This window comes from Panthera uncia, assembly GCF_023721935.1.
Source record: "Panthera uncia isolate 11264 chromosome D3 unlocalized genomic scaffold, Puncia_PCG_1.0 HiC_scaffold_8, whole genome shotgun sequence".
Taxonomy (NCBI): Eukaryota; Metazoa; Chordata; class Mammalia; order Carnivora; family Felidae; genus Panthera; species Panthera uncia.
Window position 1 is genome coordinate 34,849,294 of NW_026057586.1, and position 144,179 is coordinate 34,993,472.

The window sequence follows — 144,179 nt, forward strand, 5'->3', positions numbered from 1 at the left end:
GGGGGACACAACACTGGAAAGTTTATTCCCTTCCCTCTCTCTCACTCCACCTCATCAACCATAATCTTATTCCAATAGCCTTGACCCCCTACCCCTTGTTTCTAGAATATTCTCACTCTCAGGAGTCTGACTGAAAAGTTTCCTGAATGCATTGTGTATCAAAAGACTGAATTCATCCATAAAGCCTGCAATAAAAATAACCCAAACAAATGACTATCACGTCACATGTCCTATTAGCGAAGTACTTGTGTGGGAACAAAATGTTGTTGTTGGTTTTGTTTTCATTTTTTTTAATACAGTCAGGGCCCCAGTGGGGCATGAATGTGGAATATCATCCCACTTTATAATATATGCACCATAATCTTCTTAAAATGAGTTTTCACTTCAAGAAACATAAGGACTTAAATATGAGCAGCCTGTTTTGTGCGTTTGTGTGTTTGGCATCTCATTACACTTCAGACCATTTTGTCTTCTTAGAACAATTGAATATCATTAGTGGAGGCATATTTTGTTGCCAGAACTTGCTTGGTTGCGATTGTGCTTGTTAAAATGTGTCCATTTGCCAGCTGATGGATGGGAATTCTGAAGGGTGCCTGGTGAGTGAGCATTTGAATATCAGAACTTTCATCTCTTTCTTCCAGAGAGAAAAATAGCTTTGTTACCAACCAACACAAAGCATGAATTGTCCTTGACTTCCCCTCCCTCTTTTGTCTTTTTTTGTGTAACACTCTGTTTAGCTCACTGAGTTTCTATCAAGGACCCAGAACTGTGCAAGGCATAAAAGCTTCCGAGCCAGGCAAATCTTGGAATACATCCAGACTCCTCGGCTTTATTTGCATCGTGACTTTGGGCAAATCTCACAACCTCTCAGGCCTCAGAGTTTTAATTTGCAAAGTGGGCCTCCTAATGCTTACTTCTCAGGGCCATTACAACGAAAATCCCACACCCATTTTGGACCCATAGTAGATGCTCATTGATCGGGAGCTAGCCAAAGTGATAGATCAGAAAAAATGCATAAAACAATTGGAGAAGACCTTAAAAGCAAACATAGTGCAGCATTAATCAGAATATAAGCAGGCCCTAAAATACAAGCTACCCCAAAATAAATAGTTTCAGAGGCAAGATCTAGAAGTTATAGTTCATTCTTAATATTTGTGGCAGTTAATGTTCTGTAAAGTCACCAGGAACACTGAATTTGCAAATACTGACCCATTGCTCCTAGGGTAAAAACAGGGTTAGGTTCCTATGAGCCTCTGATAACATTGTCACCAACTAATCAGTGAATAACTTTGTGTCTTATATGTTTCTATTTGAAAACATCTTATTTAATATATATTATCAATTCATTAACATCGTCATGTCTAACAGCACTATAACGCATGCCAGAATAAAGCTTACCTAGCATATGTATTTTCTCCATGAGGCATACCCAAGCTTTTTTGCTTTGGGAACAGTAAACAGTAACTCAGCACTCTGCTTGGGGGCCATTGTAAATAGATAAATCAACAACAAAAACAGAAAATATTAAAACTGTCATACTAAATAGAACATGACAAGGACACTTGTTTACAGAATGTGAGCTAAAACAAGAAAGCAGAGCATCTCCTTGTTCAACCTCAGCTGGGAATGTGTACACAGGGTGACTAAAATTTTTTGCCACTCTGTGCATGCACATGTCCACAAATGAGCATGAAAATGCCATGGGTATTGATTTGGGGATTATAAATAATGTTAGCAAGTAGGTGAACAGGCAAATAACAAAATCTACAAATAATGAGGATCAACTATAAATACGAGGAGGAAACCTTGGACAGAGGAGGGGATGGCTGAAAATGAGTGATGAGAGGAAACAGTCCAGGCAGGAAGAGCCAAATCAGCACAGGAAAGATCATGAGAAAACAGGAACTGTGTATGAGAACAGATCATATCTGCCAGGATCTTCTAGATCCCATGGGATGCCCCTGTCATTTCCTTCAAATCTGATCAAATGCCCCCTGCTCAGAGGGGCTTTTCCTGGCCTCCTATTAGAACAGTATCTAATTACATTTTCTCTAGTCCTTTCTTCTGCATTATTCTTCTCTGGAACATACTTCCACGAGTGACATATGTAAGTTTTTATTTGTAAACTGTCCTCCTGTCCCAGTCAGAAAGCAGACACCATAAGGTCGAGACTTTTTGTACTTTGTTCACTGGCCCAGGTACCTAGAGAGCACCTGCAACAATGTGGTCATCCATAACTGTGGGATCAATATGTTAACCTTAAAAATAAAACTGTCAGTTAGTTTGCCAACAAAATGGGTTTACTTGGGGGAATAACAGAGAATTTCAATGCAGGATGTGCAAGCTACAGTAAAGCCATAGGCAAGTCAGCAGAACAAAGGAGAGGAATGATCTTTTATACAGGTAAGGGGAAAGTTGGGAGAGGCCGACAGAAACAAAAAGTCCCTTGGTATAAACCAGAAGTTCAAAGTATAGTAGCTTTCCATTGGCTGAGTTGTGATGGTCTCTTGTTGGCTGGACTATTGCCGGGCAAGGAGAAAAATCTTTCTTCCTCCTGCTAGAGCAGTAAAGTAGACTTCTTCCTACGGGGAGTGCAAAGTACCTCTCTTCCTGTTGGTTCTACAGTTGACAGTGGTAGAACTCGAGAGCTCCCCCTGCTGTCCTCCTGACTCCATTTTAAATGAGATTTCCTTTTATTAATTTTCACAAGAACAAGAATTACAATGAATCTGAATCACACATTAAGAATTATACTTTTCATTAGAGAGGAAATAAACAACCATTTAAGTGAATAGTCCCATTAAATATGGAAGATTTACAGTGCTTCTGATACTAGAGGTAAAATTTAAAAAGACACATGCTTGATTATTCTATGTTGGTTCAAGATCCTTTTCTACTCCAAATCTTCACAGAAATCATAGCAAGCATCTATCCTTAACAAAAAACAACTTTCTGGCCATTTTTCTGCCTGTTGCAATTGCAACTGTAGCCTACTGGTATGATTTGAAGGAAACTGGAAAACTCTCTACAGTGTTAACAGTGTCCAAAATGAGAATACTGCAGACACTTTGGAGTCAAAAAGCCTTCAAAATTTCTGCTGTACCTGGATAACTAACTAATTAAACTACTGTCAGTCATTAATACTTTAGTGTAAATTAGCTTATCCTGGTGTTTTAAGCAGTAATCATGTAATTCCAAACTATAATTTTAGAGAATGAGAAAACTGAGATGCATAATGGGAACATAGTTTTCTAACTAATCTAGTAATTTGAGACATAACAAAAATGCTGGTCTCCTGGTATTCAATTAACTATAGCATTCTGATTCAAAACCTTTCCAGCAGAGGTGTTTGAGACCATCCCCTAATGAAATTTCCAATTAGTAAATCCTTATGAGGAAAGGGTATAAACCCCCAATAAAATGCAAATATCTTAACTGAAAAAATGCAAATAACTTGAAAAGTTATTATCTTCAATTGGGTTATCAAATTAGCTGTTCCCAGAAGTCAAGTACCATCTTAGGACACAATATCCTATGACAGACAAACTGAGTTTAAGTTTTGGTGAAAAATAAGGGACTCAAGAAAAGGCTGGGAATTCTGGGAAGTCCTACGGCTATTGTGCAGACGACACAAAATGAAGAAAGCTCAAGAGAGGCATAGAGGGAAAGTCACAGGAAAGAGTTCTCCAAAGCAAGTATCAGCTTTGTCACTTTTCTACGTTTGACTGTGGCACATTCACAGGAGTCCAGGGTCCACATGGCAAGTGGCTGTGGGGTGCTAGTTCTTTCTGAACGGATCTTGGTGAGTCCCTGAGAGTCATGTAGAAGCAACTTGCAATCCTTATGACTGCAAATGCTAATCAAGAAACTGATTATACCCACTGGGAGGTGAAAAATGAGCTGATTCCTTAATGGAGGAGCTGGGTTTTGACTAAGATGTCTTTGGAAATGTCTCATTCCAGTGCTGCCCATTTCTTTAATACATCCCACCACTGCCTTCTCAACTACATCTTATAATACACACACACACACACACACACACACACACACACACACACAGAGAGAAAGAATTTTATAAACATTTACACTTAGCTGTTAATACTTGATGCTAGCTCAAAATAATCTCCATAGTTCTGGCTTCAAACCACTTTTCCTGTAGGTAAGTACTGCTTACCTTCTCAGGAGTATTTATGTTGTCAAAAGGAAATTTGCTTTTTTTGCCCCTTGAGGGTAGGAACAATTATTCTCTTCTTTCATTTGCATACAGCATCAGGAAATATCAATGCTGTGAATTGAATTGATCTACTAAAGGTGGAATTTCTCACATGAGAGCAGGAAAGTGAGTAAATTACTTGGTGAAATGAGATCCCTTTCTTGTAGCTTCCAAAAGAAGCCATATTTGTTGCCAGTGTTTTCTACATCCATATCTCAGCAACCTTGATACACAGAGATGTTGAACACCAGCAATAACATCTGCAAAACTGTAGGTGATTAAAAGAAACATCTGGCTTTCTATTTTGGAGGCCTATGTTTTGCTAATTTTCTTTTCAAGATGCATTAGGCCACTACGTTGGGGGAAGGAATAACATTGCTCTAAACCAGGGGTCAGGAAAATCACAGTCCACAAGCCAAATCTGTCATGCCACCTGTTTTGTAAAAAAAAGAAAGAAAAAGAAAAGATATTGGGACACAGCCACATTCATTTATTTACATATTGTGTATGGCTGTTCTCAAGCTAGAACAGCAGAGATGAGTAATTATGACAAAGACCATATGGCCCACAGAGCCTAAAATATTTACTATTGGCCCTTTAAACAAAAAGGCTCTACACCAGTAGATTTTTCTCCCCTAACCACTAGATCAGGTTTCAGACAAAGCCATTTATGTGTTTAACAAGGCTTCCAGGAAAGCCTGCTATCTACCGATGTTTGAAAAATTCCATGTGGAACTCTATTTGAACCAGGCTCAAGGAGGCCTATGGCATGAATGGACAAGGGACAAGTAAGACCGTTGCCCACTACTCAGGCTCCAAGGAAATCGTACGTGATAGCTTCCTCTTAACTTCTTGAGTCTCATATTCCCTCTAGCTTTCTGATTTAGCCTCCTATTTCCTAATGCTGATTTTGGTACATTTCCACTTAGTTCTTGGCATCCCCTTTCTAGACAGCCAGTATTTATCCTTGGCATCACTCTGGTTCTACTCTTGCCACTGCTATTGTGTATGATGTTTATCTGCTCCTGCTCCACTGCTGACTTCAGACATCTTTCTGGTGTTGGTCTTCTAATTTGCATCTCAGTTTCAGTACAAACAAAACAACAACACCAAACATTCTTCTTAGTTGTGTGATTTATCTCTCAGGAGGTCTCTAATTCTTAATTTTTGATCCCAAGACAAACATAAGATTGAGACACCCAGACATCTGTTTTTATCCAATACCCCAGTGTCAACCAGTGCTCAAGGAGTTGTTAAGTGGGATGGCCCAAGGGCACATGATTCAATAGTCTCAGGAAAAGAACTGTCACCAAGCCATAGTATGGGATTACCTGGCATGCTGTTCAATTCATAATCAGCATCATTTTCAGATTCAGGAAAGTGGACTTCTTCCCTAGCTATACCTATTTTCAAGTCTAGGAGGAGACTCTGCATTTGGACTTGACATTGACAGTGAAATTGTGGGTGATAGCAGCTTCTCTGTGAACACCCAACCCTCCCTCTAGGTAATTGAATGGCCTGAACTTCTAATATCTTATTTTCACTATGTAAACTTATGAAAATTATAAAACTAAAATCATCGACCTTTGAAGATTTAAAGACTCTCAAATCGGGGACATATCTATTTTTTCAAACTGAAAAAAAGTACTTAAAGTGTGTATATGTCACTATATATTATATATACTCATACACACATAAAGATCTATGTGACATTATTATGATATATGTATATATATATGACAGTAAAACAATAAAAAATAGTTTGTAACAAGGCAAGAATCACTATAATTTGGAGTCATTTATAGTAGATTTGGATAGTCCTACTTACATTAAAAATTCCCAATAATACCATGGTTAAAAATGTAACATTACATTAAGTACATTGTTATAATGACCAACAAATCAATAAAAATTTGAATTATTTTCAGTAACCCTTCTTAAAAAGGTAAAACATACATTTAAAAAATTGCAAATTTATTATCTAAAATATTTAAATCAGACCTTTCTTGGCAATAGAACACAACTGTACTTTTGTGCATTCTTTTCCAAAAGGTTTAAAAAAAACCAGGATTCTTGCAGATAGCTATTTATGTAAAGACTGATCATAACCCTCTGAGAACCCCATGAGACTTGATCTGTGTCATATTCATCATTGTACCATCAATATCTTGTGTAAGAACTGAAACCCAACTCCTTCCAGGAAATTTCTATAGCTTTGTCCTCTTGGATAGAGTACCCCTCGACTCAAACTTCATATTTGGTCAGGTAGAATTACTCACTTTTGAGCAATGGCCTTCAAGATGCCATTCTGTTCCCACTTGGGACCCTAGAGTAGACTTAACTTCTCCCAGCCGCGGTCCATCCCAGCACTGGCTTCCTTCTCAACAGGAGTATCAAGAGTGCCTCACAGCTGTGTTCCTTCAAGATCTAGCCATTCTCTCTTCTGTAAAATTTGCATCACCCAATTGCTACCACCTCTGGGAAACTGTATGAGGCACTTTCAGCAGTTCATCTAGGCCCCTGGAGTTCCTCTCAGGGAGATAATGAAGATATGTGTCAAAGTTAAATGAGAGTAAAACTCCAAGGGGTGAGAGTACATGCAGCCATTCAGAGTGATAGAAATGACAAAGACTGTAATATAGGGACACATTGCCGAGGGCACTGGATGATGTAGATGTAAAGAGGATCTGGGAGGGAAAAAAAACTGGGACAGGACAAGACTTTGGTCAAAAGAAAAATAACAGAAAATGGAACACAACAACAGATGGTTACTGCCAAAAGTGGTAAAGGTGCCCTCCCATCTTTGGGATGGGAATACTCAGAACCTTTTATTCATCTGAAGGAATGCCTTGAGTAAGGAGTGACAAATCAGAACTTTCTTGTTATTGCTAGTAACCTTCAACAAAATTATGTGGAAGGGAGTACAGACAGCAGTTGGCTAAACCAGAAGCAAAGAGGAAAAGACTGAGGTTGGAATGAGATGGAACATGTGTGAGGATCTATTTAGAAGACTAAATTTTAATTGTTTCCATTGAGTAAATCTCATTTGCTCATCTAGACTGCTAGATCCTACAGGGAAGGAACAACATTTTCTAAGTGTTTGAAAATACAGCACATACAAAATCTTGTCCAGATTGTCTAAACAAGAAGAAACAAACACGTCTAAAGTCACAGAGGGAGTAAATGTCAGAACACCTTGACACTAGAGTTCTGTTGACCTACCTAGATTAAATGTAGGCTATTTTGTATGATATGCATTTTATACATACTTCATTCTCAGCTTCATTTTAAATTTCTTCTGTTGTTTATTCTTCTTTCTTATCCATTTCTAATGTCTTATGTTGTTATAGTCTATGAATCTCTATAAGCCATCCTATGTCCTTCCGAGTACAAAGCAGTTAAATGAATCAAGAAAGAATGTTATTCATGTGAAACACCCAATCTCTCCCCACACACACACACACACACACACACACACACACATTTCCCCTCAGGTGGAATGATTTGCACTTGGTTTACCTGCTCTTTAATCTCTGGGAATTCTGAAAGACAACATTCTATCTTTATACATCGCTTAATAAATAAATTACTTAGGAACCCAAGTAAATGCAGACCCCTATTAAAGTCAGGAGTCTCTCTAATATCCTTCCTTTTCATATCATACTTTCTTGATTGACCAATTTCTGTGGGTCTGTCCTTTTCCCACCAAGTCTCCACTCCCTCACACCAAGTTCAAGGACTCAGAATGAATACAGAGGCACCCCCTTGGGTTTTAAGTCAAGCAGTTCTGTTATTTACTGCACTTTCATTACTTTTGATCATTGGGAGGCATGTTGGCATAAGGGAATGGAAATTTAGATTGAGTAACTTTCAGCAATGTCAAATGAGCTATTAACAGAACCAAATTCTATGGTGTCCTAGTTGCTTTTGGAATATGGCTTTCAGTGTCTCAGCACAAGATGACCTCTGAGTTTGATGGAAGTCTACCAATAAAAAAATAGATAGGAAATAATAAAAATGACATATTGAAGAATTTTAAATCATAAATGCATGCAAATTCATCTCAAAGAGGATTACTCAATCATTAAATAATTAATGAAGACTTAATGTTTTGTCAGAACTGTCCTATGCACAGATGTGAATGAAGGAACAGGGAAACTTGAAGTCTTAATTGTCAAAAACATGGAAGACATATGAAATATTGCATAAAAAAGGGGTGAAGTTGGGAGGAAAGTAAAAGTGCTAATGTATGAGGTAAAATTTACATATATACATAAATACGTATAAACATGTACATTTATATCTATGGGTCTCATTACTCATTAGTTTGGAATGGAACACTGGGACAATCACGATACGGGGATACAGGAGTCCAGGGTCCTCCTCTGGCTTGGCCACAGATGAGCTTTGTGATTGGGAAGTTTGTGTCTAGGTCTAGCTCTTCAGCTGTGAAATAGGGGAAACTGGATTATTTTTAGGCTGAAATAAATGTGTTATGTTATGGAATATATAATTTTTTTGATGTTAAACACTGACTTATTTATCAAAAGAAATTAGAAATATTTGAGTTGCTCCTACGTTACGAGGGTGGTATTAACAGAGGCAAAGGTGGTCTCCCTAAAGTGTCCTATGATAAACTGAGAGAAAGCCCAGGGCAGCAGGGCAATGGAACCAAGTTCAAGAGGGATATTTTAAAGTGCTTATTATTTTTTTAAGCTTATTATTTATTTTGAGAGAGAGAGTGTGTGTGTATACCCCCAAGAGCGGGGGAGGGGCAGAGAGAAAGGGAGAGAGAAAATCCCAAGCAGGCTCCGCACTGTCAGTGTAGAGCTTGATGCAAGACTGTCTCATGAACCTTGAGATCATGACCTGAGCCCATATCAAGAGTTGGCCACTTAACCGACTGAGCCACCCAGGCTCCCCAAAAGGGCTTATATCTTGAAAAAATATATTAACAATAGTAAAAGTGAAAAACCACACTAGTAGATTACATTTTTATAACATTTCTCCGCTGCCTTTTACAGGGACAATGCATAATAGATCGACTAAGTCTCCAGGATTTGATGTTGGACCAAAACTCAGCTATAGCATTTATTAGCTACTTCACTTTGAACAAGCCAACCTCTCTAGGAATCAATGATCTTAACAGAGAAGCAAAGGTAAGATTATCATCTAAATCATTCTTGTGAGGGGCAAGTTAGATAAAATAAGCATTCAATACACTGTAAACATTCTGATATTCATACTTACTCATATCTGGCAGAATAAATAGAATCCTTATTACTGAATTGGAAAAGCCATCACCACAACTGGGAAAACTTCGTTGTTATAACTATCTTTAAAATGCTAGCATACTCATACCAGCTGATCACCATTTAAATGCAATCTAAACTTTCTTCCTAAAATTAACATTACCCAAAACCTGGTCATTAAGAAGGACAGTGAGTTTAGCCTTTGCTTTAATCCATCTTTCTAGGAGGAGAAATCTCCATGGTTGGTCCTATCCACATTCATTGTATGGTCTATGGAATGTGCCTTACTGTCTTCCTTAATGCACAACTACAGGTGATTTCTTCATCTAAGAGTCTGCAAGTTGTTTTTTTTTTTCTTTTCCTGTCAAATTCTTTGAGGGCATTGGGCTGACAGTTCTGGGTCGGACTGAGTTTAATCTTTTCCTTTCAAATCAAATTATGGGGAAAATGCCAGGCAAATGGCTCCCTAACAGCTGGCATTGTTCAGAAATCACGGAGCTTGGTGAATTTGTAAGATAAGTGTCTAAATTGTGGAGAAAGGCAGACAGCTTCCCCTCTTGGGCTGATATCTGAGCAACTAATGACTTAAATGACTCCATTTTGCTCTCCACACAATGGCCTATCCTGGAAGACTTGAGAGGCTCTTGAGGTTCAGTGGCCTCTCCAAAAATCAGCCTGCCTAAAAGCTGGTCTTTGGGGTCTTCCCCACTGCCTTTGCTCCCTATTTAGTAATTTTATAACTTTCTAAACTTGTGAAGAGAGGACAGGGTAGATTCCTTCCTTGAGTAGTGTCAAATCCACTGGAACCTCCCTACCAAGACACAAAGAAAAATGGCTAAGAAAATAGAAAGTATTAGTAGAACAAAAGCCAAAAAGGGAGAAACAACTTTTAAAATATTATTGGAGAGGCACCACATTCACATTAAATACTAAAATATTAAAATTGATTGAGGTTGTGAAATAAGTGAATTACTTAGTCTCCCATGCATTAAAATTAATTTTTCATCTCCTTCTCCAGGCCACTTCCCACTGGCTTTCGTTGAGCCCTCTTAATATTTTATTTGCTGAAGGGAAAAGGTTTCCTTTTGACATATTGGCGTTCCTGGGGTTGGTTGACTATCTCACTGCCAACTGCATGAGATTTCTCAGTCCTAGTGAAGCAATAATAAAGAATAAAGGAGGGGTTCCTGGGTGGCTCTGTCAGTTAAGCGTCTGACTTCAGCTTCGGTCATGATCTCACGGTTCATGGGTTCAAGCCCTGAGGCAGGCTTTGAGCTGACAGTGCAGAGCCTGCTTGAGATATGATCTCTCCCTCTCTCTCTGCCCTTCCCCCACTTTCTCTCTCTCAAAATAAATAAATAACCTTTAAAAAAAGAATAAAGGATTTGCTATACCTCCTAACTTGGCACATATTTTAAAGCAGACTCTCCTCTAAAGACTGTTATTCATGAAGCTATTCTCTTTGCATGTTACATTCCTACCTTCCTGTCTTCCCACCTCCCCAACCATTAGCCAGTTGGTAATTCATCTAGACAAAAACTGAAAGATAAGTTGAAGTCACTACATCTGAGCTGCCAAAACCAGCTTTTATGTTTATTTGGAACTCTGGAAGGGAGTTGCCTCTTTGGGGATTTAGAGCAGGCAAGGCATGGTATTCCCTGATTTCTGGAGCTCAGGAATTAACATGGCAGATCCTCTTTAGTTAGGAGGTGAATTCAAAGGTGGCACACAGGTACCAAAAGCAGAGTGGATAAATGGCCCAGAGAAGGCATACAGGTGCTCAAATCACTGGAGATGGGCTTTGGAGACTTACCAGGATATTAATCATAAAAGCCTCTAAGTTTCTGGTCTTATACTCACAGCTAAATGTGGACCCTTTCCTGTAATGAAAGTTTACACATGTGAGGAAGGAGGTAAGATCAGAAATACTCAAAGTCTCTTCAGAATGAAGTGGGATTCCAAACTCTCCATCACTCCCTAAAGTTCCCTCCTTCAAGGCCATGAGAGTAAAGCAATGCTTTTGTGTACTGTAGTCATACAGTGTTAGATCCAGAGACAACTTTGGCCCTGGTATAGTCTAAAATCTGCTTTCCAAATGTCATGTAGCTGCAGCAAACAGAACAGGCCTGACTTGCCCCAGTCAATACAGAGTTAATCCCTGAGGCCTCACTGTTTCCCAGGTGTTCAATTCAGGACCTTTGCACAAACCATTTTTGGGGCAACTGGTGATAGGAATATGTCTTCTTATTGTTAAGGTTCATTCTTCTTTTCTTAGATCACTCAAGATTAGGGGCTAAGGCAGAACCCAAGCTATTTCAGGTTACTTGAGTACAAAGAAAATGGTACTGATATATTATCTGTTCATAACCGTAACACACTCTTGACTTGTTTCAGGATTCAGATTGAATGTTTAGTTATGAAACCCATACCTATTCTTGTACATATAAAACTATCAGTATGTTAGTTAAATCCTGTGGTGCTCATAGAAGATCAGAAGTCATAAGCCCCACCCAGCCTTTAAGGAAATGTTGATCTAACTCCATTATTCATACAAAGTCACATTACAGGTCAGTCACAGTATTGGGTAACAGAGCTCAGCTTCCTCATTGCTAGTTGTGTGCTCTGTTTACTATCCTAGAAGAGATAATTTATATTATAGCATTTATTTAATGAAGGACACCAATTAAATGGAAGATTCCCAAAGCTTCAACAGAAGGGTACACTAACATATGTGATAATAATAGTGGTTACAAGAATCAAGAGAAATTCCATAACAATAACCTTGGAAAACTATACTAAATAGAGCTAAACATGTTTTTATGCAGCAGAAATTTTCAAAGCCTTTAATATCTTGTTGAGCTTTACAAACATTTAAAAGGGATATATGCTAGACCTGTCACAAACAAAGGTGACCCTGGGAATCATCAACTGAGGAGCATTTCAAGTCAATGTTAAGACCCAGAATGTACCTTAGAAAACCAAGTTAGTTAGTGCCCATAGCATCTCACTATTCTCCCTCAGTGTTGCCAGGTTATCAGGTAGGAACAGGGAGCTGAAGAACAGTCCTCTTACCCACCAATCCCTTTGTGAAGTCTATAATGAGGATCCCTCCAATTCTCAAGGCTTCAACCATCAACTCACTGTGAATGTACTAAAATCACAATATATAATTTCTCAGATCAGACCTTCACCTCATGTCTAAATCTCTTAACCTGTCCACAACCCAGCTGTGATCTATTTTTTTTTACATTAATTGCAATCATAGTTCTTGCTCTTATCACACTTGTGCATTTTTGTTCCCATAATGACCATGGCTCTTTTAAGATCTTGTCTTTGCTTATACTGTTCTTCTTATCTGTAATGAATTGTTTTCTTCTTCCTCTGAGTTGAGCACAGTCCTTATTGAGGTGACCTTATACCCCGACTCTTCTCTAAGTCAACAGTGTTCCCAAGTTCAGAAGTAAGTTTCTTTTGCTATAAATGTTCACAGTATCACTTACTTTCTGCCTTGTTTTGTTAGTTATATTTTCACAGGTTTGTGTTCCATCTGCCTATTTAGGTTATAAATTCTTTTCTTCATCTTTTTTTTTTCTCTATCAGCATGGAGCTTGATGTTTGGCATACAAGTCACTTCAAATAATTGTTAAAGTTAAATGAGACATAGGAGTTAATGTTCTATCAATAGGTCTAGATCATATTAAAGAGTGCCTTTAAAACCATATAGAGGGCTTTCGACTTAATCTCATGGATGGAGACATTCTGGATTTCTTCTTAAAGAGAAGGGGTATGAAAAAAAGATAACATCATCTCTAGTTGGATAAGCAATGTAGCTTGGTGGTCATGGGTAAGCATTCTAAATCATACTTCCTAGGTCTGAATCTCAGCTCTATTATTACTACCAATATGAAAGTTACTAAACTCTCTGGCTTTCAGTTTCCACATCTGTAAAATTACAATATATTACCCCTGCAGTCATTTTGAAGTTTGGATGAAGTAATCCATGAAAAGTCCTAAGAGCAATGCCTAGAACCTAGTAAGCCCTCAAGAAACAGTAGTTAGTGTTATAATTAACCACATGGGGAAGGAAAAAGAGCATTGGTCTGGGCATCAGGAGATCTGGGCTCTGCTGCAGTTTGAAGAAAAGGTGCAAATGAGGTCAAGTATTGCTGGTAGAGGAACTTGATTGGAACTCAAGAAAAAAGAGCATGTGTTTGATGAATTTACCATTCTCTGCACCCTAGGCTTACAGACTTGAAATCAGACTCATAGCACAACAAATGCATTAATCAAGCTTACAGAGACAATCTATAAACACAGAAGCCCAATTCATTAATTTACAATGAGAAATATAACTATTAAGTAGATGGGATGTCAGTGTTTACGGATAAGCATGTTCTCTCCTGTGGACTAGTATATACCAGAAGCCAAATCATAATCCAAGAATTGTCTGATGAAAGGGAAAACAGAAAGGAGAGAAAGGGGGTGACCTCGGCACATAACCAAGTTCATAGCCAGATGTATCCCGTCTGCTACAGACACATACCTATCACTCCAGAGATGCCGAAACACATTCCCCATCTCATCCTTCCAGGGATGGAGAACACTACATTTCCTTAGCTTCTAATGGGTACCTTTATAGATGCCATACATACCATTATTTCCCTGGTACAATGCAATCATTTGGATGGATGTTTTCTAAGTGCAATCAACATTTATCTGAAGTTCTGCCTGAATGCTATGATTGAATTCCTGATGTTCATAGATCATTTCTTAGGACAGTTTTCAGATAGTTATCATTTCCTTAAACTTTTTTGGTGAGCCTCTCACAGCCCTAAGAGACTCAGCAGAAGGGATTTCTGTGTATCCCTTCCACTTCAGGTCTTCCTAAATTTATCCTTTGGTGCAAATCAGTTAGCTGGTGTTGCATAATACACTATCTCAAAAAGTATTCATTTAAATGTTTATTTTGAGCCCATTTTTTTTTTTGCAAAAGACCCTCTGGGTTAGCACTTGTGCCTGGGCTCAGCTGAGTCCATTTCTCTCCATGTGGTGTCAGCTGCATTTGCACACACGCCTGGGCTCAGATAAGGTAGAGACGACTGGGATAGTTAGGGTCTCTCTCCACATGTCTCTCACCCTCCTTGTTCTGTCAGGGGAAAGAGACTTCACCACTCGGTGGAAGAAACTGCAAAGGATCTGTAGCCAGATTTCCTGAAACCTACCAGTGATAGGAATAAATTTGGACTGACTGAATGAATGAATGAAAGAATGAATGACTGTGTCTTCAGGGAGAGAGGTCATACCTGTCAAGTACTCAAGGCAGCTGAGTCAGCAGCTCTCTAACCCATGAGTCCAGCAAACCTACTTGTATTGGCCATAGTGAATGAAAGATGTTCCAGTCCCAGAAAGAAGTTTGGAGCGGGCAGCATGCACTATTCCCTCCCGACACTCAAACTTTATGATCCTAAGAAAGTAATCAGCAGGGAAGGCGAAAGCCCCTGAAAGGAGGCTGACATCGAGTGACCCTTGCCGAGGAAGCTGATGTTGACCGCTCCTGCCCAGTGATCGAATTTGATGGGTTTCATCATCTTCCTCCTGTGCCCGCTCCGGCTCCATCGATTGCATCGCCTTCAATATCTCTTTTGTGGTTAAAGGCTGCTCCCGAGACTGCCCTCTCTGAGTTGCCTAGTTTTGTCAATTCCAATTCAGCCAGACATCCTTTTACCCTTTCCTAGACAACAAAGCTTTCTGGTCGATGTTTTTAAAGAAAAAAAAGGAAAGAAAACTCATAGAAGCCTCAGAAGCCTCAGAAAGTCTTACTAAACCCTTCTTTCCTTAGGACGCATTCTCCCCTGCCTGGGTTAAGGAGAGCAATTCTCCTCCAATGCCGATAGCTCATATTTATCTTCTCTCCCAGCCTTTTACTTCTGCCTTGGGATCTCAGACAGAAGCCTCCTTGTTATTTTCCCCCTTTCTTCTCCCTGAAAATTAAAAATGCTTTATTGAACATAAAGATAGCCTGTACATTTTAACCCTGTACATCACTTTGACCTTATTTTCTAGATCAGAAAAAAATACATCTTTTGAGAATTCTCATTAGGCCTAAATTATGGAACAAGGACTTTCCATTTTATGCTTCAAATATTGCATGTTTCTTTAAGATGCTACAGAAAGACCTACTCAAAACAGGGGACAGATATTAATGCCATGAGAAGAATGCTATGGTTACCAAGTGTCTCTTCATTGCATCATGTCTGTAACTCCATGATAGACATGAATCAGAGTTTCCAAAATCAATGCCAGACAGAAGTCCCCAAACTATAAGGTAAAACACAATCTCCTTATCATAAGAATAAAAATTATAAAATAAGATACTGTTCCTGCCAACTTGTCCAGCTTCAGCCTGTCCAGCTTCAGTCTCGCCCCCCTCCCCAAGTACTCTGCTCAGAAACCACATCAAACTACTAGTCAAAACTCTGCATTTTCCACCTTCATTAAGTTGAACCTGTTATTTCTCTGCCCAGAATTTCCTTCCCATTAGTTTGTCTAGAAATCCCTTTTCATATTTTAGTCCACATTCCAATACTTTCCCTAACTAGTAAGCCTTTCTTGATCCACCTAAATAGTTGTTATTCCTTCCTTTTTATCATCACTGTATGTATATTACAACCACTAACCTTACTGCATTAGAAATGTTCCTATCTGTCTATCGACCTATCTATCCATATATCCATCCACCGCCTGTCTATCTACATTTCTCTTCTTAGAAAGGCTTAGAAAGAATCTTGTCTTGGTGTTTTTATACATCCCTGCTTTTGTCTTAGGGCTTCTCCTGCTTTTCTAACATGCTGATATCTGAATTATCTGCCTTTGTTTTATAGCACATTTTCTCTATTCCACTCTATTCTATTTCTTCTTCATCTTACAATATCCCTCTCCATCGCCATGCTACTTTCAGCTATAAACATGATCTTAACTTCTTTATGTCAGAAAAATCAGTCTTGATCTCTCCTTGTTCCTCCACTGAACTCCCTATCATTCTTTACCTGGGTGTCTAATTCCTTAGAAGCATGATTTGCACCTGCTAGCTCTACTGCCGTGCCATTTAGATACTCCTTAATTCTTCATAATCCTGTCTCTAACTTCACCACTTTGCTTGCAGTTGATTTAACAAAGATTAGAAATCATTTTCTTTTCCTTAATGTTTTATTTATTTTTGTGAGAGAGAGAGTGCACGAGCAAGCAGGGGAGGGGCAGAGAGCAAGACAGAATATCCAAAGAGGACTCTGCACTGACAGCAGAGAGCCCGATGAGATGCGGGGCTCCAGCTCATGGAACTGTGAGATTAGAACCCGAGCCAAAGTGTGATGCTCAACAGATTGAGCCACGCTGGCACTCCCAGAAGTTATTTTCTTAGCAATACACACACACACACACACATGCACACACACACACACACATGCACACACACACACATTCATATGCACACCTGTAGGCATATATAATTATATGTTTATAAGCAATTCTTACCATCTTTAATCTTTCAGCCACTTTCCCTCCTTGAGCTCTCAATCCCTCACCCTTCAAGACTTCATACTCCTTATTTTGGCTGAGAGTCAGCAGAGGGAGGGACAGTAGGTGACATTTACCTCACACTTAGGATTCGTTGGTGTTCGCTCTTCCACCCAGAGCCTACTAAAAACATGTGAGTGGGAGGCGAGGCTCTGGTTTGCCTGCACACTTCTCTTCCCACCTGTGAATTCCATAATTACCAAGAGTCAAGTTGTGTTTATAACCAACATACCTTTGGCACTGCGGGCTTCTTATCGTAATGTCACATTTTAATGAAATAATATGTAAACCAATAAAATATGAATGCAAAACAAATATAATTCTTTCTTTCTTGAATGGAAACTAAAGTAAAAAGGTTTAATGAAAGCAATTTGCAAGAAAAAAAGTACACAACAAACCCTGTTGAATTAGACTGCGACTTTAGTAGTGGGGGAAAAACAATGCAACTCCTCAGTACTCTAGACTTGGTTGTGCTCTCTGAACACCCTCACACTCCCTGCCCGCCTCCCTATAAGCCCCCACTCTGCTTGCTCAGTCTCAATGACTGTACCTGGGCTCAGGTTTCCAGTATTTCATTGTCCTGGGCCCTGACCTTAAAGCTCACCTGCCTGTCCAGAATATTCACACACTGTATGGTGTCATGCTCCTGCTCTGACTGACCTTTGGATGCCTCATCCCACCATCTATTCCTCTGCTGGTAGATGGGTCCCATGTGAAATGTCTCTAAGAGCCACTACTATTTTGATTTTCTTAAAATGTCACCACTGCATGAAATTCCCTACTAATCATTTTTTTTTACCATACTGGACCTTTTACATGTGAGTTCTGGCCCAAATGTGGAATGGAGTCACTACAGCCCTCTGGATAACAGGTGGAGGACTGTCCTTCCTTCCATCATCTAGCTTGTTTGCTACCCTCCCCTACCATCACCCTTGCTTCTTCTCATTCCCCATCTCTCTGGCTGTGGAGGACTCTGCATGACTTGCCTTTGTTAACCCATGTGGTGGTAGTTAGTAGCTGTTAAATTATTTATGATTAATTGGTTGATCCCATTTAAGAAGCCCCACAGGCAGGTAATACCCAGGACAGCCACTGAATGTCGGGAGGACAGTGAAAGCAGGGGTGAGCTGCAGCTTGAGAATGAGTCAGAGAGAAAGCCTGAGACAGGTCATATCCTGGGGAAGCTCATGGTGATCTTGAGGGACGAGAGATGGAGAAGTATGGGGTCTATAGTTGTTGGTGGCTATGAAAGAGAAAACCGGAACCATTAAAATCAACCATTCCTACAACTCTAGTGTACGTGAGTGTTAACACTCCCTGCTAATAAGGAGACAAAGAAAAAGAAGAAAGGAGGAACATATGGAAAAAACAGCAGGGAAAACACAGTGATTCTTTCCTCACAAGGAGCTGAAAAATTAATGGTAGGAGGTGGGTGTATTGTTAATGAAGAAAATAGCAAAAGAACTTTATGGAAAGTGTCAGTGAGGTCAGTGATAGGAGATGAAGGGACTTTATAATCACCCTAGATCCTCATGGACATTGAAGTCAGGAATAAGAGTTTAGGAACCATACAGAGTGCAATTATGTGTGATACTAATGGAAAAGGAAAAAGCAATCTTTTGGGGGTGATTCACACAGTGAGTAATTGACTCTGGGTTTGGATTGTAATTGCAGCAATGGCACCTCTGGACAAAATGATGAGGCTTTAGGGGCTGCAATCAGGCAGGTCCCGGATCCAGCAGCTTCCTGGGGGATCCAGTGGAGTTTTAAAGGGTGGAGCCTCTCCCTGTCCTTATGTGTCCCCCTGAACCAGGAGCCTGAAAGCTGAACTCCCTGACACATAGCCCCACAAGAATGAGCAGAGGCAAATTCCCCTAAATAGTCTCTCTGTGTATGATGGGGATGGGGCATTATTCACAGCAGTTCAAGAACTCGTGCATCCTATGCATAACCATAATCTCTGCTTTAAAATGGCTGCATTCCTTGCTACCCTCTGAAAGCCCAATTTCCCTACTTAGGACCCTGGTTTACACTCCCTAGCCTAAAATTCACTATCTTCCTTCAACATCCTGCTTCCAAGGTTAAGTGCAACTACTTCTCCTTCAGTAGGCCTCTCCCAGCTACTCCAAACTACAGAGTCCCTCTCTTCCCTGGTTGTCCACAGTCCTTGGGGTCTAGTAAACAGCAGCATTGTCATTGATTACAGTTTGAGTCTTATCACCCTAAAAGATCATATAAGCTTCTTAAAAGCCAGAGCCATATCCCCAACAATATCCAGCACAGACTAGAGGCATTAATTGCCTAGTGAATGCATATTGATCAATTGATTATTTAACTCACTTAACATTTTCACATTACTTGGCTTAGGCATTTGATGGTTAGGAAAAATTCGGTGGAAGTCAAACCAATTTAACTCTAATTAATGAGGAATAGAAATGAAACAAATGGCTTCTTTGGAGCAATAAAAATAGACCTGAAAAAGTAGAAAGACAAATCACATAAAAAAGATATTAAACCTCACTAGTTACTGGGACAATGTATTTTCAAACAATAACGAAATGCCATTTTTCACACATCAATTTTACAAGCAGGAAAAAAAATAACACTAATGTGAGGGAAATGGGCATTAACACATATTATATACTTTGGTCGAAATGTAAACAGAACATTTTGAAACTCAATCCAATGGCTTTTTACCAAAATTAGCAATCCTACTTTTATGTACCCATCCTACAGAGAAACACGTACTTGTTCCAAAATTATAGGTATCGAGATGCTTTTTGCCACAAGGAAAAATTGAAAATGACCTAAGTGTCCATCAGTAACATATTGCTTAAATAAACACTGAGTTGTCCATATTTTAGAACACTATGCAACTGAAAGGAACAAAGGCAACTGACAAGGAAGGATCATCAAGGTACATGTGTAAGTAATAAGTTAAACAACTCATTAGAAGAGTATATATATATATATATATATATATATATATGTATATGTATGTGTGTGTGTGTATATATATATATACACATATATATATGATCCCATTTAGGTTGAGAATTTCTATGGATGTGTGTATATACATGAATATGTATCTGTATCTACATATGTAAATATGTAAAAAGAGAGCTAGAAAAATACATGACAATGCGTTGATAGCAGTGAGCACCCTCCAGAGGAATGGAATTAGATAGAAGGGAAACGAAGAAGTTCTCTATATACTTCCATACAACACAAAGATTTGAATACACAATAGAGGACTAGACCCAGAGGACTTCAGCACAACCCTCAAGAAAGGTTTTCTCCACATGCACTGTGTCAAGGACAGCTTGCCTAAATGTGGTTTATCTTCTGCTTCAGCCAGGCATCTGTGCAGCATCAGGGAAGTGTGAGTTCAGGCCACCCAGGGGACACCATTGCCTTCCCTCTGTCAAGACACTGTTCCTCCAGCTCCATACTTCAATCCTATTCTTCTTTCAGGGTCCTTCATACTGTAGCCTCAGTCCACACTGATCTCACCACCTCAGAAGCTCTATGGCATACATCAGCATCAATCAGCTGACAATTAATTATGAATGATTTTGTGACTTTGGAGGAGTAACTTTCAAATGAGCTACTGAGCCACTCCATTTTGTAATGTTTACAGATTTTTGTCTGAGTCTGCAGCAGTAGCAAGTAGGTAAGTACAGACATTCATTCTATTTCCCCCACCACCACCACCCTTGTTCCCTTTTTTCTGAATTCCCTTTCCTCCATATTCTGGAAATGCTTCCCTCAAAATAAGAATGCAAAGTACTCATTAGGTGGGAAGCATGGATCTTTCTCTCTCTAGGCTTGCGGGGCACAGTTCCCCCCAAGGCACAAAGCAATGTGGCACTTTAATTAACAGGAAAGCCTTCTTCTCTGATGGATCTCATGGCAAAAGAAGAGGAACTAAATACCATACTGTGACAAACTGAACTTGGCAAATTAGTCTAGCAGCTCAGCTAGAAGTTATGGAACCATGTGAAAAAGAAACACCGTAATAACAGGAGTCCCATTTCAAGTGTTAATTTTGGGTATTGTGCCTCTGAGTTTAAAAAAACTGGGAAAATAGTTCCTGTGCACCAATCACTTTGAATCCATTATTCAGTCTCCACCTAGGGAAAGGTGAGACCATCCAGATTGAAGCTGGTTACAGGGAGGAGTGGCCCCTGCTCAACAGGTCAGTTCCCTGGGGCTTCTGATTGCTAGGCTCTTGGGAAGCAAGAAGGGCTGATAAAGATTCCCCAAGTGTACTGGGTCTTCTCTGTTTTCCTGTTCTCTCTGTTTTTACTCAACTGTCTTCATTCCCAACCTCCCCCAACTCCTAGAATTTCATAATAGATGCACAATACATTTTTAATGAATTAAATTAACATTTTGGCAACATTACAGAAATAAAAGCTCTGCCTCTGGCTAAATGTGAAATAAAAAGAGTTAATGTCTAAAATTTAGGTGTTATAGGAGATAGAGGAGACAGAGACAGGAGAAGAGAGAAGTGTTTGATTTGAATTGGAGAAGTCTACAGTCGAAAAGTAGAAGTAATAGAAAGGTGGGCTTGAGGAAGATCATAAGGTGTTATGTATCCACACTGAGATATCTGAATTTATCATTTGAAGAGCCAGTGAAGAATTTAAAATAAGGAAATGAAATGATCAAAGATTTCTTTTAGAATACCACTCTATAGCAGTGTGGATACTAGATCAGAGGTTAATAACCTCAACAAAAGAACCAGCCAGTAGACAATTATAGTGCCTTCCCCCAGATGAGAGCCCATGCTAAGGTAACACCCAAGGGTTGCATGGGGGGGCAATTTTGAAGATGTTAGCTAGACTTGCAAGGGTTGGAGACTGGAGGCTGCAGGGGAGGTAGGAAGACTCTTAATATGGCGGCTTGGGGACCGGATGGATGGCGGTCATGTACGGGGACAGAATGTCCAAAGGGTTGTTTGAATGGGGGAAAAGGGGGAAAGGGGGATTCCATTTTGAACATAGTAATTGTGAGGTGCTATGTGGAAACTGCAAGGAGACATAAAGAAGGACACTGGAAGAATAAGCCTGGAGATCCACTGAGTAGGCTGTGCTGACACTCAGGGATGTGGGGTCATGGATTAACACCTAGAGCTGAACCCCAAAGAGTAATGAGGTCGTCCAACAGGTGAGACAAGTAAGAGAAGACTGACTATATAACCCCTAAGAACATTCAATTTTAAAAATCAGGCAGAAAAAAAAACGTAGTCCCTTTTGATTTCATTCTAATTCCCTTATTTAATTTAATTAACATCCTGGATTTCTTTACATCTAAGATGAGTCACCTCCCCTTTCAAGTGCCCCACCCCACCCCAACTTCATGCCTGAGTGTGTTTCCCAGTCTAATTCTTTTCATTTCCACCAATACCACACATTCTTCTTCTTTGTGGCTTCTCTGGTTTTGCAATAAGCCCCCGTGAATATTTCCTGTTCCTCTGGAGTATTTTCATTTTGAGGGGAGGGGGTTGAGAACCTCTGAGTCTGGAGTGGACAAGACAAGAAGTCAGTCCCATTGCTTAGAAATTGGTATCAAATAAGAAAGGAAAGGCAATGGTGTTCCCTGGGTAACCTGAACTCACACTTCTCTGATGTTGCACAGATACCTGGCTGAAGCAGAAGATAAACCACACTTAGGCAAGCTGTCCTTGAGACAGTGCATGTTGAGAAAACCTTTCTTGAGGGTTGTGCCGAAGTGTCTACTTGGATCCCTCCTGGTGATATTTCAGAACATAGGCAATGCTTTCTGGATTGTAGAGGCACTACTATGTCTATAACACAAATTCCTCATCCCAAGGAGCCACAGCTCCCAGTGTTTCCAGTGTGATTAAGACTTTTGACATAATTTGAACACATTCTGCAGATAAATGGATGCCAATTCATCAGAATCTATAATACTAAGATTAAAAACACTAATGAAATAGAGCAATATAACATTTCAATATAAGATTTCCAGATGTTTCCCACACATTCAGAAGGCACCCAGGCATGTACATATCTCAGAGATCATTCTTCCTCCCAAATTGTACCTGAGGCAGAGCCAGGGCTGAAACACAGAAGATCCAACCTGCCCATGCTGACTTCAAGCAGAATAACCCATAAACATCCTGTCCATCTCTCTGTTTCTCCAGCTGGGAGTGTTACATGTGCATCAGAAGGCAGCAGGTATCTCAACCTATAGGCTTGAAAGACTTTACCCTCAGGTGGGCCAAGGAGGTAGGAAGCCTTAACTGTAGGGACGGGGTCTGTGTTTCTTTGCTCAGTGAAGGAGAAGGAGCATTTCTAAAGAAGAGCAGAAATGCTGAGACCCAGAAGTGAAGAGCAAGGAGAGGACCTGGCTGGAAATCTAAACACACAGTGAAATGGGGGAAGGACAACAAGGGAAAATGAGAATGGCAACTGTTTGAGAAAGCATATGGAAATTGAGTTTGCTTAATACTGGAAAAAAAACACAGTTTTTAGTAAAGAGATGGGACGAATTTTTGTAAAGGAGAATGGGAGGTGAAAAGACATCCAATATTGGCCAGGGTTAGAAAGTACCCAGCACTGTGGGAGGAAGAAGGAGAGAGGAGTCTGGTTCAGGGTGGAGCCCCACCGCGGCCTCCAGGCTCCAACCTTCCAGGTTTGCCCTTCACCAGTCACTAAATCCCCCTTTGGAGCTGCCTGTCAATCACTCCCCGGCGGAAGCCCCTCTGTGGGAGAACCGTCCTTCCCAAGGCGCTCCTTCCATTATCCCCGCTAAACCTGCCTCCGCTGTAGGGATGCACGCAGATTGCTCACATTAAGAAGCAAATTGATTATGAACTGAGTTTTGTCTACCAACAATTTTTAATATGTAATCTTGTCATGAGTGAACGAAAGTCATTAATAATACAGTAAGCAAAATGTGCTACAGTTAACCTTAAATTATAACTTACAAAGAGCATTCTTGCAGTTTCTTCTTTGATTTATGAGCTCAGTTTATTCTATGCAAATTCATGCACAGTTTCTAATAAGAGGGAGGAGGAAAGATAAAGGAGCTTTGAATATTTTATAAGCTTTTTCCACTTACCTTAATTTAGAATTATGAGGCTGAATATGTAAGTAGAGAATAATTACCTATTACTAGTCTCCCACATAGTTTATCTATTTCAGCTCTGAACATCCTGAGCAATGCAAAACATAACTGTTTTACTACCTGTACCACTGTGAATATGTTAATTAGGCCTCCTTCAGCGTTACTTGTTGCTGACACATGAGAAGATAGACATTGTAATATAACCAGACAGTCCTGCACTGTTGTTTAATATCCTTTTTTAAAATAATATCCCAGGTGTTCAATATTTCATTCATTGCTCCTAGTTAAAGTGAACTTTTTAGGAAGGTTTGTGCCCTGGAAAATTCCCTTGTCTTTCTTCTCCCATAGTTGCATTCTTTGAGCTCCTGGACTAAGGAATTAAGTGAAGGGAGTAGTATTGAAAGAGGGGAGATTGATGGCCTGGCAGGCAGAGAGCTCCCCAAAGGAGAAGCCTGCAGCCCTACCCCCACCCTCCTTAGCCCATCAGGTGACACCCTCTCTACACCAGCTCCATGCCTCGGACTCCCCACTCACCACCCACAGGTTCAGAGGTTTAGGTCACATTGATGTCGCGGTGAAGTGACGAAAGAAAGAGAAAGAAAATTCAGGGTTTAGTTGGCCTGGCAAATGAATGGATGAGGTTGATGATGCCTCTGGGTACAAAATTGGCTGCTCAATTGTTAACTGACTACGAGGAAAAGAAAATTGCCTTCCAGGGCAATTCAGCAGTCCTTGGCTAGGTCAATAGGAAGACTTGGTAACTAGTGGAACTCTAGGCATGAGGTGACTTCCAGGGAGAGGCAGTAGATTCTCTCAAGCCCTCCCCAGGTGTGGGCTTAGGAACAGCAGCCTGGACCAAGTAGCAATTGGCAGTTCCCAGACTTCAGGATCCATACACACTCTCCTAAGGAAGTCTGGCAATGGTGGCTTTATTTTTAAGAAATCTGGACCTGAAAGGAATATTGAAACTGACCAGCCCATTTAATTTAGGAAATAGGATGAAATGGATGGCCAGCTCTTCAGTGCCTGTACTCCCAAATGGATTCAGAGCCTAGGAAGGAAGGAGGTACTGGCCTCCGCTGCTCATCATCTGAGTCAGCCGCAGTACCTGTGTGAGGGGATACGGGATCTCAGATTTGTTTTGTCTTCTTAGATTATCAACAGAAACTCTTAAGCACCCAGTGATGTGCTGAATTATCTGAAAAATAACATAGATTGAGAGTGAATTGTCCTTTGCATTAGTTAGGGCTCAAGGCAAATGTGGTGCTGTGGTTTCCTCTTCTATCACAGTAAATGCTGATCAAATTTAAGAGAAGGAGCAGGCAGCTTCCAATAAAGAAAAAAGGGTTTTTCTCTCCTGGTAAATTGTATCATTGGATTTTGTGATAATTAGTACTTCATATTGTATTACAGTGATGGTGTCAGACCAACAGCCAAACAGAATTAATGAGTTAAATATCTGTCAGCAGGAGGCTTCAGGTCTGATTAAGGGCACTGCAGGTGTGTGTGTGTGTGTGTGTGTGTGTGTGTGTCTATTTCTTTTTTTTTTTCATGGTGGTCAGTGTATTGAATTGTCAGAGACCATCACACTACTAGCATCAATTATCAAAGAGTCAAGACAATTATAATCCTTTCTCTTGATCATAGGAGGAAAACTTCAGGGAATAATGATGGATAGAATAAGAAGAGAAGGCACACTGAAATAAAAATTTCAAACCTCCTCTTTAGAGCCTGATATGTGCATAAATGAATGAAGTAGGCCTCAAATCATTCATTCCTGTCCAACTGCTACTTCAAAAGAATAGCCAAGTGGTTTTGTGACATAAAAGTTTTCATTAATGAGTTAATTCTGGGGAATACAAAATGTACCAATATTTTCTAAGCATTAGGCCCTCTGCCTTGCACTTAATATACATCGTTCATTTAAACCTATTATCAGTATATTTTGTTATTCTCATATCAGGTGAAGAAATGCAACATCAAATAGAACTTCCCATCCTTTATTCTAACAACTAATATTTATTAAACATCTTCACTGAGCACAGATTAAGAAAGACTATAACAGAAAGGGGAAATACCACCCCTACCAAAAAGGAGGTTTGAGTGAAGTTACAGTTATAAAGAAAAATGTGAGGGGAAATGGATTAAAAAAAAAGAAGAGGGAAATAATGATATGGCACAATGTAATATCAGAGCTGTCACAATGCATTATATAGTTGATTGTCAAATGAGTGGCAGAGATAGAAACTGCTATTAGTTTAGAAAAGAAAGAGAAAATTGTGGGCTAAAGTGGTCTGAGAAGATTGTAGGAGAGAAGAGAGCTGACCTTGGTCAGGTGGGATGAGCAAGATTCAGATACAACCAGAAGGTCAGTAGGACACGACAGGGCATTTCAGACAGGGACCAGGAAAGAAACGTCTGTGGGGGGAGCAAGGACCAGTTCTGTTTGGGAAGCAAAGAGCCATCCAGTCAGGTTGAAGAGGAGGACTGATACAAATAGACACCGAATTATAAGGCGGCAGAAGCTAGTTGGGTTGTGCAGTAGGATCCTGTAAGGAAAGAGAAGAATCTGGAGTATATTCTTTTAGGAAAATTGAACCATCCCCATTTTATTTTATTTTATTTTATTTTTTTTTTAAATTTTTTTTCCAACATTTTTTATTTATTTTTGGGACAGAGAGAGACAGAGCATGAACGGGGGAGGGGCAGAGAGAGAGGGAGACACAGAATCAGAAACAGGCTCCAGGCTCCGAGCCATCAGCCCAGAGCCTGACGCGGGGCTCGAACTCACGGACCGCGAGATCGTGACCTGGCTGAAGTCGGACGCCTAACCGACTGCGCCACCCAGGCGCCCCAAACCATCCCCATTTTAATCAAATCTATTGTTGGCACCTGCTTGCAGGTAATTGCCCTAACTGATCGTCCATCTTGTGGACCAATAGCCTTGTACTTTGCTTCTCAAATAGCTTTCTCTATCACTAATATTATGGGCATATAGAATACTTTCAAAAGCATTTTATGTACCTCGAACCTAGTGGTATCAAACAGTTAATGGCCATATACACCTAGCAGGAAAAAATGGGGGCTTGCTGTCCCCATATACATAAATAGACATACATACATATATACATACATATACTATAAATTAATATGTTGCATTCATTATAAAACTTACATTAAAATATAAATTAAAAATGAGAAATGAATGAAATGAACATTTGCATTTTTATTTTATCTAATCACAGTTTAATGTTAACCTTTTGCTGAAATTGAAAACATTATTCATAGTAATATTTCAGAGAAAGCCTTGAGCCTGAATATGCTTCGCCTTTCAGAAAGTCTTGGTTTAATACATTTTGATAGAACAATTGTAAGGTCCAGCACTGATTTCAGTTTACTTTGATCCTTGGTTTTCATGGCTGGTCTAACTGTTAAAGGTACCCCATGAAGACACACAAAGCCCATGGATGAAGGTGCAATTTGTTCTGCTGACTAGTCATGAATTCACTTTCAATCCCATGTACCCAAAGAGCAAAACTATTTGTTGGAATTTTGCTAGTCAATTTCTAGCTTATCTAAAGTCAAACAGGTTAGAAAAATTTTCCTGACATTTTCAGTGTGCCCTCACGTATGAGAACTTTAATCATCATTTTTGGCAACAATATCACACAGAGACGGAAACGTTTCTAAACACCCATTTTCAGATGGTATTTACTTTCCTGCTCATTGAATGACCTTTCTTTCAATCTGATCAGATCACCCTTATTTTTACTGGCAATGGGGCTAAGGAAGAATGAGGAAGAGAAGTGTGGCACCACCACACCCTAACAAGGCAAATCGTGAAGGCTTGTAGGGTTAGCATTATCTTCAGTCTGCAGTTTTCTCACAGGATTGTTATAAGTCACTTCTCTATACTAGGAAGGGCAGTTTTGTTAAAAGAAGATAATATAATCCACAAATCTCCTTACCTGGGTATATGCAAACTAAAAGAATAAAGCAGCAATGACACACTGCCAAACCCTCTGTGCTACAGAATCCTTGCCCTCCTTTCTGGACACCTCAAGGCCACTGTGAGTCATGTGACTCTGGCTTAAGAACTGAAGAGGGCTTCCAATCCAAATTAAAAATTAAATGTTAGAAATGTAATCCTTTTACTAATACAGGTTCTGATAGTCTCTTCCTACACCTTAGTGGATTATCTTATTCATCCTCTAATTACAGATGTCACTCTGGAAATAATTGTTCTTTACCTGTTTTAGGTGTATGGCATCTAAAAGTAAAGGAGTTTGTGATTTGACCTAAGAACTGTGCCCACAACAGAAACAGGTCTCTGCACGCACAGCCCCTGGGCCCACTAGGGGATAGTTATGTGTCAAGAATTCACAAGTATACACAGATAAGTCAAAATCTCAAATGAGATTTCTGATACATTTCCAGGTTTTTATCTCCATTCCCTGACTACCTCTCCTCTATCCACAAACTTAGCCCGAAATCTTACCATTAGTATGCATTCAATTTATATTTCAGAATTAAATGTAATCCAAAGTGCTTTCCTAGAGTAAGGAACAGTAAACTCAAACAAATGCCAGACACAAACACAAGCCAATGGGCAGATGAGACTTGCTCTTGAGACAGAAATGTCATCAAAGGGAATCTTAGCCCAAATATCATCCCTAAAGACCCAGTACAATATCAGAAATGTCCACCCTCCACTTATTCTTAACAGGCTCTTCTTATCATGTGCTTCTAGTTGTGATATGAGCTTTGTGTACTTGAAGTAATAGGGCATAACATGTTATGTTAAAATCGTATTATTAATATCAATAGAATGGTCTATATTTTCGAATTTAATTATGAAGCTTAAGCTCTACATGCTCTAGGAATTAGAATAAGAAGAGATGAGAATAGGCTGGAGAAGGAAGGGATGCTTTCCTAGAGGAAAGCAAATTACTCTGGACTTTGAGGAATGAGTAGGACTTCCTAACATAGGGACAGAGGTTACAGGCAGGTACAGTAGCAGCTGTGGCATGAACCAGGCATGAGCAAGGCTGGTGAGAGGTCCACTGAGTCAGGATCAGACTCATGAGTCCAGTGTGCTATATGTTCACATGGGCCTTTACTCCTAAAGGTATCTTCAGTGCCTGTTTCAGATGAAAATACCTTCATGGGAGTGACAGCTCTGTCAATTCAATTTTCATATCTCCCCATTAAACAATAAGAATGTGATTGGAATGTTACATTTATGAGGCAGTTTTTGAAACCTCTTTGAAGATAATTGTCACTTACCGCAGTAAAAATGTGCCCTTTGTGCAACTTTCCCCCAAAATTTCCCCAATCTGGTGGGTTTGCAATTCTTGGCTCTATTACCATGTCCCATTAAGACTAAAATATGGAGTGATTTTAAGGGGCCCAAGGGGCAGGGCAGAAAGTAAATAAATGCATGATGTTCTAATTGCTATTTAACATCATGGAATTGGAAGGAATGAGGTTAATAGACCACCCCAATGCATAAGGCAACCTTCCTCATTTTGAAAGGTTCTCTGGCACCTTTGATTACCCACTGAAGGAATGCAGCCTCCTCTGGAGGCTGACAGCATCCTCAGAGGTCTCTTTTTTTGCCCTGTGATGAAGCCATAATTTTTGCACATGTAGAACTCACCCCCGCTCTCTTCTCAGCTTCAAAAATGGTCTAGACAGATTCTGTCTTGCCCCCAGCATGTCTGTAGGCATGTCATGTTTTCCAAGGTAGTCTATGTCCTGTAACCTATGCCATCATAAAACCAGGTACAACATATATAAGTTGAGAAAATATGGCCAATGCACTTAAGGGAAACTGCCTGCAATGTGCTCAAAGAAATAAGTTTCATTTTACCACTAACATAAACCCACATCTAGACCTCCACATCCCCAGTCCTAACAGGTCCCTCTGCTTGTCACTTCTGTCCACACATCATGCATGGGCTCAGAATCACTCCATACTGTCTTCCTTTATAAAATTCCTCAAGAATCAACTCAGGACTTCTTGGACAGACCAAGACATCCAAGTTTCCCCCTTTGCTCTTTCCCTTGTGTCCTTACTGTCTGACCCATTCACCTTCACTCTTAACTAAGATCTATACTTTATTATTCTTTATGCATGTGTTTCTGCTTCTACTGCATGCATTCTGAAGGCATATGCAAATTTTAGTCTATTTAGTTCACAGTTCTCTGGATCAAGGCTACTCCTGAGATGATGGAAAAGAAGGTATGGAGGGGTTAAGTACTTGCTCAAGATCCCACAGCTAATAAGTGTCAGAGTCAGATTCCAACCAAGCTGCTGACTCTGGAGTTCAAGCCTTTTACCGCTATTCTATATGTCTCTAAATTAATTTATGGTCTAGTTAGAGAAACAAAAACATTCTTAAAACAGAAAATGTTTAAGTGTTATGGTATGCAGTTTAATTATAATTACATAAAAATTCAAAAGTGCGTCAAAAGTGGAAAGGCCAAAAGAAGTTTCCTGGAGAAGGCAGGGCTTGGCCAGCCCCAAAGTGCCAGGTTGAAAGAGGCCACCCCTCTAGATGGAGAATTGAACTTCAGTGATTCTGCAGTGCAAAGGAACTCAAGAGGCGAAGAAAAGAATGTTGATGACCAGCAGGGATCTAATGGACTGACCTTACATGTGGTATTAGAGGAATCACAAGCTTCATGAGACCTTTGTTGAAAGATTGAGAAGAATATGTCCTAAATGGAGGAGTGATGATGAAAACTTCATCTTCTGATTATTAACCTATTCATTCTCTGAAATGAGTGCTTTCTGAGTACCTACAGGGTTAAAAAGATCTTGCTAGGTACCATGGGAAGTGTGAAGCTATGTGAAACATGGTCCTCAACTTTGAGAAAGTACATCCTAGTAAGAGAGTTAAAGCCTGAAGGCAAAGATCCATGGTAGAAAGCAGATGTGTTGAGCATCCTTAGGTTATCGGCCAGGCTGCAGAATTTCAGAGAAAGCAGGATCTCTTCCTGCTGAGGTTGGGAAGGACAGTCTGTAACAATAGTGCCAGGCTTGAGCTTTACAGGGCAAGTAGACTTCTTATACACTGAGTTGAGTGATGCTGGCATTCCAGGTGGAAGAAGTGTGGTAGCTACATTCACCTGTGCCTTTTATAGAGGTGGGAAATGGGTTTGAAGAATGAGCAGATTGGGTTTAAAAACAAAAGAGGCATTTCCTCAAAATATATTCCCAGAAAACACTAGACTCTCAAGATGTTGAATGAAAAGAGGGTTATTTTTATTGTTTGTATGTGTGTGTGCACATGCATGTGTACATCTGTAAGCATGTGTTCATGCTTGGATATGTGTGTGCCCATGCACGTATGCATGTGTATTGGGAAAATGTTAAACACGTTGGAGAACGAGAGGCTTTGAGTAATGCAGGTAATGGTTACAAGGGTAAGTTGAGAACAGACTGTAGAGATCCTTGGAAAGACCATGAACAGAGTGTGACATGAAAATAACAGCATATAAAAACCCACCTGGATGAGAGACTAAAGGGAGAAAGAGCTGCTGGTTAAAACACTTGTAGAGTGTTCTAGATAGGACACAACAAAATGTTTGTTTGAATAAGTAAGTCTTATCAGGAGGGGATGATGCAAAGTTGTTTACGTATGTTTTAATTCACTTTTCAAAACCCATCTTCACTCTTCTTTCCCTTCTAACTTAAATGTATTATGTGGAAGAGAGTTGCATTTTGTCATTTCCTAGAATACCGATATTCTGAGAATTCAGATCTCTCTAAAACTGGAGCTAGTAAGAGATGCCCTCTAGAGATAATGGAAGCAAGGTGAGAGATCACTGGTTTCTGCTCTGGTGGTGCAGGGTCCCCACTCTTGAGTAGCTCAAACTATGTGCATTGCCAGGACCCAAATCTAAGAGAACACCTTGCTCTTTGGACTTCTCATTCTCAGCTGGTTCTCAAGATTATCTCATTTTCCTCTCCCAGAGCCATTAATGCTATCACCCTGAATGCCAGTTAAAGGGCATCCCTTGCATGACTTGGCATGGTTCCCAGATATGTATTTCATCCAAAATATAGAGACCAAATTACCAATAAAGAAATTATGAGTGACTGCCGCTGCTCTGTCTCTGTCATCCTCCTCCACAGTTGAATACTCTTCATTGTTAGAGACTCGTTTTTTCCTGCAATTCAGCTTAAATTTTCCCTCACTTGGCTTCCTCCCATCACTCCTAATTACAGACTAATAAAGCCTTTGGATTACTGTGAGCAATTTTCATCCCTCCCTTCTCCCACCTCAACTTTCCTCCAGAAGTTTCCTGAACGTATCACTGAATTGTACTGAATGAGTGGTGACTGAAACCCACAAGTTTATTCCATGGAATGCAAATCCGGGGTTTGAGGTTGTTTGCTCAAGGCTTGTTCTCTATTCTTAGTCATATTCCTTACTCCTGGCTTTCAGAAAGTATCTACTATAAAGGATGTCTGAGCTGAAAACTGCCTGGAATAAAGTGGAAGTCACAGATATGGATCTATGGAAGGTGCTTGCAGGTTAAATTTCAATGAAACGGAATATTCTTCCGAATTAGTGAACCCAGTCATTCAGCTTCAACCCAGCCTGTCTGCCCGCACTGGCTGGAAGACCATTGCTTGACATCTACTGGAGGGCCTTGCTTTTTCTAGCCCCCCAAAGAATACAGTTGAGGTTATATTCCCTAGCCACTCCCTAGCCTACTCCAACTCACATCCTTAATGAAGTTTCTTCCCCCTCAAGATCAGACTACCCCATGCCATCAAACATTTGTGGTGGGGGGTTGCTGCTTAGGAACAGCACAAGTTACTAATTGTGTGATCCTGGGCAAGTTACTGGATCTCTCCATATATTTCTTTTGTAGTTTCAGGGAAATAGTTCATAAAAAAGATTTATCAAAGTGCAATGTGGTGAAGAATATGATAATTGTCAAATCAAGTGCTATTAATATTCATTGGGATAAGAATTCAAAAGAAGGATAGCAAAGGACTGGGATATTAAAAGAGGACTTCTTAAGATGAGAGAGGTCTTAAGATAGACCTCCAAGGATGAGTAGAATTTAGTAACTGGAGATCCTGCGATGCAGCATTCCAAGTGAGCATAAACAAAGACTGTTTTTTCTTAATGAAAAAGGCCTTAATTAGCATTGCCCTTTTCCCCTCATTTTATGTGTATGCCTGCAATTATCAGGATGTAAAACCCAATCCAAAACCTTATGAAGTTTTGTGGGTCACACAAGTAATTTCAGAATAAGGGTCTACTGTTACCTGCCCTATCTATACTTTAGGATTTCAGAGTATAACAATCCCAACATCCTATCCCTGCCACTACCACCACCATTATCTGCCACCCCACCTGCCTTATCCCACTCACTTCTAAATCATAAAGACCTGCTTAAATTGTATTTTGTAGAAAGGATAAGTAGAGAGAAATGGAGTTGGTTTTATTAATGACCCCAGATTGGGGGCAATGACATGGGCCTCCCAGTGCCATGAAAATCAATCAGTATGGCCTGACTCTGGGGACATTCCGACTGGCTCACGGACACCTCAGGATGACAGGGAAGGCGAGGTGAAAGCCCTCCCATTGGCTACCTCTGGCCTGGAAATCAAACATGATTTATCTACATTAGTGGGCTTCATCTTTGTCTTATTATCCCAGCCACAGCTTGCGACCCAGGCCGACTCTCCTGCCTTTTAATAAACAGATTTAATAGGACTGATAGTTTGGCAATTTGTAGAGTAAATTAGATTTAATTTGGCCTGAATGCCACTGATTTCTCATATTGTTCAAAACAATCTTATCCAGGGCTGTATGTCATATCAACACGTTCTCAACTGATGTAGCTGAAAACAGTCAACTGACAGACCTAAATGAGTGGATATGCTCTCATGAGGCTATGGCCTCTCTCTTGCTTCTTGTGACTTACTTCACTCAGAAATAAAGGCCAGTATGGATATAATGACTCTAATGATAACAAAACCAGTGACAATTCCATGTCCCCTATTAAGTGTCTTTGCAGAATTAAACACAGTGTCCCTTTACATACAAAATATTGATATATTAGGTATTTTGCATAAAAATAATTCTAGGGATGCCTGGGTGGCTCAGTAGGTTAGGCATCTGACTTCAGCTCAGGTCATGATCTCACAGTTCATGAGTTCAAGCCCTGCACTGGGCTTTCTGCTGTCAGTGTAGAGCCCATTTCAATTTCTCTGTCTCCCTCTCTCTCTTTGCCTCTCCCTCTCTCACTCTCTGTCTCTATCTCTTCCTCAAAAATAAATAAGCATTAAAAATAATGTGTTAGAAATAATTCTAAAGTGTAATATCAATGTTGAAGCCCTCTTAAGCAGAATGCACATAACACAATTTTACTTTTCCTTTATGACTGGGAGCTGATATGAAAATCATTTGTTATACTATGCTGGAGAGCAGTGCATAACTCAGGCCTATGTAGCTGACCATCTGCCTCTAAACTAAATAGCCCCAGTCTTGCATCTTGATTTATAGTCTTCCCTTTGTCTCTTCCCTCACAAACAACTGTCATTCTTCAGTGTTGTGAGGGACCCTGCCAGTTATAGCCTTCCCTCACCTCTAGCCTTCCCTCACCTCATTCGTTCTGGTCACCAAAAAGTGTTGGCTCTGGTGGCATTGAACTTTCTGGCTTATTTGGGGTTGAGGGTTGTGGACTGGGCCTGTCAATTTCATCACCAGTATAAGACCCCCACGATATTTTCTCTCTGCCATCATGACTGGAAGAAGTTGGCCTCTTTGTCAATCTGGGTTCTGAAGCAAAGAGCCAAGCCAACCTTATGATGAGAGCAGAAAGAAAGAATGGTGTGTTAAGCCATAAGGAGTTTGAGTTTGTATGTTGGTGCAGCATTATCTAGCCTCCCTTAGGGGATTTATTTCCCCACTTTCTAATTTGACCATTCTAAAGTGGTATGGATGTGGACATAAGATAACCAACCTTTTTTTAATTGCACCAAAAAATCACCATAAATAACCTTCCAGTGGGCTGTCATTTATAGGCAAGAATGTATCAAAATACATCAGATTTATGGTTTTATTGATGTTTGGAATTCCTATTTTTTAAACTATATATCATTTGGGGCAAAACCATATAGAAAGCAAGTGTCTTTTTCACTAAGAATAATATTCTATGCCTTTCATGATGGAAGCAAGCCAATGTAATCAACCTACCTCCAGGTAGCTGGCTGGTCACCCTGGGGAATGGTGCCATGTCAACGTTGGTTTTTGCTGCTGGCAGATTGGGCACTCAGCAGTTACTGTAACCAGTTCAACCTCAGTGAGTGGCAGTACATGTTGCTGAGCCCGCATATACCTTCCATCCCAGCCATCATGGCCACTTTGCTGATAAACATATTAAGAAATGACAGGAGTGCCTGGGGAAGGAGGCTGACTGGTTTCCACAGAACAAGCTATTCTATAATCTAGCAGTATGATTTTTACAGTCCTACTCTCTTGGGATCATCCTTTGGTGAACATTCACACAGGACACAAATAATTCTACCCTATGTGCTCATTCTGATTCATCTATCTACATGTTTCTTCCCCAGACCCTCTTGTCACCAATTTTCCACTCTTGTTCTTTTCAAGTCATCGACCAACCACCAAAACCATTCATAGTCTATGAGCTGGTATAGATATGCAATTCTTTTCATCTTTACTGGCCACTGTCCAATGTCCTGCTACTGGGAGGATTTCCCTTTGCTATTGTCTTTACCGCCATCCAGAATGGGGCTATAGTGCAGCAGCCATGGACTTTTTAATGGTGAGTGCACATCATGCAGAACCGTCTGTAAAACACAGGTCCAATATTTTCTTCAGTTAAGTGATCATAGGGTGCTACTTAGGAGCCACAGATTAAGAGAGAGAAGACAGTGTAACAACAGTAGGGGCCATAGGCATCTGGTCCACCTCCTAGTCCAACATACTTGTGCCTTCAGGGCTTTCTTAAGCCCGGTCTCCTATACATCACTTCATTTGATAATGGAGAGCACCTGTCCATGTTCAACTTCATGGGTTGATGGATCACACAACACCAATTTGTGATGGGCAGTTCAGGTCACACAGTAACTCAGCAGTCCATGGTCAAGTATTCATTCTCTACTAAGGCCCAGTAGCAGCCAAAGCTGTATCTCAACAAAAGAGTAATTGCATGAAGAGATAATGTGGTTTTACTCTAAAATCTGAGTTTGTTCTGTGATTCAGCTGCAGGGGCTGCCAGAGCCTGCATCTCTGTCTGCCACTGACACTTCAAGCACCACAGGATCTGCTGGATCATACGACGCAAATATCAGAACAGCTTGCATGGTAGTCTGAACCTGTTGCGAAGCCATCTCTTATTCTGAGCCTCACTCCAAATTAGCATATTTTCATGTCACTTGGAGAGTGGGTTAGAGAAGCACACCTAAATGAGATATTTATTGCCTCAAAAATCCAGAGAGACCTCCTAGACATTGTGCCCCTTTTTCAGTGGCATAAGGGATCAGATGCAGCAACTTGCCCCTCACTGTGGAGGGGCTATCTTAACATGCTCCAGACCACTAGACACAGAAATTTTAACATGGCAGGAGACCCTTGAATTTTTGTAGGATTTATTTCCCACCCCCTAGCATGTAAGTGTCTTACCAAGGTCTATAGACCAGTTGTTACATCCTGAATGCTCGATTCAATCAGCACAACACTATCCATGTGATGGATCCAAGTGGTGTCTTGTGGAAAGGAAAGGCAATCAAGGTCCCTGCAGGTTATATTGATACAGCAATGGAAAGCAAGAACAAGCTGGAATGCACTAGCATGGGCTGGAGCCTAGGAAGATGTTCTGAAATTTGTGTGAGTTCTTACTGGCTTTGACCTTGAGGGTATCTTGCAGAGGCCCAGGACACTGTGTCTCAGAGATGAACCAGGTGTGTACCTGGCTCAGGACTCAGGGGAAGGTGAGGAAGTTGCAGGCCCAGCTATTGTTCACAACCACAGGTGGGTCAGCCGAAAGTGACAATGTGTATGAAATACTAAATGACTGCTATTTCCCTGTGGCCCATCACATATCCTATAAGAATCTCCTTCATGGCCCACCCTAACCAGAAACACACATGAAATGGAATTCAGCCTAGCTAAGTTGAAACATTATAAATCCTCCACAGCCTATAATTACACACTCTGAGTATATGCTTTCTTTGCCCATGAGTTTGACAAAAAGGGAAACATGGCACATAGCTGATCCATCCTTTCTAAGAAAGACACCATCATTTCAGGATGTAAACTTTGCTTCCTTTCCAATCTTGAGAGGCCACTTCTCTGTTGCACTTCAGGCTGAGCCTGGTTCTTGGACCATGAGGTGGCAACCATTCTCCCTCATGGATGGTGTATACTAATACTGCCAGCAAAGGACTATGGGAAAGTAAATTGTCTCTGGAATTCTGGACTGCAGAGAATAGCATAAGAGCAGCATCACAGTTGAATATATACCAAGTATAAGCTTCATGCTATTAGAGTCTCTACAACAAGGAAGAAAGGAAGAGAGAGGGAGGAGGAAGAGAGAAGAAAGAGGGGTTTGAGAAAGAGGAGGAAGTAGGGAAGAAGTGAAGAAAGGGAGAAAGAGAGAAACAGAGAAAGAGAGATGGAGAGAGGAAGGAAGTGAAGGAGAGAAAGCAGAAAAAAAAAAGAAAAAGATAAAACTGCTTATATATGATTTTGGCTAGTTATCTTCCAGTTGCTATAATAGGTGATTGTTGTTGTTGCTGTTGTTGTTTTTCATTTATTTGACCCCACCAAACAATCTCTCTAGACTTAAAAATTTGAAAATATGATATACAGTGGGTTTTATGATCAGGTAATCTTCAATAGCAACAATATTAATCAACTCCATGAGGATCCAGCATGAAACTTGAATTGAATTGCTTAAGACCCCCTGAACAGGAAATAAGGAATTGCAAATTAGGCAAGCTGGCATCTGGAGTCCTCTAGACTGGCTCACAAGCAAAAGACACCTTATTCTCCTCCAGAAATGTCACTGGCCAGCTCTTTAACTTTGAGGAAATCTCTATCCTGCTCTGAGGCTTGGACATATGAAAATTGTGTCCCTTCTCATTCCTGCCCTGTGGCAACATTGGAGACTAAAGGGAGTGAGGAGGTCAGTGGGGAGAAATTCAAACCCATGGCAGAGCTCAGAAGCTCCAGAGGGTACCCCTTCACTAGCAGCATTCATGCTCAGAATGATGTTCCAAAGTCACCCAGAGAAGTGCAAGAGATTATTCCCCCCTCTCTTTCCTGAAGGCAAAATATAATTAGAACAAAATATTAAATATAATGAAAAAAAGTCAAAAAAATATGTTTAACTTTTTTTACATTTAGAACAAAATTCAGTTTGGATATTTAAAAGTAGAGTTCAGATACTGGGAAGATGCAGTTCTGCAGAATCTCTTAGTTCCCAGGATTCTAGAATGTGGAGGCACTGTGGGGAATAAATCAGAACAATCTTCTTTTGTCATCACTTTGAGATGAGTCACTGTCATTATTTTAAATACCAACTGCTATCTTGTGCAAGGAAGCAGTGATGTCTTTAAGGGCTGTGACAAGCTACCTAATGTTAGAGCTGGAGGGGACCCTAGACAATTACCTTTTCCAGATGAAGTGTTGAGGCCACGGTGACAAGGCCGCTTGCCCAGGGCAGTCCAGGTAGATCTGTGGCCTCCTGAGCCAGGGCCAGTGCGTGGGTGCCAGGCCAGTGCTCTTGCTGGTGCCTGAGACCCAGTTGGTGGTGCTTCTCAGATCCTCCCATAACTCCAGACACGCTCATCACTTTGACAAACCCAACCTTTCAGTGTGTCCTCTGCTTGTTTCCCATCTCTGGGAGAAATCTCAAGAAGACATGGTGTCCAAGGGAAAACAGAGACTCCATCTTAGGAACATGGTCAAGGTGCAGTCTTACATTCTCCATTCCTGGAAAAGCAGATGAGAGCCCCCCTGCCTCCCAAGGACTAAGGGGTTTCTGCTTTACCACCATTACTTTGGTCACTTCACAAAATTGGGCCTTTTTCTACTCGTGAATGACTTTCTGCTGAGTTTATGCTATTAGGTATAGCTCCCAGAGCCTGCTTTGTCTAAGGAGGAGGAAGTGTGGGCAGGAAACTAACACTGGAGATGATTATAACAAAGGCCACACTTCATTCATTTCTCCTTTGTCCTTCCCCTCCCTTCCTTCGTGTGTGTGTGTGTGTGTGTGTGTGTGTGTGTGTGTGTTTCTACAGAAAATTAAGATCTGAAACAGACTCCCCCCAGGAGGAACTCACAGACTCAGATCCATGAAATAGAGAAAAATAAATGCATGACCCTAACAAGGTGAATGCCAAAAGGACTAGTCCAGTTAATATGTGGCAGAACGTAAGGAGAATCAGTGTGTACTAGAACACTGAGAGGTGGCACTTGAGCTTCAGTGATGAACAAGGAACAAAAGGAGAGAGAGAGGGGAGCAGCAGGATGGCGTGCATCCCAGCAGTGATTATAGCTAAGGCTCCCTAAGGGGAACATCTCACCTAATCTGCACTGTGACTCAGGAGTGGATTACTGCCATGGTCCCCTCCTATGGATAAGAGAATTGAGGCTCCTGTCCACAGCAGTCTGCCCAAGGTCACATAGTACACACAGAGCCAGCAGAGCTCGTACAAACTGGCAGTTTTACTCTGGCTCTTAACCACCACCCTGCACAACGTCCGTGCTGAGAGGTGGGTGAGGGTAGAATGGAGCAAGGTGCAAGAAAGTGGGGTCAGGAGTAGCCAGGGTCAAGTTGCCATGGCTCTCCAGAAGCCTAGCTCTCTCCACACTGGCTGGTTTGCCTTAGCCTGATCCACCCCCTCTGTTTATGGCTCAGCCCCACCCAACAGTCAGCATCGGGGAGCAGATGCTCACTTAATCCTCGGGATTAGCTCCAGATCATGGAGAATAATCAGCAGTCAGCCAAGGTGTGATGCAGGTGGCACCTTGCATGCACACACTTCTATATCCAGTTTCCTAAATGCAATGCGGATACCCAGTTCTATCCCTAGATTTTTCTATGTAATACATAGAAGAAGCAGAAATCTGAGAAAAGCCTGCCAAAAGTTCCAGCCATCATAACTGACAAAGGAGATAATGTCTTATTTGAAAAATGCTTTGAAATCCATACATGAACAACGTAGTATAGATCTCAACCTCTCTCTCCCTCTGTGTGTGTGTGTGTGTGTGTGTGTGTGTGAGACAGAGACAGGCAGAGATAGATAGATAGATAGATAGATAGATATGGAAGAAGAGAGAGAAAAATGCACTAATAAACTTAACAATAAACTTTAGGTTATTATACTTAAAGTATTAATAACTCAATTTTTAATGTCTGGAATATATGTACCCATATACATATCCACTGTATCCTTGGATATGGAAAGAAATAATTAGCCTTCTAATGAACCAAATATGCAGTTGAGATAGAGCTAGAGACCATTAGATGCCCAGGGTCCCTAACAATCTGTGTGACCCAGGGCAAGGGAACAGCAGCCTCACTCCTAATGTCAAAGAAGGGTGGAGCAAAGCCTGCCCTTCGTGTCTTCTGGGCTCACGGTGAAGGGATCCATGTGCAAGTACTTTAGAAAGTAGAAAATGCCAAATACATAAAGGGATAATTACCAGTAATCATCATCATCATCATAATTTAATACTGAGGATGACAGGCATGGGTGGGGGAGAAGCAGGCTCCATTATAATTATCTGGAAGACACAGCCGAAAGCACATTTAAGCCATATTTCCCACCTACCACATTTCCTACTTCTGTACGTGCTGTTCTTAATCCAAGATTCATAAAGGAGCAGTGCTGTTTTGTTACTCTAAGACAATTACTGGCATAAAATCTACAAGTTCAAAAGCCCCCGTTCCCCCATATCTGTTGAACTACCTCTAGCCTGAGAAAGCTTGCATTGGCGTAAAAATTCAAATTTGCTTTATTCTTTATAAGAACACAGAAGTCTTCCATCCGCTCAGCATACACTCCCTTTCTCTGGACTCTGTGACCACCCAGCCCTCTCAACAAAGCACCCTTGGTCTGGGAATTGAGCCATGCTAACCAAATGTGGAAGCCACTAAAATCAAGCAAGCCTATTGGGGAAAAAAATTTTTTTTTTATTTTAGAGAGAAAGAAAGCATGAGCAGGGGAGAGTGGCAGAGTGTGTGTGGGGAGAGAGAGAGGGAGAGGGAGAGGGAGAAGGAGAGAGAGAGAGAGGGAGGGAGAGAGAATATTAAGCAGGTTCCATGTTCAGTGCAGAGCCTGATGCAGGGTTTGATCCCATGACCCTGGAATCATGACCTGAGCTGAAATCAAGGGTCGAACATTCAACCGATTGAGCCACCCAGGCACCCCAAGCAAGCCTATTTTTTTAGTTATTTATATTTTAAAGTTTATTTATTTATTTTAAGAGAGAGAGAGAGAGGGAGCATGAGAGGGGGAGGGGCAGAGAGAGTGAAAGAGAGAATCCCAAGCAGACTCCGTGCTGTCAGCACAAAGCCTGATGAGGGGCTTGAACTCATAAACTGTGAGATCGTGACCTAAGCTGAAACCAGGAGTCAGACACTTAACCAACTGAGCCACTCAGGTGCCCCAAGCAAGCCCACTTTTAAGCTACCTTTGGGGCTGCATGCCCACCTGGCTAAGGTAAACTACTTAGCAAATTGTTTCTTCCTCCCAGGAACTGGTCTTGGCTCCTTTTACAGCCAAGCTCCTTGCCTGCAGTTCTTTCCTCTGTTTGTCTTCTACCCTCTTCACTCTGAAGCTCATCTTTACCTCAATTCTTTCTTCCCTTCCCATTCCTTTCCCTTCTCCTTTTTCTCAAGGGCTGGGACAGAATGTCACAAGTGAAGTCTTGGGGTTTTTTTTCCCCTTTTCCTGTTCTCTTTCTCCCTTGGCTCTGCTACCCTCCCAGACTTCTTTTCTCAGATAGTTTTATATGTCCTCTGATTTTTTTTAATGTAATTGTTATTTAAAAACATAAAATAAGAATTCTATGCACCGCGGTGCTTCCTTTCTCCCTTTCTCCTTTCCTTGTGGAATCACTGTGCCCTGCTCCGTTGTATTGGGAACTCCAGGGAAAAAGAAGGAAGTAGGCAGCAAAATCCTTGTGTTTCTAGACATAAGCGTCTAGGTAAGGGAAAAGGAGATGAACAGTGACCAGCTCACCACTCAACTCCTCTCCCTTTTGCATATTCACCCTCTCCCCACCACTGACTCTATTCCACCAGGCCTTAAAGGGGCAAGTCTTCCCCAAGACCACAGCTCTCCCAGAGGGAAAAATTCTATTAAAGGAACAGCTGCCCTTGGCTTCTGAGATTGCAGGTAAACTTTGATTTCTTAGACACCACTTTTTCTTTATTTCCAAGTGTTCTACATTAAAACTGTTTTTCATGGGGAAAAAAACCTCCATAAAGTACATATTTTTAAACTTCCTTTGACAAATATCTCCAATATTTACTGTACCATTTCTTTCCTTCCCTTCATAGATAAGCTGAATTGAAAAGAAGATTCTAGCGGGCCAGTTGTCTCTGCTTCCTCACATTATGCTAATGCCTTTTAAAAAGTAATTTTTCACATCCGATAGACCTTTTTGACCATTAGTTCATGCTTTTTATTATAATGATACATAGACTGATATTAATATTTCTGAGACGAATTTTTTTGTGTAGTTCCCTGTTTTCTTTTTACCCGTGCTTTTGTTTCTAATTTTTCTTTCTTTGCCATCTTATTTAGGTGATTTTTTCTCTTAGATTTATAATTATCCCAACATGTAAGTCATCAATTTTAATATTGGTGTTAAGGCATTTATAATTATTGGTGTAACATGCATCTTACCCTATTCATTCCATCTTCTTATGAGCCTTCTTTTGTTTGGGCATTCTCTCTGCCACCTTGGTTTTCTGTCTTGACTCCATAGATACAACCTATTTGTTTATATGTTCTGTGGTTATTTATATTAAAAATTATGGTTTTTACTTCTACTAGTTTCCCAGATATGCATTTATATTTCTCTCTAATTATCAAAGTTGAGATCAATTAATACATTTTGAGTTGATTCCAACCATTGCCACATTATCTCCTCTTCTTTTTTCAATACTTATATCCTGGTTCTTGCAACTTGAGTATCAGTGTCTTCTAATATTTTCTGATTTCAGTTATCTCCTGAGCTCAAACCCTTTGCTCCCAATGTGTACATGCCAAGGTCTTTGATGTCTATAACAGATGTGTTTATTGATTTCAGAGTAAGCAGCAAATTGGAAGCATTCGTATTTAATGACCAAAGACATAGGCATTGTGAGGGGAAGGGATGAGAGAGGGGAGAGATATAACTTCTGCAAATGATCTGACCCCAGGACCTGTCCTGGTTACCTGGCTGTGGGAAGGGGCAGAGGTTGATGCAGCTTCTCCTTTGTGAAGAGTTCTGTGAGTCTCTGCTTCAAGCGCTGCTACTTTGGGATTTGTTTATCGCAGAGCTGAAGGGAGACCTTTCCCTCCTCCAAGTGAGGCCCTTTTCAGATCAGCCTCACCAAAGCCTGAAGCACAGGAACACCCAGATACTGCCACCTTGAAGCTAGTGTTGCCACAATGGGCAGGACGGTGGGCATGGATACATCCAAGGACATCAGAGCAGGGCAGGTGAAGGGGGTAGGAATAATGTGGTGCCCCTGAGGTGAAAGACAGTTCTGCTAGTGCATGAGTCACTCCCCAGGGATTCACAGAAATAACTAGTGGCCTTTGCAGGGATGTCTGAGAGTCTATACTACACACAGAAGGGGCGAATGAGCCAGAAGTTTTGGACTACACAGTTCATGATTAAACCAATCAGCTACATGTCTTCTAGACTTATTCATATTTTTCATGTTTAAAACATTCTCTACAGCTGTGCTCCTTCTTTAAGCATTCAATACACACACACACACACACACACACACACACACAAACACACACAAACACACTCACTCACATACTCATATCCTCAGCAGATTGAATGGAGCATCTTCCCCTCTGAGGTTGCAGTGATCTAATCATGTCACCACTACGCACATACACCTGCATACACAACACAGTATCCATTAATGGCTCACATGTTGCTCTATATACTCTGGACTTGGCCCTCCCTTCCAAACTTTTTCTGGCCACCCGGTTTTTGGCTTATAGTTCCTAAGTACCCTCTGATCTCTACTCCTCTGGCTTTCCTCAGGTCATTGCTTCCAGTTGTAACGGCTTCTTGATACATGTGTCATAACAAGGTGGGGCCACTTCCTCTATGAAACTTTCTGGTTATTCTCCAGGCCTATTCCTGAGTGAAACTGGGCTCTTCCTTCTTTGTGCCCCTGCTCGGCTCTAAACAGACATCTATCTCACTGTCACAGACAGTGCTTCTTGTGGTTTTGACTTATATGTTTGTCTTCTTCTGAATTATTAGACCTTTGAGAACAAAGGACATTGTTGCTATTCTTATTTACATCCCAGAACCTAGGGCAGGTTCTGCAGCATAGAAGAGGTAGTGAATCCACATTTATGGAATAAATGGAGAAATGAATGAAGGAATGAGACACAGTGGCCGAGAGAATATGTGCAAGCCACTTGCAGAAGAAATGGAAGACCCAGCAGAGGAGGGAGTTTTCAGTCTGTTGGCAGAAGGGAGCCACTGAAAGCATCTGACAGAGCAAATATTCTGAGTGCTCTGAATAAAACACCAATGAAGGAAGATCTACTGGGCCCCTGTGTGCCCTTACTGCAAGTGAACTTGACGCAGGGAAATGGCACCCTGCAAAACAAGTATTTAGGTAACATCCCTTCTCTACAGTGTCCAAAGAAATTATGCCAGTTAGAGGGATAGAAACAAAGTGGAAATCATAGGCTCATGGATGATGGGGGCCTTTTTCTGCTATAATCACAGAGGTCATGATCTCAGGAGTTGTGTCTAACTGAATAGGAAATTCAAAATATAATACTGGAACCAAAAAAAAAAAAAACCTTCAAAAAACCCCTTATTTCCACTCCATTTTTTTCCTATAATTACCAATAACCCGCTATTAGGCTTCAAGGACAAAAATAACTCTTAAAGCCCCAGATAGAGGTGCCAAACTAGTCTTTTTCACCCTGGAAACATTTAGGGAAGAATTTTCCTTCAGTCCTTGAGGGTCTGTAATTGCCAGCATCCCTGGAGCCCATGGGGCCATGCAGGTGGGGGGTCTCTATGCTATGATTATGCCTTGCCTTAGAGCTGTATTCTGACACCTCTGGGACTGTCAACTCAGGACAGTGTTTGCCCAGGGAGAAGGGAGTGGGAAGTTGAGTAATGCAGGGGCAGTCCAGGAGGGGAATGGGTTTAGTGTGGGGATAAGTACAGAGGAAACCTACAGTGAATGATGGCTAATACCATAAAGCCTGAAGGGGTGAGGGAAAGGGAGGGCAGAAGTACAAGCTCTCCAAGAAGGAGTCCAACCTTTGTCTACCTCAAGAACCTAAGAACCAGTGTATATCTGCACACTGTTAAGGACTGGATCTCAGCCACTGCCTGAGAAGAGTAACTCTGCAAGCTTTGGACCACACCACCACTGCCCCTTTACAGAAGCCAAATCACTTACTTCTCTTTGCACTTCCCACACACACACTGAATTGCCGTTTCATCTTTTTCCCATGATGTGCAGTTTCTTTCCCCAGCCCAACAAGGACAAATTCTGTTCAGTAGAGATGTGTTAATTGTTTGATCAAAGGATTAAGTTGTATTAGGGTCATCTGAATTGAAGAGGTGGCAAGATAGGCAGGCAGTGACAAGAGGCCACATGGCAGGCAAGTACAAAAGTGATTCAGGAACAAGGGCACCTGTGGTCCTTTATTCTTGAACAAGCACTATGTCTTGAGTGATGGCAGAAATGCCCTCAATATCTGTGATGCTACTGCTTTCACAAACTCTGTGAAATGTCTGGCAGCCCAAGAACCATTTTTCCAGAACAGTTAGGAAGCAATGAGCACATAGATTTGGAATCCTCTGCTTAAAAACATAACTCAGTTTCCCTGTGAGATATGACTGCCAGAAGGAGAAAAGAGAGATCTCTACCCAGGCAGCTACCTGGGGAAACAGAATTCTCAGCACGAGGCAGGGTGGAGGACCCCAGACTCTGAAAATGGAGACTGAGAGTAGAAGTAGGGAAAGCAGATTACTTCTTGGGAGCCAGGTTGAAGTCTTCAGACTTTCTTTGAGAGAGTCCTAACTACCTTCAGACTCTGGCCTGCACTCCTTCCCCCTCATCTTGGCCACAAAAGAGCAGACAGAGGTGAGAAGACTTGGAGAGTGGTGGCTGGCAGCCAGGGCACCTTCAAGCTGGAGCCCTCCTCAGAATATCCAAGTCTGCTGGGTGAGTCATGAACAGCAGTATTAAGAGTTATAGTCAATAGGATGATTATATCATATTGATAGGATTTTTAATTAATGCACCATTGAAGAGATGAAAAGACAGCACTTGACTATAGCTTGCTGAATCTGGAGAATGCTGTTTTGTCAGGTCCATCATGGGGAAGTCTCTACTTACTGATGTTCTCCTTTGGGGTCTTGGGCTAAGACCCACAGGCTACATTTTGTTCACACAGAATGCCACCAGCATAGCCTCTCTGTCCTCATCCTACCCCCTAACCCCTTCCATAGGAAGTGGTAGAAGGATATCCAGGGCAGAGTGCCCTGTTCAGATTCTTTTATCTAAAGAGCACAAATACAATCAGGTCCTGAGCTGTGAGTAGGCAGAAGAAAGAAGAAAGAGAAACAGTGGAACTCCCAGGTCATTGCCCAGAGCAAGATGGGGTCAGGGGACCATGGATACAAATAAGACTCAGTCCTAGTCCATTAAGAATTCACTATCTTGTGAGAAAGATATGCAAAGAATCAGTTCTTCAGAAGATGGTGCAAGGGCAAATTAACTGGGAAACTTCAGGGATATTCACTTAATTTTATATTAATTTTTTAAATTCTTTCTCTTAAAGAAGATTACTCAAATTATGTAAGCTTCAGATACCACAAAACCTAGATCCACCCATCATGTGCTGGGTAATATGATAGTAATATAATCATAAAGAATGTGCACATAACCCTGATTTGGGTTGAGAGAGGGCCAGAGAAGTTGTTCCAAGGAGTAAACACTCGGTCTAACTAAGACATTCTCAGATGGCTAATTAAGAAAAAGCCATACCAATATATGTGAAGTGATATCTCATTGTGTTTGAGTTACATTTCCCTGATGGTTAGCAACACTGAGCCTTTTTTTCATATCCTTTGGCCATTTGTATGTCTTCTTGAGAGAAATGTCTACCTTTAGCCCATTTCTAAATCAGGTTATATAAGTTTTTTGTGTTTTGTTGTTGTTGTTGTTTTGTTTTGTTTTGTTTTGGGGGGGGTTGTTTTGTTTTGTTTTGAGTCATAGGAGCTCCTTATATATTTTGGAAATTAACCCCTTATCTGCTAAATGGTTTGTAAATATTTTCTCCCCTTCCACAGGTTGTCTTTTCCCTTTACTAACAAGTCTAATCTCATTCTTTTGCATGTGGATAACCTGTTTTCCCAATACTATTTGTTGAAGAGACCATACCCTTATTGCATATTCTTGGCACCATTGTTGAAGATCAGGTGACCATATATGTATGGATTTCTGGGCTGTCTATTCTATTCTATTCTATTCTATTCGTATATATGTCTGTCTTTATGTCAGTACCATGCTGTTTTAATTACTATAGCTTTGTAGTATATTTTGAAATCAAGAAGTGTGATGAATCCAGCTTTATTATTCTTTTTCAAGATTGTTTTGGCTCTTCAGTATTTTGTGGTTCTGTATGAACTTTATAGAATTATTTTTCCATTGCTGTAGGAAATGCTATTTGGATTTTGATAGGAAATACATTGAATCTATAGATCACTTTGGGTAGTATAGACATCTTAATATATGAAATATCACCTCCTACCTATTAGAATGGCTATTATCAAAAAGATGAAAGACAAGTGTTGGTGAGGAGGTGGAGAAATTGGAACACTGGTACACTCTTGGCGGGAATGCAAAATGGTACAGCCACTATGGAAAACAGTATGGAGGTTCTCTGAAAAATTAACTATAGTAGTACCAAATGACCCAGCAATACTGCTTCTGAGTATCCAAGAGAACTGAAATCAGGATCTTGAAGAGATATTAGCACATCCATGTTTATTGCAGCATTATTCACAATAGCCAGATGTAGAAACAACCTTAAATGTCCATCAACAGATAAATGAGTAAAGAAAATGTGGTATATATGTACAATGTAATACTAAGACTGGATGCAACCTTACAAAAGAAGGAAATCCTGTAATATGTGATGATGAGAACATTATGCTAAGTGAAATAAGCTAGTCACAAAAGGACAAATACTACATTACACTGGCATTCCCTAGCAACTGATTAGAAATTCAAGTTCTTACGTCCCTCACGAGGCCTACTGAATTGGAAATCTGGGAGTGATCTCAGGAATCTGTGTTCTAACAAGCCCTCCAGGGTATTCTGATGCATCCTGAAGTTTGAGAACCACTGTTTTAGATTGAGGGGTAGGAAATAAGAATGATTTCCCTAAGAACTCTTCTTAGCTGTATCCCTGCCCAGGTGAGGAAGAACCCAATCACCACAAAAAAGCTATTTCACATGGTAAGGAAGGAAGGGAGAAATCTACATTCAGGATTGTGGTACATTTTGCAGGGGTGGGGGGATGCATTAGTATATTCTGTCAGGACCAAACTTTTCACTGTTTGATCACACCTCATTTGCATTTTTAATAGTCCCCATTAGACAGCCTCTGAGCTAATTAGGCAGGCGTCTATAATAGAAGACTTCTGTTTCCTGTTTTCAGAACTCAGAAACTAATGGCTGAAGCACTGCTAAAACAATTAAGTAATAAGAAAAATACTGTGTAAGATTGGCAAAAGCACAGCTGCCATAAATCATTACAAATGACTCCCAGCTCAAAATGTTTAATTAGGGAAGAAAAGTAACCTATCACATGTTGGGATAGCAGGAGAAAACAGAGGGAGAGGGACCCTGGAACACAGTTTATTGCCCTCTGCCAAGTGGAGATGGGATGGGAGGTTGTAATTCCAGGGATTCTAGTACTGATGATGTATTCCTAGGCATTAATCATCTCTTGCTATATCTAAGTTCAATAGTAAATGAAAATTACAGCAACCCAATAAAATCAGGACTACCAAAGATAAAGACTTATGGAAGTAAAATATGGGTTAGCCGGCAGAGGAAGAAACTTAACAAACTGAGATGCTGGCTGAGGGCAAAGAATCACAGAATGAATGGATAGTAAGACAAGAAGTTATAAATATCAACTACAGACTCACATTCACTTACAGAAGTGAGATCAATAACAGCATACCTATTTCCTTTTTTTATGCATATATTTGTATATGTCAGCTTTCTACTCTCTCCTTCCTCTACAGTTTGATATAAGGAGTGTTGGTGATGGTAAACGTGGGAATTTAGTCTTCAAGTTATAGAATAGATGGAATTGTGACTAGTTTAACATGACCCAAACATAAACATAGAGAGCATTTTGTGTCTCCATTTTTAGGAGAGGGTGAGCATACCATCATTAGTATGAGGGTTAGTTGCAATCTCTTAGGTGGAAGCAAGATGATGTCATTACCATCATATAAAAATTTAACGACAGCAGAAGGGGATGTATGTGGATGCTGAGAAGTCACAGGGGGAAACTGTGCCATGAGTATCTCTTGTTCCTCAGTTCCACATTTGTTTTCACATACCCTCTTCCCTACTGTCATAGTAGAAAGTCTGCAAACTACATTTCCACATTGTTTTTCTCTATTTGGAATACATAGAATGGCTTGGGGTTTTGTTTGGTTTTTTGTTTTGTTTTGTTTTCCAACCAGGACATTGACTGATATATAGGATGTGATTAATTAGACTGTAATTTGAATGTAGATCTGTTTTATTTGCCAGTGTCACTATAAAATGAGCTCACCTACATGCTAAATGCTGTTAATTTGTATCAAGTGTGAACTCCTATAATTTATATTGATTAACTTATAAGTTCAGTATAATTTTGGTACACTTTATATTCAACCATTAAGGAAGAATTAATTTTATGACATCAGAATGAACTCCAATTTTATTTATTCTTTCATGCATTAAGTTAAATAGTTATAGACCACAGGCCATGTATTCAGCACTGTGCAAGGCACTGTCAGGGAAATAAAAAGGGTAACACTTTGTCTGGGTCTCAATACTAAGATATGTCACAGGGCCATAACCACTAAATGAAAATACACACACACACACACACACACACACACACACACACAATTAGGACACATGTTGGGAGTTATTTGTTCCTTAGGAAAGATAACAGTGTATTGAAGAAAAGTAAACATTGAACTGATTAAAACTCATTCATAATAAAAACTCAGCAAATTAGGAATAGAAGGGAACTTTCTCAACTTGAAAAAGACTACAAAAACCCTACAGTTAACATGACATTTACTGATGAGAAACTTGAAACTTTCCAACTAAGATCAGGTATAAGGCAAGGATGTTCCCGATCGACACTCTTTTCAACACTGTCCTGGAAGTCCTTGCTAATGTGGTAAGTCAAGAAAAGAAAATAAACGGTATACAAATTGGGAAGGAAGATATAAAACTGTCTCTGTTCACAGATGACATGATGGTCCATGTAGAAAATCTGAAAGAATCAACAAAAAAAAACCTCCTGGAACTAATAATCAGTTATAAAAAATAACAATTATCCTTACAGGATATATAAGGCTAATATACAAAAGTCAATTACTTTCCTATATACCAATAAAGAACAGGTGGAATTTGAAATTAAAAACACAATGCAATTTACATTAGCACACTCAAAAAATGAAATATGTTATGTTAGACATAAATCTAACAAAATATATACAAAATCTATATGAGGAAAACTACATATTCTGATGAAACTACAAAACTCTGAAGAATGAAATCCAAAGAACTAAAGAGATCGAGAGATATTTTGTGTTCATGAACAGGAAGCCTCAAGGTTGTCCAGATATCATTTCTTCCCAACTTGATCCATAGATTCAATGCAATCTCAAAATCTCAGTAAGTTGTTCTATAGATATTAACAAATTTAAATTTAAATTTAAAGTTTATATGGAGGCAAAAGACTCAGAATAGCCAACACAATCTTGAAGACCAAAGTTGTTAGAATGACCCAACCCAACTTCAAGATTTCCTATAAAGCTACAGTAATCAAGACAGTATGGTATTGGTGAAAGAATAGACAAATAGATCAGTAGAACAGAATGAAGATCCCAGAAATATACGACCATAAATACAGTCAATTGATTTTGACAAAGGAATAAAGCCAGTACAATAGAATAAATACAGTCTTTTCAGTAAGTGGTGCTGGAATAACTGGATATCCACATGCAAAAACAAAAAAAAATTTAAATCTAGACACAGACTTTATATACTTCACAAAAATTAACTCAAAATGAACCATAAACCTAAATATAAAATGCAAAACTATAAATTCCTAGAAGTTAACACAGGAGAAAACCTAGATGACCTTGGGTATGGTGATGCTTTTTTAGATACAACACCAAAGATATGATCCATGAAAGACATAATTGATAAGCTGGGCCTCATTAAAATTAAAAACTTCTGCTCTGTGAAAGATGACATTAATATAATTAAAGAAAATCCAGAGACTTGGAGAAAATATTTGCAAAAGCACATCAGATGAAAGACTCTTATCCAAAATATGCAAAGAACCCTTAAAACTCAACAATAAGAAAACAAACAACCCAATTAAAAAATGAACAAGACTTTAGCAAACACTTCACCCAAGAAAATATATATAGATGGCAAATAGCATATGAAAAGTTGCTCTACATCCTATGCCATCAGGGAAATGTAAATTATAGCAACAATAGGATACAACTACACACCTATTAAAATGACCAAAACCTGGAATACTGACAACACTAAATTCTGGGAAGGATATGAAGGGAACTCTCATTCACTGCTGGTGAATGAGAATGCAAAATGGTACATCCATTTTGGAAAACAGTTTGGATTGGTAGTTTCTTTCAAAACCAAACTCTTACCATATGATCCAGCAATGGTGATTTCTTGTTTTTACCCATAGGAGTTGAAAGCTTAATAGTCCATACAAAAACCTGAACACAGATGGTTGTAGAAACTTTATTCACAATTGCCAAACTTGGAAGAAACCGAGATGTCCTTTGGTAGGTCAAAGGATAAGTAAACCGTGGGATATCCAGAAAATGGAATATTATTCAGCACTAAAAAGGAACGAGCTATCAAGCCATGAGAATACATGGAGGAACCTTAAATACATATTATTACATGTAATGAGGTATCAAGCCATGAGAAAACATAGAGGAAACTTAAATACATATTACTAAGTAAAAGCAGCCTATCAGAAAAGGCTACATACCATATGATTCCAACTATATGACATTCTTGAATAGGCAAAACTATGGAAATGATAAAAGATCAGTGATTGCCAAGGGTGGCAGGGTGATGCAGGAAAAGAGGTGAATAGAACAGAGGATTTTTAGGGCAATGAAAACACTCTGTATGATATTACAGTGATGGATTTATGTCATTATACATTTATGCAAATCCATAGAATGTATACCAAGAGTGAATCCTAAGGTAAACAATGAACTTTGGCTGATTATGATACGTCAGTGTAGGTTCATCGCTGATTAAAAAAGGAAAAAAGTACCACTCTGGTGAATGATATTATCAATGGGGACAGGCAATTCATGTGTAGGAAGTTATATGGGAAAGTTCTATACCTCCTTCTCAATTTTTTTGTAAACCTAAAATTGCCCTAAAAAATTAAGCCAAAAAAATTGAGCTGAATCTTAAAGGAGAGTCTAGGAGTTAGAAAAATGGAGAAAAGAAGTTAGGGTAGATAAAATTTATATTTCAAACTGTACACTCAATTTCACTTACTTTATCATATGGCCACTTAACATAAGGTAGAAGAACTCTAGTCTATGAGCCAAGTCTGACCCCTCCTGCCTATTTTCACGCCTCCTGTGAGCTAAGTAGTTTTAACGATTTGGAAAAAAAATTAAAAGAAGAATAATATTTCATGATACACAAAAATTATTCCAATTTTAGTGTTTATCAATACAACTTTTTGGAACACAGCCATCCCATCTGTTTATATATTGTGTATGGCTGCTTGCACTTTACAAAGGCAGAGTTGAATAGTTACAACAGAGACTGTATGGCCTACAAAGGCCAGAATATTTACTATTGACTCTTTGCATAAAAAGTTTGCTGCTCTTGAATTAATATATTATCTTGCTATTAAACTTCACCATCTCAGTTCAGAGCTCAAAATATACCAGGCATTTTCAGATGCTTTGTACCTGACACCTAATATGGCTCCTCACCTGTGAGTTCCTGCTCTGCTTATCTCTCACTTGTCTCTTCATTTCCATTTTTCCCCACTCCAGGGTCCTCAACTTCAATTCAAATGGCTGGCTCAAAGACCCCTATAAACTGCTTTCCTTTTCTTCCTGCTGAAAATTCCTTCTCTCTACTTTTTTCATTTTGTTTTGTTTTGAGAGGATGATAGAATATTGAGTAGATACAAAAGAATGAAGTATGTATAAGTTATAAGGAATAATAATAAAACAAACATCTATATATCCTCCATCTAGCAAAAAAGACAAAACACTATCATTATTTCAAAAATTCCCTGGACATATACCTATACCTCATTCCTTTTATACCTTTGATACTCAAGTCTCACCTCCTTAATGACCCCCTCCCAAATATCTCAGCAGAGCAGTGATGGTGCAGGTAGCTTATTATCAGCACACAAACTTTAGTGATGGTTTGGAAGTTTAGAAATTAGAAACTAGGTTTAGAAACTCAACGTATAAGTTCAAGTATATCTAAGCTACCTCTCAAAATATATGCAGTCTCATATGCAACTCTTTGCCGGTAATATTCTGCATCCCAAATACACTCATCCATAATCCTGGACTATTTTTCAACCAAGAAAGAAGAGAATTTCAGTTGCCTTGTATGAAGGAAGTTCTTTTTCCACACTTACTGATTCTTTTCAGACAGCTGGAAGAGGGGAGCTCCTGATTTTAACATGCTACCATCAGTGGTGATCAAAACCTATAAAAACACATACAAAGGGAATTAAATCAAGTTTACAATTTAAAATAAGACCAAAGATGACTCTGTATTAAACTATCTAAGGGGCACCTGGGTGGCTCAGTTAGTTGAGCATGCAACTTTGGCTTAGGTCATGATTTCACGGTTCATGAGTTCAAGCCCCGCATCAGGCTCTGTGCTGACAGCTCAGAGCCTAGAGCCTGCTTCAGATTCTGTGTCTCCCTGTCTCTGACCTCCCCTGCTCATACTCTGTCTGTCCCTCAAAAAATAAAAATAAGCATTAAAAAAAATTTTAATTGAGTTAGTGAAATGGGAATCTATACACTCCTTGCATCTTCCTTACACCAAAATGATATTTCAAGTGCTTTTTATAAACACTGGTGCTTGATATTCAAAGAGACTATTGCAGAGGGAAAAGCCTTGGGTTAATAGCTAGGAGTAGTGAGGTCTTCTAATTTCATTGTGAATTCTCTCTGAAGAATCAAGAAGTAACTACCTTCCTGCCTTCAGTTTCTTCATCTGTAATTTCTGAGATGCCTTTGTCTCTATAATTCTGAATTCATGGGTCATTACCAACATCAAGAGATAACAATGTCAAGTCTTCTACTGCTGTGTTCATCCCCCTCTTTTAAATCTCTGTCTCACCTTTTACTCTAAGTGCTAAATATTATTAATCAAGGAAATGATTCCTGATGCTTGATAGGCATCAGAATTTAGGTATGAGTATGTCACAGGCCCTCACCATGATCCATCTGGTGCTCTGAAGCCCAGATATCAGGAAATGCTAAAACGAGGAAGAATAAAGCTGCTCCTAAGAATCACCATGCCAACAACTTCAGCGGTAAGGACCAATAGGGGGAGAGCAAGTCTGATTTTGATACTGCCAAGGAAGAATTGGCACCGCTGGTGCCAACTTCAGTGTTCATGTGGTCCAAAAAGGCTTACCTCAGAAGTTACCTGCCTCTCCAACAGAGCTCACACACCTTATTTTGATAAGCAACAGGTCTCTATAATTACTCTGCTCTTTTAGCCAAATATGTTTCTTCTTTTTCTCTCTGGTACATGCCCTTGGTTACTCCCAGGCCAGTCATGTCATAGTTCCACCTACACTTGCCCTACCCCAGATCAGTATCTGCTCTTCATGGACTTTTCTCACCTCTGTGAACTTACATCTGATACATCCTTCAGGACATCCTTGTATGAAAACACATACAAAGGGAATGAGATCAATTTCACAATTTAAAAACTTGTTCCATCAAAACTTTGACCAACTACTGTAATTCATTCTCCAACTTCTGAAATACAGTAACAAATATGAATCTCCTCACATATCTTCAGAATAAAATCACTCTTTCTCTCTGTCTTCCTATCTTTTCTTTCTTTGATCAATGCTGGGCCCAATCCCCCAAAACCCTGAAATCTAATATGGGGCTGATGAGCACCTGGAAATAGGTGTTTTCCAAAATCTCTCCCAGTGATCCTAAAGATGAAGGCAATGTGAGGAAATAGTAGTCTTGAACATATATGAGAATCTAGGAAGAGACTAAAATAACCCCAATAGCAAAAATAAATTTCAAACTGTTTAGCCACAATGTACCTTCTCATGGAAGGTGATCTTTTTTCATTTAGAGTTATTTCACTTTTCATCTGGGCATATTAAATAAGATTATTTCCCAATTTCCCACAGCAAATGTAAAACCATAAATGAAAAGCATGTGTAAGATTTTACTAAAAACAGATATGACCATTGCACAAAAAAGTGACAGTTGATGACTCCCTCCAATGGAGATGTGAAGCAGAAATAAGAGTAGTAGAAAGGAGATATCTTGTCCCCCTATAGCTGCTATCCCTTTCCTAGTTCTGCCAACAAGAGAGACTTCTGGGGTTTGTTTTTGTTTTGTTTTGTTTTCCATTTTTTGGCTCCAGACATCTAGATAGGTAATAAGCATTTTGTCTCTCTCATTCAATTTCCTTCTTCTATGAAGATTTAGATTCAGAAAAAAGAGAAAGATAGATCTTACTTAGGCCACAAGCCTAAATTTCAGGCTTCAAAGACCTCTATCAGACCTAGCAATACAGCTGTTAAAGCCCAGAACTCTGATGGCCACTACTCTCTTTCCATGCACTTAATGACTTTCATCTTCACATTGGCAAAGGAAGGGGTTCCTAGCGGTAATTTGCTGGTAAATTTCTGGTATTATGCTATCTAATGCCATTTAAATCTCTACAGTTGCAGTCTCTAAATATGGCTTCCAGAAATCCTTTAGTATTTATAAAGCATATCACTTCTCACATTAAAAAGTGGAGACGACCCTCTTTCTCATTAAACTTGTGATGGCATCGGGAATTGGTTTGGCTAACAGAATGTGGCAGAAGTGTTCTGGAATGCTTGACCTCAGGGGGCTTAAGAGGACGGCAGCTTTTTTGTCTCTACTTTTGGGGTTCACCCGCCATGCTATTAGGAAGTACAAAAGGGGTACCTGGGCAGCTCAGTTGGTTAAGCTTCCAACTCTTGATTCTGGCTCAGGTCATGATCACATCAGGCTCCGTGCTGGGCATGGAGCCTGCTTAAGATTCACTCTCTCTTTCTGGGGTGCTTCAGTGGCTCAGTTGGTTAAGCATCCAACTTCAGCTCAGTCATAATCTTGTGGTTTGTGAGTTCGAGCCCTGTGTCGGGCTCTGTGCTGAGAGCTCAGAATCTGGAGCCTGCTTCAGATTCTGTGTCTCCCTTTCTCTCTGCCCCTCCCCTGCTCCTGTTCTGTCTCTCTCTCTGTCTCTCAAAAATGAAAAACATTTAAAAAATTAATAAAAATTTTTTTAAAAAGATTATCTCTCTCCTTCCTTGTCTGCTCCTACCCTGCTAGCTCTCTCTTTCTCTAAGAGAGAGAGAGAGAGAAAGAGAGCGTGGGGGGGGCGGGGCAGGGAGGGCCCTGGAGGATTATGTGCCATTTTAGATGTCCCAGCCACAGCCAAACTCTCAGCTAAAAGCAATAGCATGAATGATCCCAGTCATCATTACGTGATGTTAAGATAATTGTCCAGTTGAGCTCTGCCTGAATTCATGATGTACAGAATTGACAGAAATAATAACTTGTGGTTTTAAGCTACTAAATTTGGGGTCATTCACTATGCAGCAGTGGATAACTACAATATTTTCCCACTCTTCCAACTCACAAAGTACAGCAGTTTAGGTATTGCTTGGGGCAGGAAAAACAGAACCTGTCTGTGTTGTGTACTGATATAATATAATGACCTTAAGCCATTATGATGACTTAAATGGTGCTTAGGGAAATAAGACTATCTGTCTAAGTTTGCGTGATATATTTTAAAAATAATCCCACTTAAACTCATTATATTTTTGAAGATTAATACAGCAACTTTAAGGATGAGTATCAGGAATCTAGAACCTTTGCTTATGTGAGAAGCTTCATTCATGAGGAAGCTTCATTCGTGAGTTAGACAAACTATTTGTGGTTAGACAGAAGAATTCTCTTGCCTTGAGATCAAAAGAACCTGAAAAAACTGAGATGAGTGTAGGGCACACAGACAGATGTGAAAGACATGTCAAGAGTAAGGGTTGAAATTGGGACGTTGATCCCTAGAAAAACACCCCTAATAGCCTACTGTGTGTCCTGACATTGTCACTGAACAGTACTTTTAGACTAGAGTACCTGACAGAGGAGGTTTGGATCTCAGTCGCACCACTACCATTTATTTCCCGTAGGCTTTGGCTGAATTATTTAACCTCTCCTAAACGCTAGTGAAAGAACAAGTCTGAATCCCACTGATTCTCCTTACAGACAGACTCTACAGATTTCTGTCTGAGTGAAGAACATCACATCTCCCTTATGGAGCTGGAACGGCTGAGCCAGTGTGACTTTCTGAGAGCCATGGGTTCATTCATGTGGGGCTGACTGACCTTTCCTGGCATGTTAGTTTCCTAACCTGCTGTAACAAAGTGCCACACCCTGGGTGGTTTAAAGAATAGAAATCGGTTTTCTCACAATTCTGGGGGCCAAAAGCCTGAGATCAAGACATCCCAGAGTTGGTTCCTTCTAGGGGCTATGAGGGAGAATCTGTTTCATGCCTCTCCCCTACCTTCTGGAGGCTTATTGGCAATCTTTGGTGTTCCTTGGCTTGTTGTTGCATCACCTTAACCTCTGCCTTCATCTTTACATGATGTTCTTTCTGTGCGCAAATTTCTGTGTCCAAATTCCCCCTTTTTATAAGGTCCTCAGTCACATTGACTTAGGGCTTACCCCAAGAATCTCATTTTAACTTGGCTACTTCTGTGAAGACCTTGTCTCCAAATAAGGTCACATTCTGAGATGCCAAGAGTCAAGACTTCAACGTATCTTTTGGGGGCTACACAATTCAAGCTCAGATATCTGGGAGATGCTGCAGAACCTCAGAGCCTGAGCAGTGCTATGCTTGAGCATCCTTGGAAACAGCAAAACCCATAGATGCCTGTTCTGATGTCTCCCAGAGATTGACTCAGGCTCCTTATTCCATTTTAGCCTTCAACTTCTAGAGAAAATATCCTAGCAGTTATCCTGAGAGCAGTTATCTGGACAGCCCCAGCCAGCCTAAACTCCTACTGTGCCTCACTCCACCTGATGTCCCACATCTACCACCAACCCTGCAACTGATCCTGTCACTCACTCAACAGGCATCTCCTGGATGCTGACTCCTGGGCTCACTGCCAAATCCTAGCCCTCTTCACTATTTTTTTTTTAACTTAAAGTAGTCATTTTTTAAAGTTTTTCTTTCCTAAGTGGGAAATGACACCACATATGAATGACAAATGTCTCTATCCCTTGCTTAGGAATGTCAAAGGAAAAAAACCCAATCCCCACAAATCAGACTAGAATAGCCACTTAACGATTCAGTGACTGTCCTAGTGCACATGCCTCCCTCCTAGTTAATTCTTTTACACTAACAACTGCTTTGGGCACCATAAATTATATACCTGTTTTGACTAAAAGGAGTTGTGTGACGAGTGGTAGGGCTTATCAAAATCGAGTCTACATTACAGGTGCTGTCAGCATGATAGACAGAAAGGCAAGGTATAATCCCAATGACTCCCCGATGAAACATATACAGAGGCTTAACCTAATCCCTGAAGGAATGACAGGGAAAATAAGGTGAAAGACCAATTAGCCTCTTTCCATATAATCCTAAACTCATTGGTTGGCTATTTTCATTTCTTCTGCTCCCTGACTCACCAAGTAAGAGCCAGGAGGTGACAAAAGCCAATGTTTTCTCAGCAAAACCATCTGATGTTTTTTGGTGGAAGATCTACCTGACTTTTACTGGACTAAAAACATGTGTCATATTTACCCACAGCCTTTTTCTTTTAGAGAGTTGTAAAAGGCAGCACATTTGTCCTTTTTTTCCCCCCTATATGGGGGTAAGTAGGCACTTGGGAGAAGCAGGATTTTTCTAAAATGCCATCCATCAGTTCCTGAGTTCCCCCTTTGTGTTCACCCCTTGTTAGTAATTGCAGAAGATACAAGGAGAAGAGAAGCAATATTCCATGGCCTATTAGAACTTGGACTCCAATACAGGGAAGAAAATAAAACCTTACTGTACAAAGAGAAAGTCTTAATGTCTGCTGTTTTTCATATGTGATGAAACTGCTTCTTTCTTTTTAGCAGGACAAGTACTAACTTTTGGGGTTTTGTCCAGCTGTGGGTATGCCTATGTACTGGGAATTCCATTTCATGGACTCATTCATTTAGCATCCTTTGTCACCAATGGCATCTAGTTGAAAGGATACTAATCAGGGTTCACTGTAGCATCTGTGGTAATATTTAGGAGCTGAAGCCAGGAAAGAATAAGCGCATGGTTTGAATTACACTGTTACACTGCAGTGAGACTGTGTGTCCATGATGGGGAGTTGACTACGGGTCAATGTCACTGAAGCTGGGGAGACTTCATGAGTTGGGTGAGGGAGTTACAAATGTTTCCTTCACACAAAGGTGATGATCTTTACAGTGCTCCAATGTACTACCCTGGGCCCAGTAGCCACTCTTCCTGACTGAATTCTCCATATAACCTGTCCTGAAGGACCTAATAAAACCACCAAAAGTGCTTCACTCCTGGGACAGAGGTCCATCAACTGTCACCAAAGGTCTTCAGCCTCCTAGCAACCCAAGTAACTTCCCTAGAAATGGACCCAGTGCATTCAGGAGGAGAAACCTAGGCTAATCATTCTGGCTGTTTCCTTTCTTCTATCTTTGCCCACATATGCCATTTTTCCCCCTAATCAACTTCAATTAAATTTGGTTTAACAAAGATTGATAATAATTATCATTGCTGTAAAGGAAAACAATAATCTTTCCTCTTCCCACAGTGTTTTTATGTTTTTCCTAAACCATTTTCACATACATTAATTAATTCAATCTTTATCATCTGCCATGTGCCCAGCCAGGTATAAGGCATTGTGAGGAATGCAAGATGCCAACCCCCTGAGTTGCTAATGTACTCCCTCATATTGTTTTCATAGGCCACTGTGACCAAAAGCATCAGTCCTGAAGCCATCAGACACAGCTATCAGACTGGAGGCATGGCTCCTTTCTGGGGGGAAAAAATGGAAATCTGTCACCTTGACACCCTGACCCTCCTGCCTTCACTCCATCAAAGTCCATTATCTGCCTGGCTCCCCAGGATACTCCAGGAGCCTGGAGCTGCTACATCTCCTTTCTAGATAATCTTGACATTTTTGTTTCTAGTTTTAACCTCATTCAGATCCTCTACCTGCACTTCCCCATAACGTCTCCTGGTTCCTTCATGTTGCATTTTGGCTCTCGGCTGGGTTTGCAACTCCTCCCAACTTAGCAACATCTGAAAATTTAATTAGCGAGTGGTTGTCTCCCTCTTCCATATAATTAATGAAGATGTTAAAATAAAACTGGATTAAGAATTTATTAGGCTATAATTTGCAAATCATTGCCAAAGTTACCAGTTAAGCTCTAACAAGGCAGGAGGGAGCAACGTGAGAGGGGTGAGTGTGTATAAACCATCACGATCCTTCACTCTAAGCCAAAGGCAGTATGGTACAAGGGCAAGAGTTCAGGCTAGCAGTCAGGAGCCAGGATGTTCATTGGGAGTCTGTCACCAGGAGAAACTCCCCTAGGATGATCCACCTCCAAATCCCAAGGTACAGGCTGAAGGACACCAAGATACTTCAGGCTCAATAAACTGAGGAGTTGGGTACACTCTCGGGTGAGAATGCAACATAAGCAGTAATCCATTCAAAAGGGAGGGAAAGAATGGAGAGGGGAAACATGTATTTCTTTTGAATATTGTAATACTAGTAAGAATAAGCCTTTCTTGAAGAGTGAACAAAATAGGTCAAATAATACAATCGCAGGATGTATTTACTCCTAAAAATCTATTCTTGGCTAGTGAAGACAATCAGCTCAAGACAAAAAGGGTCAAAATAAGGAAGGAGAGTTTCAACCATTCAAAAACAACAGGCAGTGAGGAAGATACTGCCCCTAATTTTATCTCAGACCATTCACAACAAAGCCCATCTTTGCTTTTACCTTATGCTGGTCTTAGAAATATTCCTATTCCCCTCATTCCTTCTGACCTGGTGTCTCTCAGCTGAATCTTTTACTTTGATTCTTCTCTTCTTTACTTTGGCTTTCATGACCCCCAAGTCCTCTTCCAGCTCCTCCCTCAGCTTGACTTAGTCAATCTCATGTCTTTCCATCAGTAACCAAACAAGGCCCCTCACCTGCTCCAGTGTACAGGCCAACCCCACACATGGGCCCTATGGCATTCCTGGTCTAGGTACCTGTGTCTTCCATCTTGGAGTTGGCATCTCCTCCTTCCTGGCCATGTTCACTCAGCAAGAAGCAAACCTGGGAGCAGGATTAAATGCAATTATGAAGGACACGCACAGAATAGATTATTGAAGGATTTACTCGTGTAAGCAATCTTGGCTTCATAGAGCAAATATTAAATAGGTAGTGCTGTAATAGAAATGGTTGTATCCCTTCAAAATTCCTTTGTTGGAACTCCCAAGGTGAAGATATTAGGAGGTGAAGTCTTGGGGAGATAACTAGGTCATGAGAGTAGAGCCCTCATGAATGGGGTTCATGTTCTTACAAAAGAGGGCTGTCAGAGCTGCAATGTGAGGATACAAGGAGAAGTCTGTCACCCAGAAGAAGGTCCTCACTCAACTATGCTGGCATCTTGATCTTGGACTTTCAGCCCCTGGAACTGTGAGAAAGAAATTTCTGTTGTTTATAAGCCACCAAGTCTGTGGTATTTTGTCATAGTAGCCCAAACTGACTAAAGCAGGTAGTCATACTTGTGGAATTTTTTCAAGAAACTAAATGTTGAAGAATATAATTCAGGAATTTGGTTTTATTCCAAACTTCTTTTGTTATGTCCAACATAACAATATAAGTTAGAATTGGCAAATCATGTATGACTTGACTGCCTTACTGGCCCAATTTTGCAAATTACAGATGAAGTTTGGTATCAGATATATTAATTTCTATATGTGAGCCCTTTATAGTTCTTTACATCAATGTATTGGAAAGGGAAAGCCTATTTTGTTTTAAAAAAAAAAAAGGAAAAGGAAATAAAAGACAAAGTAGTGACTCACTCAAGGGAATACCTTGAAACGGGTATAATTTATAAAACAAAACACCCTTAATATGACAGCAGTCAATTTAGTCTGATATAAAAGAGGGTCTGTGTTTTCTTTCATTTATATTTTTATGATATGTAATGTCTTTATAATTTCACCACTCCACATCAAAGCCGCCAACCGCTGAGCGCCTAAATAAGTAGCATGTGAAGAAAATGAATGAATTGCTAAATGTCCCATTACGTCCACAGAGAATATCCTTCTATTTGGAGTCAGGAATCTTAAATTGAGACGACAAATGAATGGTTTTCACTCCAATGGAGGGAGAGTTTTGGCAACTTTATTACGTTCAGCATTTGAATGGACTAAGGGGGAAATACATAGAGAAATGAAGTTTTAAAAAAATAATGTATTGTTGGTATCTGAGCTCTGGCTCTAAATGTCAGTTCCTCTGTGAGACAGAGTGATGGGGACAGTAGGGGGCATAGCACATGCATAAAAGCTCCAGGGAGCCAGAGAGGAGGGCCTGTCAGTGGCATGATTTCCCCAGCACAAAGAAGCTATTTGGAGAATCTTAACAAGTTCCAATGTGTTTGGCCCAACACATTAGGACTGACATCAACAACTGAAAAGTAAAGAATGTGTTGAGCTGGTTAAAGGAAATCACAATAATCAGCAGCTCTTAGGGCGCTTAACCATAGACATCCAGGGAGCCCCAAGGCGAGGGAAAAGAAACTGGGCGGGGCAGTGAGTGCAGCAACATCCCGGAGTTCATGGGCTTTAAAAATCTGCCCAACCTTCCAGAGGAAAATAGGATGAGTGCTGTAGTGAAGACAATACAACTACTGACCTGTGCATAGCGTAGGTACACTGGTCTCAAGGGTTTCTTTTAGGGAAGTCCACTTTCACAGACCCTAAGTCATTCATTCTTAAAGCCTCAATATTTAAAACTTCTTTTTCTCATGTTCGAGGTCCCACCTCCCTCATGTCTCTCTCTCACCGTCTGCAAATTTCCATATAGACTTCCTCTCAGCAGGGTGATTTGGGCACACTTAGTGATGGAGGGAAATAGGCTCAACTTGTGAGCTGCAGTGGCCTCTGAACCAGGAGGCTGAGCATTTTCAGGGCAAGACATTCAACTTTTTGGCAAGAATTGAGCAACTGACTAAGAGAACCAAAACAGGTCAGATGTATTGTGAGTGTTGTGATCACATTTACAAGGTGAACAGTTAGGAATCAATTATTTATTCCTTGAATAAGACTGACCTTAATATTTGTGACTCTGTGAGAATGTATGTCTGGTATACATGCAGTCGAACATGATGGGAAGAGGCTTTCCTTCTTATGTCTTTTAGGCTTTTCCCTCCTATATCAGTTTACATCTAGATAAGAGAACAACAACAACAAAAACCAAACAAACAACTGGGGAAATCTAAGAGTCATCTTCTGTGTAAACGGAGAGTCGTATTTTACTGCTTTAATGGGAAAATATTATCTGTATGTAGCAAATAGGTACTCAAATGGCAACATAGTGTAAATCAACATAGACTTTGAAACTTGAATACTGTGCTTTTAAGACAAAAGAATCAATCAGTAAGTTGTTTCTCTCTGACCTCAGTTTTCTAATTACAAGAACAAATGGATTGGATTATATAATTCCAAATTCTCCTACAGTCTTAATATTGTATGATCTTTAACAATATAAATAATAATGCCACAACTACACAATAATGGCATATCAGCAACAATAATCTTGTCAACAACCATTTGCTAAAAACTTGCAAAGCTCAAGACAATGTGCTAAGTGGCTTATGTACTTTATTCCATTTAATCCTTATAATAACTTTATGAAGAAAGAATTACTACCCTCATTTTTATAGATGAAGACAAATAAGTTACCCAATACTACATAGTTTGTGGGTGCCAGGATTGGAATTCTAACTCCCATTGAATCTCAAATCCTATGTTCTTAATATAAAAACAATTATTGATTTTATCTTATTTTTAATTTTACTTAGCATGGTGGGAGGGGAAGACTGGCTACAAGAAACTGAGAAGTAGAACTATTTTTACTAAGTGTTTACAATATTGTCGAAAAGAAAAGACCCACATGGGAAAGAGATAGCCCTATATAGTTTGGTATGTGTGTAAGTGCCACATTGACTGAATAGATCAGTCAATAAGAACCAATGAGACCAAGAATTTGTATATCAAAATCAGTCAACGAGACCAAGAATTTGTATATCCAAAAGGTTTTCAAATGATTAAGATATTTCATTGAAATACAGCTTTCCTAAGATAAAATGTGCAATCACTTCTCAGCCTTTCGGCTAAGATCAAGTGTAGCATAAGATAAAATGCACAAATTTTAGGTATTTATTTTGATAAATTTTGACAAATATATACACCCAGGTAGGCTTTATCCCCATCAAGATATACAACATTTCTTCCACCCCAGTTTCATGTGTTTAGGATATACAGAATTTAAACAATATTAAACTGACTTGACTTTGCAGCCAATCCCCAACTCCTCCAGGTGATCACTGGTTTGACTTCCAATCCCCATAGATTAATTTTGTCTGTCCAGAATTTCATATAAATGGGGTCACTCAGGGTGTACTTTTTTATACTGGCCTTTTCCTCTCAACACAAGGTCTGTGAGATCCATCTCTGGTGTTGTAGGCATCAGCAGTTTGTTCACTTTTATTGCTGTGGAGTATCCTATTACATGAATATACCATGATTTGTTTATCTATTGTCTTAGTGATAGACTTTTGAGCCAGTTTCTGGCTGTTGTGAAGAAAGCCATATATATACTTATATATGTCATTCATAAACAAATGTTTTTATTCCACTTAGATAAATAATTAGGCATAGGAGTAATGAGTCATGAGCTAGGTGTGTGTCTAGCTTTAAAAGAAAAATAATCTATTTTCTCAAGTGGCTATACCATTTGATATTCCCACCATCAACGTGTGAAAGTTTTCAGTTGTTCCATATCTTCACTTGATATCAAGCTTTTTAATTTCACATATTCAAGGTCCGCCTAATTTTTTTATGGTTAGTGCTTTTTTGTGTCCACAAGGTCCAAAGATTTTCAAAAGATTTCCTAATTTCCTTATAATTTTTTATTTGACTTATGGATTACTTGGATATGCATTCTTTAATCTCCAAATATTTGGAGATTTTACTGTGTATTTATTGGTAATGATTTTTCGTTTAATCACATTGTGATCAGAAGACATATTTTGTAAGATTTCAATTTCTTGACATTTATGAGATGAGTTTTATGGATCAATATATAATCTAGTTTGATGAATGTTCCATGTGCACTTGAAAATACTATTATTCTGCAGTTGTTGGGTGTGGTGATCTGTTAATGTCAATCAAGTCAAGTTGGTTTTAATGGTGTTTAAATTCTGTATATTCTAAAAGAATTTCTGCCTATTTACTCCATTAACTGTTAACAGAAGGTATTAACACTTCATCTATGATTGCATGTTTACAATTAGATTATAACTTATAGAAAGTACATACGTTACTTTTTATAACCACTCTGACAATCTCTGCCTTTTGAGTTTTAGTTTATTTGCATTTAATACAGTTATTTGTATGCTTGAGTTTAAATCTATCATCTTATTATTTATGTTCTATTTATTTCTCTTTTATTATTCTTTTTGCTATTGGGGGGTTAACTGAATAGTTTTAGAATTCTTTTTTATTTCCTCTATTGGCTTTTTAGCTACACTACTTTTTCTTAATTTTTTTTTAATGTTTATTTATTTTTGAGACAGAGAGAGACAGAGTATGAGTGGGGCAGGGGCAGAAAGAGAGAGGGAGACACAGGATCCGAAGCAGGCTCCAGTCTCTGAGCTATCAGCACAGAGCCCGATGAGGGGCTCGAACCCATGAGCTGTGAGATCATGACCTGAGCCGAAGTCAGACGCTTAACCTACTAGCCACCCAAGTGCCCCTACATTTCTTTTTATTATTACTTTTCCTTGTCACTCTAGGAATGATAATATATATCTTTAATTTATAAAAGCATCCTTAGAATTAATATTTTACCAGCTCACACTTCATACTTCCAATTTCACAAATGTAAGAACATCAAATCAGTTTATTCTTTTGTAACTTGTAGTATTAATGTCATTATGTTTGGTTCCCACATGTTTTAACTTCACCTTACAATGATGTCATTTCTGTTTTAAAGAGTTTATTTGCCCTTTAAAGAAATTAAGAAAACAAAGTTTGAAAGTTAGTCTTTTATATTAATTGCATACTTAACAATTGCTAGGGCTTTTCATTTCTTCTCATGGAACCAGTTTTCCATCTGATATCATTTTCCTTTGACTTGAATTTCCTATAATAATTCTTACAGTGCAGGTCTTCCACCAACAAATTTTCTCAGCTTTCATTTACCTGCAAATGTCTATTTCATGCTCATTTTTAAAGGATATTTTCGCTGGATATGGATTCTTGTGTAGTAGGTTTTCTTCTTCCTCCTCCCCTTCTTCTCCTCCTCTCCTTTGTCTCCTCCTCCTCCTTCTCGCCCTCCCCTCACTCCTTCCCCCTCCTCCTTCTCCTTTTTCCTCTTCCTCCTCCTCTCCTTCTCCTTCCCCTTCCCCTTCTCCTTCGTCTTCCAGCACGTTAAAGATGACCATTCCATTGTCTTCTGGCCTTCATTGTTTCTGACTAAAAATCAACCATCTTTCATATTATTGTTCCACTGCATGTCATGTGTTGATTTTCCCCAGCACTTTTAATATGTTCTTTTCATATCATTGTCTTTGGTTTTCAGCAATTTGACAATGATGTGCCTAAGGTTGGTATTCTTTATATTCATTCTCCTGTAGCTTTTTAGTACAAATGCAGACTACTGATACCCACCTCAGACCTACTATATCAAAGTCTCTGGTAGTATGACAAGGTTCTAAATTTCTAAACAGTGTTTAAATTATTTTTATGGACACTGAAGATTAGAGAATCACTAAACTACTATAATAAAATTAGTCCCTATCCTGAAGAAATGTAGGATATTTGAAGGAGCCAAGATATAGACTCAAAAATCTATAATATTATTAGGATATAAAAATATGCCATATTAGGAGGGGTGACTTGTTATGAAAGTTCAGAAAAGAAAGAAGAAACATAAGTGGTAATAAGGGAAGCTTACTGGAAGGGATGGCACTCAAGCAGAATGCTTAAAAGATGAGTGCCATTTCAATTTGGAAAACTGGAGGAGAGCTGCCCCCATTTAAATGGTCATTTCTAAATACTATCATGAACAACAATTTTACCATCCCAGAACTAATCTTGAAACCTCTATTACTGGCATAAAATAGGAGTGACAGGCCAAAGTAAAAGAATATTTTTGACGGACTTAAGTTGAAGGTGTCTGACCTTTCAACCTTTAAAACAGAACTGAACCTCCCACATACACACCATGTGATAACCCAATTCTGAGCAGAAAAAAAAAAAAAAAAAAGACTTGGAATGTTTTCCAGCCCATTAACAAAATGCAATAGCTTCTTATTTTTTTTAATGCAACATAACCTGGATGTCAGGTTGCATTAAGATGCCTTGGGTTACGATGACATAAATAGTTCAACATAATGAAACATGACACTGAGAAATATGGGCATCGATCTGTGCCACTAATTTAAGGACGCACTGGGTTTTGCCCTGATCTGTTTTTATGTCCTCAACCAGGAAATGACACATGGATAATGGGTATTGTCTGCTTTGTTGTTCCCAGGACAGGCTGCACAGAGAGTTTTTCTATTATCGACACATCCTTGGTATTGACAAGAGGGTTATCATATTCTCTTTCTCATGGACTCTTGTCAAATGGTCATAACTTACACAAATAAGAACAGACTCATTTTAAAGGCAGTCTTCAGTAAAATAGATTCCAACTATATCTTCCTCACACTTCAATCTTCATTAGAGCTGAAATTTAATCTTAATTTATTCACATAATCAATGAACTATGGTACTATGCTAGGGGATAGGGAAACAGAGATGACTGAGACCCTGACATCTAGTTTTTTTCATCATTTATTAAAATATATTTTTCAGAGACATAAATAGATGTAGCCCTAAAATTTTTGGTTTTGGAAATACAGAGTTAAACATGTAGCTGGGATTTTTGGTCAAAATTGGGAGATTGAATTAATTCAGATTCCTTGCCTCCCACCCATGTTGGATCAGTATAGTCATAGAGCTCTGCTGTGTGAGAACTGAAACTAGGTTGTCTATAAAATCTGGGAGTTGTCAAGAATTTTCCTATCCATTAAATGGAGACTGAAGATCTCTACCCATAAATCTGGGGAAACAGCTTGGAATTATTATTTTCCTGAGGTATAGGTATTATTACTCAAAATTTATTAGATATTCAAGTCTGCTCCAAGTGTAGGTGTGAGCTCAAAATTAATACGTGTGGAATAGAGACCCTAAAATTTAGAATAAATATTTAATTGGCTCCTAGTAGTGAATCCCCAAAAGTGACAAAAGAGTATTCTGTTATTAAAGGATTTTTTATTTAATAATTTCTAATTTATCCTAAATTTCTCCTAATTTCTCAATTTCTCTAAATTAGAAATAATTTCCTTTAATAGCATTTTCTTTCCCCCCAGTACAGAAACTGCTGGGCTCCAACAAAAAAGAAATTCTACTGACCATAGTTGATGATGGTGATGACGGTCATGAGGAAGAAGGAGATGGAGAAGGAGAAGGAGAAGGAAGAGAAGAAGGAGGAGATGGAGAAAGAGAGGAAGGGGAAAAAAGGAGAAGGAAAAGAAGGAGGAAAAGAATAAATAATTATACGCCATTTGAAGAAACAAATCTCCATGAGAGATAATGAACCCACATAATGATAACAACAAAAAAGAGGCATTGTTTAAATTCTTTTTAAAAACTTTAAAATAAGTACATTAAAATGGCTTTATAAATCAAATTTATCAATATTTTCCTTAATGTTAGTTCTTTCTGTGTCATATTTGACAATTTTTTCCTATTCTAAGGTCATGAATATATTTTCCTATGTTTTATTCTAGAAACATTTTTTTGAATTTTTCTATTAGTCAAAGGTAACTCACAAATTAGATCTTTGCAATGCATATAGTGACAAAAAAGTACTTTCCAGCATATATTAAAAATACCTAGGGGCACCTGGGTGGCTCAGACTAAGTGTCCAGCTCTTGATTTTGTCTCAGATCATGATCTCACAGTTTATGGGTTTGAGTCCCATGTCTGGTTCTGTGCTGATGCTGCAGAGCCTGCTTGAGATTCTCTCTCCCCCCCTCTCTCTGCCCCTCCCAGCTCATTCTCTCACTCTCACTCTCGCTCTCTCTCAAAATAAATAAATAAAACAAAAAATTAACTACAAATCAGTAAGAGAAAGACAATCAAATAAAACAATAGGGAAAATACTGGAACAGGTACAATACCAAAAAGGATATCAAAATGGCCAATGAGCATTTGAAAAAATGTTCAGCATCATTAGTTATAACCAAATGAAAATTAAAAACACTCTGCAATACTATCTCACACCCAGCAGAATGTTTAAAATTATAAAAGCTGTCAATAGCAAGGGTTGGAAAGGATGTGAAAAAACTAAAATTCTTATATATATGGATGAGTTGAATTACAGATTGCTATGCCCAGTTTAGGAAAACAGTTTGACAGAATTTATTAAGCTAAACTCATGCATACCTTATGACCCAGCAACTCAACATATGGATGAATACCTAATTTAAGTGAGTATTCATGTTCACCTAAAACATATTGCTATATAAGCTGTTGACAGAAAAGGAAGCTGAGTGAAAGGTTTATGGGAACTTTTTCTACTATTTTTGCAACATCTCTGTAAGTCTAAAATTATCTCAAATTAAACAAAATTAACTGTTAAAGCCAAACACAAATGGCATAAACTCAAGAATTAATTTATATGGAATTTAAGAATAGTAATCTATGGCTATAGAGAACCCTTTAAGGGAATAGTGACATAAAGGAGCCTCCTGTGACACTGGAAATGTTTTATATCTTTTTCTGTATGGTGTTTATATAGCATACATATAAAGAAAAGGAAAAGAAAGAAACAGGGTTGAATTGTTAAACTTGATGCAAATAGAATTCATCTGAATGCAGTGTAAAGCTATAAGGAGATGGGAATTATGAAAGAGAAGGTAAGAGAGATGAAAGATGGAAAGAAAATTAAAAGTTTCATCTATACCTACTAGGGGTTTCAGGAGGAGAAATTAGAGAATGAGGAGCAGTAGTACTGAAGGATGTAATGTCTGAAACACGTACATAATTTAACAAAAGGTGTCTTCCATTTGAAAGAGCACAATGAGTTTTCAATAGAGTAAATTATATGCATAACTCATGCTAATATGATAAAAAGAGTATCATAGAAAAAGAATTTTAAAAATTGTTCAAATTGTCATTATTGGAGTAAGAATTTACAGATAAGCAAGGGAGGCTAGAATGATGCCCATAGCAATGGAGATATCAATATCAACTCATGTTTAGCCTAACTTATTTTTTTTAATTTTTTAAATATTTATTTATTTTTGAGAGAGAGAGAGAGACAGACAGACAGACAGACAGTGTGAGTGGGGAAGGGGCAGAGAGAGAGGGAGATACAGAATCTGAAGCAGGCTCCAGGCTCTGAGCTGTTGCACACAGCCCAACATGGAGCTGAAACTCACGAACCGCCAGATCATGGCCTGAGCTGAAGTCAAACGCTTAACCAACTGAGCCACCCAGGCACCTCTTAGCCTAATTTAGAAAGATGGTTACATATAGAAATATTTGTTGATATGTGTATATACACAGGTTAGTAATATACACATATAACTCTTTGCCGTCAGCTGACAGAGCCTAAAAGAAACAACACCCAAACAGCAACAAATAAATCTATCATCTATCATCTAAATCTTGGAATACCATTCTCTAATAAAAGGAATAAGACTATTGTAGAAATGACTGATTCTAGGATTGGAACCGGAAATATAAAGATGGCCACTGAACACTTTAGTAGTACTGAAACTCAGGAGAAAAAAATCTCAAACCCACACAATTGTGGGAATATTTCAGAGGAGCACAGGAGCCAACTGAAAGAGGTCTTAGTGACCAAAACTGGAAGAATGCAAACAACACAATAAATGAGTGTTGAATTATAACACAAAGTATAAAATAAATATTCATTTATAAATATATATATGAATTTATAAAATATATTCCATTTGGATATAAATAAATTACGGAAAAATTAATATATGGGGGAGAAGGGACAAATTTCCAGTGCAGAAGAATTCCAAGTAATTTATGTAGATACCCTATCTTCAAGGGAGTAGAGCATACAACTTTTGCCTCTTGACATGTAGGCTGCACATAGTGTTTTCCTTCCAAAGTACTGAAAGAAGGGGAAAAAATATGAACTTTATAGTGGAGAAACTTGACAAATACTACCTTAGTCAAGCAATCAAGGTCAACATCAATAGCCATGAATCATACTCATGGGATATAACCTTGATATGATATAATGAAAATGGCACTTTATGGTTTTTCTCCCCCAAACTCATATCCCCAATCTGTCATGAGAAAAACATCAGAAAATTTCCACTAGTGGGGCAGCCTACCAAATATTTGATCAGTACTCCTTAAAACTGTCAAGGTCATTAAAAACAAGAGAAGTCTGAGAAGCAGCCACAGTTAAGAGGAACCCACAAAAACATGATGACTAATGTAATGTGTCATCCTGGATGGAATCTTGAAACAGACAATAGACATAAGTTAAAACTGCACAAATTTGAATACACTATGGACTTTAATTAATCATAGTGTATTGGGATGGGGGAGGGGTTGGTGCACCTGCATGGTTCAGTTAGTTGGTTAAGGGTCCAACTCTTGATTTCGGCTCAGGTCATGATCTCGTGTTTCATGGGATTGAGCCCCATGTCTGTGCTGACAGTGCAGAGCCTGCTTGGAATACTCTCTTTCACTCTCTCCCTCTCTCTCTGCCCCCCTCCCCTGCTTGTGGACTCTCTCTCTCAAAATAAATAAACATTTAAGAAAAAAATAACAGTGTATAGATGTTGTGTTCAATAACTGTAAAAAAAAAAGTTACCACATGTTAAAAAATTTTAAGAAGCATAGTCACAAAAAACAACAAGAATAACAACATCAGAAGTCTATCACTGATTCCTCCCTTTGCAGTTTGATTTTTAAACTTGTGGCTTTTTAAAAAGTATTATTATTATTATTATTATTATTATTATTATTATTTTAACTCCTGAAAAGCAGGCAGTAAAGCATTTCCTGGATAAATTTACAACCAACTACATGAGATTTTTGTTTTTAATTTTTAGAATTCGTCCATGGGTCAACTGTTGATAACTCATCAAGATAACCATTTATTTGCTGAGTTCAAGTAACTGAGGAAGAGCCACACTCTTGAAACAAGACAAAATGCACCCAAAACAAAACCACACAATCATCTTTAACCTAACTTTTTATAGAATGTCTCAATCCCTTTTAACTTTGCACACAAGCTTCTGTGTTGAGTTGAATTGTAACCGCTTTTGTATTTGGAGAGAGCAAACTTGAAACTTTTAAAGAGAAAAAAAGTGGGAGCAAAATAATTATTTTTCTGACCAAGACTAGAAGATTTAATAAGCAAACTCTCCGTGAGAGTTTCTTCTTAAAAAGACAGACTTTTTTTGTATCGAGAGAGAGGTTGGGGAGAGTGTAGACCATGCTGCACCCACACATAGTGGTGCACAGTTCCCATGTTGGCTTGGCTGGCTAGAGCTCTGCCCCACACCTTCTTCACTTTGGGATCCAGCTGCCCTCATAGCAAAGTCGCTCAAAACTTCTGTTCAGCAGAAGTCACAGGTACCATTCGCTCATGGTTTATTGGCCAAACCAAGTCTCACATCCAGGAAGAGGGAAGTGTAATTCTATGGTAGAAGAGGCAATGAATATTTTGAACATAATACATCTCCCACAGTTTGATAGAAGGAAGGAGTGGCATGCAAGAAAAATATTAAACAATATAGTCAGCATGTTTGTGCATTAAAAAAAAGGTATTGATGGAAAATAATTGAAACATAAATTAGGGTTTTAAAGTAAAGCAGGATGGGGCGCCTGGGTGGCTCAGTTGGTTAGGTGTCCGAATTCAGCTCAGGTCATGATCTCACAGCCTGTGAATTCGAGGCTCGCGTCAGGCTCTGTGCTGACAGCTCAGAGCCGGGAGCCTACTTCGGATTCTGTGTCTCCCTCTCTCTCTGCCCCTCCCCTGCTCATGCCCTGTCTCTCTCTTTCTCAAAAATAAATAAACATTAAAAAATAAAATAAAATAAGGCAGGAAACCTAGGGTAATGGAAAAAGGGGGGAGACATGAATTTTAAAGATTCTAAGGTCTTTCTACTTTTTGGCATAAGGTCGTTGTACTTTTTGATTAACTTTAAACTACTTTTGGGTAAATGTGCATTTTAATCACAGCATTTAGAATAGAAATATAATGTTTACCTTCTTATCTAAGTTGAGAAGAAAGGGAATATAAAGAAATCATATCTAGGGGCGCATGAGTGGCTCAGTTGGTTGAGCGTCTGACTTCACTCAGGTCATGATCTCACAGTCTGTGAGTTTGAGCCCCATGTCAGGCTCTGTGCTGACAGCTCAGAGCCTGGAGCCTGCTTCGGATTCTGTGTCTCCCTCTCTTTCTGACCCTCCCCCATTCATGTTCTGTCTCTGTCTCAAAAATAAATAAACATTTTAAAAAAATTTAAAAGAAATCATATCTAATTCAGTAGAAATCAGAGTAGGTAAAAAATAAATCAAGAAAAACATGGTAAAGAGAAATGCAAAAAAAGATAACAAAAACAAGTTCAAATATTCAAACCTCAACTATGACCAAAAGACTTCCCCATTTATCAACAACATAGATGATAATATTTAAAGTACTAGTAATTCCTTAATTTGGGTGAGGTTGCCTACAGCCTTTAAGAAACCTTGGAAATTCTGCTCAAGGATTCTCATCTAGCCCAGACACCTCCAAAAGTTTTAATAAAATGTGCTTCTTGTAACTTTAAGAAATTGCAAAATGGATGCCATCCAGGTGAAGTTTGTCTTACAGAACAAGCTTACAAAGGCTTTTACTCCATGTTTATGATCTAAGTTTGTTATGAAACAAACTTAGACAAGAGTGAAGCAAGAGCAAAAAGAGATTTAAAAAATATCAGAATCTTGAAAATAAAAATTTAATTTTTGAAATTTAGAGACAGCTTAAAACTCTACTCTGAACATAAGTGAATTTAAAGATAATTTGGAGAAATAAGGATCTTTTTTTTTTAATATGAAAAAAGTCCTTGAGGCCCTGGAAAATAGGATGAGAATTTTCTGTGGAAAAATGGAGGGAAGGATGAAGAAACTACCTAGGAAGGTAATACCTGAGGATTATCCAAAATTTAAGAAAAAAATTATCCTCAAATTTAAAAGAAACTTTTAGAAGCTAGACTACAAAACTGTGTGTGTGTATTTATTTACTTAAAATATATGCTAGAGGTTATGAACAGACTACATATTATGGATTATATACATATATATTTAAAAACTCTAAAAGTCCACTCCAAGTCACATAGAAGTAAAATTGTAGAAAACCAAGAATTAAATGACAATTTTAAAATCTTTGAAAAATGGGCAGATTACTCTTAATGAAAAGAAATGACAATTAGTACAATAACAAGTAAAATTCCCTTTAGCAACCATAGGTGCCAGAAGATAATGGAATAATATATTAGAGGATGCTAAGGGAAAATAGCTGTAAGCCTAGAACTACAGAATTATGAAGGATTATAAAACCAAAACATAATTTATTCATTCAGCAAATAATTTTTCTTTTTTTGGTATTTACTATATTTCAATTCCTGTTCCAGGATTTGGAATACAGCAAGACACAGAAGAGACAAAGCCCTTTTCCTCAAGCCCCGTTTCTAGTGAGGACAGACAGACAGACTGACACACAATAAACAGATAATACATAATGAAGTGTATACCAGCTGTGAAAAGAAAAGGCAGGATAAGGAATACAGAATGGTGTGGGGAAGATGTCATTTATAAAGAGGCATAAAGGAGTGCTTTTCTGAGGGCATGACATTTGATCAAGTTCCCAGAGGAACTGAGAAGTTATTCACACAAGTGTCTGAAGCAATGGATTCCAGATGGAAGACTCACAAATGACCTTAGAAGGAGAAAAGGGAGGCAGAGGAAGAGAAGGAGGAGGAAGCTGAGGAAGTGGTGGAGGAGAAAGAGAAGGAAGGGGGGGGGGAGGAAGAGGAGGAGAGAAGAGAGGAGGAGGTAGAGGAGGAGGAATGAGTAGGAGGAAGAGGAAGGGGAACAGGAGGTCTGAAGTGGTTGGTTAGAGGAGATGGAGTTGCCATCTATTGTGACAGAGAAATTCTCAGTAGATGCAGGTTTGTGGATAAAAACCAAGAGGCTGTTTTTGTACAGAAGGTATCAAATAAAACACTCAAAATGAAGACATCAGGTAGACAGTTGGATATAGGAATCTGGAATCTGAGGCAAAAGGCTAGATACACATGAGCATCTAGACATTAATTAAAGGCATGTGCCAAGTATGAATAGAGACAAAGAGAAACATCTGAGAACTGAACCCAGAGGATGACACATTCACACATAAGAAAGACAGAAGGAACCAGGGTGGACACCTTTGTAACAGAGGCCAATGAGGAACTCAGGTTCCTCCAGACATGTGAATTTGGCAGTAGGAAATGATCGTGTACACTGATTTGGGTTAAATGAGGGCACTGGCGGTAAGGGGCAGGATGGGCAGGAGAATGGGTTGGGGGAAGGGGAAAAACATGCTACATGTTATAATTCTAATTTTATCCTCACAACCTCTTTGTTCATTGGGCAGCCATCGCTGAGGCAGCTTTTAAGTACCAACTCATATTTAGTAAATTAGGTTATGCCATGGTAAATCTGGTCATTCTGTTACTCATGACATTGGTCACCATATTCATATGCCAAATGACCCCCTTAGTTTGGCCACTGTTATCATCTAGGCAGCAGGAAAGGAAGTAGCTGTCAAATAGCTGACTAATCCATTTCAGACAGACACAGAGCTAGAGTCAATACCTTCGCAACTGACTCAATGCAACCACTTTCAGTTCTTAACATCAGGGACTCCTAGTTTTGGTGCCTAGGATTTGATAAACATGATTATGTTCATCCTCTATTCCTTTCATATTTTTTTCAGTTAAAATATGTAAATGAATATACCTGCATGTAGTCATTTTAAGATTCATTCAGATTATTGAAATATTGTTACTTGAACCCACACTCTTCACAAACAGTTGTTGGATTATTCCAAATTTGTTCAAAATGTTTTCTCCTTGGGAAATTCAGATGTAGAGAAATGTTCTCCATTATGGCCATAGTGTGTCTCAAATGAGTCTCATAGTCTACATTTCTCTGAAAGCAGGAAGATTACATTGCATCACTTTGGTGACAGCTGAACATGTTTTGCTTTTAAAACACCAGTCACATCACTTTGGACTTACACAAAAGGGGGATAATCTCAGCAATTTCATTGAGAAAAGTTTCAAAATTATGGTTTTTGCGCAACCGCTTTCCATGGTAAACTTAAAGATGTTTGATAAAGAGTTTACCTAATTATTCCAGGCAGTGGGGTTTGGAAGATCAGAAAAATCTCTAGGAGAAAAGAAAGCACATGCTGTAATATTTTGGGCCAAGAAGTCAAAAACACGTTTGGTGTGGAGGGAATAAAAAGGGGGATTAACCAAGGTGCAACTAGAGGGCTTCTGAGAGAAATTCTTTGGGTTGTCTCACATCCAATATGCTAAAATACAGATGTATGGAGAAATCTCCACTGCTGTGTAGATTATTAGTTCAGCAGTCCCTTCAATCCAGAATCCTATCATAAATTACATCCCAAAGTAGGTGTTATAGGACATGTGTGGAAGTTACAATTCTTGAAATTATTTCTTTTAGCTACAGATTTACTCCTCATAAATCCCTAATTTTTCTTTAATAATTCAAGATGGCTCTGTCATTTTGGTAACCTTCCTCTTTGATAAGTGATTCCCATCAATTTTTATCCAAGTACTTAAAGCAGGCCTTTTTTGTTTGTTTATCTTATCTCCACGAAGACACAAAGAATACTTCCTCATTATCATATTTGGGCAAAGGTGAGGCAATCCATGTTTCTTCCAATTTCCAAATGTTTAAGTGTTCTTACTTAATTCTTTATGAATACACAGCCTACATACAATTATTCATTGCAGATTACAAGTACCAAATGGGGTCAAAATACAAAACTCTATGTTCCCTGATTTAATGAGATTTGATGTATATTAGAGAAAACAGACCTATAAATAGGTAATAATACTCATGTGGGAGAAAACATCACTATCATGGAAGAGCGTGCTGTGGGAGCATAGTGGTGGGTTGGCTAAGTTTCACAGGGAGGTCAGTCGTGCTATTGGAGGAAATTATTGAAGATTGATATTCAGTAAAACCAATGAAAACAATACTCCAGGAAAAAAAATGAAGAGAGACTGAACTAATGCAATGGTCATGGTTCTGGAGAAGAGGTGACATACATAGGAGAAAATCAAACTGGTCTTGGTAGCAGTTAGAATCATAAAGAGTTTATAATGGCCCACTTTTCTCGGATGAAAGATAAGGAATACAGGAGTATGTGACACTACTAGAGGTTATTTTGTTACCTTGGGTGAGTCACCTTATTTTCCTGATCTCATAAATGATAGGGACTTCCTTGGGTACAAATGTCTTCAGGACATTTAAAGCAGAAATGAAACTGAGAAGCTATCTTCAATATCTTAAAAATCTAAATGACAAAGAGACACTTATCATGACATTGTTTGGACTACTTGTTTTTTCTTTGGTTTGAAATTATAAAAACACTAAGTGTAAATTTGATTAATTCATTCTGATCCAAGTTCTGATGGCAATCAGGTAGGCTTATCACAAAGCAATAGGAAAAACAAATAATATATACAATACTATTGTTAACTAGCACTGTCCAAACATGTAATTCATGGGGAAAGTTGCAAAGAGAAAGTTCTTGGAGATGAAGAACATAGCGAACTCTACTCATATTCCAGGTTTTGCAAGGTTCTTCGGGCTTCTTATAAAAACATGTTCTTATCTTGAAACATTTCATCTAGTTTTAATAGTGCAAACCATTTCTGAAAAGGGTTTCTGAGAATTTAATATCAGGGGCTAACTGGGTGGATAAGTGTTTGATCTCAAAGCATAATGCCACGACAAGAGGAAATCATGGTAGCATCCTTCTAACGTATTAGAAAATGGATAGGAAAAATGGTTGTCTTCTAAAAATGAGGCAGAGTGAAAACATATTTTCTCCTCTTGAATCATGATCCTTTTAAACCAGAAGTGACCTTAGCAACCCTCTAAAATGGCCTCTCCTTGAAGACTGGGACAACCACAGAAGTCACATTGTTTATCATTTACACATTAGATGATGTGACGGCAGAGTAGAAGAAGACTGGCCACAGAAACATTCCATAAAATTTTCTTCTTCCTGTGTCTACAATATTAAGAAAAATATGTATGTAGGAAAAGCACAAGCAGGGAAACAGTGAAGACTCTTCCTTATACATAGTGACTGGGCCACTGCTAAATGAGAGAGTATACATTGGAGGTAAACTTTACAACAAATGACTCTGATGGAGTGTAAAAATATTTTGCTTCCAAGTAAAGTAACAGTGTCCTAGGACCAAAAGCTGAGATTTTCAAATTAGATGATGGAGCTAGAATTTTCTTTCTAAGAAGTAAATACTAAGAGTTGGTAAATGTAATTATACCTTGGACTTAGTCTTGATTTAAATCATACTTTCAAAGAGCATATTTGAATATACTCTCCATTTGGTGTTACTTATGTTAATCAGTTTTAATATATTCCTTAATAATAATTCACTAGATTGGAATGTTTCTTATTGTAAGGTATGGATCTTTGATGAATCAATTCATACATGTATGACTGAGGCAAATTCTGCTACCTGATGCCACTCATGAACTGTGAGCTTAGCTTTTATTTTGTTTTTGTTTTTTTAGTGGCTAAATCAACAATTTTGTAGGTTGACTCTAAAAACCTAAAAGTAAAAATCAATGACAAACACAGGAATTATTTTTAAATGTTTATTTATTTGAGAGAGAAAGAGAGAGAGAGAGAGAACACTTGTGAGAGCAAGCACAAGTTGGTGAGAGGCAGAGAGTGAGGGAGAGAGAATCCCAAGGTGGGGCTCAAACTCAAGAAACATGAGATCATGACCTGAGCCAAAACCAAGAGCCAGATGTTTAACAGACTGAGCTACCCAGGCACCCCAAACATATGAGTTTTTAAATGGATAAACATTGGTTATTTAATTCATTTGTTCTCTGGTTTAGTCAGTTAAATTTTGGAGTTTACATTCTTTGAAATACTGAATCTTCTAGGTATTGATTCTTCACACACACTTCACCTCCCACATCCCTTTCACCCTCTCATTAGCTTTTACCTGTGTAAGGGCTAAATATCCTCACAATATTAGTAAAACTTTCTTAAAGAAAGTTGGCCAGAATTTCTCTGTATTCAAGGAGCCAGGAAATATAACATTTAATTAGCCTTTGTCTTTCAATATAATACATACAGAGAGCAATAATACTATTTAAAAAAAAAAAACTTTGAGACAATAGCTTGTGTGTCTTAAGCTGACAGTGTCACTCCTGCAGAATGAATTTCCATGGATGATAAATGGAAAGTCACTCTCATCATATCCTGGAAGTATTTGTTAAAGCAATAATGATCACAGTCTAAGCCATTGCCCCTGGGATTAATGAGAGTCCAGGAGGAGTTGATGGTCCAAGATGCAGAGAAAAGTCATTAAACCCCAGATAACTATTAAGTCCCTGGTAATTCACTGTGGCTAAAAACTAGATGGCAAGGCAGGCATATCATAGTGATGGGCCTGAGAGGGACAGCCAGAGATGGGTGGGTTTAGTGAAGATGTGAATTTTCCAGTGTCCATGAAAATGACTGTTTTTGTACAGTTAGCTATTTAAAGCCATATCTCACCTTCTCTACTCCACATCACCAGTATGAAGCTGAATGATTGTATCTTTGTAATAATATTCAATATCACCACTCCTATTTACATATAATTAACACTAACTTCTCTTTATTTTTTTCATCATTCTCTTCTATGCCATTTGCATCCATTCTATAAATACCCATTAATACCCAGTACTTGAATTCCTGTGTATCATGAGGATAAACCATGAGTAGCAGATAAAAAGAAAAAATTTGTTCTCTAGGGTCTGTGTCAAGTTCTTCACTATTTCAACTGAACTAGATATGTATAGAAATGTATACAATACTCTGCAATTGAGGGAAAATATAAATAAATCTACTCATCCCAAAAAAGCCTGTGCCAACAGGAGAGTTCTGATGATAGAGCGAGCAGCCAGACCAACTCCATTAAAACTGAGCTTGGAGACCTCATCACACTTCTTTATTTCTGATTCTGCTCCGTGTTCATTTAACATGATTTCAAGTTCTTTATCAGGAGCCTATTATGTGCTCAGAAGGTGTACTGGTGAATAAAACAGTATGGTTCCTTTTTCCTGACAGAGGGTAAGTTCTCAATAAATATTAACTGATAATTATTATTTTTTTAATTATTTCCAAGACATGAGGGATGAGATCTTGTAAGCCCACCATGTTCTTAGTGATGGACACCATTCCTGGAAGTGGAAGTAACGAATACTTTGTTCCTACATCAAACATTCCTCATCGGGGTGGGTTAAAAATAATTATGGTAAATTCTAATTTTATTACCCCAGAAATATATTAAAAATGTAGATCTTTTATAATTCCTTCAATTAACAGTAGACACTTCTTGATTACTTTCTAATTAAATCATTTCACTCTAAGACTTGGTAATTACAACAAGAAGTTATTAAAATTAGAAAACATTTGCTAACTCAGTACTTTTGATTATTAAGCTTTTGTCATTTAATATTGCCAAACAGTCTATGAAGATATATGAGGAAAGAAACTGATTTTAATGTCTTTAGCTGCAATAATTAACTACAGGTGTCCCAAACAATGCATTGTTTCTTTCTTATCACATATTTTCCTATAAAATCTACTGTTCTTGTCACCAAATGGATTTTTTCCCTTAACCTATTACACCATATTTCCCCCTATATCGCTGCTTTTCCCATAGAAGAAAATAATATCCTTGAATCCCCTCTGCTTAGGTATTTAATCTTTCTTTGGTGCTCTGATGAAAATATGTCCACAGCCTATTATAAGAATCAGAACTACTCTTACCTTTGATGGTTTTATCTGACTGATCACCACATTACAATCTATAGGACAATAAACTTCCCCAATCAGATACATTCCTGGAAAGTAAAACATCCATACTGCTGGGGCCTGGGAGATGAACTATGTGATTTGCCATCTCAATATGTCAATAGGGTCAATTTGCTTTCATCAGATTTTTTTAGGAGGTGTGATATCTTTTACCTTCAGTGGCTGGTTCTTACTGGGGTGAGGGAGAGGTGGGGAGAGAGACTGTTCTTTCTTTTAGACAAGCCTCAAAGAAAATTAAAAGATGCATTTCTATCCTGCTCATTGCAAATCCGTGTAAGCATAGGGGTATACACATTATCACTGATAGGAAATGGCTTTTGAAACGTAAGATTGGATTCATAGAATCAAATGATCCCTGCAAGCTATGATCAGTCAAAGTAAATTCCCCCAAATGTGATTCTGAAGCATAGGGTGAGGTGCTAATGGCTGTCTATTGGAATATCGGTTTGACAAAATGCACCTAGAAAAGATATTGACAAGCTCTTCAGTGTTCTAGCAGGAAAGAGATTCTTGAAATCAAGCCCATTGCTCCTCTGCCTGCCTTCTGCTAGAAAACCAAGGAAAGGATTGAACAAATTCATCACCCCTTAACAAAGCAATAAGTGAAAACTGATGAGTCTCTGTGCTTGATGGAAAGGTAGTATCCTGTTCATGGTGAATAACAGCTCCTTACACTCTACACTGATCAGAGAACACCTAGGGAATCGTGTTCTATTTGGGGCATAATCTTTTCCAGAGGACAATGAGAAATACCCAAAGGAGGGGAAACATAGTGTGAAGAATGAAAGGGAGAACAGAATAGGAAAGCTAAGCCCAGTAATGTAGACTGGAGGGTGGAATGACAGGAACATTGCGATTGCTGTCAAATATATAAGGGGCGTCATGGTGTGGGTGGCGCTACATAAAGGAGAAGAGGACAAACTAGGACACATTAGTGGGAGTCACAGGGAATCTAATTTAAGGTCCAAATCAGGAACAGTATTCTTATGGTGGAATTAGCTATTTCGAGTGGAATTAGAGTGATGGACACTATTTGTTGGAAGTATTCAAGCAAACACAGACTCAGATGTTGGAAAAGTGATGAAAGTTGGATAAATGCCAGCTTGATATGAGAAAAGAGATATGATATGAGAGAGAGAGAGAACACAGACTGAGAACCAAAAGCTCCATGCTCCAAGTTCAACTCTGAAAGTACCCCGGCAGGACAGAAATCTAGATTTAGCCTAGGTTTACTGTGTGACTGTGGATAGATTACAAACTAGGGAGCGTATTGCCTACAGCAGACTTCTAGAGGGATTGAGGAGGAGATTTGAAGTGTGTGGATAATCTTTAATAATTCTGCACTGGTTGGGATGCCTGGGTGGCTCAGTTGGTTAAGCATCTGATTTCAGCTCAGGTCATTAGTTCATGGTCTGTGGGTTCCAGCCTCGCCTCGGGCTCTGTGCTGACAGCTCAAAACCTGGAGCCTGCTTCAGGTTCTGTGTCTCCCTCTTTCTCTGCTCCTCCCCTACTCATGCTCTGCCTGTCTCCATATCTCAAAAATGAATAAATGTTAAATTTTTTTAAATAATTCTGCATTGGTTTAAGAATGCATTTTTTACTGGTAGGAATATATTATAGGTTCACAAACAACTAATGAAGACATGTTTTCTTGTTGCCTTAATGATATAGATGTTTACATGCTGATAATGTGTACACCCTGTGCAATTGTGGAAGGAAACAAAGAAAAAAAGAATTAGACAAGTATCAGCTAAGCTGATCTTGTTTCAATTTTTTAAAGTAAATCATGCCTATTTATTATAATAATTAATAATGTCTGAATGAAAGAAAATATTTTCCCTTAAGGCAGAATATATATAAATTTATGTGGACATTGTCAATAGTTACCCTAAAGTAGGAACATATTTTCAATTACTTAGGTGGCTTTACACAACTCTTCTTCTCTGGGCCTTTATCGTCCCATCTGTGAAAGGAGAGACAACATGAGGTACTTTCTGAGGTTCTTTGTTTTTTTGTTTTTCAGCATAATAACCCATGTTCATGAGTACGTATGTATAGTATACACGTATGTCAATGCATTAGCTATGTCATGAAATACAATGCCACAGACAACTTCATTCTATTAGTTTTGTCCGTGTGCACCCCTTTTTTTCATCCCTGGGACTCTAGAAAATGAAAGTGCTGAAGAACCTTGGTAAATGCCTTGATCCACTAAGGAGATTCACAACTTAAGCTTGATATTTCTTGAGTTTTAATCATGCTGAGTTAAGCCCAATATCTCTATTTCTGCATTATCGTTGTAAAGAAAACAATGTAAATCTTCCCAAATGGCTTATTTACATGCCTTTGAGATACAAAATCACAGAATATTAAAGTGGCAGGAGGCCACCTAATCCTAACCCCCTCATTTGACAACAAGCACACTGAAACCCAGAAATACTGAATGACTTAACTAAGGACACAGAGTTACTTTGGGCCAAAGCTAAATACAGTTTTCAGGGCTTTTACCCCTTCACCAAATTATTTCTTTCATTTAAATATGTCACTTGCCCATTCACATTAATGAATTTATGGCTTCTATATTTCTACTAAAGTTGTTGACATTTAGTTATTAATTCACATGCTAAGTAGAAATGTTATAATTTCAGAAACAATCTAGCTTAGTTTTGCCTGCATATTTTCTGCTCATCTCTACACTGGGGGACAGGAGGAGCCTGGGACCTGAAACTCCTGTGTCTTCAAAAAAACATCTCCAAGCTGGGGCATAGAAGCTGCAGGCCTATTCATGAGACACTTGGGCAAACCCGCCAGGAAATTAATTTAATATGAACTGATGGCAGAAGCCATTCCAGGAACAAACAGCAACCTCAGTTGCTGGCTGGAGAGTGAAGCACGTGCACACAATTCCCAAACATTTGATTGTTATGGCATGAAGACTTATTTGTCCAGCACCCAATGGATTTGGAAAACTATGATAAAATCAGAATTGCCTTTCTGGATAAGGCTCATATTCCATCCAAGTAAGAATTCTGACAGAACACTGAGAGAAAATTTGAGGAAAATCCACATGGTTCTCTTAGATTGCTAAAATCAAAGGATTTATAATTTGTAACTAATATCTCTTCAAAGCTTTGAATGACCCAAATTTGATTTCTTTTATTATTATTAATATTCAAGAAACTAGAAGTTTTTTTAATCTGAGTGAAACTAGTGTAATAATCAAAAAAATTATTAATGTGCAGCAACTTCTACCTTTGAGCAGATGGTTTGCCCACATGTAGGCACAGTGTTTGACACGCATCATTTCAAGGAGATTCTTTGCTCCTTGGCTGGAATTGACCTGAGGTGGTTGGGAAATGATGTGGGGCTTGGATCAATATAGACACGAATCAGTTGTTCAGAATTTCCAACAACTTGTGACCCGCCATCTGGATTGAGAATATACAGAATGATTGTGGAAACAGAACAGTTCTCTATCTGGCCTGACCTGCTAACCTTCTGGAAGTTCTCCCATAACTAACTCTACTCTCACAGGTAAAGGAGAGGGAGGACAATAAATAAAACCATGTTTGTAAGTAGACCCCTGGCTGATACGAACACCTCCCCTGTGTGGTTAAAACTGGTATACTGCTGGAGTCAGAGACAGTCACCTGAAATGAATTCTCTTGCAATTTACTGTATGTCTCTAGCTAAGTCTCTGTAGATATGCCACTCCCCAGCATGGAGAATGAAGCTTCCTTGCTAATATGGCCAGAGTATGGTACAATTGCCTCTGGTCACACATCAATCCAAATTATTTGATGTGGTTTTAATTAGCCCAAACAAGAGACCCAGTAGTTATTATAACTCAACTGTAGAAAGAGGAAAAAAATCAACTCTTTGTTTACTTCTGGTGCCCCAGACACATGAAGACACACCAAAATAACTGCTATTTATTTTACAAGATGGAAAAAATATTGACTGCCCTCTGGTCATAGAAGGCATTTTCTTTTGGGATTACAAGTGCAGAGATGAATTAGGTACACTTAGGATCAATATCTGTTTCTCTTCTTGGCTCAAGATGGGATTTGTCAAAATTCGAGAGCAGCTTCTATTGAGTGTCAGCTACAAATCCTTCCACTACTGAGTCATACACCTATTCAGGTTGAAATATAAAAGGCAAAGGGCTTTTTCAGCTACAATATCTGGGGTCAGGATGCTGAATCGCCTTTCTGCCTTTTCCTTTAATGAGCTTTAGTTTGATGAAGTGACCTCACCAGCAAAGAATGCAAGGGAGTAAAGGGTCTGTTAGCAAAGGACAGTGACTCCTGGGGATGGAGGGAGATCCAGGCAGAAGCACTCACTATGACCTAAGAGGAGTGAGGGAGGGAGGCAAGTGAACAGGAGAAACTGTGGAGAAATTACTGTGGCCAAAGATATGGTAGGATAGATGAGGAACAGCGGAAAAGAGAATACAGGAGAGAAATTTGCATTAGCTCTGTCCAATTTTTAGGATTGCAACAATAAATCAATGCATTAATATATTTATTATCTGTAGGGACTTCAAGTCTTGGAAGAAGATGTGTTTCTGCTGGGGTGTAGTTAGGCAACAAGGTTACCCAGCATGCCATGGGCCTAGACAATGAGAAGTAGAGAACAAATTTTTAAAAGTATCTCAGACATTCCTGAAGTAGACTTTTGGAGATTTGTATTTCACAGACAAGGAGACAAATGGACATCAGCCAATCAAAAGCTCACGGGTACAGAAAAGACTACTTAGATTCACTTTTAGACATTCTACACATCAAGAATTTTCCAGAAGTAAATACATGCTTCCTGTGGAATTAGGAAACGGAAGGAAGAAAGAAGAGGTGAGGTCCCTGACCTAAAGAAGCAAGCCCTTGGATGGGGAGGCAAAGCTACCACAAGGCTGTACAGAATATGGTGTAATAAAAAATCCATAGATTGATAGGCAATAATCACTGATCAATCAGCAGAGTTGCCGCAGTGCTGTGGAAATCAGACAAAGAAGAAAGCTATGTGATGTGGGGCAAGAAGACCTCTTCAAGGAGATGAGTCTTAAGTTAGACCTTGGATAGAAACTGAATCTAATTCCAGTGTTTTCCTATGACTTGCGGCCACCCCTAGTGAAAATCAGTGGTTGTTGCAATGGCACAAAGTGATATCTGAGGGGGTCTTGACGTATAAAGCATGTTAGCTGCTATGACAGTTGATCTCAGACTGCTGTGCCTTTTGAAAATCTTACAATTTTTTAAAATTTTCTTTTCTTTCTCTTTTTCTCAGACTGTCAGCTGCCACTTTCTGATTCTGTCATTTTTCCCTATGTTCTTTCTAATCTGCTATGGACTAGGAAAGTTTTATGAGACTACTAAATTCGTGTAACCCTGAATATAGGGATTAAAAATTTAAAAATCCACCAGAAACCCAGAAGTCTCCATACAACCAGACATTTGTCTCATTTAAGTCTTGATGTGTGGCTAGTTTTAAAAAAATGTTCTCTCTTGAGTAATACCAAGAGCTTTAGATACATTGTTGTCTGATCTTTTTAAAATAATAAAATTATACATATTAACAATCAAAGCTAAGCTTCTGCAGAAGTATGAGGGTGAAATATTGGGTCTATTCCACTATTTCATCAGTTACCCACTAATATAATGATCTAGCCTTTCTCCAAAAACAGTTCTCAGACCTTGAATCCTTACTTAAGGGTAGATGAATGGCATCAATGAAACATGGTGCTACTGAATTCGCATGTTAACAGAGATGTCTGAAGTTACTGAACTTCTAATGGGAAATCTAAGACTTTCGAAATAGATGAGATTTTTGAGAGTGAAAAACTGGAGAGACCCTGTTACACCTCATCTGGTATGCGGCCTCCTGCCTTCCTTCTGCCATCCTAACAACCAGCAAAGGGACTAAATCACTGCTGTGCATGTCACAATGGGGCTGCTTAGTGGTACATACATGACTGTTGGGTGTTCTGGGAGGATCTATTATTTTACTTCTCCTGGACTCAACTTCCCCAGATGGACATCATGATAATTCCCTCTCCTTGTGTCAAGGGTGTGACCTAGAAATAATTCACTTATTTTCAGAACAGAATTTAATATCCTTCAGAGAATAATACAGTCTGAAGTTAACATGGCTGCCTGGCCTCCCGGGCTGCCTCCTCTCTGTATTGTACAGTGAAACTGACTAGGACATTTCCAACTGAGAAAGACGTGTCTTTGGGTTAGATTTAACCATACAGGAGAATTAATATAAAGCGGTAATGGTTCACAGGCCAGCTCACTCCTCCTTGAAATTTCAGCGACTGGAAAAATTAGTCTCCTGTTTCCTTTCCATTCCCTTTTTTTAATTATAACTTGCTGAGGCACTAGCTAATACCCTTTAATCTCTTTTAATAACTACCCTATCCCCGGTTTCTTTAAGCATCCTTCTCAAGGCATCCACAAATCCAAGAATGCTCTTAAGATTGACTGACTGACTGATCTCTCAGCTCTGTTGATTTACTGACATGAGGTTTATTGCTCCAGCTCTGGCTCTGCAGGGATGAAGGAAGAGCAGGGATGCGAACTCTTTCTAGACCCACGAAAGGGCTTGCCCTCGGGAATTTTGGGAAGAAGGCCAACTATATTTTTAGCTCCCCCCCCCCCACACACACACACACACTTCCTGAATGTTTTCTCTCTCTCAGGACTCTCATAAAAATCCCACTTAGCATCTCCCAACAGCCTCACTCTTTTCTTGGGTGAGGGGATGAATAAGTGCTCCTTCTCAAAGGGCTTTTACATATTCAAAGAAGACCAAGTTATAAAGGGAAACACGTCTCTGTTGGAAGAATCACAAGCATCATGTCGGGCCCACAGGGGACACGTTTATGGCAGCTAGCCCAGCCAAGTGCTCACAAGTCATGGTAGGTCAGAAGCCACCAAGTCCTTCTTTTTGTAACAAATGGACACATTTTGAGTGAACAATATCAAGCTTAAAAATGAACCCTCAAATGCAGAAATCACAGGACCTGGCCTCAAGCTGCTTGCCATCACCACCTTGACCCATGAAGGGTACAAATTTAATGGGAGGACATGACAAGGCAGAGCAAAACAGTGATGCTAACAATCAAGTATTTGTTGATGTGTCTAGCAGTAGGAGATAAAATATGACGCAGAAGACAAGACCTATATGTGTGACGTGAGAGAAGAATGATAGACAGTATGCAAGCAAAGCTACAGTTTGGGAACTAAGTAACCAAGAAGGTCAGTGAAGGAAGATTAATGAGGACCCATGCATTCAAAGAAGGTTTCATGAGACTTGAGGGTGCTTAATGTTTAGACACAAGTGAGATAATGAGTTGGGGTTTTTTGTTTTTCTTTCTTTTTTTTTTTTTTTTTTTTAAGATATCAGTATGAACAAGGAATGAGTACATAGGAGTAGACCAGCCTGTCAAAGCAGACTGGGTGAGAGACAGGTGGTAGGTACAGAATATGGTTCTCCTAGAAAGATGTTTTAGATGTAGAAGACAAATGGCTGATTTGATTATTAGGGAAAGAAAGTGCCAAGTTATGCACATGTATGACACATATTTGCTTCACCAGAAGAGACCCATTTTTCGTAAGCTGATATAGGCAGGTTCTGACTGAGAGAGCTTGGAATGTAGGTAAGGTATACTTTTAGCACACACCATCAACGCTGTACACAGAAATCCCACATTTCCCAACGACCCTCACTGGGCTATACTTCTAGAATAGCACTAGCCAAAGGAAATATAAACAAAACTACAAATGCAAGCCACATACGTTATTTTAAATTTTCTACTACTCACATTTTACAAAGTAATAAGGAACAAGTTAAATTAATTTAAATATATTTTATTTAGCCCAGTGTATCCAAAAATTATTATTGCAACATGCACTTAATATAAAGCAGTTATTCATGAGATAGGCTGGGCTCGTCTTTTCATAATACATTCTCAAAATCCAGTGCATCTTTTACACTTACATACCAGCTTGGATTAGCCACATTTTAAGTGCTCAACAGTCCCACGTGGCTAATGGCTACCACATTGAAGAGCTCAGCCATAAAGACTTGACAGTCTTCAGTTTCAGCCTCTCAGGTCACTGCTTCCTTCAAAGACTAGTCCAGTAAATGAATTCATTCTAAGATGCTACTGATACAGCCATTATTTTCTCTATCAGCCCCCCTTGATATTTTATCTTAGAGTGGGAATTTTCACATTTCATGGCAGTTTATTAAGAGAGACCATGTGGGCAGGGAAAATTTGTCTTGCATTCAAACCAGACTGAGTGGGGGAAAGCCTGCATATGAAGTCCCTATTACACTCTGGAAGGCTTCCACTCCCTCCTTCCTGTGTGGTTTTGCAGGGGTTGGTGCGTAGTTGATCTGCATGGCTCTCTGTGCTCAAAGGACCCTCGTAGAATTTCTGGATCTGCTGTTGGTTCCAAGATGACCCGGAGGCACTCAGGAGGCCAAGTGTCACATAAACCTCTTCACCTCATCCCTTTCTCTTAACTTCTGGTCAGTTCTACCCTCTGGCCACCTTACTGAACCTGTGACTGATCTTCATACTTTGTAAATTCATCATGGAAATCCCCATGGGCTCTGGAGCCCAGGTCTGAAAAGTAATAATCTTTGTACAATGTCAGGGAAATAGAATCCCACTACTCTGAAGCAGGTACTAAAAATGCTGCCCTGTACTATATTAAGGGAAGAAAGGTAGCTTAGCTATAGGAATGGACACTAATTTGACAGACAGACAACTCCAGGAGAATCATGGCTAGGTTTCTGGATATAAAACATGAATTTGAAAAAGGAATTTGAAAAACATGAGAGTGTTGCAAAGAAGACACATTGACCAGAAGGCAGAATCTTCAAAGCAGACCTTATAGATACAGCAGTGCTAGTGAACTTGAACCCCTGCTGGGCCACTCACAAGGTGGCTGACCTTTGGCAAATTACTTGACTTTCCAAGTCTTGGTTCCTCAAGGTAACCAGGGTTATAAAAGCAACCTCCAAGGATTGTTACATAGATACATATGACTGGGTGCCTGCCATAGAGTGTTTTCAATAAAGCCTTGCTATTCAATAAAAATATATAGCTGATTGATAGCCAACTAAATATATGATAGATGATAGATAGATAGATAGATAGATAGATAACCCAGCAAAAAGAAAGGGGCAGAGGACTGGGGACAGAGAATCAGAACACACACATATACAGGGCACTCACACGCACACACATACACTCATGCTTATGCATGCACACACATGTACATATAAGCCTTGTGTATGCACATACACACCCACTCACAAGCATGTCCACATACACACATACATACATGCATGTACAACCTTTCTTTGACATACTGAATCTCAGAAAATTAGCCTCAATCTCCAGGCCCCACACATAGTTTTCTGCTCCAATACATCTCTTTCCTTATGACCTCATAGAGTACTGTCACCTCTTAAATGCCCTGTGTTACAGCTCTAGAAGAGGAAAACTAAAACTGTGGATTTTTTAAGAAAGGAATCCCTTGCCCTCTCTCTACTAAGTATGGCAGTCATTTGACTCTCTGACCACATGATCTCATAGGAATGGATTATGCCCCTTGTATATAAAACAGCATGTCCCGTCTACAGAGAACATCCAGAAGTACTTAGTAGAGACAGTATATTATTATTGGTTGAAAGGCCCTGATGTCTTGGAGTAATCAAATTCTCCTTCTTTTTCCACTCACTTCAGATGCTGCATGAACCATGTGTAATTAATGCCATGACTACATTCATTGCTACATTTTATTACCACAAAACGCAGAGGGTATGAAGACGCTGTATCAGAACAGCATAGCAGGAGGCAAGGCAATTTGGTAGAATTTGTAAGAAGAACCAAAAGAAGCAATTTGACAAGAAATTACTAGACCTACTGTGTGTTAGTTGCTATGAAGTCCACGAGAAATAGAGGCATGGTTTCTGACACCTAGGAGACTAAATGTCCAATCCATGCAAGTGAAAAAGCACTACTAATAATACAAACTGCTCCTTGAAAGTCTGACTGATTCATATTGAGTGCTTACAAAGTACCTGGCTGTTTGCTGAGTATTTTGACATATTACCTAATTGAATCCTCACAACAAGATCAGTTAAATATATCATCCCCCATTCACAGATGAAAACACAAAATATGACCATTAATTCACTTGCTCCAGGTCACACACAACTCTACTGAAAGATACCAATGCCCTAAAATAGCAATGGAGTCAAAATTCCAACAGAGTAGTTGAAACTGTGTATTTAACTGTTTGAGATTGTGTATTTAACCCTTACAGAGCCTGAGGGGGAAATTCCTCCCAAGCACATACACTATTGACACCTGTTCATATAGCTGACCCTTCTGACAACCAGCTCATTCCTTGCCTGCACCATGAGGTCTCTTTTCCAACTAACCTCTAAGATATGTGCACATCACATCAGAAGAGAGTTAATAGGATCTGTTACTATTAATTCTAACAGTATTAGCTGTTTCAGAAAAGGTACGATTTAGGGTGGCCAAGTCGGTTAAGCATCAGACTCTGGATTTCAGCTCAGGTCATGATCTCATGGTTTGTGGGTTCGAGCCCCACATTGGGCTCTAAGCTGAAGGTGTGGAGCCTGCTTAGGATTCTCCTCTCTCTCCCTCTCTCCCTCTCTGCCCCTCCCCCACTCATCCATGAGCACACATGAGTGCACGCATGCTCTCTCTCTCTCAAAATAAATAAATAACTATAAAAAATAAAAGTACTATTTATTCATAATTAGGTAATAGAGCAGCAACTTTGTCTTGTTCCTGAGTATATCCCTAGTGTCTAGGACAGTGTTCTCATAAAGCACATGTAGTTCAATATGTGAAACGCAGCATACAGAGCATGGAGATGGGGGAATTAGGTATAAAAAAATGAATCAAATGGCCTACTTCTCCTCAAGACACCAACATCAACTGCGGATCTGCAGCATTCCCTCAATAAATACCTTTTATAATGCAAATCAGAAAGTGATATGTGCAACAACATGAGATCCAAATAGGAGACAGAGTGTGGGAATAGATTAACATTGGGACCTGAAAACAGGTGGCTTAATGCAATTAATCTACAATACCTGCATCCTTAGCTTTTGTGATTTGCTATTTCACTTAAAGGTATCTGCATTGATACTGACAACTGATTTGGTTTTGAATCTGCAGAGTTCCCACTAAAGAAAAAGAAAGGATGGATATTATAATTTGAGTGGTTTGATCTCTGTTTTTCCTTCCAAATCCACTTCACTTCTCAGGTCAAACCATATCTCTCTCACTGTCACCATGACCTTCCCAGTGCCACGCACAATGATTTGCATCAATTCTAAGTGTATCTTGATTGCCCCTGAGGGCCTGTCACTCACAGTCCTTATGTGGGTCATTGTACTGCAACTTGTCCTTAAGGTCATAGAATTAATATGTCTCCCTTCCAGGAGGGGACCTCTGTTCACATGTCCCAAATGGGATGCCGGAAGGAAGGATTTCTTACATTACGTACTGCTGGGTCACCTCATCTTTTGCCTGTTGCTCTTGGCCTCAGTGTAGCCAACCCCCTCTCACTGTGGGTCTTCCCACGGTATATGGCTGCCTTCACATTTGTCTGCAGCATCCAGATCCTTGACTATCATCACTCTGCTGCTGCCTGTGGTGAGGCCCTAAGCTTAAGCTTAATTCTGAATCAATCTCTCTCTCATTTTCTCATGATCAGCTTATGGTGCTCTATAGCAGCTCAGTGCTGTCCCCTTCTCTGTGAGCATCAGTTCTCCAAGAAGCCTGGGTCAGGATGAGTTCAAATACAGCCTTACAATACCACACTGCTCATTCTGACCCACCCTCATGGGGCTGTTTTTCCTCTCTGTAATTGGCTTTTGTCATGCAATATAGACCAACCGCCGTTCTGTCTGCACATGTCTGACCCCCAGGTGGTATGGCCAAGTGACCCCAAACAAGCCATGACATTTAGAAAGGCCTTGTCTGCTTGGAGCACACAGAAACCCTCCAGGGTCAGGAGGTGTTGTCCAAACCTGCATGCTATCCTACTTAAGTGCCAGAGTCACATTCTGAGGAGTCATTTTTGTCATCCCAAGGATAGAAATTTCTTGCACGGCTGAATTGTGAGTTGAGCATTTCCTCTTCCTGCTATTTATTCTGTGTCCAAATGCATAAGATAGTAAAAAGATTCAGTTTACTTTCTATCAAATACATGTAAGATAAAATGATATCCGGGTGACGGAGGGGTAATTGATTGATTGATGAAAACCAAGCTAGACTCTGGGTAGTTCCTTTCTTGAATTAAAGAAATACATACCTTCATAACATTATTGAGAAATAATCATTATTATCAATACTAATAAAAATAGCGAGGTTATTACTTTATTTCTATAGGAGTGCTTACTGGATAAACTATTAGAATTTTTAATGTAAAATCATAAATATTTTCATGTAATTAATCTAACCTGGAAATTACTGTTCCATATGACTCAGCTGCTCCTTTGGATAGAGACATGCTAGACAGAGACCTGGGGTGCACGGAGCCAGTGAAAGGAGCTCAGAGAGGAGCACTGAATGCAATAGGGAGCCACAGAACTTGACTTGCTCAGAGTAAAAGAGCTAGAAATTTGAGGTGGATTTAATACTGGAATTCTAACTGAGTTTAGAGGAATGGATTTGGAGAACATTGAGTGCAACTACCCAAACACTGGTTTAATATAGTTCATAAAAAATTATTCCAGATATTCTTCCACAAACAAGAGTCACTTGGAAATCTATTAAAAATATAAGTTCCCAGTTCTCCCCTGTTACTTCCTGAAACACGCTCTCTAGAGGAGGAGGCTAAGATTCCATATTTTTCAAGAAATTCCCCAGGTAAGCCCAATACACAGTCAGGTTTAGGAACCAGTCGTTTACACACCCTCAGCAAACTTAGTCCATAGTGTCAGTCAGTACACTGGGTACAGGAATAGGAGAGCCTAAGGCAAAATATTCCATCTTTGGACCACTCTGCTTTGTTAGAGTGATCTATCACATAATGAGTCAAAATACATCTTTTCACAATGCCCATCACTAGGACCTGCTTCTATCCCTTGGCACCTCATAGAACAAGCAAAATCCTTTTTCCTGATAATTAGTGATCTTGTTCATAAAAGAGCCAGAATGTCTCTTGATCCTGTGATCCAGGATCCTGTGCCAGGCCGCTGCAGCCTCTCCCTGGGCCATGGCTTTGAGAGAGCTGAGAATGCCACTTTGGAATTCTTTTGAAGTGCTGGAGAAGCTGTGGCTGTTACTTTCATTCTGTATGCAGTATAATATGACAACTCCTTGACCTGCAGACTGAGCTATGGTCTACTAATTCGGCCTTCCCCATCTCTGGTTCTTGTTTGTACTGCTGTTTTTCCTCCTTTCATCCCACATCCTTCAAGTTTTTTTCCCCTTAGCATCCTGGAAGCATGACTATACAGATTTGCACATCAGTAAAGAAACCAGAAGAGATGCTATTTCTGCAGATTCCTCCTTCCATGCTGTAGAAGAACCCATCGGACCCAATGTCTCTCCTCTGTGAGTAAGTGTCCTGAGTTTTCTCTCTCCCAAGTGAAGCAAAACCACAGGGCAGGGAAGATAGGCCAGCTCCACGCTGGTGGGTATAGCACTCCATTTCCCTTCCTCCAACTTTACCTTCGGCCTTTGGTACAAACTATGTTTAACTAGAACATGAAAAAAACAAACAAACCGGTATTCCATATTATTTGGCCCAGTATGTCAAAGATGTTTGACTTGAGGTATTAAGTACGAGAGCATGAAAAAATCAGTTGTTACATTGAAATGATCTTTTACACCTCCACCTGCCTCAGGGACATTGTAGGAGTGAGCATCACTTATCCCCAAACCATCAAATCCCACACAGCCACACCCAAAGTACGCAGCAAATGTGTGTCTACTTCATCATGGCGTTCCAAACTCCATGAAACTCCTCAAACACATGAAAGCCAAACTAAAAGTATTTCAAACAACTGACATTTATTTATGCCACTGTATTTCTTGAGCATTTCAATGAACATGTATCATTTAGGCCATATGTACCAAGACTGCATATCCATTTTTGATACAGTGATATAACTAGAATAGATGATTAGATGGTTAAAATGTTCGCAGAGAATCTGGATAGTTTGGCCCATTTCGGGATTTACACTTACACCTCTGACAGCTATACATGCTGCTTTCACCTGAAATCCAGCCTTGCCCCTCTGTGGCTTAATCTTTGCCCCTGTAGGGACTGTGCACTAACCACACCAAGTACAAAGGACTTCTGGATGCTTCTGCTCTAGTTGGCTGCCCTTTACCCTGCTGCAGCCCTGGGGAACAGCTTTCTGATCTTCCCATCGTGCCTTTCTAATAATTTCTTATGGGTCTCCAAATCACCAGCCAGCACTGCCTGGCTGGAGGGCTCTGGTCACAGGGCAGCTGCTGTTCTCCACCTATCTCACTCTGACCTGAGTCCCTAACTCATTCCGCAGGAAGCATTCGGCAAAGGAGAGGATGCACGTGTGTGCGGGTGAAGCCCTGGATTATAATGTATGAGGAGTGCTCAGATACACCAGGGTTTTCATCTTGTCTCTGAAAAATACTGGCTATGTGGTCCACAGGACTACGGGCTCAACAGTATCAACTTCACTGGGTGGTTGTGGAAATTAAATGGGCTGATATATTTAAGATGAATGGCAATTGGGAACCTAATAAATATTAATTCCTTTCTCTTTCTCTTTTCCTTACCCTTCATGTGCATTTGACTTGAGGAATGGGAGCTTGTCTCTTCCTAATGTAGCTAAATGATCATCCCTTGCCTTTGTACAATACTTTATAAAATACAAAACACATTCACAAGCTTTCACCCTCACAGTTATTCTGGGATTGGCAGATCAGATGTCATTGTTCTCATCTTTCAGGTGAGGAAATAGAATCGAACAGGGTTAAGTGATTTGCCCAAGGTCTCATACTATACTTTTAAATATAGACAATACATCTTCTCAAGAGATTGTTAAACAATCTGAATATCTTCAGAAGGAGTCACCACTAGTGATCATGCTCCTACCAGGCTTGCACTCCTTAGTAAACAAACTCTTCCATTCCAGATTAGTTCCTCTGAGGGCTTGCACACAGCAATCTGACAAATGAATTCACATGAAGGTGCCAGGGGCTGATAATGGTTTAATACGTTAACATTCCACTATTGACATTTTAACAAGGAGAGGCTCTGGACAATGCCTTAATGCAGGAGAGCAAATAGAATCCATCCTGAGTGCCAGCTCTGATCAATTGGTAGTGGCTGCCCAGCACTGCTTTGAGAAGGACCCTGAGGCTTTGTCTGCACTCAGAGGAAAGCCTGTCATGACCCATTGTCAATGCCTGTCATAGGTGTGGAAGGGGCAGCTAAGGCCGGCTTGCCACTCCGCTTCTCACCTTCCAGTTCTGATCTCAGATCCACCAGAGACCACCTGATGAGCATCCCTATTCTCCACCTTCCCCACTTTGACCTAATTCCTTCAAGATGAGCTAGAGGTGGCAAAATGGCCTTAGACAAGTTCCCTGCCTGAGTCCTATCATCTCCTGAGTCTAGTTTTCCTCATGATGCATACTAAATGAGATACTAGATATAAGAACGCTTTGAAAATTATAAAACACTATTTAGCTATGAGGTGCAATTGTTATTAAACCAAGAACTACAGCCAGCAGGAAGGGTGGGGAAACTTTAATCATTTTCAGATGGCTCTTCATGGTAGGGAGTAGCTTATTTTGGTCCCACTTTACACCACAATGAGGAAGAGGGTTTGTTTTTAGGGTGCCTTCCCTGCCTCTTCGGCCTTCCTCTCATCCCTGCAGGAGATGAACTACAGAAGCTGCACCAGCAGCATTTCCTTCTCCCTCCCAAGCTGGGTATTGGCATCATTATCTGAATATCAGCAATAACAGATAAGAGTGGCAGATACCAATGTTTCATTACCTTTCATGCCGCTGGGGATTGCTGCCCGGATATTTGGATTCACATGGCTTTCTCTCTCCGAGACTGACTTTGAAAAAAAGTGAATTTCCCTCAATAGGTTAACCAGAGCAGATCTGGGGGATAGTGCCCCTCCGGCCTTTTTACTGCTCTGGATCCCATCCCCAGCCATGCCTGGTGTCACCTGTTTCTGTCCACAGCAATGGCAGAGCTACTTCCTTGCTTGTGCCAGTAAGAATAAGCTTAACGACCTGACAGGTAAGGCCCTGCATAGCCCTTCGCTGTCTCCAAATTGTCACTTCTTCTCTTTGTCATTCACCTTTTGCTTCCAGAAAACTGGGCAATCTATTGTTCCCCACAGGGGCCAGACACATCCTCATCCCTACACAGACCCCTGAGCTGTCTACTCTCTCTAGCATGCCCAGTCTTGAGTCTCCATCTGCTAAGCTGTACCATTTCCTCAAAGTCCACCCAACATGGCACCTTCATGATGTCCAGAGCAGTCTTTTTCAATCACAGGTCATCTTCTCTTCCTTTTAAATAAATATCCAACAGTAACAACTATAGAGTGTACACACAGGTCCTACACTACGTTAATTTCACATCCATGATCTTAGTTAATCTTCATAGTAACCCTATGATTACTATTGTATCCCTATGATTACTATTGCACTATTGTGAACCCAATTTTACAGATAATGAAACAGAGGCCCAGAGAAATCAAGAAATTTGCCCACGATAAGGCAGCCACTAAATTCCAGAGCTGAGATTTAGGCCCAGCTCTCTGCCTTCATGCCCCGTGCCTACCATTACCATAGCCCAGGGTTTACTGAGCCCAGTCCTGAGACACTTCTCCTGTTCATATGAATTGTATTGCTTTTGGTGTGGGAGCTCACTGTGACCTTGTCTCCATCCCTCTGTCTTCATTATAAACTCCTATATAATCAAGAAGAAATTATTATGTCTTCCTCAACTTTGTCTCCCCAGCACACAGTGCCGAGTAACCCTCTAGATTAACCACTGCCTTTGATTCTTTGATGCCAGTCTATTTCCCATGGACTCCATATCCTGAGCTTGTCATCTACCAACCGAATCGGTTCACATATTTCAACTAACAGTTCTCCCGGCAGACTCTCTCAAGTATCATGTTGTTTCCCCACATCCTCCTTACTTTTGCTATGCCATTTATACTCTTCATACTCAACCGCCTCTGCCTTTCTAAATTCTCTCCAAACTTCAAAACTCTACTCCAAGCCCACCTTCTCAGGGGACCCCTTCCTAACCCTCACAGTCCACATTGGCTCCTCCATCCCCTGACCCACTAACATGTAAGTAGATGGTTCACCAGCTCCTTCACTAATTGATAATTCATAACATCCACATGTGCTGAGTCCATACCAGGCATTATGAGGACACAAGAAAAGTATGGCACATGCATAGCTCCTAACTTCTAAAGTTCAAACATTGGGGAGACCATGGTTGCCCATGTGAAAAGTTAATAAAAATCCCCAGTCAAGTGGGCAGTTCAGAAAAAAACCTCTGCCAAATATATGCCAAATATGAGTTCAGAGGAAGGTGAGAACATTGTGCATTCTGAAGGTTAGACTGCAGGCCATCTGCAGGAGGATCCTGGAGAGTGAGTCCACTCTGGGCAAGTAGGAAGTAAAGGGAACATGTTCCAGGTGGGCAATAATACAATCACTGTGTGAAACAAGAATGACTTGTGAAACAGGCAATGAGGAGACAGGTATGATGGGAGGAAAAATTAGACTGTACATGGGACAGGGAAAACGGAAGGTATTGGAGCCACCTGTATAAGCTCTGCTTCCATGTGGAGAGTCTCTTACTCAACCTCTCATTCTACATATGAGAAGTGGAGGTCAAACATGGCAACGTGGCTCAGGAATGTCAAAGCTGGGATAAACATCAAATGCACAAAATTCCTCGTCTGTGCAGCTAAGTGTGAAAATCTTTGGAACTAAATAATACCACAGCTCCTTGGACTAGATCACAGACATGGACCTTTATCTGAGAAACACCACATCTTAGTGTGACCCTAGGGCTTAAGGACTAGCAGTTTGCCAACAACCCAGTGGTTCATTGAGCAGGTCATTTTAACTTCTGAGAGCTTGAGTTTCTTCATCTATGTGAAAAGCACAATAAAGTTTAAGGTTATAGCTGAACTCAAGGATCCTGGTAGAATTTCATGAGATGTTGCTTTTCTATTTTTTCTAGAGTTCAGCACAGTACTAGCACATAAGAAATTCTCAGTATAAACGAGCTTTTATATGAAACATGGGGATGATAATGCCTCTCCCAAGGAGATATACAGTCTATGCACTTAAATAACAAAGAAACCAAAACCGAGAGTTTGGGGGAACGGAAGTCTATTCTAACTTAGATCTATAGTGGCAGCACAGAGCCTGCCTGCCAGCCACAAATTTGTAACTCCTATACTATCTAGCCCAGGGCACAATCCATCGAAGATATTTAATAAAGGTTTCTGAACTGAATGGATTTAAATTGGATCAAATTTAATTGGATCCTTTGTTTAAAATTTAAAAGTCTGCCTCTGAGAAGGGCTGAATAGAGTACTTCTTAGTTTTTCAGATTGTTAATTCCAGCAATCAGACTTGACCCGTCTTTCCTTCATATTGATAATTCCCGACAGAATGCTCCATTGTGTTTTCCCTCCTCCACTGCTCAGAGAGTTGATTGAACATGAACTACACAGCTGTGGTCGGGGTTTGCTGGGATATGTCGCTGATGATTACAAGGTTGTATTTTCTAGACCACTCTTGTCATATGCCCCCAGTGTGCCAACCCCAGTATGGTAGGTTGATACTCAGACCCATCTCTTCCCTGCTTTGCCTTCCTATCTATCACTGGGGATGAAAGCCTGGAAACTGTTGGGCCCAGAATCCTTGGCCAGCTATAGGCTGCTACTGAGAGGTGCTCACTGGAGACAGGAAAACAGGAAGGAGAGGGAAGCCATTCTCCTCCTGGCTCTAGCAATGATGGAACCTCAGGGTATTTGAAGGCTCTGGCAATATCATTGGCAGTTTGATCATCAGGGTGTGAGCTCCTTGGTTCCTGCTGGCAGCATAGGGTAGTGATTCCAATGGTGACAATATTTGCCTGCCATGGAGCTCCAGCCACATGAGCATCAGCAGAGGGAAAACCATGCTGCCATGTTTCTCCTGCTGCTATTCCAGCATGTGTATAACCAACTGCCTATATTAAATCCTCTTCTGCTTGACATAGACAGAGTTTTCTGCTTTTTTTTTTTCTTGCTGGACACTGACTGATAGATCACTGAAAACTTCTCAGTATATTATAAATTTTGAAAATGAATTTTCATTAAACTATTAATGATCAATAATGATAAAATAGTTTAGCATTTTTAAGAGCAGAATCTTTCTAATGATAGGCTTCATGGAAAACATCTTGAAAGGCACAAAGGCTTCCTCCAAACTGATACATAAAGGAGAAAGTTTTACCGATGGGCCCTTCCCACGTGCTAGAACAACCAGGGGAGAAACAGCCTTCTGTGGAAACACAAATGGCCAGCAGTGAAATGAATGGCCAACGGCGAAGAGGGGACAATGAATGCTGCCACTCTGGCAGAGATGGAAAGGGAGATAGCAAGGGAGGTTCTTTCTTTGGCCATTGAGATAACTGCCAGCACTCACATGGTCAGCCCAGGGACTGGCTCATCCACCTTAGCACTGGCAGACCTCAGAGGTAAGTAGTAGCCTTGGGGAGGGGAGGCCTCAGGACACGATTCCTGAGCCGGGCTAACCTTGAGGCTGACACTCAAGCAGAATACCAGTGCTCACCGCAAAGCAGTGTCCAGACTGAACATTTCTCCACTCAGACAGCTGCCAAGCCAGGCCTCTGCCTCCTCGGCAAAGTGGGACAACATTACGCACTGGAGGTGCCTCTAAGGTAAAACTGCAGATCATAGCAAGATTCATAGCTTTGAAACAATGTGTGCCTCAAAGTTATTGCTTTTTGCTTTGTTTTGTGTTTAGAGGAAAAAAATAACAACAACAACAACAAAAACCCAAACCTTTAAGAAATCTAATTATATGTTTGAGTTATAGACTGGTTTTTAACAACAACAAAAAAAATTAACAAAAAAGGGGGCTCATTAAGAGTCTTTTGTCTCCAAAACAAGTGTGTTTTCCTAAGCCATAGAGCAAGCAAATTCTAATTGCTGGCTTCATTATACAGAAAAGTCTAAGTGTAACAATCAGAAGCCTTATTACACATACATAATTGAGTTTCATTGCAACTTATGAAAACATAAACTCTCTTAAACACACTTGCAGAAAATGTCGCATCATCAAATCAACACTTTTATTATACAAAAGTAATTGTGTTTAAAGACACCAAACATATGTTACTTATACAAAAAAATGAGTTGCACTATGATTCAGAAGTCTGAATCTTGAATCTGAGAGCAATGTTTTGTTTGCAAATGCAGGGCAAAAAGAAAAAAGGCAAATTACAAACTTTACTAATGAGATGAAAGGGAACTTACTCTGGAAATATTCTAGTTTGGAAATTTGAACTCTCAAATTCCCTACTCTGGCCAAATCTTCCACGAAGCTACTTTCTTCTGTACCTGGCTCCTTCTAAATCCGTTCCTCGTGGTGCATCTTCACATTTTCTCCTCTGATTTGAATTCCTTCTCTACCCAGTCTACTACCCCGGATCTCTGGATTTTCTTTCCCTAGTGCCCCCTTAATGTTCTACCATTCTCACCTGGCACAGGCATCCCTCACTAATTCCTGCCCTCTCTGCTTCTTATGCTCCTGTGTCTGTGCTGATGGAGCTTCTGCAGAATCCCGTCCTGCTTGCTTACCAGGGACTGGTGAGCCCCAAGTCCAGCTGCCCTGCCAAGTCTGTTCTGCAGCCCATTTGCTTCTCCAGATGACTGTCCTCTTCAGCACTGGTAATTTGTGGGGCCCAGTGCAGATGGAAAATGCAGTCCCCTCACTCAAAGAGCAGGAAAAAAAGCCGCCTTCTTGCTTCCGTATCTTTTTGTTTGCTATTTAATGTTGCATTCCTCTCAGTGCAAGGATGCTTGCTGGTGGACAAGTGCAGACCCTCATAGAGACTTAGGCCTTATTCGCATCTCAGTGCACAGGTGTGTTTCTGATTTCAACCCTCCCCAGTCCCCACCCCAGGCTTAGGCAGGTGATGGCAGGGGAACAGGAAGCAGAATACCTGTCCTGGGAGGTAGAACCACACATAAGCCAGGCTCCAAGTCCCCAGCACCTGCCCTATTTTCCCACTGAATTTACTTCAAGAACACAATTCAAAGATAAAATTATTAAAATTTCAAGGTGGAAATCACAGAGCATTAAAACTCAACTATGAGGTCCTGTGTGACTGCACTAGGCACTGGCCCCTGAAGCTGACCCTTCCCAGCTCCTCCCCATTGTCCTCGCAGCTTGGGATTCCCATCCTGTGCCTGTATCTCTGGGTACCCCTGCCCTTACCAGCCAGCCTGGCTGCACGTGCACTGACCCACATTTCGCAGGTAAAGTTAGCAACCATCCCAAACCCTGCTTCTGCCCTCACCTCAAGCCATACACCTTCCCTCCTTCTCTTGCAGAACTAAAAACTCAGGCCTCATCCTAAGATAGGTTCTCTCCTGCCATGCAGGGGCTGGGATGTGTCTCTTCATACTATCTCCTTCCTCAGTGTTCTGCTCCTTCCTCAGTACACTGCTAAGGGCTTCACCAAGTCTCCCATCTAGGCACCCCAACACAGGAATAGAGGGGGTGATAATTTTATCCTCATTTTCATTTGAGGCTTAGGGGTTTAGAGTGACTTTCTCAAGATGACATAGCCAGAAAGAAGCAAATCCACAATGTCAGCCCAGACTCCGAACACTTAGCCACCATGCCTTACTTCTGGCATTTTCCAAATCCTCCTTCTACTGGCTTCTTTCCCCCAAATGGAAATTTGCTCTAGTACAACAACAGAAAGCCAAACAAAGATATATATCTATATATAGAGATATATAGATATATATATCTCTATATAGACAGATAGATAGATAGATATAGATATATACCTATATATAGTTTCATGATCCAGCTTAGTTCAAATGTCCATTCTGTCTTCCGTTTACAACCATACTTCTTCATATCATAGTGTATGCCCCCTGCTGTTGCTCTCTCCCTCCACCCATCCCTCTCCTGACGATGTCTGCCCATGATTTGGGCAGAGGCTTTCTGCAGTTGTTTGTCAAAGCTTTTCCTCCTTGACCTGTCTCCAGCCTAAAACGCTGGTGTCTGTCTGTTTCTCAGCATTCTTCCGTTCCTGGCTTGCCTGGGTCTCATTCTGCCTGTATCACTCAGGTCACACCCAGCATGGTGGTGTCTCCAAGCTACACCTTGCCCTCTCTTGTTCTGTCATCTTCCTGGGTGACTTCCAACTATATTCAGGCATCTCCTAGATGTCATACACATGCATAATCCCACACTTGAGAGAAAGCAGGAACAATCACTGTCTACTCTAAGTAAGATATAAACCAGATACTTTATACTTATCTCCTTGAATCCTCACCAGCTCTTCAACGTGATGAGAAATCTAGAGTTCAGGATATCTATGTGCCCTCTTTACAGTTGCTCTGCTGAGCAGTCCAGAGCCAAGATTCCAGTCAGGCCTGTCAGACTCGAAGCCCATCCTCCACCGTTGCCCAAGTGCTATTGCCTCTGTGGTATGTCAGTCAAATTTCACATATTGATCTCTGACTTTCTCGGATTATATCCTAGCTACTTGAAAGTTAAAATATCAAGACTTTACTACTTAAGTGAACATTTCCACCCCACCGCCCCCCCCCCATATTTTCTATCTTGGCTAATGGGATAGATATTTGATCTTGCTATTCCATTCCCTTTTTAAAATCCCTTAGGGACCTTCTAATCCCCTCAGGATAAAGTTGGAAATTCTTCTCCAGAGCCTACAAAGACCTCCATGAACTGCCCCTTGTCTAGTGGTATGCTCTTCTTCAGCCATGTTTGTTGAAAGCATTCAGACATACCTGTCTGCTTGAAGCATCCCAGCACACCACAATCTGTCATTTATCCAGGCATTCACTTGACAAATAATCATTTGTGGAGGATCTACTGTGTGCTAGGCTCTGTTCTGGGTAACTTGGGCTATCCCAGTGAACAAAACAGCAGAGATCTCACTATATTTGAGCTTATAATCTAGTGCAGGAAAACAGAAAACAAATGATAAACGATAGTAAATTATACAACATATAAAGAAGAGAATAAGTAATATAGGGGAAAAAAGAGAAAATGAAATAAGGTAAAGGGGAAGCACGAGAGTTTTTATGGTTTAAAATTAAATAGCATGCTCATGAGAAGGCAACATTTGAGCAGAGAATGAAGGAGTTGAGGGAGACAGCCATGCTGACATCTGGAAGAAGAGTGTCCTGGGTAAAAGGAACAGACTGTGTGAAAGCCCTCAGGGGAAGAGGGCCCCCAAAGAGCCTCAAGGAAGGCTGGAGCAGAGTCAGCAAAAGAGAAGAGTAATAGCAGAGAGTAGAAAGTTAAGGAGACCAGATCATGTGAGGCCTTGAACATCGGGAGAGCTCTATCTTTACTCTGAGCAAAATGGAGAGACCATAGACAACCTACTGATGTAACTGACATCTTAAAAGCACCACTCTGGGCACTGGGATATAGGCAAGGACAAAAGCAGGGAGCCAGAAGACTACTGCAGGGACTCAAGCAAGAGATGACAGTGGATCAAGTAAGAGTTGTAACAGTGAAGGTGGTAAGAAGTGGTCTGAACTTTAGCACATAACATCTCCTTACTCAGGAATGTTTTTCTCCCTTAATCCATCCAGGTGGCAGACTCACCTGACCTTCAAAAATATCCTCATCTCTTGGAAGCCTTCTCAAACCTGTTATCATTGGTTAAATTCAGAATTTCTTCTCTTTGCTGTCCCTCTGAACTCCAATAATACTACAGGCATTTCATTATTATAGCACATATCTGTCTCTGTCAAAATTATTGATGTTATTGTCTGTCTCCTTGCCAGACTGTGGGTGCCTTGAGGCCACACTGTCTTATACTTCTTTCTATGTTCAGGATGCAGTTTTCATAAATGCTCAATAAAAGATGGTGACTGAATAAATAATATTAGTGTAAGAAGTAAGCCATATTCTCTCTCAATCTAGGCACCGAACCCAAGTCTTGGGAAACTCAGGCACTGGTCAGTTCTCAGAAGACAAATGCTCAGCAATAATAATCCTCACAAGAGCCCTGCCAATTGGGGCTGCCAAGACCAAGATAGCAACCCACCACCCTTTCCACAGCTACTGATTTAAGGAAAATCAGGAGGGTTGGCAATTGATGTGCAAAGTAACTGGATAGGAAGAGGAATGTGTGTGGATGACCTCCTATTCACCCTATGGGTGAAAAGATGGATCCCTCACCCTGAGTAGTATGAGATGGCCAAATACATAATACCTTAGACTGGACAGAAGAGATTAACCACAGTTTATTAGTCACATATGCTCCAGGGGAGGAGGATACCACATTCCATGCAGGGCCACACAGGGCTTGCCCTCAGAAAGACTGGGAACAAGTAAGGGTTATAGGAAGCAAGCTCTGTAGTGATGAGGGTAAGGTGACTCCTAGTTTTTAGAGTGGATGTAATTGGCTTGTTTGAATAACTTCATGGGTTGGCCATCAGGTTGAAGATCTGGTGGAGTGCACTGGTCCTACTGATAAGGGAATTAGCCACCTGGAAATTCTTTTTCATTGAATGGGGAACATATCTGGTGAGAGCAAGGGAACTCATGTGTAGGGCTTTGGAGCCCTGGGTGGCTTAAGGGTGTCAAGGAAGCATTTAATATTGCATGTTAATTTCAGGTCTTACATCACAGCATGGAAGTAAAGGAAATGCTCAGGTCTAGGACGGAACAGTGAAGGATATAGAAGGAGACAAGATTAGGGATAGTTTGCAACTTGAGAACAGTATTGGAATAAAGGATTGTCACTGATTCAGTGGATCCAGAATATGGCTAATAACAAAAGATAGTCTGTTAGCAACACAGATGACGACTTGGCCCACAATTACATTCAGAGCAATATTCTCAGAAACCTTAGAACTCCCACCACTGATGTACTCATATCAATGCTTCCCCACTTGCTAAACAATAAACTCCAAATTCATGATCCTGTTGGTAAATGCCCTATAAAAGCCAACTCTACTGGCTTATCCTTAGCTTTTATTTCTCTCCCACAAGAGTAATCCTTTGTCAAGTCTCTCCATCTTCATGAAAACATACCAAAGAAATAAGGCTAACATTAATGACTCTTCTGGTAATTAATCTCCAGCTATAAGAAATACTTACAAGGTACCTAATCAATGTCAATACTATGCCAAGAGTCAAGGATACAAAGCAATAGAAAACAAGCTCTTGCCTTCAAGAGGCTATACATCTAGTTGAGGGGCAAGGCACATTCTTAAGTAAGTAAGAACAATGCAAGGTAGCATAAGCTAGGTTAAAACAACTAATACAGGATGAAAGGTAAGAAGTAGAAAGAAGAGGAGATCACTGAACTAACCTGGGGAGGGGGGCAGAGATCTATGTTTTACCTGTCCTGCCTCATTACGTATGGTATAAAAACAGAAGTAGCATATATTTTTCTACAACCAGAGCCTAACATTGTGTCTTGGATTACTGATTGATTGCATGTTTGACTGATATATTGATGTTTGCTTGCCCCTCTGGAATCTTTCAAATATGTTTATTTTTGTTCTCGAATCCTATCAGTAACTTTCAAATTAACTCATCTTAAAGGGTCTTAGCACCCTTGGGAAATTTAGTATTACTAACTTAATATCATACCTTCTCATGCTGGGAGGTAGGTATTATTACTGCCATAATTAAAACCATATTAATTAGATCTTTTAGTCACCTGGATTTCAGCAGATTCCAACACTGGGGATTGTGCCGCTGTCTATGCTGTAAGATATGAAAGGCATGGGAAAGGTGTCTCTGACCCCAAAATATCACACCCAGCTGGATTTCAACGGTGGCTAACATTGGAAATCAATCCCATTAGATAACATAACCCTTGCCCATGTAGGAATTGTTTTTGGAATGTTAATGTCTCTGGTACAGTCAATAAGTATTTGGGGGCTTGGGGTTTTGTTTGTGATCTTTTTAAGGGCTTCTCCTACGTACCAGATGTTGTTAGGTATCATGGGGATACAATATTGATCAAAAACAGCCTCTTCCTTTCAGTATATCCCTATATGGTTAGTTGAAGGAGGTTTACAGTTACCCAGCCCTGCAGTGGATATTTACAAGGCAGCCGTACATAATTTAGTGATGATTATGGAGTAACTATGGAAAGAGAACTTGGTTAGGAATATCTGGGATCTAGTCTAGATTTTGTCATTAAGGTACTGTGTGACCTAGGATATCACTTGCTTCCAACAGATTTGCCCTGAGTCTGATGCCCTATGTTCTCACTGAGTGATCTCTAGTTGGAGAAGTTCAGAACACCTTGATGATGTCAGAAGAGACAGATCTCAGAGCCCAGCACAGTGCCTGATCCACAGTCAGCACCACATCTTAGTTCCCAACTTAGTTCCTTCAGTCCCAGAAGGGCTTGAGATGACTATCTTCCAAAGCAGAGTAGGCAAAGGAACAAAAGTGAGCTGGAGTGGCTAGGAAAAGTTCAAAGAGAAGGAGGACAATAATATGGACTTTAAGGAGAAGGCAGGATTTGGAAGGAGTGGGATGGGGAGGGCATGCTGATGGGGTAAGAACCATGAGGAAAGACCAGCATGTGAGTGATCTTTATAAGACATAATTCCTCATGAGATGGTTTAGATACATTTTGGGGATACCAGCAGTTGTGTTTATGGAGATGAAGATGTAAAGTTGAAGCTGGCAGCACCCCAGACACACAATGCTTTCCTTGATAACACCTTGTTCGCCTGCTCTGGGCAGAGAGGTTGAGGGTTTGCTCCAGAAGTACAGCAAAGGCATAGAAACCTGGTGACATTGATCCTATGTCCCAGTCTGGCTTGGTAGCCCATTGGTTCCTACTATGTGTGACAGGTCAGCCCTTGTCTGTTAGATCTCTTGGGACTCAGATTAAAACAGTCTCCATGAGAATATCAACTATAGCCCTTAGCCACCGCACTCAGGTCTTCAGTGTTTTCTTATTGTCAGTTGTTGTTTTCAGGGAGGAGTATACACTGGAGGAGAGAGATAATGTTCCAGAAGCATCTCCTCTATTGACATCTTACTTATAGTACCTCATTTTATCCTTGCTGGAATTAGGAGGGGGAAGTGTTTGGCTTTCTACACATGAGAAATGTGAAGAGAAAAGTGAATCTCCATGACATTAAATAACTCTCCCAAAGTCCTAGCTAGGAAGTAGCTGAACTAGGATTTAAACCCTGCAAGTAGAGTCAGGTGCAGGGTAAGACAAGTAAAGTACCCAAGATGTAAAATTTCAGGAAAGTCTCTCTCTCAGGTTTGGACCTTGCACCTGTATGACCCTGAGAGTGAGTGCCTTACTTAACTCTAGTCCTGGCCCTACCTGCAAGGCTGTCTGACTCAAAACCCATACTGTTTCTCTTATACCACATCTACATTATCTATCAGTTTTTCAACAGTAACATCAGCCCCTTAGTAGCCCATTGGGATAAATTATTCCCAGGCAAACCCTAGCCCGGGGATCTAGCTCCCAACTGCATGCTAACTAACCATAATCCCAGATGATGCTGAGACAAGACGGGGCAGGAAAATGAAGATGGATAAATCACTGTCAGCTAGAACTGCTTCTGGGGGTGCCACAGGACACTCACTTACCAAGAGACACTTGGATATGATATAGCCCCTGCTGGAGTTAAAGAGGAATGCAATCAGTACATCAACTTTTAGAGAATCAGACACCTTCAAGAGAAGTTGTACACACCAGTAACCCATGGACACCCCAGTTCCTTTAGCTGTATAGATGCCACATATAGCATTCTCTTAGAACAACCACCCTATTGGGGCAGGAAACTGTTAAAAGTCTAAGGGCAGAATGGTCATTGGGCCCCAACCCAGACATAGCCCAGAAATAGACACAGCTGTTGCACACAGAGGGCCTCTCTCCCCTTCCCATTCCTCATGCATTTGGGACAAAGAGAGACTCGTGTGCCAAATGGCAAGCTGCAGCTATTAAGTTGGACAGCAGGGCCGTAAAGCTACCACAGAAGGGGAACATTAAAGAGGCAGTGTAAATCCCTTGATGGCAGCACTAAGTCTCTGTCAACACTGGCATCAGTTTGTGCAAAACACACGGAGATCCAAGATGCTCACTATGGTTATGTTCAGAGTCTCTGCAGAAAAAGGATGTGAAAGAGTAAAGTCTCAGAAATGCCTCTGTTCTTTGATTACTATATGTGCTCACCTCAACCCATTTCCCTTCCATACAGTTCTGTCCCCCAGTTCTGTCCATGCCAAATCATCCACACATCGTATCTTCTCCCACTCCATTTAATTCCCATCCATCTCTCCTTCATATATTCTATATCCTGTTCTGATTACAACTATTTTTTCACTTTTATCCTATATTTCACAATTCAATTCAGTCTGAAACTATATACATATGTATAGCGCATCCCATATACAACGATAATTTTAGTAATCTTCCTGAGCTGATGTGCTTATGGAAAAAAGATATGAACAGGGAGAAATTGGGACCACAGTTAGATGGACTCCAAACCTCCCTACCATACTCAAGGACCCTAAATTATTGAGCAAGGTCAGTATGAGAAAGAATTCCAGTGGCTCAATTCTCAGCCTTTCTCAATCAGACATTTTTATCAGCATGTAAGCTGCAGACACGGAAAGGGGAAAGGAAATGGAGCTGATGTTTGCTAAATACCTCCTGACTACTATGAACTAGAACTTGCTTTACATGCAAAATTTCATCTTATCCAAACTATAACCTTAAAAGATATTATTCTTATCCCCATTTCACAAATAACTGAGGTTCCAAGTTAAAAGCTTTTAAACTCAATCAGACTGGCCACATGGGGCCCATGATCTTTCCAGAGCTTCTATCTGATATAGTTGATCACACAAATATATGGCATCAGTGGTACTTGCAGTGGTAGCACTATCAGTGGCCTAATGCAAAACTGTCTCTCTTTGCGTGTGAATGACATAAGCATGGAGCAAATACAGAGGCTGAGATATACAATTCGACAGCAATGCACATATCTAGATTATATGAAAAGCAACCTTGCCCCTCCTAGTCACCCTAGTTTTCTTTCCCTTCATGTATTGTTTCTCTCCTCTAACTTATATGTAAGCTTCAAGAAGGAAAGCACTTTGTTTTGTTCACCAGTACATACCCAGCCACTAAAAGAGCACCTGGCACACAATTGTGTCCAAATATTATTATTTGTTGGATGAATGAATAAATGAATGGAAAAAAACATGGTTTCTAAGGAAAGTTCTTCACATTTGAACAGTAAGCAAAAAGTGAGATCTACTAGAGAACTTGTTCTACCCAAATGTAAGATGGGAAATATATGACTTCATTCAGTTTAAACTGTTAAAGCATAAACATGCCAAAGCAGTAGAGACATGCACACCCCAACTAAACTGCTGGGTAGAAATCACTAGCATTCTGCAGGACAAGAAAAGACCGGAAGGTGTTCAGGGAGAATGCTCAGGTTGGCAAGAAGACTCTGGAGGTATCAGAACTTTTACCAAAATACCTGAAGACCTGCCATGTCTTCATGGAAGAGTCATAGGCACATGGGGGTACAATTTCAAAAGCAGAACAAGGACCTCTGGGTGGAAATTATGTGGAGTCACCTTATGTTTCAACACAGGGATGCCAAATCCACCATTCTGGAATGCTCAAAAATGGAATTTGTTAATTCTCCCTGGAAACCTTTTTGTATCCTGGGAAGTGCCATAGCAGAGGCTGGTTACTGGTTGTCCTGGTTACAATTTAGTCATTAGATGGAGATTGGACTAAATAAAATTCTCAACTCTGAAACTTGGTGATTCTATATTTCTCCTGGCCTTGCTTATCTGGGCATCCCCAGAAGCATGTAGCACAATCCCCTAATGAAGCCCAGCCCCAGACATCAAAGCCCACTGATCTTGGCCATCTCACTTTCTCTCCTTCTGTGGGCGATCATAATCCTCTGTTAAACCTTCCTACAATCTTCCTGCAGACTCCTGCTATAGATGTCCCTCTCCTCCTCCTCCATCCCCTTTGCCTCCTCCCTCCCACATTCCCATCATCTATGCATGTCCTGAGTCTGGTGCCCCCAGAGCCTGCTCTATGCTGCATGCCCACTATTTATAAAGGAAATCAATCCCTGTTTATGTGTCAGTGAATATGAGACAGAATGTTTCACCCCAGTGACAATGCACACATCTCTTGAAGGACATTTATTACAAAGTAAATCCCAAAGAATCTCAGGTAGCATAAAAACCCGTAAGGAAACATAATAAAGGGTAACAGAAACTATAGTAAGAGTTGGGGATTGCAGTCTAGCTAGGAGTCACTAGAGGGTCCTGTTTTGAAGTTCCAATTGCTCTGCAAGAATACTGTGTTCACTTGTAATTTCTATTGATTTGCAGTAACTTTTGGTATAGCTTATGGAGATAATGGAAGGCTGTAGGTCTCTAAGCCCAATCTTGGTGCTGCCTCTGATTTGGGAGTGAGGAAAACAGATGTCCTTCAATTCTTATCATGCTAAGAATACAATAAGGGTATCTGAGGTGAAAGATAAGCCCTAAAGAAGAGCCTAATCATGGTCACTGGAAAGATATGGGCATAAGAGTATAATCAATTGCGTAACAAATAGTTGCCAGAACAACTCCCTTCCCCCAGTAAATGCTTCTTCCAAAAGCATAGATTTATAGGAATATAAGCTTAGGGACAAAAGGCTGGAATATGTTTGACAGAGAGGACAGAGATGAGAGGACTCAATAGGCAGGATTTCAAAAATACTCAGTGCTTCAGCATTAAAATACTACTACTTCTACTACTACTAACAGTAAAAGTAAGAAGATGAAGAAGACACCTATAGGAATATTATTTTATAATTATCTTGAGGTAATTTCTTTTTTTTTATTTTTTTTAATGTTTATTTATTTTTGAGACAGAGAGAGACAGAGCATGAATGGAGGAGGGTCAGAGAGAGAGGGAGACACAGAATCGGAAGCAGGCTCCAGGCTCTGAGCTGTCAGCACAGAGCCCGACGCGGGGCTCGAACTCACGGGCCATGAGATCATGACCTGAGCCGAAGTCGGACGATTAACCGACTGAGCCACCCAGGCGCCCCATTGAGGTAATTTCAATATTTGTAAATTGGAGCTATAATTCAAGGATTATCATAAGTTATTATAAATTGTGTTGCTAATCCACAGCATGGGCTGTAACAGGCCAGGGAAGCTTCTCCAGGACCCTAGCGGCACGGCCATCCAGTTACACCATAGCTCATGCCCTCAGGATGGCAGACACTCACATATTAGGGGGGCCAGCTTCTTGTTGAAGTTCAGTACAAAACTGCAGATGTCTCCTTGGTCCAGAGAAAGAGAGGACCAGAGAAGCAGTGAGATGTCTATTTGCCCATCACTGAATACCAGGTTGCAAAGCTTGGGAGAGGCACTCAGGAAACTGCTTATGAGATGCACTTGCCCTTCTGTTTGAGTCCCACACTCTTTTCACACCACCTGACCTCTGTCCCCTTATCCAGGTCTCTTTATGAAGTGGCTCAGTTCTCCCTGTCCCCCCTGTCCTTTATCAATACATCCACTTGGGCTTCAACTTCACAAGGTCATGTTCATCAATGACAAGTTATGGACAAAGAGATACTTATGATGTCTTAATGGACCACACCAGGCAAACTCTACTCTTAGCAAACATTTACTGAGACCCTCCTATGCAGCCAACACAGTTTGCAATTGCTAGGCCCCATTATTCTGGCAGCAGGGTAGCAAATCAGTCTTTTTACTAAAATCTGTTTCTGGAAGAGTTAGGACTCTTACTGGTGAAGTCTGAGAGTGAAGAACCAGAAGGGCATCTGCAGTGTCTGGGGGTCAGAGAGCCACCCTGCTTGCCCTTATCACCACTGACTTGTTCATTCATTTATGTATGTGCTTTCACACCTAGAAAAACATCAGCAGTCCTAGCTCTGGGCCAGGCAGTGGGCAAAGGGCTGGAGAGCTTTTGGGCTGGCTCCAGGCCCAGGGCCCTTGGTCACTACCCTTTAGCTGCCTATCTTCCTGACATTAAGCTTAGTAAACCAGTTTTTACATTTACCTAACTGGACTGGTTTAGTCTTAAAGCAGAAGTACTCCTTGGCTCAGGGGCTTTCACCTTTACTAATTGAGTTGAATAATTTGATTTAATAAATCAAGAGAACTTGCTGTAGGTTTTGCATACTTTCATTAGAGAAGATGTATGTGGTATGGCTGCTGTTTGGTCATGTATTTAATTAAATTAATGAATTGATATCTTTGGTGGTTCGAAGTCCAAGTGTATATACCCCCTCGTTCTGTAACCCCCAGGTTTCACTAAGATTCCTAAGTTCACTATGAATACATTTTGAGGAAAAAGCTGGTATGAGGCACCTGGGTATCTCAGTAGGTTAAGCGTCCAAATCTTCATTTCAGCTCAGGTCATGATCTCATGGTTCACGAGCTTGAGCCCCAAATCTGCACTGTAAGTGCAGAGCCTACTTTGGATACTGTGTCCCTCTCTCTCTACCCCTCCCCTACTCGCATGCCTATGGCTCGCTTGCTCTCTCTCTCTCTCAAAAATAAATAAGCATTAAAAAAAAAAAGTTGGTATTTATTTGCTATTCTTCCATTAAAAACAATTGGGCCTAGTGACCTCCAAATCAAGGAGTTTTACCAGTTTCTACTTTTGAAGTTAATCTTGTCTAACCAACCATTCCCAAACTAGTGCCTCAACCCCCTAGTCGTCAGTTCCTCATAGCCCTCACCCGCTCTTCCTTCTCACACTGGGGACACTTGGTTTCACACACTCATTCTTACTGAGGAGACCATACATGATGACAGCTTGAAGATGAAGCCCTCTTTGTGAGAGAGGCATTTCAACAAGGACTGACCTCAAAACCTAAGGGATGATATACCAATGCTAGTGTTTCAGACCCCAGGAAGAGAAGACATTCTGGGTGAGGATAGCATGCATGGAGCCACTGAGAGTTCCTTCACCAGCATACAGCCAGTGTTGCCCCATGGAAGGAGGAGTGTGACTTCACAGAGGGCCTGCCAGGCAGCCCCGCTGACTCCATCATCACTTGTTGGAGTCCATTACTGTGTTTTCTGTGGCTTTAACTGGTTTGGGAATCTTGCATAAAGCAAATGAAGCTGTAATCAAGGTCTTTGTCACTCTCCCATATTTGCATGTAAGTGCTGCAGTTTGGGGACAGCTCATCAGTCCTCTTACTCAGAAAGAGAGTTTTTAAAGGAACAAAAGAAAAACAACTTTAAAAGGATCTTAAGCATTTTAGGACTCCGTGATTTTGGAGACACAGCAGACAAAAATATTCTAATTCCTCCTTAGTTTACTTTGCATAATATATTGGTACAAACAAGCTAAGCACTGGACTCCAAGCAGAGAGGAGGTACCTCTGTTTGCAATGCTAATGGGCTGTTTCACAGCTCCATCAGAGAGGGGCAGCCCAATGTGCAGTGCATGCAGCTCCCAGGCAAGGGGAGCACCCTGAAATCCAGCTCAATAGCAGTCATGAAGACTGCTATTCAGGAGGGAGTGCCCTGAAGTGAGTAAGAGACACTGCGCCACCCAGTACTGAGGCAGGTATCAATTCTGTTCATAAATCCCGGCTTGAGGTTTTGGAAACAATGTTGCAGAATCATCTATGTCCTAAGTGATTGGACTACATTCATGGTTTGCAATTTCTCTCTGTAGCATAATTTATATTTTCAAAGATAGGTATAAAACAAAGAAGCCCAACATGTAAGTCAGGCAGAGAGGAAGCAGAGCTGGGTACCAGAGTCTCTCCTACTCTCACCAGAGCCCTTCCTACAGCCTTCCCTGGAGACATCTCCATGGAATCACTCCTAGGATCTCTCAGTATCATTGTGCAAGTCTCTGGATTAGATGGAAAATAAGGTTCCCTCCAATCACAACAAGCTGCAACTCTGAGCTAGCAATCCAGGCTTCACAGAGGGTGTGACTCTTCTTGGCTGATTCTTCATGGAAAAGGAGGAGAAGAAGGTTGCAGCCAGTCTCCTGGTGGTATAAGATAAGTATCATGAAATGATTGCCAACTGTTCTGTTTCCTGGAAACCTGAACATCTGTTTCTCCACTGTGGTGGTCATTAAGGACACTTACCAAGTATTTCCACTTCTCTATCTTCTGGATACATGGTAGGATACAGGGATTCCTGCCCTGCCCCTGGGGTTCGATAGGGTTCTAGTTCTATAACTAGTTCTGATTAATGAATTATGGCCAGTGAGCATTTGATGACTGATGCCAGACCCTACAAATGCTCTCTCTATTCTCTCTGGCGCAGCAGTCAGCAGTGTTCAAGATGGTGCCTGCCTGGGCTCCTGGGTGACTACAATGAATAAGCCCTCTTCATCCAGTGTTCCATGATGGGTACACAGCAGGAAGAAAAAGAACATTTTTTCTGTTTCAAGTCACCAACATTGGGGGATTATTTGTTACTAATGCATAATCTGGCCAATCCTAAATCATACATCCTCTCATGGCATCATAAGAAGTGCCCTACCTCATGCCAGTCATACATAAAAAGGAGAAATAAGTCTCTATCTTCAGAGGCTTGTTGTCTTAGCTGGAAATGCACATCTCATGCAGGCAGGCAATGGAAGTATTTAAATATTAAAACATGGGGGTGTTTGCAGAGCTAGAACAAACAATCCTAAAATTTGTATGGAACCACAAAAAGTCCTGAGTAGCCAAAGCAACCATGAAAAAGAAAAGCAAAGCTGGAGGCATCACAATGCAGGACTTCAAGTCATGTTACAAAGCTGTAGTGATCAAAACAGTATAGTACTGGCACAAAAATAGACATATCGATCAATAAAACAGAATAGGAAACCCAAAAATGAACCCACAACTCTATGGTCAATTAATCTTCAACAAAGCAGGAAAGAATATTCTACGGGGAAAAGACAGTCTCTTCAACAAATGGTATTGAAAAAACTGGATAGCACATGCAAAAGAATGAAATCAGACCACTTTCTTGCACCACACACAAAAATTAATTCAACTAAACACCTAAATGTGAGACATGAAACATAAAAATCCTACACAGGCAGTAACTTCTTTGACATCGCTGTAGCAACTTCTTTCTAGATAAGTCCCCTGAGGCAAGGCAGACAACAGCAAAAACAAACTGTTGGGACTTCATTAAAATAAAAGCCTTCTGCACAGCAAAGGAAACAATTAATAAAACTAAAAGGCAACCATTCAATAGAATATATTTGCAAATTACATATCCAATAAAGGGTTAGTATCCAAAATACATGAAGAATGTACACAATTTGACACCCAAAGAATGAAGAGTCCAATTAAAAACTTGGCAGAAAACTTGAATAGACATTTTTCCAAAGAAGACATCAGATGACCAACAGACACATGAAAAGATGCTCAACATCACTGATCATCAGGGAAATACAAACCAAACTAGAGTGAGATATCACCTCACATCTGTCAGAATGGTTAAATCAACAGCATAAAAAACCCAGGTGTGTCAGCGAGGATATGAAGAAAGGGAAACCCTCTTACACTGGTGGGAATGCAAACTGGTGCAGCAACTTTGGAAAACAGTATGGAGGTTTCTACAAATTTAAAAATAGAACTACCCTATGATCCAGCAACTGCACCACTAGGTTTTTGCCCCCAAAATACAAAAACACTAATTCAAGGAATACAGGCACCCCAATGTTTGTATTTATAACAACATTATCTACAATAGCCAAATTAAGGAAAGAGCCCAAATGTTCATCCAATGATGAATGGATAAAGAAGGTGTGGTATATATGTAACGGAATATTACTCAGCCATCAAAAAGAATGAAATCTTGACATTTGGAATGATGTGGATACAACCAGAGTGCGTTTTGCTAAGTGAAATAAGTCAGACAGAGAAAGACAAATACCATTCAATTTCACTCATATGTGTGATTTAAGAAACAAAACAAGCAAAGGGAAAAAAATAAGAGAGATAAATCAAGAAACAGACTCTTAATTATAGATAAAAAACTGATGGTTAACCTGAGGGGATATGGGTGGGGGGATGGGCGAAATAGGTGATGGGGCTTAAGGATAGCACTTGTGATGGGCACTGGGTGTTGAATCATTATATTGTACACCTGAAACTAATACTACACTGTATGTTAACTAGAATGCAAATAAATAAATAAATAAATAAACAAACAAACAAACAAACAAATAAAATGTGAGGGTGCTTGTTGTAAGTACCAAGGAGTTTCCACATTGGATTGTGTTATGGACTAGAATGTACGTGTACCCCCTAAAATTCATATGTTGAAGCCCTAACTAATCCCTATATGGCTATATTTGAAGTAAGGTGGTAATTAAAGTTAAAGAAGTGATAAGGATGGGGCACTGATGGTTTAGCATCATTATAAAAAAAAAACAAAGACACCAAAGAACTTGTTCTTTCTTTGTCTCCTCTTTCCATGTGCATGCACTAAGGAAAGGTCATGTGAGGATACAATGAGAAGGCGGTCATCTGCAAAGCAGGAAAAAGAGTCCTCACCAGAAATAACCCTGCTCTGCACCTTGATCTGGAGACTTCCAGCCTCCAAAACTGAGACAATAAATTTCTGTTGTGCAGGCTACCCAGCTTGTGTTATTTTGTTATGGCAGCCCAAGCAGAGCAAGAAAGAGGGAGGAATATAATTCTGGGTTAAGGCTTCCAGGATTCTTTTTCTTTTCATTTTTTTAAATTTATTTATTTATTTATTTATTTATTTATTTATTTATTTATTTATTTTTGAGACAGAGAGAGACAGAGAGAGAGAGAGAGAGAAAGCACTTGAGGGAGGGGCAGAGAGAAAGGGAGAGAGAGAATCTCAAGCAGGCTCCACGCCCAGCATGGATCCTGACATGGGGCTCAGTCCCACGATCCTGGAATCATGATCTGAGCAGAAATCAGGTGTCTGATGCTTAACCAACTGAGCCATCAAGTCTCCCCTAAGCTTCCAGGATTCTGAAGGATGCAGTACTTTCTCTGGCCTCGAGGAAGGAAGATGAGAGTAGATATAAATGCCACTTGTTGTACATATATTATCTCATTTAATTTATATAATACAATAATACAACATACCATCCTCTATTCAAAATGAGGCTCAGTTCATTGAAAGTAGAAGGCACACCATATCTACAGACTGCCCAGCCCTTTCCTGCTTCACAATACTGGATAGAGAGGGATTGACTGGCAGAAGAAGCAAGGGAGTTCTAGATGGCTGGGGGATGGCATTTTCAGAGGTAAAGTAAGAAAACAGACCTGAATGAGACCAAGATTACTTATCCAGAAGCAGTGGGAGATACACTGGGATAGGAAGACTAGGGTAGTGTCAGATATGGCCTTACTACTGGAGAAAGAGGTAGTAGGGAGTCCCCATAGAAATATCTAAATATTGAATTTAAATAAATATTTAAATATGTATCTAAATCTTTTAAAATCTGATCTTGACATTGTAACTGGATATGAGTAGATTCTTCATAGTCAGAGTTTTTTCTGGCCCTCTTAAAAATTGATCCAAGTCAGTTTTAAGATGTCCTAAAAAGCCCTCTCCACTGTTTTTCAATTTGATGTATTTCATCATCTTGACACAGCCTTGGGACAGAAGCCTTATCCAGGAAAACTGGACTTTACATTGACTGCTTTCAGACAGTCAATCTAAAGAGGGAGAGGGTAGGAGGGTGCATGAGTCATAGAAAATGTCCAAGCTTCATTATTGCCCAAACTTTCATAGTCTGAAATAACAAAACTTTAGTGCCTCTAGTTGAGACTTCTCCGGAGCTTGGGTTTGCTGGAGAGAATAGTGGATTGCCACTCTGCCCAGCAGCTGGCTCAGCTTTCTTTCCTGCTGCTTTAATAGCCTTTGAGGTAATAATCTGTTTTATTAAGACAAAGACCCAAACCCTTTAAGCTCTAGCAGAGATGAGCTTAAAATGAGAAGCTCTGGGTGGCCAAGTGAGCTACTGAAACTCTTCTGCTCCTGTTTTCCTGAATTTTATCTTCTCCTAGGGCAGGAGCTCCTGACCTAGAGACCACAGAGAAGCTCTGGCAGTGCACTAGTCACCTGAAATTTCATACAAAATATTGGATAAATATGCATGCTTCCAAGGATAATGTCTATAACTAAAATATCACATTCTCAAAGGATGCTATGCCTACATAAAGGGTCGCAGCTCTATGGGGTCCTTGCCTTGACCCCCATTGAAACCACTGGAGTCCAGATAGCCAAAGTGGCTCATCAGAAGAGGTGTTGAATGTGGATACAGGTAGAGTCAGTTTCAATCCCTAGCTTGACCAATACCATTTATGGCCTTTGGCAAACAATTGCAACATTCTGACTTCAGTTTCTTCACAGAAGCTTCACACTCCTTCCTTTGCAGGGCTGTGGTCAAACTGGAGATAAAGTGTATAATAGGCACTAAATAAAACTATTCTTTTAATATTCCTATCCAAGCTAAAATTAAATAAAACCATTTCCTCAGAAGAGCAACAACTTCCATACACCTCCACAAAAATTTTCCAGTGTGCATTTCAGTAAACACTGTTGTGTGCACCTCTCAGGATGCAGACCACCATCCAATGGAGGTCTAATGGGCACCCAAAATCCAGGCAAGGAAGCCAAAGAAATAATCAATGCACTGATGGGTTTTTCAGGCCATCAGTGGGCAAAGATCCACCATTATCTTCTCCTGATGTGGGGGAAAGACCATTGTTGTAGGAGCCACCACACCCATGTTCTCATTTGAGCTCCATATCTATTACCCTTGAGAACTCTTTCAACCAATGACTTTTACTCTTCAGTGGACTGACAAAATACATGCCTTGCCTTTTACATAGGACAGTGATGCAGACAAAAGAGAATCTTAGATCACATGAAATGAAAAAATGAATGCAAAACAAGTTTGAAAGCATTTCAAGGGCTGCAAAAGTAAGGAATGGTCATTACCATCAACATCATGATTTTCATCATTGATCCACAAAGGCATCTTCACAGGACAAATAAGCAAACTGGGCTAGAGACAAAAGAATAGTGCTGCCCAAATAAGAAAAATGGTCTGGCCTCAGACAGTGGGAGGCAAGCCATCTGTTCCCTTTCTCCTTTTGATTTTCCCCAAGACATATGAGGAAATGTCGCACGATTCTGTATGTGGGCACTCATCTCCTCTATGACCAACGTGCACCAATTTCCTTGTTTTATATATTCGTAAAATGACACCCATTAACAAGCTCCTTATGTCATTCCAACTATGAAAGCCTCCTCCTTTTCCTGCTGCTGATGCTGCTGCTCCCTATTTCCTTTGCACACATAAGTGTTCCTAGCTGTCCATGCTTTTCTATCTTTTCCTATCCACAAGGATACCTGGCGATTTCCTGTAACAAAATTACTGCTGATCCCTCAAGGTCTAGCTCAGAGGCCACGTTATGTAGACTTCTCTATCTTCAGCCCACCCCACCCCAAGCCGGGCCCTCTATTTTCTGCATTCCCATAAGCCCATGGAATCTGGGTACACTGACCATGCAATTTGCACTTTTGAGAGTCACACAGGTATCTATTAATGATAACCACCAGGATAACAGATATGAATAGTCAGTCTTGGGATAACTGAAATACATGTTCTCTCTAAATCTGGGCTACAAATGTCAACCTTTACCATGTGTTACCTAACATTGTTATTTTACTGCTCCTGGTAGGAGTCTGTTCTTGCCAGCTGGAGGCCAGTAAGACAACATGCCTCTTGCTTCTCCACCACCATTCCAAGTTCATCGAGTGCATTGCTTTAAATCTGATTCCATGCTGAAAGAGAATGCAATGGGGATTTGCATGTAAAATCTTACTGGACATACTCCCAGGAAAACATCTGTGAGGGAGGGAGGGAAGCAGGACTGGCTAGAGAGAGAAATTAAACTTTGATGTAGCCATGACTCCAGACCATCCTACAGGCAGTGCTAAAGCTGGGGTGGCCCCTTAGATGGAAGCAAGGGGCTCAAGACTTTGTACTCTGTAGTCAATCAGGTACAGTCTGCCTTCAAGAAGGGGACATACTTAGGAGAAGATGTGTGTATACCAGTGGCTGGGAATCTTCATGGTCATCCTAGGTATCTACTAGTCCAGGAGAGGGAATATTGGTGCACAGTAGAATCCACTATAACCAGTTACTACCAAACAATGAACTACAAAGTTAGGGAGACCCAGGGCATGATTGTTGGTTCTCTTCCCTCCACTTGATTATCACTAGTGCTATCTCTTCTTACCATGTGCCTCAACTCAAGCAGTGCAGAACCCCAATTACCACCAGGATTCTAAACCAAGAGAGTTTTTCTCACACTCATACCTGCTCACCTCCAGCCTCTGGAGAGCCAGGCCCAGATAAGAGCAAACTCAAACTCAACTAAGATGAGGCTGGCATGTTCAAAAGCATATTATTCAGAAATATTAAAAAAGAAAACACTTTGTCACCCCAAAAGGAATACTTTCAAGAGCTGATTTCTTAGCTTAAAATAGTGACTAACTGATCAGTCCCCAGAGGAGATCTGCCTGTGTTCAAAGTCTGATTCTACCACCTATTGTGTATATTTGGGCGAGTTATTTAACCTCTCTGTGCAAGTTTCTTTACCAGTAAAACGGCATACTAGTGCCCTCCTAGTGGAATTGCTGTGGGGATTAAATGAGATAATACATCCATGTGGACTACTTCCCATTTCCCCTCCAAATACCGCCTGCAATCCTTTACCTTGCTTGGTCTGCACCCCAAGAGTGTGACCTACATCAACTATATTAATGGGATCCCTTCTCCTACGGCTTCTGATTGAGTCTAACCAAAGGCACACATGGGACAGAGATCTGAGGGATATTTATTATCCTGGCTCCCTCCCTTCAGGGTGACCTCAGGCTGGCTGTACCCCTCAACCAAAGGTCACAGCAGCTATCAAAATGCCCCCTCCACGCACCTCTCTTTTTCCAGGGCCTAGTGATTGCTCCCTACCTCTGCTCCTTCAGGTCAAGGGTGGTAAGTCCCTGACTGCTACACCCCATGGAATATGCACTATCCTGTGTGGTTTCCCTATATCCTCCTACCCTTCTGTAAATAGACCTTATAACTAGTTTCACTTTTTTCTTGCTAGAGCTTGTATAAAACTGGTCTGTAGCCAGCATTTGCTAATTGCTAGGTGTTAACAGCAGTGGAGTTTCTGCCCACAAAATGATTTGACTTGTAGACCCCTGTTGGTCCCATCCCTTTCTGGTCTGTTCTCTGGAGTAACAGCATTTATGGGGCAGCTCCCTCACTTATTCTTCCCTCACAGGTATCTGTGGCCAGCCCTCCCCTCAACCTACTTCACCTTTTTCTCTGTGTCTTCCAGAAACACATTTGTATATCTTACTGGCTATCACAGATATTCAAATGCTTACAAAAACCTACACTGGAAAGTCCTCAAGGCCAGTTTCCTATGTAGCCAGACCGATCTACCCACAGCTGAAAGACAGCAAAGAGAATAGTCACTGAATAGGTCAAGCTGAGCCCCCACACACCATGAGCTGACCAAGAATGTCAAGCCAACAAGAAGTGACAGCCACAGGAGCAGTGACCTCACAGTAAGAGCACCTGCATCATGACCCCACACCTGCCCCTACAGAGAGGATAACCCACTGAACCCAAAGCCCACAGATTCATAAGACCAAAGATCATTTTACAGTGCACCATATCAGTCAGTACCCATTATTAAGCAGAAAATCACACTTATGTGTTGGGTCAGCAATCTATCCATTCAGGGAAAAATGGATTTTCTGAGAAAATGAAAATCATTAATTTACTCTCAAATTTTATTGGGAGAAATTTCTGTTGTATCTGAATACAGATGGGAGATAAAAGATGCTGGAGTACTCCATTCTTTCGTTTATTAATGAAGTAGGATACATAAAAGGCCCATTAAAATTACATAGAAGCCTCATAAGCATCTTTCATACCTTCTTACTCAGTCAAATTTCATGTCTTGAGAGCAGCATTTCTGTGAGAAGGTATTACCCAAATGCAGTGGCACCCAAAGTCACACATAAACATAGGTTGGTTATATTCACCCATCCATCCATTCATTCATTCATTACTTCAATAGCTATATGTTGAGCACTGAGACTGTGCCAGACATTACCCTAGTTACTAGGACCATAAATTAAGTTTCATGTTCTGAAGGTGCCTACAGTTTAAAGGGGAATTGGAAGTACAAATAGGCAATAAGGGGCAAAGAAGAGAGATCAGGTAAGAGACATGTAACTCAGACTTGGGACAAAAGCACCAGGGAAGGCTTCTAGATTGAGACCTAAAGGAAAAAAAGGATTTACCTGATGAAAAGGAGAGAGAGAAAGAGAGCAGAGTGTTCCATCTCAAAGAAGCAGCACCCCAAAGGCTCATGGAAGGTTTGCAGTAATTCAGTAAGACTAAAGTGTTTAAAGGGAACAGAAAGAAAGTAGAGAAGAAAGGAAATGTTCTAAGCAAACGATGGTAAGGAATGTGAATGACAGGTAAGAGAACATCTAGGCTGCTTAGAGAAGCTTTTCTAGAGGTGGTAAGTTTTGATCAGAAAGTTGAAAGTCATGGGCACCTGGGTGGCTCAGTCGGTTAGACATCCGACTTCAGCTCAGGTCGTGATCTCACAGTTCGTGAGTTTGAGCCCTGCGTCCAGCTCTGTACTGACAGCTCAGAGCCTGGAGCCTGCTTCAGATTCTGTGTCTCCCTCTCTCTCTCTGCCCCTCCCCCACTCATGCTCTGTCTCTCTCTCTCTCTCTCTTTCTCTCTCAAAAATAAACATTAAAAGAATAAAAAAAAAAAAGAAAGTTGAAAGTCATGGTTCTACTGGATGCATTGTGGGGTGTAGAGGAGGTGGCTGTAGATACAGAGGTGCATTCACAGAAAATCACCTGTGCTACTGAGACCTAAAGCTCATTCATATATTCATCCATCCACTCTCTCTTCAAATTTTAAATGGCCCTCTAGTATGTGGGAACACTATGCCCAGCCCAACAGAGATCTAAGAGGAATCAGACATGATTCTATGCCTTTGCCTTATACTTAATCCCAAAGTCAAGCTTCACTGTCTTGAAAACTGTACTGGAATTGGAGGTGGGGGAAGGGTGCTGAGGCTTATAGGGAGCACTCAAAAGTCTGAAAGAGAATAAATTCCCCTCTATGACTTCAGAAACCATTACCTTGAGAAGAAAGAAGTGACACTTGCTGGTCCTCTTTAAAACTGTCTGACCTTTCCACTGACCACATAGGTCATTATCATAAATTCAGCCAACCCTCCAGTTCCCTCCTGACCCTGAAGCTCCTGGCTGGTCATGTCCATCAGCTCACAAGGCAGAGAGCACATTCCTTGCTGTATGTGTAGGTCTGGTTAACAGACCTTCAGTTATTTAATCATTCTGGACCTCAGTTGTGTGGGTCCCTAAAATGGAAATGGTAATATCCACCTTGTAAAGCTGTTTAAACCATAGCAAATCATACCTATTTATCAGTTAACTTTTTAAAGGAAAATGAAAACAATTGTACACTGAGTACCAAATGTTCTATATAAATTCTGGTGGATTAGTATTTGGTTGAGCAAAGTCAAGGGACAGTTTTGGGAGATGATGGTTCCTAGTCAGACCTTGAAAACAATCAGAGGAGTCTGTGTGGGTCATCTTAAGCATCACCTTACATGCAGACAGAATCCTGCCAGGCATTAATTTATTTACTCCTTCAATAAATAAGAATCTTCCCTGTGCTTGCCTCTGCTGACCCCATTGCCTGGAATTCTGTTTCCTATCTGATCCTCCAAGGTTCTGCCAATATCATCCATCTTCCAGCACCAGAAACACCTACCCTGACCTTCCTTCACCTATTTGCCAGTCTTCGTAGGTAGTCATACTTTAGTGGTCACATGCTTCATAGTATACTGAGATTATTTACATATCTGATTCTTCCTGAAATGTAATATCTTTGAAATCAGAGACCAGGTCTCCTTTTGGTGTCTCTAGCAATATTAGATGCCAAATAAATGTCTATTGAACAAAATGTGTATCTTTCTTTGTAGTTTATAAAAGGCCTCCATGTTCACCACCTCAGAACAATCCTTGAAGTAGAGTGGAAAGACCCATATTTTAGCTCAACATAGAGTTAAACTTGGCACAGTGAAATGTTGTGTGAACTTCAGTTACTTCTCAAGAGCATGAATTCCCAAGTCTACATGGTGGGCAAATCACTGACCTTACACACTGGGAGATCTAAAGAATATAACACAGAGAAAGGTGACATATTTAATTAGAAAGTCAAAAATACAGCATTACAAATCTTTCAAAGGGTTTTATCAAGGCCCCATAGAAAAGGAGAAAAAGTGGAAATGTGAGTTAAAAATAAATAAATACACAAGAATCTAACTCTACCTCTGCCATTTACAAGCTGAATGATGTTTGAGAGAGAGAGAAAGAAATTGACCCAACTACTTAGAGTCTCTTTGCTCATCTGCAAAATGAGGACAGCGGTACCTCTTGGATTATTCCGAAAAAATAATTTTTAGATGTATGCTAAATATACCATTTTCAAGCAAATATGTGATAAACAGTAACCCACCCCCCTCCAACCCTCCCTTGGAGTTTAGGAAATGGGGTAGCATCATATTAGAAGAGACTTAGCAGGGGCTTTATGAAGTAGGTAACATCTAAAGTGGACTTCTATGATTGTTCTAGCAGAGATGGGGACAAGATGTATAGTTCAAAGAATAGATATGTGAAAGTGACCTTATGTCTGTAGTAGATGTATATCTAGGTACGTGGGTGCAACTGTGTGGGAATGTACTTGAGTATACATATATGTGTGTGCATGTATGTGTGTGTACGAGCAAGTATGCGTTTGTGTGTGTATGCATTTGTGTGTGTACAGCAGATAAATGGGAAATGAAATTGGAAACATGGAGTCAGAACTGGGAAGCCCCCACATGGACATGATTCACAGAGCAAGGGGTTCATTCTGTAGCATTTAGGGGGATGGAGCAAATTGCTAGGCAGGGAAGGTCACAAGCCTTGCAGAAAAGAAGGGCAGCATCAGCTTTATGGCCCACTGGAGGGAGGGCAGGTCAGCTCTGGGAAAGAGTGGGGCAGTGAGGGTCAGCTGGATGGAGGGATTCCACACAGGATGGGAAGGAAGGGCTAGTCACTGAAGGAGTGGAACAGAAAATACTTTTCAGATGGCTAGTTCATGAGGAAAGGAGGAGCTAATGCTGATTCCAAGCTGTGAGGCAGAGTCACTAAGGAAACATGGTGTCTCCCAAGGGGATATGGAAAGAGTCAGGGCCAAGTAGCCAACTAGCCTTTCTAGTTTGAGAGCAAGGGGCAGGAATCATTGTAAAGCTACATTTTAAAGTTCAAATTCCCATTAAAAAAAGAAAGAAAGAAATCCCCTCCTGGATATCCTGCCATATGAACCTTATTCCAGTATGTCTTCAAGGTTCCTTGATTCCTTGAAAGAACACTCATTTGAAGGCAAATACCAGGGGAGAGGTAACACCCTCTCTGTAGTTAACCAGTGGCCCAGGGAAGAGGCAATGCTCATTAGTCATCAGCCAGAAAACTCTCAGAGGACAGGCCCCCATAGTCGGGGATGAAAGAAAAGATGCAAGCAAAATGCTAAAATGCTTTGGGGGCAGCAGAGGAACAGTTATGTGTCACAGGGCAATGAGAGACATTCCCATGAGATCCTAGGATTTAATATGGTTAGGGATGTTGAAAGCAGAGGCAGGGAGAAAGTGGCCATCACAGATTTTGCCAAGAGACAACCAGAGTGCATCAAAGACCAACAAAGGGCAATCTCCTTAGTCTTCAGCATATTCCAGAGTATGACTATAAACGTGATTATGGCTTTAGACTCCAGGCTGAGGTAGAGATGTGTTACCTTGCCCACTCAGAGTGAACTAGGCATGAGGTACCTTCACAAGGTAGTGCTGAGACTTCTTTGCCTCTTGCTCCTTCTCACCCTAACAAACAATGCAACACAAATGTGGTCACAGCTATACCTTCCCTAGAGGATGAAATGGATCCTTGAGCCTTCTGAGGCATAGGTTAAAAGCTGATAGCCTCAAGGCCAGCTTCCATGAACTCAGCTTTGGGTGCACCCCACTAAGTCCTTAGCTGAAAGCCTTGCAAAGTGAGCACCCAAGGGTCCCATATTAGTGACATCATCATCTTCCCCCTGATTTTTCTACATGTGATCATTTATTTCCTTCTAAAGCATATATAATTGTGGGCACTGGGGCCCAGTAAACCATACCCAGCTAAAAAGTAAACCCCACCACATGTGACAGAGAGGAGCAGGACATCATGATCAGGGCTCAGTCAATTTTACTACGCCATCACAAATATTGACTTCTATAAAATCACATAGTAGTGCCTCAGCACATACAAACCCACCTGATAAACAGCACCCACAGAAGAAGCATATTCTGGTTCTTCCTAAAAGTGAGTAACCCCAAAGTCATTAATTCTGGGTTCTGGAATGAATTACTGGAAGATTACTTATTTTGAAATTTTTGTTTATTTATACAGAGTGATATCCATCCATTCAATTGAATATTTATTTAACCGATATTACCAGTCAATAATAATTTTCATTAGTATATGCTCACTTCAGCATCAGGCATAAGTACAAAACAAATAAGGCACATTAAGGCTGCCTAGAATGGCAAACTCAGGAGGCTTGGAAAAACTTAAAACTTAAAAAACTTAAAACTCCAGAATTCCAACCTCCCCACTAAAATGCTAGGGCCTTTCTATAGCCCTTCCAAACCAGCCTCAAATTTCAGCTTTAGCAATTCATGGCAGAGATGTGCATTTTTAGTAAAAGCCCAAGATGTTTTAAGATACATAGGATCCAAACAAGTTCTCCCCAAGTGCTCTGGGGAAAAACTTTAAATATATATATATATATATATATATATATATATACACACACACACACACACACACACACACACACATATACATACATACATATATATACACACACACACAAAATATGATATTATACACATATATACATATATACATACATATATACATACACATACATATGTACATATATATACATATGTACATACATATATGTACATATATATACGGGATATATATATATATATATATATATATATATATATATAAATGACACAGTCTTTCTCATCTCTTCCATGTGATGACAGCTAATATTCCCTATACCTTCTCTGGTCTCCTTAGTCTTGTCTATTTCATGTTAAATACATCCTTGTATTTTGACTTTACATGAGTGAAATATGTTTGAGGGGATAAGAATAAACCCACAAATCAGGCATACAAAGATGTATAGCAATAAACGATGACTACCAATCACAGTGAGACAACCAGGATCTATTGCTAGTAAGTGATCCTAAATTAGGAAAGGGATCCAAAGAGGCCCATGAAGCCCAAAAGCCTCATCAAACTCTGTGTTTGTAACTCTTACTCTTGGTTGGTCATCATTTCCAGGTATCTAGGACTGTACTAACTCGTCAAAACAATCTGTATCATGCTGTGGTTTGTTTTGTTTGTGTAACTATATATCCTGTCACACTGCTGCTATATAGGTCAAGAACAAGGAAAAGGGGCCAGGTTGATGGCAAATGCATTTGCTTGCTGCACTCATCCATCATCATTCTATGGCATGAACACTGCTTTACAATCAAACTTCACAGAGAATACCTTCCCCTGATTTCTCAACCCAATACATAACCCATCCTAGTTAGGCTTTAATCATTTTCTGCTGAAGAGTTTTGTGTCCTTTGGTTAGTAACAAAAATTTCACATAAGACAGAGTGTCAAGTCTTTGTTAAAGAATCATGTTTTGTATGGAACCTTCTGAAGACTTTTCAGAGAAGCTGGTACTTTGATTTTGGCAGAAAGTCATGACAAATTCAGTAAGAACTGGCCATTTATATTGGGGAATACTGAGATGCGAATTTGTAAGAACAGTGAATTCATATTCTGGAGACACTTGCACATTGGAATGCTATGGAGAATGAGGAGTCCAAGAGTACTAACGTGAACATGCTGTTTAAGGAGGCCACGGAGGCCATGAGAAGGATATGTCTGCTTAGAAGGGAGGCCTGGAGGCAGAGGTTTTGACTGGGGCCTTTGGCCAACATGCAGATGTGCCATGATGAGGTCTGCCCTGGGCTAGTCCTAGTGAAAATGGGAAGAGAAACTAGGTAGATCCTAGAGACGAATCCTGTATAAAGTGTGAGAGAAAGGGACAGTCAGCCATAACCCTGAAGGTACAGATATGGAAGACTGGAAGCCTGGTCAACTGATACAATTATGTTTCCATTTGCTGAGGTCATGAAGAGTGTGTATGTAGAGAGGACATCCAGGGCATAAGGGAAACAAGAGCCATAGATCATCCATACTTGAACACTCCATTCATTTATTCAAAAAAGACCCATTTGCCACTCTAACTCTATCATACTGTATTGGCACAAACAAACAAAACAAAGAAGAAGACATTAAGAAGAACATAAGAAGACATAAGAAGAACACATTGCAGGGTTAAGTCTAGAGAGTGGAGTAGGGGGGCGCCTGGGTGGCTCAGTTGTTTGAGAGTCCAACTCTTGATTTCAGCTCAAGTTGTGATCCCAGGGTCCTGGGATCGAGCCCTGCATGGGGCTCTGTGCTGAGCATGGAGACTGCTTAAGATTCTCTCTCTCCTTCTGCCCCTCCCCTGCTCTCACGCTCTCTCTCTGTCTCTCTCTAAAATATAAATAAATAAATAAATAAATAAATAAGAGTAGGATATTCACAGATGTCTCAAAAACAAGGCAGTATATAACAGATATCACTGACTGTATTCCTTGTGCTGTACCTTTTAGTCCCATGACTTATACATTCCATACCTGGAAACCTGTACCTCCCACTCCCCTTCATCCATTCTGCCCATTCCCGTCCTCCCTTCCCTCTGGCAACCATCAGTTTGTCCTCTGTATTTATAGGTCTGATTCTGCTTTTTGTTTGTTTGTTTATTAATTTGATTTTAGATTTCACATAAGAATAGAACATTAGGCAATAATATCTTTGACACTAGCCATAGCAACATTTTCCAGATATGTCTCCTAAGGCAAGGGAAAAGCAAAAGTAAACTACAGGGACTATCAAAATAAAAAGCTTTTGCACAGCAAAGGAAACCATCAACAAAACAAAAAGGCAACCTATTGAATGGGAGGAAACATTTGCAAATGATATAGCTGATAAGTGGAGAATATCCAAAATATATAAAGAACTTATACAAATTCAACACCACAAAAACAAAAAAAAATTGATTAAACAACAGGCAGAGAACCTGAAGAGACATTTTCCTAAAGAAGACATACAGATGTCCAACAGAAACATGAAAAGACGCTCATATCACTAATCATGAAAACCACAATGAAGTATCACCTTGCAACACAAAATATTTTTAAAGTAAGACCTCAATATACATTTGTACTAAAATGCAAGATGGATAAATGAAAAGATACAGACCAAATTCACCTAAAGGGACAGAAACTTCCACTTGGACTTTTAAACCAGCTTTGGCTTGGTTGGATCTATAGTCACAAGGACACATTTGAGTAATCCAACAATTACTGTAATCGTGAAAGGCATGTGAAGGTGTGTGACCATCAGATAAACCATCTAGGGTTACAGGAGTCAGTCCTTCCCTGTGCTGGCCTGCAGCTCCCTCTGGGCATGTCTTATCTTCCTGTACCACATGCTGTTCTGGGTTTTATGTATGAACTTTAGGGGGAAAGGCATCCGACTGTGCAGAAGAAATGAAAGATATTTCTCTTTCCTTGTTGTTTTGTTTTGTTTTGTTTTGTTTGCCTTTTGCTCTTTATCCTTCTTGAGGGGCATAATGCATTGGAGAGTTATCAAGAATTCACAAATGAAGGGATGGCAATAACACAGAGGGGACATCCAGAGCAGCCCTAAGGTTCCTACCTTGCCCACAAGGAGGGTCTGGCAGCTTCAGGTCCTTAGGACAAGCAGGAAGGGAACCAGAACAAGACCCAGAGAAGGGAAGGAGGGGGGTGCTTCAGGGCAAGGGCAGGAGTCCAGGGGCAGAGAGCACCGGTAATGAACGGTGATGAACGAGGAGTGCTGAGGAATCAGGTCCCAGGAACACGTTTGTCCTTCCCATCTGATGGGGCTGTAATTACAGGGGGATTGAGCTGATGAAGCACGGAGGACCTTTTCCGCTTACGTTCGCATCTTCCCTCCATAATCATCTTTGAGAAAAATGTTAACTTGGAGTTGGATAAATGGCTCGGAAACTTAGATCATGGGTTCAGAGGGTGTGCAGTCCCTGCAACTGGGCTGAGTTTATACAGAACCATGTGTTTCACTGTCAGAAGACCCATCTTGCCTGTATGTGCATCTCTCCAGGTACTGGGGCAGACTGCTGAGATAAAAGACATCAATCTGAAATATGTCCCCCTGGGTCCCATTTTGAAAGGGCTCTCTTCCAGACACAGATGGGGAAAATGGAGGCTACTTAGAAAAAAAGCTTGGCTCCTGCTCACAGTTTTGGGAAAAACAAATCCTACCCCATGAAGAGGTCAAGATAGTAAAGAGTGAGGCTCAGCCTCTCGGTTGGGGGGGGGGGGGGGGGGGTTGTGTCACAAATCTTGGAGGTCAGGGGGTCTTGGAGAAGTAGAGAAAAGTTTTCTGGAATAGGTAGGATGTCATCATGGCCCTGGAAACTAAAAGGGAAGACACGGAAAACATGGAGGCAGGCCTTCCAGGTAGCATCATGAGAGACTAAACAGAGGCACACAAGTTGAAGTGAGCTTGGTGAGTGAAGGGGGTGCTGAAAAAATTCTTTTGACAACCTCTCTTTTTTGAGACCCCCCTCAAATACATTCCCTTTTCCCATGCATATATTCTTATTATCCCAGTGTCTTCTATTTCCTCTGAACTCTGGGAACACGTTGCTTTCATGCCTTGCAAGACATGCAACATATATTGTCTTATGCTGAGGCTATTTACCCACCTGATCTAAATTTCTTACTAGACTCTAAGCTGCATTATGTCCCTAATATGTACCTCTCCAAGGTTAGAAATTTAGTACAGGTTAGTTGGACTTATTAACTTATTAATGAGTGATAGTGGGTATATTTGGCTGGCCTGATAGGGACAGGTCCGATGGCCCTTGGTAGATCTGATTTAAGTGCAGGAACTTGGAAACCTGGAAATCTGAAGAGAGCCAAATGATGCTTATCACCATGGTGCCTTGCTGCTCAGTGCAATCTCCCATATGGTGAGTCTCTTCCTTTTCTCTCTGTCTTTTGTAGTTTGGGATCTGGGACCTACTTTCTTACTGGTTCACTGGAAATCTCTGTCTGCAAGCTCCTCCCAGCATGCACCCCAAGCACACACAGATAGATAATTATTTGGAGAGAAGTTGTAAAAACTGAAGTTATGCTCTGGCAGTAGCTTCAACATGACTATCTGTTTCAACAAATGGAGAGCTTAAATAACAGTATAGGACAGACACCTTATGATCCCAATGTAGAAGGAATCATTTGAATAAAATTCATGATATATTTTTTACTTATTTCCCTTTGACAGAATTTTTTTTTCACTCATATCAGTCGGTCTGAGTTCTGCTCATTACCCACCTTTACATTGTTTGGTTCCAGGATGACCTCCAGGGACTAAATCACCCAGGCTCTTTAGCACTCTGACTTCTGAGGCCCAATAGGAGGTAAGCAGGGAGAGAAGGGAGCAGTCAAGGCATTGCTTACTCAGCCCCCTCCCCGCAGATCTACAGGTTGGCAGTAGTTGTGTTATCAACCAAAAGTTCCCCTTCTGCAGCTACCAGTCTCTCTGGATCCAACAACCGCTTTGTTCCTTTAGGCCTTGAGCTGCTAACACTGGTCATGCCCACTGCTCTTGCCAGCTCTGGGAACTTCAACACTTTCTGATTTCCCTTAAAGCTGCCAACCCCCCTTCACCCCATTCGAGTACTTCCTATCCCTCTTTTCCTGCAATGACCCTGACCCAAGAAACGTTCTGTGAAAAAAAGATGTTCACTTTTCTATTTATATACTGAGCCAGGATCAGCCTGATCTTTGTAATAGCACCGAACAATGCTGGGATATTTGGGCTAGCTGGAGACTTGCTTCTATAGATCTGCTCAGAACCTGAAGCCTCCATTTTGACTAATCAAATAAAATCATGAAAAGCCACATCAATAAGTTTATGATGAGCACAGTGGAAAATCTCAGAGGAAGTAAACTCCTAGGCCCTGCCCTCGGCATGTTGTGGAATGAAGCCTCTTCTGAGCATTGTCCCCTGGTCCGTGTACTTATCTTGGAGCTAATGAGAATTTCAGGAAGGAAGGTTTATGCTGAATCCATGAGAGATTTTCTCACTTACTTCTTTCTGGTTTTTTGAAACAGGGAAAGGGAAGACACATGTAAAAAGTGATTCCAGGTCATATATCATCAAGTTTCATATATTCATAGTGGTAAATACAGACTATAGAAGTAGCTTTGTGTTTAGTTGCTGCCTGCTAGGGAGGTGGTGTCGCTACACAGTGTCCAGATAGTCCTTTTGTGGCAGTGTCAAGGTCAAGGAGGCTCCTTAAGGAAGAAGCAGACTATGGTGTATGCAACTCACCAGATGGTTGAGGCCTCCTGTTCCCGGATTTGGGGGACGGTCTCTAGGGGTCCTATTACCTTCCTCATTCTGAACACTCCTCTGCCAAAATAAGACTCTCACCCTGAGTGGCCCTCAGTGTTCATGCTATGCAAGCTCACTCTTCATTGATTAATTAAATGGGCACACTATTCAATGTTGTGTTGTGTGCAGTTGTCAAAATGGCTTTTAAGTTTGTTCTTGTCAGGGCTAGATGCCACAGCCTATAGGCTCCCCAGGGGCAGACATCACGCATTTTCTGTTACCTTATATAAACCCAAAGTAGAGAGAGAGGTGGGGTTAAGAAATAGTGAGTTTTTTTAAGCACTATGCAAATTCAGATTATTAACACCATCATTATTAACAGATAATGATGATGGTAATGGCAATGATGGTGATTATAATAATCCCTCAGAAAACATTCCTCCTTTCCTCTCTTTAGAATGTACAGGCTGGCCGGCTCGGTGGTTGACTGCAAAACATACACTTAAGGAATCCTGGGTAAAAGCTTTCTTGATTTCCCTGAGCTTCTGGTAAAGTGCACAAAAGGCACGTGTGTATGGGGGTGGGGGGCACGCTCATGTGTATGTATACCTGTGTGCATGCAGGCACGTAGACTGCCTTCTGTCTCCAACAAGAAATGACTCCAAGATAAAACACTGGGGGGTTTTGCCGGCTGCAAGCCCCTGGGGTGTAGCCATAGCTGTAAGGGCTGTGGGTTTGGGGGAAAACGGTCTGCAGTGTGGGGGATGTTCCTGCATTGGAGGGGGAGCATTTCTTCAGGCCATTGTGGACCAATAAACAGTTCAATTTTTTCATTGTTCTAATTAATTTAATTAAGTTAACTTCCAAGGTGTGTTAAGAAGCAATGCCTTGGGTGATTAACTGTTCCCATATCAAGGTGTTTTCACAAACACATTTACCCTGATTAGTGTACACATTATTATGTAATTAAATACCTCACACAGAGGAATTTATTAGTGCCTCCTTGTCTCCTAACAAATAAAGCAGCCCTCAGAATCTCTTAGAAAAGATGATTCCAGTTTCCAGAAAAAAGGGACAGACAGATGTGGAGATACGCCAAGATCTAGCCTGAGCAGGAAGGACCCTGTGACTCCTCCCAGAGGTTTGCAGCCAGATGCACTCCTGCGCCAGTTGTCTTTCCTCTCCTCCCCATTTGGTCCCAGGAAGTCCACATCACCTACCAGTAAGGCTCCTTCTCCCTCTTCTCCCCTTACAAAGAGGGAGAAAGAAAGAGGACTCTCCCCTTCATCTGTGCACATCCCTCTGAGCTGGCCTACAGAAAACTTGTGAAATTCAGAGTTTCCTTATAACTTCTTCCACCTCCACCTTCTATTCCATCTGCAAACTGCTAGGCCAGTTTTTGTGGGGCCCATGCCCAATTGCTTGGAAGGAGAAGTACTGCGTCTTGGTCCAATCAGGCTGCTATATAAAACACTGACTGGGTGACTTACAGACAACAGTTTATTTCTTACCATTCTGGAGCCTGATAAATCCAAGATCAAGGTTCTGGCAGATTCGGTGTCTGGTGAGGGCCTGTTGCTTTGTCCTCATATGGTGGAAGGATGCTCTCTGGGGTCTCTTTTATAAAGGCACTGATCTCACTCATGAGGGCTCCACCCTCATAATGTAATCAACTTCCAAAGGCCCCATCTCAAATACCATCCCATTAGAGATCAGGTTTCAACATATGAACTCTGGGAGGACACAAACATTTGGTCTAGAGCAGGCTTACAGTCTGAGATATTGAAGTAAGTGAGTGCCAAATATTAGGTTCTAAGACAAGTTAGAAAAGTAGTTCCTTCTGGACAGGGCACTTTCTCAAGGCTTTCCCTCATGGCCACCAACTTTATTATTTGCATGGTCAACCAGACAAATCCAAATTATACCCTAATAACTGCAATTTTAATCCCCTACACATACTGACCACATCTGCCCCTGGGCTTATCTAGTCCTACAACTCCATGTGGTAGGTGTTATTGTCAATATTATTTACCAGATGAGGAAACTGAAGCATAAAGTGATTAGTAACATGTTTAAGATCACACAGCTCAGAAGTGGCAGAGTAGTGGAAACAACCCAGGACCATTGGACATGAAAACCCCAGGCCCTGGCCTCTGTGCTCAACCACCTGCCCCATCCTCAGGGGAGACAGCAGAAACCTGAAAGTAGAATCCTGATGTTCAGGTCTAGGGGCCTGAGGTCCATGCCTTTGATACAAAAAGCCAGACACATTTCTTTGCTCACCTGCCCCTTTTGATGCTACGAGGCCCAGGCAACTTAGCCACCTCAGAGAGGATAAATTAAGTGACATTTCTGGGGAATGTAGAAAATACTACTGAAGGCCAAGTGAATCAATGCTGAACGCAGAACAAAACAGTTCCCACCACTGGGATCAGACTGTTCAGGTTGGTGGCAGGGAGAGAGAATTATGTGAGCCGGGGGCCAGCTCCTGAGGGAGCTGAGATTGATTCTGTATGATTGATGACTCGGGGACAGAATGCCAAGTCATCAATTGCCTCGGCTCATGCCACGGACGGCATCAAGATCACTTTTCCCTGGTGCCCAGTCTGAAAGATTTCTCTTCTGTTTGTTTGTTTGGCCTGGGGCGGCCGCCTGCCGGGCTCAGCTGTGTAACTTTACCAAGGCCTTCTGAGAAAAGACAGGTGACAACATCTGGCAGGAGGGCACAGGACTTGAAGGAGAAGCAGCAGAACTGAAGTGGGGGTAGAGACTGTGTGTGTGTGTGTGTGTGTGTGTGTGTGTCACACAGAGAAAGAGAGAGAGAGACAGGTGGCAACAGTCCTACCTTAGGAATCCTGAATTCCAGTTCCACATGTGCCAGTGTGTAATATTTGACTAACTGAGGTATTTTCTCTATGACCCAGTATCTTCATATAATGAATCAGAACAATTAAGCTATTTATTCTGTCTCATCAGGATATTAGAAAAATATTTTTACTCCTCTCCAAAATTTACTCATGATTGCCTTATGGTTTAACATTTTTTAACATATTTTTCATTGACCTTTATCACACTTTATCAGGAAAATTCATAGTTTGGCTTACACAGCCTTGAACTTGATTGCACACTCTTGGATAGCCCACTATGTGTCCCTCTATGAAAGTACTACCCCTCAATTAATCTGGATGCTTCCTGAAGTTAGAGACCACAGCTTTCCTAGATCTTCTATAAGCCTGGAGGTGAGCCAACAACATGCTCCATAACTATTTCTACTGGCCAATTTCATATACATATAAATAAATAAATAACCTGTATAGCCTATGTAACATATGAATCACATGAACCTATATAAATGGTATTGGGAAGGTTACAGCTTGGACAAGACTGAAGATACTAAAAATTTCTCCAAAAACACCAATTTTAATTTGTGATTTTAAACACAATAAGGGAGAGATAAGTCTATTGCTTTGGTAAGATAATATCAGGTTAAGAGTAGTGAATTCTCACTCCCTAACTTTCTATTTTGTTCTGTTTCCTCTGACAATGTTAACAAACTTTAACTTGAAAGGCAGAATAATGTAACTAAGAAGGAATTAAATCCCAATATAAGTAAAAGGATGGTGGTAAAGCACATAACCACTTCTTAAAATTTCCTATGTCTAAGATGGGTAATTCACATATATAGTAAAATAATTGTAAAAAGAAAAAAAAAGAAAAAAGAAAATTAGAAAGGAGAAATGATAAACATCTATAAACCACCATTCGTGTGGAACACGATTAGTTACTAGTCATATTTCTCTATCACTCCATCGTTCCATGTGCGTCTGTGTGTGCTTATGTGTGTGCATTAATTAGAATTTTAATATTTAGCCTTTTCAAATTATTTCAATTATTTGGACTCAGAAACTCTACCCTATAATTGAGAAAGCAATTGGGATATCTTATATAAGAAAGTGATCACAGAGATCCTTTAGGAGTTAACTGAAAGCAAAGTAAAAATAGTCTCATTTCTTCTTAGATAAAACATACCTTAATTTTTAAGTGATTTAACAAAATAGCTCAAGATTTTCTTGAAAGTAGGATAGAGAAATATGGGATGGCATATTGTCCAGGGATGCAGGAAGTGGATTCATGGTTGCAGGTGTTGATCATACACACAGGTTGTTGGAGGTGAGCCATAAAGGCTCTTTTCAACCTAATCACTCAATCATTCATCTGTCCATTACTCTAACATTACTCTTACTGAGGGCCTGCCCTGTACCCAACACTGCACAAAGGGCCCAGGATGTGGCAACCAAAGAGAAGCCACAGAAAGTGAGCATCTGCCTGAAATGAGTCCATAGAGGCAGTGAACAGGCTGAGTAACAAAACCCTAAACTGAAAACACTGACTGACAATTAACCATACTAAGATCAGCAGGGAAAAATATAAAGAAATCTGTATTAAGTTAGGGTTCTCCAGAGAAAAAAGAAACTATAGAGATAGATTTGACATCAAAAGATATTGGCTCATGTCCCACAAGCAGTTGATGATAAGCTGGAGACCCAGGAATACCAGTGGTGTTGTTTGAAGGTCTGAGAGCTGATGGTTTAGATTCCAGTCTGGATCTGAAGGCCTGAGAATGAGGAATGCCAAGGATAGGGAAAAATGGATGCCTCTACTCAAGCATTCAAGCAGAGTTAATTCAACCTTCCATTTTGGTCTATTTAGGCCTTCAACTAGGCCTTCAACGGATTGGATGATGCCCATCCACATTGAGGAGGGGAATCTACTCAGGACATCAATTCAAATGTTAATCTCTTTCAGAAAGGCTGTCACAGACATACCCAGAAACAATGTTTAAACAAATATTTGGGTACTTCATGGCCCAGTCAAGTTGACACAAAATTAAGCATCACAGCTTCCATCTAAGTTTTAGAAAAAACACTCTCTTGGTTGCAAATGGCAAGATTTCATTCTTTTTGGTTGCTGAGTAATACTCCATTGTGTATATATATATATATATATATATATATATATATATATATATACCACATTTTCTTTATCCATTCATCCATCGATGGACATTTGGGCTCTTTTCATACTTTTGCAATTACGTGGATGGAACTGGAGGGTATTATGCTAAGTGAAATTAGTCAGAGAAAGACAAAATCACATGACTTCACTCATATGAAGACTTTAAGAGACAAAACAGATGAACATAAGGGAAGGGAAACAAAAATAATATAAAAACAGGGAGGGGGACAAAACAGAAGAGACTCATAAATATGGAGAACAAACTGAGGGTTACTGGAGGGGTTGTGGGAGGGGGGATGAGCTAAATGGGAAAGGGTCATTAAGGAATCAACTCCTGAAATCATTGTTGCACTATATGCTAATTTGGAAATAAATTTTAAAAAATAAAAAATAAAATTAAAATAAATAAATAAGCAAACAAACAAATAGATAAATAAATAAATAAAACCACTCCCTTGGGAACTAGATTGAACAAAACTGATTTAAGAACCATTCACATAAGGAAAAGATTGGAAAATTTTGATTAAGGACAACCCTAACAACAGGTAGGTACAGATGCTAGAGAAGCTAATGTAGTCCCAGTCTAGCAAAGTACAACTATTTTGTCTGCCCCAGCAGAGGAATAGTCCAATGTTCCTTGCACTCAGCATTGTCATGCTCACTTCTGGGCTTGGAACTTAAGCAGGGACAGTGACAACCCAAGATAAGTTCATTCATAGGTGAGGCCAGAGATGTGAGAGACTTGGAAGACTCGGCATGGGAGAAAATAAAAGAAACTTTCAACTGGAATGTTTAACTAGATGTTTAACTAGAATAGAAAAGCCACATGTGATGGAGTAGTATAGCAGAGGGGGACATGATAGATATTTCCCCTTTAAACTTCTTGGTAGACTGTTTTGGGAAGAGTGGTAGATCAATCCTGCATAGCTCCCAGGATAAAGGCTGAAAATTACTGAAGTACAGACAGTTTTAAGTCATTGTAAGGAAGAACTTTCCCATTAACCAGAATGCTCCATCAATGGACTGGTCTTGTGAGCTAGTAACTTCCATTCCACCAAGAGTGCATGCAAAGTCAGAGTCACTATGTGTCAGGACACTGCTCAGTGCTGGTTAGGGTTTAGACCACATGCCCCAAGGGGCCTTTCTGTTAGAGGTTCCATGATTCTCTGCTGAAATGTGGCTGCATAGAAAGGACCAGCAACAGAAATGTCCATTTTTCACATCTTTCTTTCCAAACCCCATACTATCCCACTGGCTCAAGTATGCCTGAAAAACCCTGTTCTCAGTTATCCAATAACTACAAAAGAGCACATGTTTGCTTCAGTCTCTAGGGAATCACCCACAGGGCTATTAACACATTCGATGGGATTAAAACCTAAATTTATAAGCCCAACTCTCACCAGTGGTATGTCAATCATCAGACACAGGTGGGCAGGGTAATATGTTCCCCGGGGCAGCGTGGACTGCCTAAGATCCCTCGCATGGTGCTACCCAGGCTGTGCTTATGATTAAGCTGGCCATGGCAGGAATGCAATTTGTGTTATCAAATCACTTCCTGCAGTGACATTCCACCTCTTCCACAGGCTTTCCAGGACTGCTCTGAACACTGAGGCCCCCTCCCTCTCCTGAAGCCCAGGCCTGTAGTCCCCATCTAGTCTTTGATGATGAATTCAGTTGAGGAAGAAACAACATCTGTTTTAGAGCAGTGGCAGATCCAAATGTGTTAGAGACACTGGGTTTGAAGACCTAAAACCATGGGGTGTTACAATGGAAGGGACAGATGGGCAAAACCATTTCTTCAAATGAAATTTTACCAGAAAGCATAAATTTATCAAACAGATAAAAGCACATCTGCTGTGTCTGAAGCAGTGATTAGGGGTGAAGGAGGCTGGAGCCCCATGCACTTACCCTCTACATCTTGCCCCTCTCCTTCAGGTGGCTCCTAAGAAGGCTCTGCAGAGCCTAGTTTGAAAACCAATGAGGGTCACTTTACATATGGAGAAACTGAGGCAAAGGGCCCAGGAAAGAAAAGTGATTTCACCAAGTTAACAGCTAATTAGCAATATCCATAGAGTTTGTTCTCTTGGCAACCACAGTGGTCATGTTCTATGCATGATTACATGGCTAAATTAAGAAGACAGGAAAGACATATATCCCCAGCCAATCACTTTCCTTCTTAATATGGCTTTATTAATTGGATCTGAGATTAGTTACATATCTTTCCTCCAAAGAACATGGTGGTGAAAATGGGGGAAAAATTAGTAAGGGAAGAGATGAGAGAAAATTCTGCCTTGGCAACACAAAAACATATTTTTTGCAAATTTGCTTCCAGGCATGAATTTGGCTTTTTTTTTTTTTTTTTCAATGGAATGTCAGCATTTTTTAGTCTCAAGAACAGCTTTCTCAGCAAAATAATAGTTCTTGGTCCATGGAAGTTGACCTCTGTTTTTGCAAAACAGAAGTTTGAATCTCAGTGAAAAATGGAATGTCTACACCTTCTCCTCCCTCTTTTCTGGAATTCATGAGTCTGGATGGGCTCATTGCCTAACTTTGTAAGACAGGGGGCTACATCCAGAGAGACATTTAAGAGAAGCAGGGAGAGGGTTTCCTCTGCAGAACTAAATTGTTCACTACAGTGGATATCCGCCAATATGTTTTGTGTGACCCACAGAGGCCAGTCACCTAATGGGATCCCTGGGGGACAGGTGGGCAAACCTCTTCCCTTTGGATCTTACCTCACTGCTGCCCAGCTCATGAGACCACTGCCAGGCATCCTAAGGTCCTAGCTGTGGAAGGCACTATTTTTATCTGTACTTTCAAACTTACCCCATCTCTTTTTATTTTATGAACTATCTTCACAATAGACGCTCAGTTCCCTAAAGAAGGAAAACTTCTGTATATTCCATGTGATTGAGCAGAGCTGAGAACATAGGTAGCATTCAGTGAACACTGCATAAATAATTGAAATTTAATTGAAGTCAAAGACACCATGCAATCACCACCATACTTCCTAATTCTCATCCCTGTCTTCCTCTCCTTTCTCCTCCAAAGAGTGGGTGACCTTGAGCAAATTACTTACCTTCTATGAGCTTTAATTTCTCCATCAGCAAATAGGAATACACATACTTTCCTTTTTTTAAGGTTGAGATAAGCATACATTTATTATTTTTCTTTTTTAAAATATAATTTATTGTCAAATTGGCTAACATACAATGTGTATGGTGCGCTCTTGGTTTTGGGGGTAGATTGCCGTGGTTCATTACTTTCATCATAGGCTCTTGCAGTTGTCTTCTTCCTTTCCTTCTTCCTGCTTCAGCTTTTCTCCTGTATCTTTTTACAGTCCTCTTCAGCACACATACACAGAAATGTCTGTACTTGGGTGGTTAAGTGAGTGAATAGTTGTCTACCTAGAGGTACTTGCCAAAAGTGACACCCTCTCAGCCCTTGCTTTATCTTCCCAGAGGTGTACTGTTGACGTAGACTTACGAGCTGCCAAGACTTAGAAGCTCGTGCTAAGTGTTAGGAGAGGATACTTAGAGATCAGAGATGCCTTAATAATTGTGGAATCCAGGGACCATTTGAAGATGTCAACTAAGGGGAGCAAGCAGGGAACT